Genomic DNA, 144,179 nt, shown 5'->3' on the forward strand with positions numbered 1-144,179 from the left:
AGTAGGAATTGCACAATTTTTCCCATCAACGGGCAGTTCAACCCAGGATTTGCACAAATCTGGGAATAGTCAGCTATTGGGCCCTGAAATTATGCAATCCCCTTGAGCAGTCAGCCCAGCTTACAATCAGGAATGCACATTTTCCCCAAGCAGTTGAGCATTGCCATGCATGGATAGTCTGGTTGACTAGTTCCACCTGGGACCGAGGAAACTTGACTTGCATGCATGCATGATTTGATCTTCCCAGAATAGAAAGAGACAACATGCAAAATGCATCCCATGATTCAAGGAGCTATTTTTAGCAGCTGGGGGTTACATGCAAAGTTTTTTTAGAAGTTTCCCTCCAAGTGTTGCTTTTTCCTAGATTTGTGGCATGCACGTTGTGAGACCAAAATTATCTATTCGGCACATCATATCTCATTCATTCACATTGATCTTGGAGCTCTAACATTCCACAACACATCTAGGACTCTTCAACACATCCGACTCAACTATTCACAGGTAGGTGGCCTCAACTTGTATTTTTTAGCATTTCTGTCACTTTTTCTGTATTCACTTGTGTGAGTGCTGTTTGGTTGATTTGTTTGAATGACTTCTGTCGTTTACATATATTCTAGCTTATCGTAGCTCTGTTTCAATTTTCGTTACTATCTCACTGCTGTCGCATGCATGAAACTATTTTGCACGGACGTTCGCCCAACCAGCGAACGACCTCACCCACATGCATATTGATCTGTTTGCTCAATCTTCCATTCATGTTTTGCATGCACTGTTTATCACTTCTTCTATCACTTAGTGTCATCATACATTCCACCGACTTACTTGATTTTAGTTTCCCGTTGGCGAGTCGGGCACCCTTGACTCGGTCTCTGCCTTCACCAAGGCTGCATTGTGCAATATGGATAAGGAATGCTCAACTTCCCCTCCAAATTTGCGCATTCTAGCCCAGCACTGACCTCCTGGACTGAATTGCGCATTTCTGGAGGTCAATGGCTGATTGTCGCAAAAATTTGTGCAAATATGTCCCTGGGCCAGTAGTCTTTCCCAGCTGGAATAAGGCATTCTGCAATCCCAGTAGCCAACTACCCAACTGGATTACGCATTTTGCAGTTCCAGCAGTTAGTTAGTTTCCTAGCAGCCTAGATTGTGCCTTGTGTAGTCTTGGTAGTCAGTCTTCTGACCTCCCGGCCAAAATTGCGCAACCTTCATTATCATTCACCTAGGTATGTTGCAAGTCAGTTCTCATGTTCATTTTGGTTTTCGACTAACAAATTGCTTGCTATGAGTGTTGCCATGTCTCCAGGTATCACAGGTGTTCATCTGCTTCTCAGCAATATAGGTACAATGGTTTCCAAGAGAGTAGAGACGAAGACACCGTTCAGAACACACTTGGGGATGTAGTTGATCAAGTGTCCATGGGCTTACCTACTCACGAAGACATCAAGTTGTTTGCGGATAAGGACATCAAGCAACAACATCACAACAAGCAACATCATGAACATCAGATGAAGGCAGCATAACGAATGCAATGAACACAACAAATAAAGAAAACGCAACGAATGCAAGAGGAAGGTTGTTAACAACATAGAGGCAGAGAAAAGTTACAAGATCAAGTAGATCCACTAATAATGAAAGAAATTTTGGAGACTTAGGCTATGAAGTGAAGGTCCAACATGAAGATCGTGCGAGAAGGCAGAAGATGGAACAAAGAAGGAGTTGCACATGCTGAAGCATCAACTCTGGAAGAACATGAAGCTACATGAGTTGCCGTAGGAACAGGAACAATAGTGGGCGCAACATGCACTCACAAATGAACTGAGCCAGTACAAGTTAAGGATCCATTCCAGCAATTGACACACAACAAACATGGTGAGATGTGTTGTTAATCGCATGCAAAGGATCCAACATCATGCATGTCGTTGAGCGCACACATGCAATCCAACCCATTCAACACACTCACCAAGGTAAAGACAAGAAGCAATTCCAACTGGGGCTGAACATGTACTTCAGCAAGTTGTTGCGCATGACCACCAGCACAAAGTTGGAGATTAACACAGACACTATGCATGAGTGTGTTTCCGTTTCAACCATACCTAAGAAGACCATGCGCATGTTAGCATACAAGTTGGATGAAGGGGCCAAACCAATGCACCGGTTGCAACAGAGGCAAGAGTTCGCTTTAGCAAGATGTCACCATGAGGTACATGCACATCATCACGGATGACCAAGCTTGGCATCAGCTCACCACCTTCACCATGAAAAGCATGTCAAAGAGTTGGTCTCATCACAGTGGACCGAGTGTCAGTGATGTCTTGCAAGGGTTACTCGAGCCATGTTGTCTCACATGAGTACATGTGCATTGTAATGTTGAGTCATGTCAAGTGTAAGTCAAGTGTCAACAGTTGGATGTAATAGTCATAGAGTAGGTGAAGAGCCATGATGGTAGTTGAACTGTCATAAAGGGGACTGTCAAGGGTCACCCCACCCTTTGCTATAAATAGTCCCTCATAACTCATTGTAGAGGCTTTTGGTTAGCCAAGCTTCTATTAAGACTATCTTGAAGAAGGTTTGGACAATATTGTAACGCACCTTGGCTTCTCCACTGCACGGAGCTAGTACATATCTTTGGAGGAGCAGGCGAATGTGTCTGTAACGTTCTACTGATAGGGCTAGCAGGTCTGCTCCAATTGCCTTAATGATATATGTTGTTTAACTTACGTACTTGTGTATGAACTGATTCACATGCAATTATATGAATCTTGTTGTTAATGTGTTGCATATGTTGTTAATTCTATCACCGTCCATGTCGATTGCTCTGCCACACACCAGAAAACCTTTCTCTGAGCCTTGTTATATCAACTGTCACACTCGTCTCCAACTGATCCGTGAGTGTTTTTCATACTATCTTACCTTGTATGTTGGGACTGCCGCATCCGTGTCGACTGCTCTACTGGAAGCTGTGCATGTCCTTTGTGTTGTGTGTTCCTAGCAGAGTTGGGATTGATCCCTTTCAACATGGAACCCACATTCACATTCCTCTCCCTTTGAAGTGTTGGAACCTCTCATACTCATTCCTTGACTCACTGCATCAGTCACACCCTTGCTACTGACAAAGTTATCTTACTTGCCTTTGTGCGAGATCGCGGTTAAGGCATTACCTTACGACCCATTGCTGGGACTCCTACACCAAACGGTCTGAGGTCTAATTGGGACTTCTTTCTGGGGAGATCCCCTTGACATGTTGGCTGGTCCAGCACTGTCAACATTAATGTAAAGAGAATTTCAAAAGAGAATGAACATAGCTTGTCTATGAAGAGACCCTTATAACAAAACCTATAGTCTAGGACATACCTTGAGTTGTTCCTTAACAAACCTTGTTAGACATCAATTCTTGAAGGGTATAAAGTCTTTCATACTTCAAGTCTATCCTTTGAAGTCTCCTTCATAACCCTTGAGTATTCAAAAAACTTTCCTAAGCAAGGAAAATATAAAGAAAAGGTTATTAGTATATAATAAAAACAAGTCTTGATGTGAGGAGGAAACCGAACATGAAAAGATGAAACACAGAATAAGATACTTATCTTTTGGTGAAATGATGGAGGTTCCCTATTAATCCAATCTTGAGGGACACCTACAACTTTATCAAAATAATTCAAAAAAGGTTCTAATAAGTCCTGTTAGACCTACAATTTATAGAAGTCAAAACATAAAGGAAAATATTGCAAAACTTAAAGTAGAAGGATATGCAAGGGATAGTGTCCCTAAGAATCCTTAGCAAATAAGTCTTTGACTTCAGATTCTTCTATCTTTTTCTTCTTTGATGGATCTTCATCAACAACATTCACATGTTCTCTTTCTCTCTTCTTATTCCTTGGATTCTCAAGATAGTGACTTTTATATTGACCCATATTATGGCAATTGTATCGTTCAATCTTTGATAGGTCAACTTTCTTCTTTGGTCCCTTGAATTTATTGAAGGTTCCCTTTTTCTTGTGACGAGTAGAATATGCATTCGAGGTGTTTTCTTCTTCATCCTCCTTCTTTTTGTTTACTGGTGATATTCTGACTTCTTCTTGACCGCATGCATTCCACATTTGTTCAAATGTTGGTGTAGTCTTCCAACGGTTGATTCCTGATGCAAAATCACTCTAAGATTTTGGTAGTCCTAGAAGAGCAATAATTATAAACTATTTTATGGTATGAGTTCATCTATTTCTTGGAGTTAATCCTTTATTCTGGAGCTTCTTACAAAATACGATCAAACAGAATCATCATTCGTCATCTTAACAGTTCTTAGTTCATTCTTGAGGCTTGATATTTGACTAATGTTCTTGATTGTGAATAATTTTGAGAGAGTCTCATACATTTCTTGAGCAAAGTCTATGTTGGAAATGTATGGAATTAAGTTGGCTTTTATTCCATCCACTATTAGGTTCATGGCTACAATTTCATATTCTCTAAACTTCTCTTTCTCTGCTTCATCTGTTGGTTTCTTGACTTTCCCTTGAACAAGATTCAATACTTTGTGCTTTTCGAGGATAAGATCTATCCTCTTTTTCCATGCCTTGTAGTTGGAGGCTCCTTCTAGTTTGTTTTATGCCTTCATTGAGTTCGTCATATTGATATCTGCTATTCCTTGTGACCTAACCTTGAAACTCCTTATTCTCCTTTCAATAGATCTTTAGGCTGCCTTTTTCTTCCTCCTTTCACCTTAGCTCTGATACCATGTTAGAAAATCAAAAAGGCAGAAAGATTTTCTTATGTTGATAATTACTTGTGATATTATTATGTTCTCATTAACTTCTTTATGTTTTCCTTTATCTTCTTCTCATCAAGCAATTATCTAGACAAAACATGAAGATCATGGACACCAGATGTAGGTACTCATCTAGGGCTAAAACCCCTATATAGGGGAAAACCCAGTAAAACACTCTTCCTTCAATAGATTCAAAATGAGATAGACCAAGATTTTAGACCAACAGACCTTTGTCCTCCACCAATTCAACCTTCCAAGATGATACAACAACTTTCTATATTCTCCTTTGTTTTAGTAGTTATAGCCCAACAACAACCCATAAATTTTGACCCTAGATTCTTCAGAATTTCAAACCTACCTGTACTTTTGAAATTTTTTTGGCCTGCCTGCACTTTCTGGTCTACCTGCACTTCTTGTCTTGCTTGCACTTCTTGGTCTACCTGCACTTCTTGTCTTGCTTGCACTTCTTGGTCTACCTGCACTTTTCGGCCTACCTGCACTTTTCGGCATGCTTTCACTTTTCGACATGCTTGCACTTTTCGGTCTGCCTGCACTTCTTTGTCTTCTTGCACTTCTAAAATTCGACTTTCATTAGAGGAATTTTGAGTTCTAAAATGGGCCTCCTAAGAAAAATGTACGACCCAAGTAAACTTTATAAGAGCCAATAGGATTCAAGATGATGACGTCAACCATGGGGGATGATTCACCATTTTTCGAATAAAAGAGTAAAAAGATTAAAAAATAACAAAATAATAAAACAATTTTTTTCAACTCGTATTTTCAACTTATATCACTAATTTTTTACTCAAATTTCAAGTGAGAGTACTCGTTGGATTCAAAATTTAATTCCTCATCCAAAGAGTACCCATATTTCATACTTTCAATGGACCTCGCTACACGAAAAATGAGAAATACATATAAAAGTGTGTTTGCAATCATGTTTTTCATGTATTTCTCATTTTTCGTGTATCAGGGTTCATTGAAAGTATGAAACATGAGTACTCCTTGGATGAGGAATAAAATTCTGCATCCAACAAGTGTTCCTGCTTGGAATTTGAGTAAATCTATAGGGAGATAAGTTGAAAATACGGGTTGAAAAAGTAGTTCCCCCCCCCCCCCCCCCTTCCTAAAATTTGATGATGTAATGTAATCTTATTTTATTATTTCCACTATTATTTTATAATTTCCTTAGAAGGTCCATTTTAGACCTCAGAATTCCCCTAATAGACTTATACTTTTGAAATTTTGACTTTCCTTTACATAGATGTTTCTGCCCCTTAGTTAGGCCGACTTGTCCTTCTTTGAGGTTGACTTGGTGAAGGAGGCCTAGAAGACATAAAATAGAATAAAATAAATTTATTTCTTAACAAGAGAAGCCCAAGAAGGATATTTTAGATTATGACATGGACAAGGACAATTGACATAAAACCTAGAAGTTTGCAATGGAGGCTATGACCTATAAATAATTGACCCAAACATGAAACCCATGCTTTAATAAGTCAATTTCTCAATAATAAAAAAATTCTTTTATTTCTTTTGATAATTACATTACATCATGACTCAAATTTAATTATTAAGATTAACACTAGTTACATTCTTCAACAATGTGTTCTATCTTGAACCAATTTTTTAAGGCATTTTTTTCTTTTATTTTTTCTCCAAGATCAAAATAGGGGAACTCGAAATCCAATGATTTTAGGTTTGGGAGACCACAAAAATCCCTGATAATTCAACCATGGATTGAAGTGGAAATGGAGGGGTGCATAATATTCTTGAGGGATGAGGGAAATTTGGATCGACCTATGATTCGATCCTTCCCAAGCCAAAATATTCGATAAGAAAGATAATCTTTGATCAAGTTATTCACCACTTATAAGAAATGAAGAAATCTATGTAGGCTTTCTTCTATGTGACAGTAATTGATTCTTTTATTACTCTAATTAAACTTGTCCTCTGTCGGTTTGATGTCTATTAACTCACGAGAGGATGAGATATCTTTATTTTTTTCATGAAATGGGTCTTGGAAAAGGCTCTTGATTTTTTTCTCCTGAGGATGAATAGTGACATTGAATTTTTCACCAATGATCGATTTTCTATTGAACTAGGATCGATCTTGGATGATTAAATAGTTCTTATAGGGATTTTTTTCATGGTAAGCCACTCGAACATGAACATAACTATAATGCATATCTCATTGCTAGGAATATGGAGGAGGTGAGTGTCTAGCCAATGTTGTGTCCTCTATTCTAAAACCAATTGAAACATTGTGCTCAACCATAATGTATGCATACCACCTAACACCCCTTGAGATATTTTCGCAGAGCCCTGACTTTCTTTCCATAAAAGTTTACTCTTTTGAAGGGATTCATTTTCCCCCAAATTTGTCTTCTAGACAAGAAGATTTAGGGTATTCTCCTTTTGTATTAGACTTCTTACTTCTAAAAGTTGTTTTTCACTCCTTAACCCTCTACAATTTCATGAGACTATTTGAATCATTTACTAGAAGTTTTATGGTGGGGCAAAATCACTACCCTTTCTAGTTACTCTTGGTTATTCCTAGAGAAAGACTTCCAGAGATTCTTGTGTTCCTAATTCCTTTTATTTCTTTGATTTAGAATTAGGAATCACCCTTTTCTTCTTCTTTTTTTGACTTTTTTGGGAATTTTACTCACTTCAATCTCTTTCATCGTTTCCTCATCAGACCTCTCCTCTGTTGAGTCTACAAAATAAGGGTCATGAGAATTCCAGGGAATTTGAGGAGATAGGAAAACCTCATCATATTTGGATTCATATTCATCCTCCATCGAGATTTTTTCTAAAGGAGGAATTCCCTCTAGGATTTCCTTGATAGATGGTGCTTCTTGAGGGTGGATTTGGAGTCCTTTAGTGGCATTAATTTGATGTACTCTTTATTATCCTAGATTTTCTAATGCATCAAAATGTTTACTTGAGGAAGGTTTTCTCAAGTATGGGTAGAAGAATATGTGTAACCCTTGGATGGGGATTTATGGGAAAAAATAGCCTTTTCTATAGGGGACTTCCTAATAGATCCCTCCCTATTGGATCCATGATGACACTTTAGTTGTTGCCACTGCTTTCCATTTTCTGGTTTCATTTTTTGGGTCTCATTTTGGGGGAAATTTCTTGCAAAATGTTCATACTCATTGCAAACACTACATTTAAATGGAAGTTGATCATAGTCTAGTTTTGACAAAAAGGACCAATTTTCATGGGTTAGCTACACTGTTTACAAAGGATTTTTTCCAAATCCACCTCCACATAGATCTATGCACATGCTTTCATTCCATCATGTGGTGGGGCATAATGGATGTATTTTTCAAGTACATTTCCAATACTTTGAAAGGTTTCCACGTTGTAGTAGTGAAAGGAAAATAGGGTAGCTTCACCCACACCAAAACCACTAAGGGGGTGTAATTCTTAGGATTGTAATCAAGGTTCCATCTATTCAGGTAGATCTCTTGAGCTCCCATGAAGTACAAGCCATTGCGACAGATCAAATCTCAGTTTTCATTCTCTTCAAATAGAAAGGAAAACAAATATTTACTGCAGAAGGAGGAGGAAATGTTCCCTTTAATCATCGAGCACCAATTTTTTCCCACCTAGGAGTTTACTAAGTAGTTAAGGGTCATAGCCCAAAGAATTGTCTAATCAGCCCCATATACACCAATCTCAAGGTCATTACCCATGACGGGTTAGTGTTTACAATGATATTTTAGACGTCATCAAGCTTCTTCATGAATTTACTAGGGAAAAATCTAGGGCCAACATAGTAATTTTCCATAAGGGTATTGAACACTGGGATGTAAAGAGCTAGTAGGCGAGAGGTTGCCTTCGAACTAGAAGCCATATCACACAATGAAAGATCATTGATAGATCTCACCCTACAAATCTATGAGGAAGGTTCGGGTGGAGTAGGGAGGAGGAATATGAAAGAATACAAGAGTGTATGTTGATGCCAGAGATGCAGAAACCATATCCAAGTGAAAGAATATTGACATTTGAGAGTGGAACATTGAAAATCTTGGTAATTGACTTGTTGGGAATAATTATTATCCTCCCTCACGTTGCAAGTGACCTGTTGAGCACTTAACAAATATATAATTATAATGGCTTCAAGCCTTTTTGCTAACCAACCTTGTGCCTTGAAGATTTTAGCATTTACCTTAGGTACTATTTTTAGAATGAGGAGAAGTACTTAGGAATTCTTACTTGGACATGTAACCTGGATATGTATATATATCTCCAAAATAAACTTAAAATGAATTTAATTAAACAAAAAAAATTGAAAATATTTTTAAAAATATATAAAAGATATAAAGAAAAACATTTTTTTTTATTTTTATAAATTATCGTGGATATTCTACCAGAATAGTTCATCATGAAAAAATTGATAAAATAATTGAAATCTACATTATGAAGGTCAATTTTCCTTTAGATCTTAGATTATTTAGTCCCCGATTTTATGCTTAGATGAATAAAATAACTAAAATGCGATAAATATAGGAAAAAAAAAAACATACATACACCATCTAATAGAAACAAGTTTTATTGTAGGAAACTCTTATGGGAAAATACCTAACTAAACGCTGAGGATATTGTGCTCTGTTTTCTCTGATATGAAAATATGCAAGTATAAAGGAAGAGTTACTCTCTTTGGAGTTACCTAAGACCTATGGCCTATAAGGTTGCTATTTAATCTTAACCCCCTCTTATCTTCTCTCTAACTTACCACCCCTAGTTTCTCTACTTAATTATGGATCAAAATACAGTAGCATAGAATGGAACCCCTACTCCTCCTAGCGGCATAATATTTAACATAGTATGATAGACAATTAGGGGTAAGGTTTAACTCCATTAACCCTTAACTAGATGTATAATATTTAATCTTATAGAATCTTCTTGAAATTTCACACATGGCTAGCCCAATTTGCATGAGTAATGGGAGATGATGTGGCGTCCTCTCATACAATGGCGGTTAATATAGTAGGTTGACTTGTAGGAGGAATAACATTTGCATATTGACTTTGATTGATGTGATTCTTACACAATTGGAAATGTCTTTGAGCGTATATCAATATTATGGTGTCCAAAACTAATGTGAGAAAGTTTTGATCCCAAAAAATGATAATTTATTCTTCAAAATGGATTTGGAAGGTTTCAGATGTTAACTCTTCAAACTAGGACCCATATTCAAAATGACCTTCCAAGATAGTTCCTCCAAATTCTTCCACTCTAAGATCATCGAGATATATGAAAATTATATAATGATCAAATTTAGATCATACCTTTGCATTTAGGGAGGATTTTGGTCCCCAAAATCTTTACTGAATGAGGTGAGGAATTGTTTTCTCTACCTTCTCTCGTATCGCTTTGTTTTTCCTAGAAGTTGTCCTTTCAACCCAATCTTCCAAAGGTCATGTTATCCCTATGTTGTAATTTTTGACCTCTTCTACAAAACTGTGTCCTCTACCAACTCTACTTGAGCATATGGTGATAAGTCATTTATCGAATGTAGGACCTACTCCTCTTCCTGATCCAACATGGAAGGCTCATAGAGTTTGATATTTTCCACCTTTTCTACTGAGTAAATGTATATAGGGTGCATATTGAGTTTGTAGGTATTATCTCCCACATTTTATACTTTTTAAAAATGACCATACCATAGAGCCTTGATCTTATTACTAGAACCCTATAGTATTTCCTTGTTTAACTATAACTAAATTCAATTTTCCATTGTGAATGTTTTCTCCTTTATATGTTGGTCAAGCAAGGCCTTATATTTTTTCCTATGACTTCTTCAATGTCTTATAGTTGTTAATGTATCCACCTAATCATCTCAACATTTTTTTCTATTGTTAATACATCCTTTGTGAGGCCCTCCCTCACTCCTCTTTGTTATCCATACAACATTCGAGGGTGAAGGTGGAAAATATCCAAATCAAGATTCCAAATATGACTTACCAGATGATGTCTGAACTTCTTTGTTATAGGAGTATCATGTATAGATAATATATTAATGTTAGGTGTTCAAATACTTCTAATTGTAACCCGTAAAAATCTACGCCAAAGTCCTATTGACTACAAATGTCTGCCCGTTTGTCTATGGATGGAATGTTGTAGACCTATTCAATTCCATGTCCATTTTCTCCCAAAACATGGTCAAAAAATTCATTTAAAATCTAGTGTCCCATCGGAAACAACATTCCTTGGTATCCCAAAGTGCATGTAGACCTATTTAAAGAAAAAGTTTGATACTTCTTGTCTTTTGATGGTATTTTTACAAGGAATCAAAACACATATATTTTTGAATCTATAAACTACCATAAACAAGCAATAATATCCATTATTGGTTGTTGGTAAACCTTCCACAAAAGCCATGGAAATGATTTCCCAAGGTTTAGTGGGTACTAGTAAGGGATGCTATAGACCTGAATTTTTATTACTAGGTTTATTAGTACAACAAAGTATTCATCCTTGAATGTACTGTGCTACATATTTTTGTATATTGGGATAGCACACATACCTTTATAAATAACCAACAAACTTCCCAATGCCAAAATGTTCTACAATATTTGAAGTGTGAGCCTTTTTTATAAGTTGTAGTCACTCACCTTTAGGAACAAAAAGCTTGTCTAGCCTATAGACTTACCCATTTTCAAGATGATAGTAATCTTTGTTGTCACCATATTCTACACGACTCTGGCCCTGTAGTTATTGAAAAAACTCCTAGAATCCTCATTTATGTGTATGCCTCTCTGTATGCATGATGGATGGATGGCATCATGTACATCAAAGCTTCCAAAGTTGTCATTTTGGATGTCGATGGCCTTGAAAACATGTCTTCCAAATTATTTGTGCTTCCGTTCTTATACTTGATGGCTTGATGAAACTCTTGTAAGAGCCTCATCCACTATTAATTTTTGGTTTGTTGTAGCTTACTCTAAGCTTGCATATATTGTAATAGTTACTAATATATGTGGATGATGGTATATTTTCCTATCAGATAGAGTTTCCACCTTTTAATAGCTTGTATTGTAGCATAGAGCTTTTGTTAAAATTGGCAACTAGAGAAAAACTTCATGTGGGTCATATTATTAATGGCTGATAATATTTTTATTAGATTCCTCTCATTGAGAGGTGTAGGATTGATATAAAGATCATCCGATTCTGATAAGTATTCATGGAGATATGAATTTATTTTGATTATGGAATTATTATCAAGTCGACCTACAACTCATGTAGGCTCAGAAGCCCAACAGTTGCATCTATTCAAACACCAACATTGTGTATAAATAAAGGAGGAATTTTCCTCATTTGGACTCACTTATCTCATCACATCTCTCTCTCTCTACTGCACAGAAAAGGGTCTCTCCCTCACACATGTGAAGCTGGACGCTGTTGAAGCTGAAGCTGCAACTGCAGAAGTAAAGATTAACATGCGTGGAATAGAAGATCTCCTCATCTGAACTGCACTATAGTTTCATCTGAACCTCCTCTAAAAGCTGCAACTTTTGGTGGTGGAATCAAGTCAATCCGACAGATGGTTTGTAAGATATCGTCTGCCCTAGTTTGAAGCCGGAAGCTGCTGAAACTGAAGCTGCAACTGTAGAAGTAAATATTGACTTACGTGGACTAGAAGATATCCTCATCTAAGCTATGCTATAGGTTCATATGAACCTCCTCTGAAAACCACAACTTTTTGTGGTGGAATCAAGTCAATCCAACGGATGGTTTGCAAGATATCAACTACCCTACTTTGACGCCGGAAGCTGCTGAAACTGAAGCTGCAACTGTAGAAGTAAAGTTTGACCTGCGTGGACTAGAAGATCTCTTCATCTGAACTGTGCTGTAGGTTCATCTGAACCTCCTCTAGAAGCTGCAACTTTTGGTGGTGGAATCAAGTCGATCCGACAGTCGATTTATGAGATATCGTTTGCCCTAGTTTGATGATGAAGCCGCTAATGCTGATGTTGCTGATCTAGGGTTTGCTACTGCTGATATGAATCAGATTTATTGTACTATTTCTCTCTACTAAATTATTGAAGATAAAAGAAGATTTGATCAAAGGGTTTCCCCACACATTGTGGGGTTTGTCCCTGGCTAGCTGCCACATCTTATGTCTCTTGTCTTGGCTTGTTTTCTATCGATCGTTTAATGTTCTATCTGCACTTTAATTTATGTACATGTGACTGCTAATCTTTGGAATATAATAAGGAAAAGAAGTAAATTGTTATAAGCATAGAACATACCATAACTTAACATAGAATCAGAGTTGAGGTGAAGACAAAGCCCAAGCAAGAGCAAGAGCAATCATGTTAAAATTGGAAACCAGGACAAAACTTCATGTGGGTCATCTTATTCATGGCTAATAATATTTTTATTAGATTCCTCTCGTCGAGAGGTGTAGGATTGATATAAAGATCATCCAATTCCAATAAGTATTCATGGAGATATGAATTTATTTTGATTATGGAATTATTATCAAGCCGACCTACAACTCATGTAGGCTTAGAAGCCCAACAGTCGCATCTATTCACCCACCAACGTTGTGTATAAATATAAGAGGACTTTTCCTCATTTGGACTCACTCATCTCATCACATCTCTCTCTCTCTACTGCACAGATATGAGTCTCTTCTCTACTGCGCTGAAATGGGTCTCTCTCTCTCACACATGTGAAGCTGGAAGCTGTTGAATTTGAAGCTGCAATTGCAGAAGTAAAGATTGACTTGCGTGGCCTAGAAGTTCTCCTCTTTGGAACTGCACTGTAGGTTCATCTGAACCTCCTTTGAAAGCCGCAACTTTTGGTGGTGGAATGAAGTCAATCCGACGAACGGTTTGCAAGATATCGATTGCCCTAGTTTGAAGCTGGAAACTGCTGAAACTGAAGCTGCAACTGTAGAAGTAAAGATTGACTTGCGTGGCCTATAAGATCTCCTCATCTGAACTGCACTGTAGGTTCATCTGAACCTCCTCTGGAAGTCGAAACTTTTGGTGGTGGAATGAAGTCAATCCGACGAACGGTTTGCAAGATATTGACTGCCCTAGTTTGAAGCCGGAAACTGCTGAAACTGAAGCTGCAACTGCAGAAGTAAAGATTGACTTGCGTGGCCTAGAAGATCTCCTCATCTAAACTGCGCTATAGGTTCATCTGAACCTCCTTTGGAAGCCAAAACTTTTGGTGGTGGAATGAAGTCAATCCAACTGTCGGTTTGTGAGATATGGTCTGCCCTAGTTTGATAATGAAGCCGCTAATGCTGATTCTACTGATCTAGGGTTTTCTACTGCTGATATGAATTAGATTTATTGTACTATTTCTCTCTGCTGAATTATTGAAGATAAAAGAAAATTTGATCAAAGGGTTTCCCCACACATTGTGGGGTTTTTCCCTGGCTAGCCGCCACATCTTGTGTCTCTTGTCTTGGCTTGTTTTCTGTCGATCGTTTAATGTTCTATCTGCACTTTACTTTATGTACATGTGATTGCTAATCGGTGGAATATAATAAGAAAAAGAAGTAAACTGTTATAAGCATAGAACATACCATAACTTAACATGGTATCGGAGCTGAGGTGAAGACAAAGCCCGAGCAAGAGCAAGATCAATCATTGAAGAGAAGATTGGCAAGGCTATCCTAAAAGAACTATGGGGTCCTCAACTCTCTTTCCTGCCGAAGACAAGCTCCATGAGAAAGATGACTATCACGGATGGAAGATGTCTATCGATCTAACACTTGGTGGAAATCTACGATAGACTGGTGAGTTTATTTAAAGTTAATGATGCAAATCAAGTTTTGTTTCTTAGAAATAAGTTGAGGGAAATCACGAAGGGTAAAGATGAAAGTATGCAAGCATACTTCTTAAGAATCACCGAGATCAAGAACGATCTCCTATCTATTGGGGAAACCATTGCTGATAGAGAAATGACACTCACAACTCTCGGAGGATTACCATTTGAATGGTATGTGTTCAGGACTACTCTTCTGAACAATAATGTAGTTCCTAGTTTCGAGGAATTAATGGCTAGATGCATTCAAGAACAAACAAGGGTAGAAGAGCAAGGAATGCCCTTGCCTAAAGTTCCTCCTGCTTCTTTTTCTTCTCATGCAAAGAAAAGAAATAATTCTGGGACTAAATCAAAAGGAAAGGCTGGACCTAAGGCTAGAAGAAAATGACGATGTTACATTTGCGATAAAGCAAGTCACTATGCAAGGGAGTGCCCTGATAGAAAGGACTCACTCTAGGACGATGATCAAAATCCCTCTGATGACAATCAAAGGAATGACAAATTCAACAGCAAAGGTAAGAGGAGAGCTGGGAATCAAGGAAGAGGACAAGCATTCAAGAAGGCCAGAAATTCCAGGATGTATTAAATGCACCTGACCTCAAAAAGAACCTAGTGTCCATCTCGGGAACGGAAGACAAAGGCTACAAGGTAACCTTCAGCGATGGCAAGGTATGTATATGGAAAAATAATGTTAAAGATGCCTTTACTCTTGGGTTTAGTGTTGATTCATTATATCAGGTCGATGGAAGTCTGCTAGGTGTCATGTCTTATGACACATCTCTTCAGTCCGAACTTTGGCATTAGAGGTTTTCCCCCTTTCATTATAAAGCTATACTCGGTGTAAGACAAATGGTGATAGGGATGCCTGAATTCTGAATAGAGAATGAAGGTGTATGTCCAGGATGTACTGAAGGAAAGCTCAAAAGGGGACCATTCCCCTCAAGCCAAATCAAGACCTCTGATATATTACAATTGGTTCACTCAGGCATACCTGAGGTTGGCATTAAGAGGGAGACTACTACACCACATACTCCTGAGCAGAATGGTGTGGTGGGAAGGAAGAACCACACGATGATGGAAGCTGTCCGGACCATGCTACATGATCAAAGACTTCCAAAGTTTCTATGGGCTGAAACTACAATCACCGCCGTATATGTACAAAATTGATGCCCTCATCAAGCATTGGGTTCCAAGACTCCTGAAGAAAAATTCACCGGTAAGAAACCTGATGTTTCTCATTTTAAAATTTTTGGAACCCCTGTATACTTTCATGTGCCGAAAGAGAAAAGAAATAAATTGGGAGCATCTGGAAAGAAGGGAATTTTCATGGGCTATGGTGAAAATACTAAAGGCTATAGAATCTATGTAGCCGGTCAAAGGGAAGTCATAATTAGTCATGATGTCACCTTTGACGAAGATATGGCTCTCTGCAAGGTGTTCAATATTCCGACTTTGAGGAGCTCTCAAGAAGCCGACACCAGGGAACCGAAAGAAAAGGATGATGAATCAATGCCTGATGTAGAAGAACCGATGGATCCGATTGATCCTCCTCCATATGAGCCTTCCTCTTCTAGAAAGAGGCCTTCATGGCTTAAGGGGTTTCTTGATGATGCTGAAGGACATGCTGCACCCCGAGGAACCTTTCGTGAAATTAAGAAACCTCATAGGTATCAAGGATACATGACCATCATGAGCACAATCATACAAAATGAGCCTTCGTCATTCTCAAATGCCGTCAAGCATCAAGTATGGAAGGATGCTATGATCGAATAATATGAGTCTATCATAAAGAATGATGTTTGGGAAGTAGTTCCCAGACCCCAGGACAAGACTGTTGTTACTTCCAAATGGCTTTACAAGATAAAGCATGCAATAGATGGAAGCACGGAAAAGTATAAGGCTCGTTTTGTTGCTCGAGGTTTCTCCCAAAAGGAAGGTATAGACCATGATGAGATATTTGCACCTATTGCCGGATATACGACCATCTGCTCGATCATAGCCCTTGCCAAGGATGGAACCTACATTAGATGGATGTCAAGACTGCGTTCTTGCATGGATCGATCAAAGAAGAGGTCTACGTGGAGCAACCCGAAGGATTTGAGATTTATGATCGAAAATCTCATGTATTCAGGTTGAAGAAAGCTCTCTATGGGCTTAAGCAAGCACCCTGAGCATGGTATGAGAGGATCGATAGCTACTTGATGAAGCTGGGATTCACTAGGAGTGAAGCTGATCCTAACCTTTACTTTAAGGTTGAAGATGACAAGCCTCTCATATTGGTGTTGTATGTGGATGACCTCTTTCTAACAGGTGCAGACCCTCTCATTCACAAATGTAAGAGGGAGCTGGCTTTTGAATTTTAAATGAAGGACCAAGGACTTGAAGTATGGTAGAAGCCAAGGGAAATTTTCCTATCTCAAGGGAAATATGTGGTAAAGATATTGGAAAGATTTGGTATGATGGACTGCAAGCCTGTGACTACCTCAAGGATCTTAACTTTTAGAAGTTATATGGTAGTGATATCGGACCAGATTTGGGAAATGCCTCTGAGTTTCATAAACTCATTCGCATTGATGTTCTTGGTGAACCTCCGTCCGAACATATTTTTTGCAGTTAACATTGTGAGCTGATATTTGGTTGAGCCTCACTGGATTGATGCTAGGAATCTTCTGAGATTTCTTCAGGACACAATCTCTCATGGATTAAGATACACTGCCGGAGATGTGAGACTACTTGGATATTCTGATGTTGATTGGGCAGGCAGTGTGGTGGACCGTAAGAGCACTTCCGGGTGCTGTTTCACCTTGGGATCTACTTCGATATCCTGGATGAGTAGGAAGCAGAAGTCGGTGGCTTTGAGCACCACCGAAGCAGGATATATTGTTGCTAGCATAACCTCGTGTGAGGTAGTCTGGTTGCGAAAGCTCTTCAGTGAGCTGTTTGGATTTACATTGGATACCACTATGATTCTCTATAACAACCAGAGGTGGGATTCGATTATTGAGGAATCCCATATTCGTCAATTGCTCTAGCAGATATACATCATCTGGGATATGGTAAGTTGATGAGCAAGGAGGCTCCATCACATTAAGATGATGTACAGGTTGATACACCTTGTCAAAGCCCCGAGGAAAGATCTAATCTGTGATTTTCCCAAACGACTTGGAGTCGGTAAGAAACCCTTGTACAAGGGTCCTGCATGTTGCATACATTGAGCTCTGGGAGCTCTGAGGGCTTGTGGTTATTACTGGAGCAACATACGACCATAGGGTGACTCACCCTCCCCTGGTGGTGCACACTGGAACAAGATGATTCGCTCTCTTGTGGGACAAGATGATTCGCTCTCTTGTGGAACAGGATGATTCGCTCTCCTGTGTAGCAGGATGATTAGTTCTCCTATGAGGCCTGGATTGATGTGTTCTCCATGGCGATTGTAGCAGGATTGATGTGTTCTCCTGTGAGGCCTGGATTGATGTGTTCTCCATGGCGGCTTGGATTGATGTGTTCTCCATGGCAATTGTAGCAGGATTGATGTGTTCTCCATGGAAATTGTAGCAGGATTGGTGTGTTCTCCTGTGAGGACAGGATTGATCCAGGTGGATATTGGTGGCCACCTGCCAAGTCCACCTGGACCCCCACCATTGTTTCTCTCAGCATTTTCAGTTTCCTTAATTGTAGCACAACTTACTATTTTTAGCAGTTTTTTGGGTCCTGAACTTCTGGAGCCATTTTGAGGCCCTAAACGACGTTTTTTGGGAAATCTGGGGGCAACATGGGTCCATGGACTAATGTTGCCCTTCCCAAAGTGGTAGTGCTCGGATAGATCTTTCTAACGAGCTATTGTACGCGTCAAACAGAGATCGTATGCCAAAGTTACGACCCCGGGAAGTTGATGTACCAATTTACCCAAACGGGGCCCATAGTTTGGCGTTTCATCTCCTAGGGTTAGGTTTTGGAATGTTAAGGGTTTTCCATTGTTTCTCAACAATAAATAGGCCTTCGAGCCTCATTGTAACATAGTTCAGAGGCATGTAGCCACCACATCTCTTCTCAGAGATAAGCTACCATCGCCCTAGCTGGTTTATTTCCATTTCTGGTTGTAAGCATATTTCAGTATTTTCCATTAATGAAATGAAGTATTATTTCCGCTGCATCTTTGTGTATATGGTTATCTCTGTAATTTGTTGCGTTCCTGTTTAAATCCGGATCAGTGGTATTAGAGCGGTCTGCTTTTTCTCTGTTTTTCTTTGCATGTCCCCAACAAGGTCAGGATATAAGGAGTTAGGGATTGAACTGGTTGAACCTTTGCAAGACCAGCCTCGTAAATCCCGACGGCCTCCCATGGCGGATGAGAAGAAAGACGAGGGGGCAGGAGATCCCATCAAAATCTTGCTCGAAGAAGCCCTCGAGCGACAATGGAAGGCGATGATGGACAACTTTGCCCAGATCCTTCAACGGCTACCCAAAAGTGACGCATCGGCTTCCAGCAGCTACTCTGGAAACGCCACACCCTTTAAGGTACAAGTTAATTTTGAAATCCCCATATTCGAGGGTCAGATAGACGCAGATGCCGTAGATAAATGGTTAAATCTGCTAGAGGGTTATTTTTCTGTTCATGAATTTTCGAGTCGGGAAAAGATTGTTTTTGCTCTTCTCAAAGCAGCCCCCCAGGTCAAGGACTGGTGGGAAACCTACTGCGAGCAGAAGGATGAAAGTACTGGCTCACTATTTTCAGCCGCACCCACCTGGAATTCATTCCGGGATGCCATCAAGGAGCAGTACTACCCTGTTGGAAGCTATGAGGATGAATACATAAAGTGGACCACGCTGCGGCAGGGAAGGGACCAAGATGTGCCGGAGTTCACCAATCTTTTCCATACCCTTCGCACAAAGTTGGGTATCAAGGATTCGGAGCAACATTTGATACTCAAATACCGTGGCTGCCTGCACAAGTACATCCAGGAAGAAATACAATTCCTGAACATCTCCTCGCTCGGCGCAGCATACCGATATGCCGTCAAGGTCGAGCAGAAGTTTAAACAAAAGAAGCGAGACTTTGGATCTGCGAATCCAAAGCAGGGGAAAGGTGCCCCTAAACCACAGAACAAAGGACAAAGCCAAGGCGGGACAGCCCAAGACAACCCGCCAAAGCTGCAAGCAAAGAACAGCGCCGCGAAGCCGAGAAAGGACACTGGAAAATGGTGTGAGTTCCATAAGAGCTCCACTCACAACACAAGTGAGTGTCGGGCCAAGCAGTCACTGGTGGCTGAGCTAAAGGTTTCAGAATCAGATGCATGTTCCGACTCTGAGTCAGAACCCGATAAGGGGAATGAAAAAGGGAAGCAGATCATTGATGCAGATCCCAACGCCACTGTTGCTACCTCCAAGATCCAGAAAAATGAACCCGAAGATCCAGAGGAGGAGGAGCGTCTCTTCCACTCCCAGATGTGGGTAAAGGGCTCCCCGATACAGTTCATTGTTGATAGCGGGAGTCAAAAGAACCTCATTTCAGCAGAGGTCGTGAAGCGGTTGGGCTTACCGACCACAGCACATCCACAACCATACACCATTGGGTGGCTTCACCAAGGATGAGATCTTCGCGTGAGCCAGCAGTGTCGCCTTCCATACAACATCAAGCCCTTCACGGATGAGGTATTGTGTGACATTGCTCCCCTTGAAGTTTGTGATGTATTACTAGGACAACCATACTTGTGGAAGCGACATGCTGTGTATGAATCAAGGCCCCGTGCTGTTATTATTACATTGGGAAATAAGTTGTACAGGATACCAGAGGTAGCACCACCTACCGCCATCTCTTTGATTACTGCAAAACAATGCAGTAAGATCATTTCCAAAACCAGGAAATTTGTTTTCCTGATGATACGCCCTCAAGGAAAGAAGAAGAAAGTGGCCATGGCCTCCAGAAGGGGTCCCTCTGCACGACAACTACAGATGGACAAGGTTGTGGAGGAGTACGAGGACATCTTCACCTCCCCTGCAGGGGTTCCTCTGCACTGTCAAGTCAAGCACTCCATCGATCTGACCCCAGGTGCGCCGCTACCCAATGGACCAATTTATCGGCGCTCCGTTCTGGAGAACAATGAAATCAAGAGGCAGATTCAGGAGCTCCTGCAGAAAGGTCACATCCGTCCGAGTTCATCGCCTTGTGGGAGCCCGATCGTGTTGGTACAGAAGAAGGATGGGACGTGGAGACTCTGTATTGACTATCGGGCGCTGAACAAGATCACTGTCCGTAATAGGTACCCGATCCCGCGGATTGATGACCTCCTAGACCAACTAAAGGGGGCGAAATATTTCAGCAAGATCGATCTGAAGTCAGGATATCACCAGGTACCAATCGAACCCTCTGATGTGTGGAAGACTGCCTTCAAATCCAAGGAGGGCCTTTTCGAATGGTTGGTTATGCCTTTCGGATTGACGAATGCTCCTGCAACCTTCATGAGGCTAATGGATGACATCTTGCGGCCATTCACCAACTCCTTTGTAGTAGTATACTTGGATGACATTCTGATCTTCAGCCAGAGTTGGGAAGAGCACCTCCACCACATCCGACAGGTTCTCCAAACACTGCGGCAACACAAGCTATGTGCCAATTTGGAGAAATGCACTTTTGGCATGACCCAGGTTCAGTATCTGGGATACATCATTGATGAACAGGGGGTGCATGTCGATCCAGCCAAGATCCAAGTCATTCGGGATTGGCCCTCTCCAACCACTCTAACAGAGCTCCGCAGCTTTCTAGGTCTTGCCAACTTCTACCGCAGGTTTGTGTTGGGGTTTTCTCATATTTCTTGGCCCTTGAGTCAAGTCACCAAGGGAGGGGCGAAAGCAAAATTCTTTTGGTCTGAATCTCAACAGAAGGCATTCATGGAGTTGAAGGATCGCCTCTGCACGGCACCAGTGCTCGCGTTACCAGATTTACAACAACCATTTGAGGTCGAGACAGATGCCTCTGACTATGCTATTGGGGCAGTCCTTACTCAACATGGACATCCAGTGGCATATCACAGTGAAACACTTTCAGACACAGTCCGGAAGTACCCCACTTATGATAAAGAGATGTATTCCATTGTACAGGCCTGCCGACAATGGAAGCATTACATTTTGGGGAAGGAAACGGTCATCCACACAGACCACCGACCCCTGCAGTTCATACAGACCCAAGGGAAATTGCAGAATGATCGCCATCAGAAGTGGTCTACATACCTGCAACAGTTCCACTTGAATATCAAGTATAAGAAGGGCAGCACCAATAATGTTGCAGATTGCCTCAGTCGACCACCGATCATGGCGTTAACCACCGTGCTCAACTCTTGTGGGCACGAGACTTCTGATTGGCCACTTCTCTACAAAAGCGACCCAGAATTCGGCCACACATACCAGACACTCTTGGAGGGTCGGCATGTTCCAGATTTTCACCTCCAGGATGCCCTATTATGCCACCTCGGTCACCTTTGTGTTCCTTCAAGCGAGCGTGCCAAGATGATTTGGGAAGCACACTACAGTCGGGCTGCTGGGCATTTCGGGGTCGAGAAAACAGTGGCAGTACTGCAAAATTATTTCTATTGGCCGAATCTTCGACAGGATGTTGGGAAGTACATCAGATCATGTACTGCCTGTGCCATTGCCAAACCGACCATTAAGAAGCACGGCCTCTATACCCCGTTGCCTACCCCTAGTCGACCTTGGGAATCCATCTCCATGGATTACATGTCAGGCCTTCCTTCCACTAAGCATGGAAATGACTGTGTTTTTGTGGTCGTCGACAGGTTCTCGAAGATGGCCATTATGGTGGCCTGCAAGAAGAATATCACAGCAGAAGCCACTGCTAAACTCTTCTTTGAACGAGTGTGGGTGCACTTTGGGATCCCACAGTCTATCATCTCAGATCGGGACAGTCGGTTTCTCAGCACATTTTGGTCCAGTCTCTGGTCAATGCTGGACACCAAACTCACGAAGTCCACAGCCTTCCATCCTCAAACTGATGGCCAGACAGAGGTTGTCAATAGGATGATTGTGCACATTCTGCGCATGTATAACTCAAAGCATCCACGCACATGGGACGAGAGCCTCCCCTATGTTCAGCACAGCTACAACCGAGCTCTTCACAGCTCCACTGGCCATAGCCCTTTTCAGGTGGGTTTGGGATTCCAGCCACTATGCCCCATTGATGTGGCCATGCCACTTGCAGCTACTCACATAAATTCAGCTCATGTCCAGTCCGAAACAGATAAGGCCACCAGCTTCATTGAGCGCATCCAACATATTCGCCAGCAGGTCCATGACATTCTTGAGAAATCAAATGCCAAGTACAAGCAGCGACATGATCAACATCGGGTGCCACACAAGTTTCAGGTGGGCGACAAAGTTTGGTTGCATTTGCAAAAGGAACGCCTTACTGGAGCCTATCGGAAATTGAGACCACTCCGATATGGTCCTTACACCATTACTAAGGCTATGGGAGACAATGCATTTGAGCTCAGCATTCCCCCATTCCTTGGCCTGCACCCAGTGTTCAATGTGGACCGCCTTCGGCCATACTTTCCACCATTGCTAGACACATCCGACATTGCAGAACAGCTCAAACCCACAGAATTAAATCCAGATTGCATGGAACAAGCTGCAACTGATCGGATCATGGACACACAGATCAAGAACACTCACCAACAGAATATCCAACTGTATCGAGTTGTCAAAGCAGGCCAACTCCTTCAGCAGGGCAAGTGGCTCACCAAGGAACAAGTTCAGCAAAAGTTTCCTCATCTCATGGAGGAGCTCAACGCAATGGGGACCATTGCTTCCTAAGGGGGGAGGAATGATCCAGGTGGATATTGGTGGCCACCTGCCAAGTCCACCTGGACCCCCACCATTGTTTCTCTCAGCATTTTCAGTTTCCTTAATTGTAGCACAACTTACTATTTTTAGCAGTTTTTTGGGTCCTGAACTTCTGGAGCCATTTTGAGGCCCTAAACGACGTTTTTTGGGAAATCTGGGGGCAACATGGGTCCATGGACTGATGTTTCCCTTCCCAAAGTGGTAGTGCTCGGATAGATCTTTCTAACGAGCTATTGTACGCGTCAAATGGAGATCGTATGCCAAAGTTACGACCCCGAGAAGTTGATGTACCAATTTACCCAAACGGGGCCCATAGTTTGGCGTTTCATCTCCTAGGGTTAGGTTTTGGAATGTTAAGGGTTTTCCATTGTTTCTCAACAATAAATAGGCCTTCGAGCCTCATTGTAACACAGTTCAGAGGCATGTAGCCACCACATCTCTTCTCAGAGATAAGCTACCATCGCCCTAGCTGGTTTATTTCCATTTCTGGTTGTAAGCATATTTCAGTATTTTCCATTAATGAAATGAAGTATTATTTCCGTTGCATCTTTGTGTATATGGTTATCTTCTCTGTAATTTGTTGCGTTCCTGTTTGAATCCGGTTCAAGGATTGATTAGTTCTCCTGTCGAGGCATCCTACCCATGCAGTCTGTGACTCATGGGAAGTACCTCTCATCTGATCAATGAGCAGGGAAATGAAGTTAGGGACCATAGTAGTACCGATGGACGCATTGTTGTAACTACCGTACTCCCTACGCTAGGATGACCTCCATTGATCTGGGATCAATGGTATTGGTCTGGGACCAGTGGTAGGAGTTGTACCATACTATGACACTGACTTCGGGTTGGTTGAGACTGGTCTGGGATCAGTGGTACATACTCTGAGACTGACTTTGAGTCAGTGGAGGATGATATTGGTCTGGGACCATTGGAGTTGTACACACTATGACGCTGACTTTGGGTTGGTTGAGACTGGTCTGGGACCAGTGGTATATACTCTGAGACTGACTTTGAGTCAGTATGATACATCCTCAATCATTTCTTCTTCTTCATAATTCGGACAAAAGCAGAGTAGAACAAGTGAGTGCAAGAGCAGAGCAAAACAGAACAAAACAGTACAGATCAGTTCAGGGCATAACAAGACAAAGTAGAATAGGCAGAATAGAGCAGAGCAGGGCAAGGGTCAGGCTGTAGAGGGCAGTGAATTTGATGGATGAATAGTAACGACCGATAGAAAGATTGCAGATGAAGTTCTCCATGGTTGAGAGGGAGTGTTAAAATTGGCAACCAGGGAAAAACTTCATGTGGGTCATCTTATTCATGGCTAATAATATTTTTATTAGATTCCTCTCGTCGAGAGGTGTAGGATTGATATAAAGATCATCCAATTCCGATAAGTATTCATGGAGATATGAATTTATTTTGATTATGGAATTATTATCAAGCCGACCTACAACTCATGTAGGCTCAGAAGCCCAACAGTCGCATCTATTCACCCACCAACGTTGTGTATAAATATAAGAGGACTTTTCCTCATTTGGACTCATCTCATCACATCTCTCTCTCTCTACTGCGCAGATATGAGTCTCTTCTCTACTGCGCTGAAATGGGTCTCTCTCTCTCACACATGTGAAGCCGGAAGCTGTTGAATTTGAAGCTGCAACTGCAGAAGTAAAGATTGACTTGCGTGGCATAGAATATCTCCTCTTTGGAATTGCCCTGTAGGTTCATCTGAACCTCCTTTGAAAGCCGCAACTTTTGGTGGTGGAATGAAGTCAATCTGACGAACGGTTTGCAAGATATCGACTGCCCTAGTTTGAAGCCGGAAACTATTGAAACTGAAGCTTCAACTGCAGAAGTAAAGATTGACTTGTGTGGCCTAGAAGATCTCCTCATCTGAACTGCACTGTAGGTTCATCTGAACCTCCTCTAGAAGCCAAAACTTTTGGTGGTGGAATGAAGTCAATCCGACGAACGGTTTACAAGATATCGACTGCCCTAGTTTGAAGCCGGAAACTGCTGAAACTGAAGCTGCAACTGCAGAAGTAAAGATTGACTTGCGTGGCCTAGAAGATCTCCTCATCTGAACTATGCTATAGGTTCATCTGAACCTCCTCTGGAAGCCAAAAATTTTGGTGGTGGAATGAAGTCAATTCGGCTGTCGGTTTGTGAGATATGGTATGCCCTAGTTTGATAATGAAGTCGCTAATGCTGATGCTACTGATCTAGGGTTTGCTTCCACTGATATGAATAAGATTTATTGTACTATTTCTCTCTGCTGAATTATTGAAGATAAAAGAAGATTTGATCAAAGGGTTTCCCCACACATTGTGGGGTTTGTCCCTGGCTAGCCGCCACATCTTGTGTCTCTTGTCTTGGCTTGTTTTCTGTCGATCGTTTAATGTTCTATCTGCACTTTACTTTATGTACATGTGATTGCTAATCGGTGGAATATAATAAGAAAGAGAAGTAAACTGTTATAAGCATAGAACATACCATAACTTAACAAATCACCGAAGAGAAGATTGGCAAGGCTATCCTAAAAGAACGATGGGGTCCTCAACACTCTTTCCTGTCGAAGACAAGCTCCATGAGAAAGCTGACTATCATGGATGGAAGATGTCTATCGATCTAACCCTTGAGGATCAAGGAGTGTTGGACCATGTGAGAGGCAATATTGTTGAGCCTCCATCAAATGCATTCGTTGCTGCTAGAAACAAAGGGAAAATCGGTGACGTCTAAACAAAGGAGATCATCCGAGACTCTATCGACGAGCGCTTGGTGGCCTACATCTTCGATCCAGACACCTCCAAGGAAATCTACGATAGACTGGTGAGTTTATTTAAAGTAAATTATGAAAATTAAGTTTTGTTTCTTAGAAATAAGCTGGGGGAAATCAAGAAGGGTAAAGATGAGAGTATGCAAGCATACTTCTTAAGAATCACCGAGATCAAGAACGATCTCCTATCTATTGGGGAGACTATCACTGGCAAAGAAATGGCACTTACAACTCTTGGAAGATTACCATCCAAATGGTATGTGTTCAGGACTACTCTTCTGAACAATAATGTAATTCCTGGTTTCAAGGAATTAATGGCTAGATGCATTCAAGAAGAAACAAGGGTAGAAGAGCAAGAAATGCCCATGCCTAAAGGTCCTCCTATTACTTTTCTTCTCATGCTAAGAAAAGAAATAATTCAGGGACTGAATCAAAAGGTAAGGCTAGACTTAAGGGTGGAAGAAAAGGATGATGTTACATCTGTGATAAAGCAGGTCACTATGCAAGGGAGTGCCCTAATAGAAAGGACTCACACCAGGACGATGATCAAAATCCCTCTGATGGCAATCAAAGGAATGACAAATTCATAGCAAAGGTAAGAGGAGAGCTAGGAATCAAGGAAGAGGACAACCATTCAAGAAGGCTAGAAATTCCAGGATGTATTAAATGCACCTAACCTCAAAAAGAACCTGGTGTCCATCTCGATGATGGAAGACAAACGCTACAAGGTAACCTTCAGCGATGGCAAGGTACGTATATGGAAAAATAATGTTAAAGATACCTTTACTCTTGGGTTTCATGTTGATTCATTATATCAGAATGATGGAATTCTGCTAGGTGTCATGTCTTATGACACATCTCTTCAGTACGAACTTTGGCATCGGAGGTTTGCCCCCCTTCATTATAAAGCTCTACTTGGTGTAAGACAAATGGTGATAGAGATGCCCAAATTCCAAGTAGAGAAAGAAGGTGTATGTCCAGGATGTGCCGAAGGAAAGCTCAAAAGGTGACCATTCCCCTCAAGCCTAAGCAAGACCTCCGATATATTACAGTTGGTTCACTCAAGCATACTTGAGGTTGGCATTAAGAGGGAGATTACTACACCACATACTCCAGAGCATAATGGTGTGGCACCATATGATTGTGGAAGTTGTCTCTATGGGTAGATGATGTAATAATGCCTGATGTGGAAGAACCCATGGATCCTAGTTATCCACCTGAGCCTTCCTCTTCTAGGAAGAGGGCTTCATGGATTAGGGGGATACTTGATGATGCTAAAGGACATGCTGCACCCCGAGGAACCTTTCATGAAAGTAAGAAACCTAATAGGTATCAGGGATACCTGACCAATATGAGCACAATCATACAAAATGAGCCTTCATCATTCTCAGATTCTGTCAAGCATCAAGTATGGAAGGATGCTATGACCATTATGGAGAATGATGTCTAGGAAGTAGTTCCCAGACCCCAGGACAAGACAGTTGCTACTTCCAAATGGCTTTACAAGATAAAGCATGCAGCAGATGGAAGTATGGAAAAGTATAAGGCTCGTTTTGTTGCTCATGGTTTCTCCCAGAAGGAAGGTATAGACTATGATGAGGTATTTGCACCTGTTTCCAGATATATGACCATCTGCTTGGTCATATCCCCTACCGATTCACAAGGATGGAACCTACATCAGATGGATGTCAAGACCGCGTTCTTGCACAACTTGATCAAAGAAGAGGTCTACATGGAGCAACCTGAAGGATTGGAGATTTATGATCGAAAATCTCATGTATGCAGGTTGAAGAAGGCTCTCTATGGGCTGAACCAAGCACCCCGAGCATGGTATGAGAGGATCGACAACTTCTTGATGAAGCTGGGATTCACTAGGAGTGAAGCTGATCCTAACCTTTACTTTAAGGTTGAAGATGACAAGCCTCTCATACTGGTGCTGTATGTGGATGACCTCTTTCTAACTAGTGCAAACCCTCTCATTCACAAATGTAAGAGGGAGTTGGCTTCTGAATTTGAAATGAAGGACCTAGGACTGATGCACTATTTCCTAGGACTTGAAGTGTGGCAGAAGCCAAGGGAAATTTTCCTATCTCAAGGAAAATATGTGGTGAAGATTCTGAAAAGATTTGGTATGGTGGACTGCAAGCTTGTGACTATCTCAAGGATCTTAACTTTCAAAAGTTATATGGTAGTGATGTCGGACCAGATTTGGGAAATGCCTTTGAGTTTCAAAAACTCATTCGCGTTGATGTTCTTGGTGAACCTCTGTCTGAACATATGTTTTGCAGTTAGCATTGTGAGCTCATATTTGGTTGAGCCTCACTAGATTGGTGCCAAGAATCTTCTGAGATGTCTTCAGGACACAATCTCTCATGGATTGAGATACACTGCCGGAAATATGAAACTGCATGATTATTCGAATGCTGATTAGGCAGGTAGTGTGGAGGATCACTAGAGCACTTTTTAGTGCTATTTCTCTTTAAATTCTGCTTCAATATAATGAATGAGCAGGAAGCAGAAGTTGGTTGCCATAAGCACATCTGAGACCAGATTCATATCTATGAGTATGATCCCGTATGAAGCTGCCTGGTTGGGGAAGCTCTTCAATGAGCTGTTTGATCACATACCACCGTGATTCTCTATAACAACCAGCGGTGGGATTCGATTATTGATGAATCCCATATTCTTCGATTACTCCAGTAGATAGACATCATATTTATATGGTAAGTTGATGAGCAAGGAGGCTCCATCACAATAAGATGATGTATAGGTCGATACACCTTGTCAAAGCCCTAAGAAAAGATCTAATCTATGATTTTCCCAAATGACTTGTCAAGAAACCCTTTTACAAGGGTCTTGCATGTTGCATACATTGAGCTCTGGGAGCTCTGAGGGCTTGCAGTTCTTACTGGAGCAACATATGACCACAGGGTGACTCACCATCCCCTGGTGGTGTGCACTGGAACAAGATGATTCGCTCTCTAGTGGGACAAGATGATTCGCTCTCTTGTGGAACAAGATGATTCACTCTCCTATGTAGCAGGATTGATGTGTTCTCTTGTGGGCCTGGATTGATGTGTTCTCCTATGAGGCCTGGATTGATGTGTTCTCCATGGCGATTGTAGCAGGATTGATGTGTTCTCCTGTGAGGCCTGGATTGATGTGTTCTCCATGGCGGCCTGGATTGATGTGTTATCCATGGCAATTGTAGTAGGATTGATGTGTTCTCCTGTGAGGATAGGATTGATTAGTTCTCCTGTCGAGGCATCCTACCCATGCAGTCTGGGACTCATGGGAAGTACCTCTCATCTGATCAATGAGCAGGGAAATGAAGTTAGGAACCATAGTAGTACCGATGGACGCATCGTTGTATCTACCATACTCCCTACGCTAGGATGACCTCCATTGATCTGAGATCAATGATAATGGTTTGGGACCAGTGGTAGGAGTTGTACCACACTATGACATTAACTTCGGGTCGGTTGAGACTGGTCTAGGACCAGTGGTACACTCTCTAAGACTGCAATACTAGTCTGGGACCAGTGGTAGATGTGGTACTTACTATGAAGCTAACTTAGGGTCGGTTGAGATTGGTATGGGACCAATGGTATGCACTCTGAGACTGACTTTGAGTCTGTGGAGGATGATACTGGTCTGGGACCAGTGGAGTTGTACTCACTATGACGCTGACTTCAGGTTGGTTGAGACTAGTCCGGGACCAATGGTATATACTTTGAGGCTGACTTTGAGTCAATATGATACATCCTCGATCATTTCTTCTTATTCATAATCTAGACAAAAGCAGAGCAGAACAGAACAATGCAAGAGCAGAGTAGAATAGAGTAGAACAATTCAGATTAGTACATGACAGAACAAGAAAAAGAAGAATCGGTAGAATAGAGCAAAGCAGGGCATGGGATAGGCTATACAGTGAAGTGCATTTGATGGATGAATAGTAACGACTGATAGAAAGATTGCAGATGAAGTTCTCCCTAGTTGAGAGGGAGTGTTAAAATTGGAAACTAGGAAAAACTTCATGTGGGTCATCTTATTCATGGTTGATAATATTTTTATTAGATTCCTCTCGTTGAGAGGTGTAGGATTGATATAAACATCATCCGATTCTGATAAGTATTCATGGAGATATGAATTTATTTTGATTATGGAATTATTATCAAGCCGACCTACAACTCATGTAGGCTCAAAAGCCCAACAGTTGCATCTATTCAAACACCAACATTTGTATAAATACAGGAGGAATTTTCCTCATTTGGACTCACCCATCTCATCACATCTCTCTCTCTCTACTGCGCAGAAAAGGGTCTCTTTCTCACACATGTGAAGCTGGAAGTTGCTGAAATTGAAGCTGCAACTGTAGAAGTAAAGATTGACCTGAATGGACTAGAATCTGAACTGCACTGTAGGTTCATCTAAACCTCCTTTGAAAGCCGCAACTTTTGGTGGTGGAATCAAGTAAATCCGACAGACGGTTTGCAAGATATCGACTGCCCTAGTTTGAAGCCGAAAGCTATTGAAACTGAAGCTGCAACTACAAAAGTAAAGATTGACCTGCGTGGACTAGAATATCTCCTCATCTGAACTGCGCTATAGGTTCATCTAAACCTCCTTTGAAAGCCACAACTTTTGGTGGTGGAATCAAGTCAATCCGACGAACGATTTGCAAGATATCGACTACCCTAGTTTGAAGCCGGAAGTTGCTGAAACTGAAGCTGCAGAAGTAAAGTTTGACCTGTGTGGAATAGAAGATCTCTTCATCTAGACTACGATGTAGTTTCATCTGAACCTCCTCTGGAAGCTACAACTTTTGGTGGTGGAATCAAGCCGATCCGACGATCGGTTTATGAGATATCATTTGCCCTAGTTTGATGATGAAGCCACTAATGCTGATGTTGCTGATCTAGGGTTTGCTACTGCTAATATGAATCAGATTTATTGTATTATTTCTCTTTGCTGAATTATTGAAGATAAAAGAAAATTTGATCAAAGGGTTTCCCCACACATTGTGGGGTTTGTCCCTGGCTAGCCGCCACATCTTGTGTCTCTTGTCTTGCCTTGTTTTCTGTCGATCTTTTAATGTTCTATCTGCACTTTACTTTATGTACATGTGATTGCTAATTTGTGGAATATAATAAGGAAAAGAAGTAAAGTGTTATAAGCATAGAACATACCATAACTTAACAACTTCTTTCCATATGTAGGGTAGTTGAGAAGTGCACCATGAAATACTTCAAAATGATAGCATACAAGCCTTTCTCCTTGCATCAAGTCCATTCCCATAGCATATCCACTTGTATTTTTCTCCACTTTGAAGGGATTCTTCAAGTTTGGTAACACGAGAATTGATGCTTGATTGATTTTTCTTTTTAGCTTTTCAAAATATTTTGGAGTGGTGTAGCTACTGTTGAAAATGAGAATATGAGTTTCTTTAGTTATTGTGTTTCCCAAACAAAGCTCCTTGCTTTAGAGGAATTTTTAGCTTCCGACTACTTCATGGCCTCCATCTAGGAATGATCTATCTTGAGCTCCCCTCCACCAATCACATACCCTAGATACACCAAATCCTATTGAAAAACTCACTTTATTTAGGTTATCCGATAGGTGGGGCTTCTTCAAACTCTTTAACACCTACATAAGATGTGAGACATTCTCCTCCTAGGTAGCATTGTATTCTAGTATATTATCCATATATACTATAAAAAATGAATTTAGATATGGGCCTAATACATTATTCATTGATGTCATAAAGTTAGATGGTGGATTACATTGTAGGTTTTAACCTTGTACAGAAATTACTTGTGGGCAAATTCTAAAATAAACGACGAGAATATAAAACAAATACACGTATATTTTCCCCTGGATCCCAAAACGGGACTACCAGATTGATTTTCCTTTATGTTTTCAATGTTACAATACATATATACACATGCTGAAGAATTCATAAACCCCAATCCATTAACCCTAGATTAGAACATAACCCTAGTTCCCTTGACTAGATCTACAAAATACCATGGGAAGAAAACCATCATGCCCAAAACCATCTGCAAAACCCATGCAAAAAACCATAGTTAGATCTGCCCACCTAATATAGGGTCTAATTTTTTTTCCCGGTGCATTGCCCTGGACCTCATGTAGGGTGTCTACGCCCGATGCAATGAACATGGGGTTCTATCGCCCCCCTTGTGACCCCTCCATGCGTGCGCCTAGTCATGGAAAGAATATAACACACACTCGCTTGTTGTTTTCTTTTCCACACAAGGGATCACAAGAGAACTTAATCATTGGTCCAACCCTGCAACACCCATTGTTTCTTTACACCAAGAAAACTTCTTAGTGCTCATAGAATTCGTCAGTGCATCTACAACATTCTTCAAAGTGTCCACCTTTACCAAAAACACTTTTTTTTCCTCAACCATATCCCTCACAAAGTGATACTGAACATCAATGTGCTTTGTCTTTGAATGATAGGCAGGGTTCTTTGCCAAGAAAATTGCACTTTGGCTATCACAACCTATCTTTATAGCTCGTTGTACTAACCCAATACTTGAACAAAATCTTTGCAACCAAACTAATTCCTTTCTTGCATGAGTGGCTGCCATGTATTCTACCTCTGTAGTTTAAAGTGCCACTACAGACTGTCTCTTGCTCATCCAACTACCTACACCTCGAAATAAGTTTAACACATACCCACTTGTAGATCTTCTCCGATACAGATATCCAACCTAGTATTCACCAACAAATCCATGGATGTCCAAAAATATGTCTAATCCTAGCCTTCCTTGGTAATACAAACCATAATCACTAGTGTCATGCAAATACCTGAAAACCCGCTTCACTATTGTCCAATGCTCCTTCCCTAGTTTTGACATAAACCTGCTCAATACTCCCATTGCATGTGCAATGCCTAGTCTAATACATACCATTGCATACATTAAGCTACCGACTGCACTTACATATGGAACATGGGACATGTCCTCTTCCTCTTGTTGTGTCTTGGGACATTGTTTATCGGATGATCAAGTGATCAAATTTTAGCTAAAAAATGAAAGTTCTCAGAAAGTCTTGAAACTGGTGTCAAGTTGAACTCCTCATTGTTCTGAATCCAATGTTGTTCTTTTCACCTCCATTTGACACCGTATGCTCAAGTTATTTCATTATGATCGTTTGGTGCAACAACTAAAAAATGAGTAGGTTTGTTGCCTAGGCTTCTGTACAGCTAGCATGATCTAGGGTGACTGTGAATGTATGGACCAATCGGTTGCTTCCAAGTGTCAAGCTCCGGTTCGTGCAGGTGGTTGAATTTGATTGGTTTTGTGTGGACCAATGGAATGGTGCCACGTGGCCCAATCATGGGCTGCCATGTGGCACCTCTAGAGTGCACTAAAATTTTATGGTTTAGGCTAGAGGCCTCGGGCGGGATCAAACCCCTGACCTCAAGCCTACCAATGCCAAGCTCTATCGACTGCTCTATGGATGGTTCTTATTAACCATAGTATTAAACTTATATTTAAGTTTTATTGAATCTGCATATGGGGGAAGGGGCTGGGGCTAAGCCCCCAGCCCCTGGTTGCAACCTCGTCACATGACCACGATGCAGAAGGTATGGGGTTCGGGGACCAAACCCAGACCATGGTCACAGCCTCCCACGAGACCAAAGGCATACCCAGGAAGGTTCCAGTGGAGAGGTAGGGCTCAACAAAAGCTCCACGTCCAAGTCCACTAGATGCCACAGGACCCTAGCAAGGGCTTGGTAGATGGGTGCTAGTGAAGGGGGCCGTCCCCAGGCCATATGGCCTTTCACGTGACCCCAACACATGGAGTAAAGGATCCCGATGGTTAGGGCGGGCAGTTGGCCCGACCCTTGATCCTATGAGATTAATGTGACTATGACCCAAAATTTTAAGGGGCTAAGCCGACGGGGGCGGGTCGTTGGCCCTAGCCCCTGGCCACATGGCCCATGTGGCCAAAATTCCCACCTTTAAGGGTTATTGGGAAATTTAAGTATCCAACAAATTGCACCTTCGACAGGCAAATTTTTCATCTCCACAGTGGAAAACAGGGTGGATTTGTAGGACAATTAGATGGTTCGTTTGATTTGTAGGACAAATAACCACAAAACTATAGGGAGAGCTTGTAGAGCCATATATTTGTGTGTTTTTGGCCTCTTGGAGCTCAAGAAGTGTCCACCAGGGGTTTTGGTACATTTTGGATCCAATGGTGACCTCTATTTGCTTATTCAAGTACATTTGAAGATATTTTTTGTAGGTTTAAGTCCATGGATATATGGATCAATCAATGTTTTGGAGCAGTTCTTGAAGGTGTTTGAGCATGGAGAAGGCATTGTAGCGGTTTTCTTACCTTCAGAAGTTTACTGCATTAGCTAGTACTTGCAGTGTCCAACTCTTATATACTTTTCTCGCTGTGTCTTGTTGAGGAAAGTTTTCTATTTGTCCTTCAATGTGGAATTGAAGTGCTTATATGCTCATGTATGCTCATTTTCAAATGGAGTACATGGTATTTGTAGGAGACACCTTGTGTTTTTGACGTTTTCATGATTGACTATAGGTTTCCATGATGTTTATGTGAGATTTCTTTGCAGGAGAATATTTCCTTGAAGGGGAAATAGGCACTTGTTTTATTAGTAAAATTTTATGTACTCCTTTCCACTGAATATATGGATTAGTCTAGCTATGTTGGCAGGCCCGATGATGTAGCCCAGGAGGGGTGAAATCCATAACCAAATCCTTTTTTCTACTCTTCATGAATGCCTTTATGAATTATGTGATGTTGTGTTGCTTATGCTTAAGTTTACATGTGAAAACTAACTCATAACTTGAAGATACCTTTTGGAAAATGTTTTTTGTGTTAAGACCCATTTTTCCTTGCAAAGCGTCAGAGAATGATCCTTGTTTTTAGGAAGAGGAAATTGACCTCCTCCTCCATTTTCAGATCAATTGGTATCAAAGCCTCATTTGACCAAGTTTCAAGAATGGGCAAGAAGAGTCTTCAAGAGCTAGAGGAGATGAATTTGGCTCTTCATATGGAGAACATTGAGTTGAAAAGAATGTTAGAAATGTTTGAAGAGGAGAAGAGGCATTTGTGGCTTCAGTTGCATCATGTGCTTGAGGAACAAGTTGTTGAAAGTCCCACTCTTGTAACAAAAAAAGACACCTCCACAATCAAACAAATATGTGGGCATGGTTCACACAGTAGTTATGGAACATATGAGGAAAATGATGCATGTTCATTTTGCAAGAATCTCTAAGATTCTCATCATATTCTAGTTGGTAAAAGTAGGTGGATAGAGTCATCTGCAATGTCGTTATCATCATTAGAAGCTGAAAAGATGAATGGAAAGTTCAAGGAAGTAATAAGAATTTAAAGTACAATTCCTTATGTTTATGTTCATAAGACCTCTTTTGTAACATTTGAGCAACATACAAAGGGAATTGGTATGAAGATGCTTTCTAAAATGGGTTATGGAGGAGGCCTCGGCATCAATGGCCAAGGGATCACCAATCTAATCATGGTACAAGAGATACCAAAGTATCAAGGATTGGGATATGGTCAAAGGGAATTTGGAGAATGCTCTAAACTGTTTGAGGCACAACAATCATTTGAGGATAATATGTCACACCAACATGGTAGTGATAATTTTTATTTGTCTCTCAAGAAAGATGAATGCTTGAATGGACCTTGGATGTCATCGTCCACCCCACATCATCAAAACCGCAACCCAAGGGACAGACATAAATCTCATGGGTGTTTTCCAAATGCTGGTAATTTTGACTATTTGTGGAATATGTATTCTTGTACTCTTTGTGATGCATTTGACCATTGTGTGGTTGTCTGTAAGAAATGCATGGTAATGGTTAAAAGGATGGATCATATTCTAGGCATCAAGCAAGATGAATCTCTTTTTCATGAGAGGAATTCCTTTTCGATAAGAAAGAGAAAGTTCTTTTGTGCCCATTGCAAGATGCATGGGCATGGAAATGAACGATGTTGGAAATTACATCAAGAGCTTTGTTCCAAGAAGGAAAAAGAGATTGTGCAACCTAATGCAAGGGAAGCAAGAGGTGGAAAATAGGCCTCACAGCAATCGTAAAGCAACCTTCAAGGAAATGTTCATGCAAAAAGAGAACCCATAAGCTTAGGAGAGGTAATGATTGGGTAGATTGTTTGTAAAGTTGTTTTGTAAATTTGTAATTACTTGTTGTTTACCTATTTACGTACTTCTGTAAAGTGAACAATAGTAGTCACTATGTACAACAAGTATGTTTCATTAACGTTATGTTATTGGCTTGTTTATAAGTCCATATGTGTAAGGACTTTTCGAAAGTATAAGTTGTCATCCAAGTTTGTCATGTACTCACCAATGCAAGTATTCAAAATGAAACTTGTTGTGAATATAATATTAGTTTAATATTGTACAAGATGACTATGTTTTTCTAGGCAAATCCAATTATGTCATTGAATTTTTGTAGCAATGTACTTTTGTGTGCAAGCTTAGTTTGAGGACAATAAAGTAAGTTTATATTGCTTCTGATTTCCAAGATGGAGTCAAGTTTGTCTTCAACAGTTGAAATTCAAGATGAAGTTATTTTGAGCCTTGAAAAGATGATATTAAAGATAATGTGAGATTCCACTCATCAATGTTTTTGTTCCTACATCAACGATAATAATTTTTGGCTTGATTCTTAACATGACAACAGGTCTTCACGAAGAGGATAAGTGAAGTGCTTTGATTAGAGCTTGAAGGGCACCAATTGAAAATATAGCATATGGATTGAATTTTAGGGTAATTTTGAGTTTCAACCGCATTTTATTTACTAGGAGAAGTAAAATTTTGGAGTCCAAAAGTTCCTAGTGGGGAGGTGTGATCAAGTGATCAAATTTTAGCTCAAAAATGAAAGTTCCCAAAAAGTCTTGAAACCAGCATCAAGTTGAAGTTCTCGTCATTCTAAATCCAACGACATTCATTTCATCTCAATCCAACACTTTATGCTCAAGTTATTGCATTCTCATCGTTTGGCCCAACAACTAAAAAATGAGCAAAACAATGTAAACTTTGAAACAAGAACTAATACAATTACCTGTTTCGTTGAGGTAGCAAAAAAGTGACTTGATTTTGAAAAGTGGTGATGCAAAATACACATATTTCTTTTAGCATAGTTTTTGACACTTTAATTTTTTTTATGTACATTAGTTTTTAGAATGTTAGTGATTTGCATGCTGATTTTAAAAAGTGATAATTCTGCATGAGGCTTGTTATCACTCAGAATTTTCTCAAGGTTAAGGAAATAAATCACCGAGGTAACCACAAACCTACTTTGGAGATTAGGATATAGCCTTCCTAATCTCAGAGAGGGCTCTCTCTTTTTTATTTAACTTTGTTTAGTTATTTGATTTTAGGCTAGTTATGATTGTGCTTGGGTTTTGATTTGAATTTGGGTGGTGGGATCACTTACTTAGATGAACAGATGGTTTGCTTTTACCATTGGGCTATGCGGTCAAAAGCCATACAAAGAGGACTGGATCAAGTTCTAAAAACAATGTCTACAGGGCAAGATAGAGGAGTTACTATAGACCCCAAAGGCTTGATGGTGAAATGGTTTCCAATCGGATCCATGGAGAAATTAAGGGTTCCTTAGGCTGAATTATGAAGAGAAATGCAAGAGGTCAACCGGGATGGGAGAGAAATTAAGGGTTCTCAAATCTGGATATCAGAGGAAAACATATAAATGATTAACTGTGAAAAATAGAGTGTACTTAAACAAATTCTGAGTTAAATTTCCAGTTAATTCATTCAAATTTAGATAACATTTAAGTTTATGAAACACATAAGAAAGTAACAAAATCAGACAAAGAAGATACTTCACTGCAATAGCTCATCTCATGAATCTTGTAGTGCAATCTTTTTATTACTTGCTCCAGTCTATTGACTTGAAAATTGGTACAATAACCCTTAGGTTTAAGATCAAAATAAATCTACAAATGTATCGCAATCCACCTCCATGACTTCAAACTGTGAAGTATTTATACAAAAAGAATTTATAAAATTTCCCAAACTGTCTTGGGAATTAATCTAGGAGAAAGAAATAACTTCATGCAAGAAGATAGAGACAGCTATTGAACTGCTGTTTGCTGTCATTGTTATTTATGTTATGTTGTATTTTAATCTTTGAAATTTTGCCCTTTAATTTGATTTTCTATTTGGTTTTCATCCTAGATGTTATATTTACTTTGACCTTTCATCTAATACACTTTCATTTGTATTTTTTTATCTGCCTCCTCTGTTTAGTCTTTTACCATGAATGCTTTATCACTTGCTTTTACTTTTACCCATCATAGTAAATCACATCATCTGGTATATTTTATTTCTTATCCTGCTTTTATGTCTTTAGTAAAGGTGAATTTTACTAAAGACCTATTTGGCTTCATGTAAAAATGTGAATATGCTGTTGCCGATTTATCTCTGTTTTAACACTCAATGTGAATTCTTTCGCCTTATTTCTTGTTATCTTTTCACTTTTACCTTTTACAATAAGACATAAGTAACAAGGAGTAAAATATGTCCTCGAGAGTTGCTAGTATGAATCTTTCATTGTTTGCTGGTGAAAATGGTTTCATCTCTATTTTAACCTTTTACTGTGCAAACTTGTCTCTCTTTGCGTAAACTACTTCTTTCTGCTTTGCTGCCTGGAATTTTTTGTTAATGAAAATCATTTGAATTCATTTCTTTGTGAGTTCTTGGAGTAAACAAGTTTAACTTAGTATGAAGTTGTCTATCCGAATTCTCCTTCTGCTAATAACCTGCAAAACTAAACATTTTGTTAATAAAATCCAAGTCTGCGAGGAGGTGATCGAAGGCTGTATTGAATTGGGAAGAACTGTGGGATGAGTTCTGGCAGCAGAGGTTCAATTCTGTTGGCAATGGCTCTTTGGTTTCATTTCACAATTTCGCAGAAATGACTTATTTATAGAGTTTTGAAATAATGTTGACTTTTCGCATAGTGCCAGATTTTAACACAGTATCTCAGGGTTTTGGCATTGTTTTACCGCATAGTGCAGAGTGGGAAAGTGGCATGATGGTTTAACATCGCATGGAGTCAACAGGTAAATGGTTTATCGCATGGGCCATCAGTGGTTTGGTGTTTTAACAGGGTGCAAAATTGAATTCAAACGGAGGACGGTTTTATATGATGCGGGGAGTGGTAAGCGGTTTTTATCGCACCGCTTTTGGTTGTCGGGAAGTATTTATAAAATGATTGTGATGTACTTGAGGGATTGACGCATGACAAGACAAAACCGCCCATCTCGCACACTTCTGAGGTGTTAAGGGTCAGACAACGAGGGACGCGAAAAGCGTTGGATCTGGGTGGGGGAAGATATGATGGTTATTGCACGATGAATATGGTGGGGTGTTAACCTTGACGTGGGGTCGGGTACAGAAGAGTAGTTTGATATAATGGAGGTGGGGTCAGGATATATATTAATATAGTTTAATATATGCGGGTTTGTATTATATGGGTTTGGGATTAATATATATGCGGGAATTATTTTAATACGGGATACATGTATAAGGGGAATTAAATAATTAGAGTTAAATGTTAATATTAGTATATGAGTGGGATTGTAAAAAATACACTAAGTTTCTAATGTAAAATTAATATCGGGAATGGATATTTTCACAGTGGAGCCCGACATAAAATTTAAGCATTTATATTTAGGATATGTGTATTTTGGGGGTATTAATGAATGAAGTGGAAATTAGTAAAGGGACCTTTTTTAAACTTTTCCAAGGATAAATGTTATTTCAAACTTAGTAAAAGGAGGGGTTTTCTTTAACTACACCAAGGGTTGGTGGGTTAGAAATGGTTGTCGGGAAATAAAAAGTGGGGGGATGTTAATTAGATAATACGAGGGTATAAAAACTTAGGATAAGGGGGTTTTTGTGGGTTTTGAAAGGGAAAAGGGAAGTTAATAAGGGGGGAAAGTAATATTTGTAATGGGGAATAGGTTTCACACTAGGGAAAGGGGTTTTTTGGGAAGGAGGATGATTTTTTGAAGGGTAATATATAGGGGAATGTGTGAAACCAAGGGGTAAAAGGTGAAAATGATGGGGAAGGGTATTTATAAGTAATGAAGGGATAATGGGGGAAATTAGTAAATAAGTATGTGGGGGTGTAGTGAAATGAGAGGAAATTAGTAAACAAACTTGGTGAATGTCCTTTCTTTCTCATACTTCCTCATGCACACTGAAACATAGGATTAAGCATGATAAAGTTCTTATGATTTAACAACCTTGTACATCTGCAACCTTTCTTCTACCTACCCTTTACTTGTCCTAACATTTTTTCTTCATTTTATTGGTTGCATTTGGGCTAGTAGACCCTTTCTTTCCTTTTATTTTGAAAAGTAAACTATCTAATTCTAACCTTATAACTTCCAATGGCTCAGATTAAGCTTATGAGCACATTTTTATTTCTCTACCTAACTACTGATCTGCCAAGGTTAAACAGTTTCACCAAATATTTAATCTCTATCTATAAACACGAAACTTAAAGCATGAATTAGTCAAGATTAAGCTATTTGACTATCATGGGCTGTGGCATTTATGATAAGTTGCACACAACCATTATTTTGCACATAAAAGTAAAATCCGTGGCACTTAAATTTTCACACTTTCATGATCTATTTTTGTTTGAGGTTCATATTTTTCACTTGTTTGATCTTTTGTTTTTCTTTTTGTCCATTGATTATTCTTTTAGGACATACCCTCTTTACATTTTTTAATTTTTTAATATGGAAAACATTTTGCAGAAAGAAAAAAGTGTGTACAATATTACAAGACTAATCATAACCAATTCAAAATTATGAATTTTATTATTATAGGACCTTAACAGTGGCTCCACTTAGGGATGGCATCTCCTTGTGAGGTGTCAAGAACACTGTCGACTAGTGGCCTGATCCATTAGGCTGATCCCAAGCTTGCACATGCTTTGTTATATAATATTTGTGACTGAAAATCTTGAACTGAAATCTTAACCTTTTCTGCAAACTAAAATCTGACACATGCTGTACTGAAATCTAATCTGAAATAAACTTGCTGCTGAAAAACTGAATTTAATCAAACTGAAATCCTACCTACTTACTCTAATCAGCTGTCCAACTGCTGGTTAGGTAAAATGAAACAACCAATGCAACCATTCAAACATGATAAAGATTGATGTATTTTGTTGCATGTGCTTGTTTGTGATCAAAACTGAGATTCTACAGCCCATTATAACCTTGTGAACAAATGAGAAGATAAGGAAATACTTAATTTCCTTTGTTGACTCTAAAAACTGTACAAAAGGATCTTCCAAAATATATACACTATTGTTCAACTGATTTAAGCAACTGTACAATTGTTATGGATGGCCTGCATGCCATGAAACTGAAATGTCATTTTTATCTTTACCTCCCTACAGATTTTCAGACAAGCTTTGTGATGATATTTCTACTAATTGAAATGTTTGACTGATGAAACCTTTATCATCTTGATCCAAAATCTCATAGTTAGTTAATGAAGAAAAATTATGATTGGATTCATTATCCAACGTACCAGCGATTGGATTATAAAAGACTTGGAAGGATCACTGCAACTTATTGCTCATAGGTTTGAATGGAACTTCACAGATTTCTACAAGCTGTTCATCCTTTTCTTTAGAGATTTTATACCACATTTCATTTAATTTAAATGATTTATAACATAGTGGTAAAGAACTTTCCTGTGTCATTTGATCAGTTGTTTCAATGAAATCTGATAACTGTAATTGTGAAATTGAAGAATCCTGATTAAGATTTTCATTGTCTTCTTTGTTGTCAATATCAATACCTAAAGACTGCCGATTTTTTATTGTTGTAAAGTTTTCTATGATGAAATGAAATGAAGCTAAACAAAGAGGCAAATAACCTTCACTTATTTCCAAATTTTCTTCACTTCCTTTCTCATTCTCAGATCTGATATGTATAGGATGATCACTATATTTAATTGCTGAAACTAAATTTCCTCATCCTCCAAACTAGTTTCCGATTGCTCTGTAAAGCGAGATTGAGTTTGAAGAACATAACTATCATCATACTGATCATACTTAAGCAAATCATTACAATAAGGAATCTCATCAAACATACACATTAAATAAGTAGATTCCTCTTCCAAATTTTTTGATCTATGGTAGTTGGAATTAGCAAGAATTTGTTCACGGCTATCAACCTCTTCTTTTTGTGAAATAAATGTGTCATGGTGATTTTCAACAAAAAATTTATCTTTCATGGTGATATTTTGTATCCTTTCCTCTATTTTCTTACCAAAATGTCAAATTCAACCTCTGCAATGTTGTTCTTCTCTGCTTTTGCTTTCAACTTTTCCTTTCTAATTTGTAGATTAACTTCTACATCTACTGCAATGTTCTGCATTTGTTCAAGAGTTGTTGGGTTTCTTTCTCTTAGATGAAATTCTATTTCTGGAACAAATGCTTTTGGATAATGCAAGAGAGCTAAATCAGGAGGAGGTCTTATATTTGATGGCATTGAATAATAGATTTGATTAAATCTATTAGAAAATTGTTGTATTGTTTCATTTGGATGTCTTTTCAAATGATTATATTATTCTATGATCACAAAAATATTGACTTTTATTATCCATTTATCAAGGAAAAATTTGACAAATTGTTGGAAATTTGAGATGCTTGCAATAGACAGGTTCTTGAACCAACTCTTTACTTTACTTTGCAAAGAAAGAGAAAAAATCCTGATTCTAACATCATCTTCATCAATCTCAAATAAGTCTAGATAATTCTCAAAGCCTTGAATGTGTTTTTGGGCAGTGATACCATCCTCTCCATCAAAATTGGGGAGATATTTGTAATAGTTATCCGGGAAATCATGGAGTATAGGAGGTATCATGAGGGGCTTATATCTATCAGGAACTTTACAAGGTACAGGAATATGTACAGGGATTGTAAGATTATTCTTAATTTTTTGAGGCTTCTCTATTGGAAAATGTTCATCATAAGATTCAGAAGAAAGTTGCTCAAATGGATAAGGAGAATATATATTTACAATCTTTAAAGGAAAATAATAAAAAATTAATCTAAGATCTTCTCTAAAATACAATATACAATGAAAAACCTTCTTGATGAGAAAGAACATAATGTCTTGGATTGTAATCCAAGTTAAAAGCCTGATCTTTTCATATTGTTCTTTCAGGTTCATTCCTCCGGTGGAGTCTTGATTGTGAAATTGATTTAGAGCTGGAGTCACTAGGTGGATGATTTTAACCTTTGTGTGTCTAATCATTGTCCACCATCATAGATCAGATTTGGTATTTGTATAATCTTTTTGAAGAAAATTTTCTCTTCCCCAGTATGGTCTCCATTATGTTATCACTCAAAAATATCTCACGGTTAAGGAAAGAAATCATCGAGGTAACCACAAACCTACTTTGGAGATTAGGATCTAGCCTTCCTAATCTCAGAGAGGGCTCTCTCCATTTTATTTAACTTTGTTTAGTTATTTCATTTTAGGATAGTTATGATTGTGCTTGGGTTTTGATTTTATTTGCGTGGTGGAATCACTTGCTTAGCTGAACAAAGGGTTTTATTTTACCATTGGGCTATGGGGTCAAAGGCCAGACAAACAGGACTGGATCAAGTTATAAAAATAGTGTCTACAGGGCAAGATAGAGGAGTTATTATAGATCTCAAAGGCTTGATGGTGAAATGGTTTCCAATTGGATCCAGGGAGAAATTAAGGGTTCCTTAGGCTAGATTATGAAGAGAAATGAAAGAGGTCAACCGGGATGGGAGAGCAATTAAGGGTTCTCAAATTCAGATATCAGAGGAAAACATATAAATGATTAATTGTGCAAAATAGAGTGTACTTAAACAAATTCTGAGTTAAATTTCCAGTTAATTCATTCAAATTTAGATAACATTTAAGTTTATGAAACACATAAGAAAGTAACAAAATCAGACAAAGAAGATACTTCACTACAATAGCTCATCTCATGAATCTTGTAGTGCAATATTTTTATTACTTGCTCCAGTCTGTTGACTTGAAAATTGGTACAATAACCCTTAGGTTTAAGATCAAAATAACTCTAAAAATGTATCAAAATCCACCTCCAATACTCGAACTATAAAGTATTTATACAAAAGGAATTTACAAAAATATCCCAAATTGTCTTGGGAGTTAATCTAGGAGAAACAAATATCTTCATGCAAGAAGATAGAGACAACTATTGAACTGTTGTTTGCTGTCCCTGTTATTTAGGTTCTGTTGTGTTTTAATCTTTGATCTTTTGCCCTTTAATCTACTTTTCTGTTTGGTCTTCATGCTGGATGTTATATTTACTTTGGCATTTCATCTAATACACTTTCATCTGATATAATTTCATCTGTATTTCTTTGTCTACCTCCTCTGTTTAGTCTTTTACCATGAATGCTCTATCACCTGCTTTTACTTTTACCCGTCACATTAAATCACATCATCTGGTATCTTTTTTTTCTTGTCATGCTTTATGTATTTAGTAAAAGTGAATTTTATTAAAGACCTGTTTGACTTCATGTAAAAATGTGAATATGCTGTTGCTGATTTATCTATGTTTTAACACTCAATGTGAATTCTTCCACCTTATTGCTTTGTTATCTTTTCACTTTTACCTTTTACAATAAGACATAAGTAACAAGGAGTAAAATATGTCCTGGAGAGTTGCTAGTATGAATCTTTCATTGTTTGCTGGTGAAAATGATTTCATCTCTATTTTAACCTTTTACTGTGCAAATTTGTCTCTCTCTACGTAAATGACTTCTTTCTGCTCTACTGCCTGGAATATTTTGTTAAGGAAAATCATTCGAATTCATTTATTTGTGAATTTTTGGAGTGAGCAGGCTTAACTTAGTATTAAGTTGTTTATCCAAATTCTCCTTCTACTAATAACCTGCAAAACGAAACATTTCATTAATAAAATCTAGGTCTGCAAGGAGGTGATTGAAGGATGTATTGAATTGGGGAGAACTGTGGGGCGAGTTCTGGTAGTGGAGGTTCAATTATGTTGGCAATGGATCTTTGGTTTCATTTCAAAATTTCACAGAAATGACTTATTTACAGAGTTTTAAAATAATGTTGACTTTTCGCATAGTGCTAGATTTTAAAACAGTATCTTGGGATTTTGAAATTGTTTTACCGCATAGTGCAGAGTGTGAAAACGACATGATGATTTAACATTGTGCAGAGTCGACAGGTAAATGGTTTATCGTATGGGCCATCAGTGGTTTGGTGTTTTAACAGGGCGCGGAATTGAATTCAAATGGAGGATGGTTTTATATAACGCGGGGAGTGGTAAGCAATTTTTATCACACCGCTTTTGGCTACTAGGCAATATTTCTCAAAAGGACACGATGTACCTAAGGGAGTGATGTGTGGCAGGACAAAACTGCCCATCTCGCGCGGTTCTGAGGTGTTAAGGGTCGGACAGTGAGGGATGCGAAAAGCATGGGATCTGGGCGAGGGAAGATATGACGGTTATCGCGTGATGAATATGGTGGGGTGTTAACCTTGATGTGGGGTCAGGTACGAAAGAGTAGTTTGATATAATGAAGTTAGGGTCAGGATATATATTAATATAATTTAATATATGCGGGTTTTTATTATATGGGTTTGGGATTAATATATATGTGGGAATTATTTTAATACGGGATACATGTATAAGGGGAATTAAATAATTAGAGTTAAATGTTAATATTAGTATATGAGCGGGATTGTAAAAAATACACTAAATTTCTAATGTAAAATTAATATCGGGAATGGATATTTTCAGAGTGGAACTTAATATAAATTTAAGCATTTATATTTAGGATATGTGTATTTTGGAGGTATTAATTAATGAAGTGGAAATTAGTAAAGGGACCCTTTTTTAAACTTTTCCAAAGTTAAATGTTATTTCAAACTTAGTAAAAGGAGGGGTTTTCTTTAACTGCACTAAGGGTTGGTGGGTTAAAAAGGGTTTTGGAGAAATACAAAGTGGGGGAATGTTAATTAGATAATACGGGGGTATAAAAACTTAGGATAAGGGGGTTTTTGTGGGTTTTGAAAGGGAAAAGGGAAATTAATAAGGGGGGAAAGTAATATTTGTAATGGGGAATGGGTTTCACACTAGGGAAAGGGGTTTTTTGGGAAGGAGGATGATTTTTTGAAGGGTAATATATAGGGGAATGTGTGAGACCAAGGGGTGAAAGGTGAAAATGATGGGGAATGGCATTTATAAGTAATGAAGGGATAATGGGGGAAATTAGTAAATAAGTATGTGGGGGTGTAGTGAAATGAGGGGAAATTAGTAAGCAAACTTGTTGAATGTCCTTTCTTTCTCACATTTCCTCCTGCACACTGAAACATAGGATTAAGCATGATAAAGTGCTTATGATTTAACAACCTTTTACATCTACAACCTTTCTTCTACCTACCCTTTACTTATACTAACATTTTTTCTTCATTTTATTGGGTGCATTTAGGCTAGCAGACCCTTTCTTTCCTTTTCTTTTGACAAGTAAACTATCTAATTCTAACCTTATAACTTCCAATGGCTCAGATTAAGCTTATGAGCACATTTTTATTTCTCTACCTAACTACTGATCTGCCAAGGTTAAACAGTTTGGCTAGATCTTTATTCTCTATCTATAAACATGAAATTTAAAGCATGAATTAGTCAAGATTAAGCTATTTGACTATCATGGGCTGTGGCATTTATGACAAGCTGCACACAACCATTATTTTGCACATAAAAGTAAAAGTAGTGGCACTTGAATTTGCACACTTTCATGATCTGTTTTTGTTTGGGGTTCATATTTTTCACTTTTGTTTTTCTTTTGTCCTTTGATTATTCTTTTAGGACATACCCTCTTTACATTTTTTAATTTTTTAATATGGAAAACATTTTGCAAAAAGCAAAAGTATGTACAATATTACAAGACTAATCATAGCCAATTCAAAATTATGAATCTTATTATTATAGGACCCTAACAGTGGCTCCACTTGGGGATGGCATCTCCTTGTGAGATGTCAAGAACACTGTCGACTAGTGGCCTGATCCATTGGGCCAATCCCAAGCTTGCACATGCTTTGTTATGTAATCTTTGGGACTAAAAATCTTGAACTAAAATATTAACCTTTTCTGCAAATTGAAATCTGAGACATGTTGTACTAAAATCTGATATGAAATAAACTAGTAGCTGAAAAACTAAATTTAATCAATCTGAAATCCTACCTACTTACTCTAATTAGTTGTCCAACTGCCGGTTAGGTAAACTGAAACAACCAATGCAAGCATTCAAGCATGATAAAGATTTATGTATTTTGTTGCATGTTCTTGTTTGTGATCAAAACTGAGATTCTACAGCCCAATATAACCTTGTCAACAAATGAGAAGATAAGGAAATACTTAATTTCCTTTGTTGACTCTAAAAATTGTACAAAAGGATCTTCCAAAATCTATACACTATTGTTCAATTGATTTAAGCAACTGTACAATTGTTCTGGATGGCCTCCATGCCATGAAACTGAAATGTCATTTTTATACTTAGCCCCCTACAAATTTTCAAACAAGCTTTGTGATGATATTTCTACTGATTGAAATGTTTGACTGATGAAACCTTTATCATCTTGATCCTGAATCTCATAGTTAGTTAATGAAGAAAAATTATAATTGCATTCATTATCCAACATATCAGCTATTGGATCATAAAAGACTTGGAAGGATTGCTACAACTTATTGCTCATAGGTTTGAATGGAACTTCACAGATTTCTACAAGCTTCTCATCCTTTTCTTTAGAGATTTTATACCACATTTCCTTTAAAAATTGAAATGATTCAAAACATAGTGGTATAGAACTTTCTTGTGTCATTTGATCAGGTGTTTCAATGAAATTTGATAACTGTAATTGTGAAACTGAAGAATCCTGATTAAGATTTTCATTGTCTTCTTTGTTATCAATATCAATACCTAAAGACTGCTGATTTTTATTATTGTAAAGTTTTCTCTGATGAACTAAAATGAAGCTAAACAAAGAGGCAAATAACCTTCACTTATTTCCAAATTTTCTGCACTTCCTTTCTCATTCTCATATCTGATATGTATAGGCTGATCACTATATTTAATTTGCTGAAACTGAATTTCCTCATCCTCCAAACTAGTTTCTGATTGCTCTGTAAAGCTAGCTTGAGTTTGAAGAACATAATTATCATCATACTGATCATACTTAGGCAAATCATTAAAAGAAGGAATGTCATCAAACATACACATTAAATCAGTAGATTCCTCTTCCACATTTTCTGATCTATGGTAGTTGGAATTAGCAAGAATTTGTTCATGGCTATCAACCTCTTCTTTTTCTGAAATAAATGTGTCATGGTGATTTTGAACAAAAAAAATATCTTTCATGGTGATCTTTTGTATCCTTTCCTCTATTTTTCTTACCAAAATGTCGAATTTTACCTATGTAATGTTGTTCTTCTCCGCTTCTAATTTCAACTTTTCCTTTCAATAATGTAAACTTTGAAATGGGAACTGATACTGTTACCCGTTTTGTAGAGATAGCAAAAAGGTGACCTGATTTTGAAAAGGGATAATGCAGAACACACATGTTTTTTTTAGAGCATAGTTTTGGGCACTATAATTTTTATTTTTTTATTTTTATTTTTATTTTTATTTTTATTTTTTATTTTTATGTACATTGCGTTTTAGAATGGTAGTGATTTTGATGTTTATTTAAAAAAGTAGTAATTCTACACCATGCCCTTTTTTTAAAAGGTGTGTGTGTGTGTGTGTGTGTTTTTATTATTATTATTATTATTTTATTTTTATTTTCTTTTATGTATGAAATGTAAATAATTATTTTGTAAATTTAATAACTTTGGAAGTGGTCTTATTCTTCATATTTTCTTGTTTTTATTTTTATTTTTATTTTTTTCGTAGTGAGGTATTTATTGTTTTGCATATTTAAAGAAGAAGGTTGATATTTTGCATTTTTGATATTCTACATATTTATATATCGTTAATTAAATTTTCAATCCACATAAAACAATTGTCTCTAAAAAACATACATAAAAATATATATAAAAAAGACAAAAATGAAAAATAAAAAATGTTAAATTTTTTTTTTTTATCTCATAAACCATAAAAGAATTTGGAAAAAAAGAATTTGGAAAAAAAAATTATAAATATAAAATTAAGTAAGAAAAAAATAGAGAAATTAAAAAAAAAATTAGCAAAAACTAGGAAAAAAAAACAAAACAAACAAACAAACAAAAAACTAGTAAAAATTAATATTAAAAAAAACAAAAATTAACTCAAATTATTAAAAAAAACCAAAAAAATATGAAAATTATTTAAAAAAACCAAAAAAATATTAAAATATGAAAAAAAAAAAACCAAATTTTTTTTAACATTTAATCTATTTTTTTTTTTTTAACAATTATTATTATTATTATTTTAAATTAAAAAAAAATTATTATTATTAACCTTTTTCTTTTAAACAAATTTTGTTTCTTATCATTGATTTTTTTTTAAACGAAATAAAATTTTTAATTTAAAAAATTTAAAAATTATTAAAAAAAAAATTAATTTAAAATTTAAAAATTTTAATTTTAATTTAAAATTTATAATTATTATTAAAAAAAAATATACAATTAAAAAATTTTAATTTAAAACTTTAAAATTTAATAATTATTATTTAAAATTAAAATTTAAAAATTCATATAATTATTATTTAAAAAAAATGAATTTCCCGCTACCCGGCCACCCGTGGTGGTACGGCGGCCGAGGGTAGGGGGGGAATTCATTTTTTTTTTTTTTTTTCTTTTAAATAATAATTATTTGAATTTTAAAATTTTTAATTGTATTTTTTAAAAATAATAATTATGAAATTTTAAAATTTTAAATTAAAATTTTTTAATCGTATAATATTTTTTTTTTTAATAATAATTATAAATTTTAAAATTATAAATTAAAATTAGAATTTTTAAATTTTAAATTAAAAATTTTAATTCGTTTAAAAAAAATTTAAGAATTTTTTAATGATTGTTTTTTCAAATAAGAAAAATAATTTGTTAAAAAAAGAGTTAATAATAATAATTTTTTTCAATAATTTAAATTTTCAATTTTTTTTTGTTTTTTTTTTGGTTTTTCTAAATAATTTTCATATATATATATATAATTTTTATTTTATTTTTTATTTATTTTTATTTTTTTTAATTTGAGTTAATTTTTGTTTTTTTTAATATTAATTCGATTAGTTACTTTTTTTTAAGTAATCAACATTTTAATTTTAATTTTAGTAGTTTTTTTTTAATTATTATTATTATTATTATTATTAATTAATTATATATATATATATATATATATATATATATATATATATATATATATATATATATATATATATATATATATATAGATATATATATATATAGTTTGTTTTTAATTTAATTTTATTAATTTCCAATTTTTTTTAATTTTTAAATTTTTTTTACTTACTTAACTTTTAGTTTATTTTAAATGTTATTTTTTCTATTCCGTATTTTTTTTTTTTTTTAAGAATATATATATATATATATATATATATATATTCTATTTTTTTTAAATATTTTTTTTTACTATTTATTTGTTTATAATGTTTTTTTTTTTGTTTTTAGGCCGATAGGCCTTCCTTTGAAAGAAACTTTCGTCGTCCTTTTCTCTCTGCGGTTGACACGTGTCGTTCACATTCAGCGGCAAACAATTTTCGTATTAGGAGCGTCTCTTTCAATTACTTGTCATGGGCTCAACCGAGAATCTTTGCAGCAGCGCGAGTTATATTGCCGGGATCTCGCAAAACCTCAACGCAACACTGTTATGCCAACGCCTTTCTCCATAATGATGGCGGTCTCGAATCTTCACCCACTACATGAAGCCGGCAGAAATATCCCCAAATTTGTTACAAATTCCTGTAATCCCTGAACAAATCATTACAAATTACTGAGAAGGCAGTTTAAAGTTAGCAGTGATTCTCCAAGTGCCTAGGCAGTTTAAAGTTAGCAACGATTCTCCAAGTGCCTTCAATGGCGTTCACTGTGACAGAGAAGGGCACGTTGTGAGATTAGAATTTGAATGGCTCTGAGTCTGTGACCCTTTGGCCCAATAGTTCATAAATAAAACTGCAGTCCTATGGGAAAATGTGGTCTTGGTATCCGATGCACAATCTTCCAGAACTGTGTTACAGTTAGCGAGCATGTAGGAGCTGATGATAGGCATTGTTTAGAAATGTTTGACAGTTTTGTGTTCCTTTTGAGCTTATGGTTTGATCTATAATATTATTTATGTGTTGTCAGGAACATCAATTGGAGTGTCATATGATTCAAAGGACAGTACCCTGCCATCTCCTAAGAAGCTTGTAGAACTGCTGATGAAACATGATCTACTCCATGTTAGGCTCTTGGTTGCCAATCCCATTGTTTTGGAAGCTTTATCTGGGACAAGGATTGAGGTGGCTGTGAGTATGAAGTATGAGCAAACGAAGGACATTGGAAAATTGAAGTCACGAGCAACATTATGGCTGAAGAAAAACGTCATGGGTTTCATGCCTGATACCCTCATAACCAGTATCATTGTTAACCATCAAGGGATATCAGAAGAAGCAGTATCGACATTGGTATCTACTATGAAAGCCATTTATTCTGCTCTTGTGGATGCAAATCTAGATAAGCGTATCAAGGTCACAACCACACTTTCATCCACTTTGATTCAAGATGCATCTAGTGTGCCTCCATCCTCTTCCACCAAGGATTTGAGGTGGGTTCTTCACCCTCTGCTGGCGTTTGTCTCAAAGACAGGTTCTTTTCTGATACTGAACACTGACTTTAACAGAGATTTTGCACATAGTGAAGAAGACCTCATTAACTCTGTAGTCGTTGCTGCCAGAAATGCTATGGCATTTCTTCACTATCCTGATATTCCCATAGTTATTAATGATCAAGGTCTGCTTTCCGAAACAATGAAGACCTTTTTAATGACCAAAAATCTCAGGGATCAAGTTCTTGCCCAAAGCATGAATAGGGCTCGCATATGGACAATAATAGTGAAAATGAGTTCTTTGGACGTTTCTATGCTGAAGGAGTTGAGCAGAGAAGGGGAAGAACTGTTCCGCTCAAACTCTAGGGAGCTTTTGGACAATAAAGCTAACTCTACCAGGAACAAGACAAGTGAGTTGGGATCTCAGCTTGATACTTTTCCAACTACACCTATTACAATAACTCCTCCAACTCCGATCACGACCACACCCACAACACTAATAGGAATAACTCCTCCTCCAACAACAATCACACCAACAACCCCTACCACCCCAACAGTTACCCCTTACACCCCTCCCTCAACATCTACCACAACAACACCGACAACCAGCTCAAGCCAAAGTTGGTGTGTAGCAAAGCCTGGTACCCCTGATTCAAGCTTGCAGGTTGCTCTGGACTATGCTTGCGGGCTTGGAGGTGCAGACTGTACAGCAATTCAACAAAGTGGCACGTGCTATAACCTAGATACTGTTTTTTTTCATGCTTGCTATGCTTTTGACAGCTACTACAAGAAGAATGGCATGGCCCCTGGTACTTGTGACTTTGCTGGCAATGCAATTGTGACTACTCAAGATCCAAGTAAGCTATATGCCCTTATGCGAAGTTTGTTTTTTGCCCCCTGTTTTTCTTTTCATTGAATTTCTCAGTTTATATGGATTCCTATGGTCCTGTGGTGACGATAAACGTTTTATCCACTTTTACATAGTTTGTTGTCTGCTTGTTTTGTTTCACTGTGTCAACTTCTTGGATACCTTCCGCTGAGTCTCATCTTTACATTGTGTTAGATGATAGTTGAGTTGCATGCTTATGATTCATCTACCCACTTCCATGCCTGGTTGAGCTCATCTGAATGCAAAGACATCCTCCGCTGATATACATTTTCCCATTGTAGGTTCCACCATGATAAGTAAGTGACATGATTATAGACCCATTTCCTGCCTGTTGTCTGCCTTGAAACTGCATGCAACCTTCACATGTAAACACTCGTTATGGATAACTTGTATTGTTCAGGATATTTCCTTTTGGTTTAATGATGGAACTGTGTGATGTATTAAGAGAGAGTTATATTTGTAGGCAATCTGCTCTTCTGCATACAACATAACTTTCATTTATGCCTAGATATATTGCATATTATTTTTTTCTTTATTGATTTTGTTATGAGAAGCTAAGGGTATGCATACTAAGTTTCCTTTATACCCACTCTGTCTTCTGCAAATTTTACTGTTCCAGTTTATATGAATATAAAAGACGTTTTTGTTTTTTGTGCACTGTTTTGGTTCTGCTAGATTCAAGATATTTGACTGTGATTAATATGCTTGACATTATACATTTTCGAAAATCTTCCCTTCATGGGTTAACATGATATACAAATTGAGGCTTGAAATTGTGTGAGACTGGAGAATGCATTGCACTCATGCAAATCTTCCTTTACGGATTTTGTGATGATAGGTATTGGGACATGCACATTTCCACAAAGGTATATACTAAGGAACCGCATTCCTCCTCCTATCTTTTGTTCATTTTTCTGTTCTACAATAAGTACTTTTTCAAGTTTTCATACAGAATTGAGAATCAAGATTTACTGGATTTTTGATATATTTTATGTTATATCTCAGCTTATAGTTTTGTAGCATTCTGATTTTTCCAAATTACTTGCAGCAGTAGCAGTTCATCACTTCTTAATACAAGCATACCTGCATCTGGTGGCTTGAGTGGTACTAGTATTCCACCAACATCGGGCAATAATGGTGATGCAACATCCATATTCTTCTGTGTTCCTGTTTTCTTTGCTTTGTTTTCTTTGATTGTATCTATGATGGTCGCAAAACAACTTTAGATGATATCGATCTCTATTGGGTGAATCGAGGAGAAACATCAAGATGTTTTAGTTGGAATAGCTAGTGTAGACAGAGAGCTAGAGGATGTACAGGAAAAACTCTCCAGAGTTCGATCCCATTTGTCCCAACATTGTTTTTGATGTAATGGAGGGAACACTAGGAGAGACTTTGAAAATGGGTACACCAGTGTAGTTCAGGTAATTCTTTCACTTTGTAGGAAAGAGAGGTTAAATATAGTTGGTATGCAGGTTTCACTGGGACAAATTGGTGCCACATTTTTTAGTTCACTATCAAGTAAAAGCTTTACAAGAGCAAACAATTGTCCATTTTCTGCAGTGTCCTGATTTCATGCTATACTCCATAGTTTTCGGAATTAAGAATTTAATTAACAAACTTTGGCAGCAGAATAGCTCTGCAGTTGTCCTGCCTCAGGAGTGTCTGAGGTGTGAGCACTATGTGGCAACAACTACTTATTTCAGTTGCATCTTCCTGTGTGTTGGAACATTGTTGGTAGAAGAAAAAATGCTAGCAGCAGCCAGTTCTGAAGACCTAAATGCCTGTATCAATTAAAATCCAATAAATGATATAGTGTAGTAGATTTCTTCTAGGAGCTTCTTGGTATTCAAGCAAACAAAGTATATCATTATCACTGTTATTAAAATCCATCTTGTATTCAAAGCCATGCTCATCTTCTGGGGTCTGGATGTTGTTGTTTGGATGGATCAATCATCAAACCATGTAATTGACAACTATGGAGATGTGGGCCTTGATAATAAAACTGTTTTAAAAGAATGGTATCTCATTCTCATCTTCTTGCTAACCTTCATTCAAATATTTATTTTAGCTGTCTTTTGCATTTTCCTGTGCGTTATCGGTGGGGATGTATTTTTCACCGGAACCAACATCTATATCTAAATACGCAATTGCCTGGTCATATGTTGTTAACACAACATATTGGTAATAGTGCAGTAGCTTTTTCTTAATAGATATTGGCATTTAAGCAAAGAGTGTGGACTGGACACCATTTAGAAGCAGGCATGCATGCAATGGAGTGTTAATATGTAAATTGTGTGTGCAGGGGAGTGCCATTAAATTTCTGTTATGAACTCGTTGCGGTGGGAGATATTTTTATAAGAAAAATTGTAGCCTTGTTGGACAGTTCTTGCTTTATTGTTTCATTGCTTATACATGGATATTCAGCTCATACAAAAGGTTGTATCGATCTGGTTGGTATTGAGAGTACTTGGTTTCAGGTTGTATCGATCTGGTTGGTTTTCAGAGTACTGGGTCTCAGGCCTTTTGCAGTTTGGTTTGCCTTTCATAATTTTTATGATGTAGAACTTTCATTTTGTATCACGTAGAACTATCACTCTGCAAGTACAGTTTTACTATTAGCTTTGTAAATATTTTTCCTTAGCAAAATATTGTTGTTTTTGATCTTGGGGGTGGCACGTTTGATGTCAGTGTTCTGACTATTGACAACAGAGCTTTTGAGGTTTTGGCTACAAACGGTGATACCTATATTGGAGGTACTCTGTCTGAACTCTTACATTATGAATTTGAATACGTGCACAGTTTTACATTATGAATTTTAATACGTGCATGGTGGTTATGATTGACTTTTTTGGTTGGCTTTCGAGCTTTGAACTTACCAGGATGTACACTAATATGCAGGTGAGGACTTTGACCAAAGGATAATGGAATATTTCATCAAATTGATCAAGAAAAAGCACGGACAGGATATTAGTAAGGATAGCAGAAATTAAATAAGACATTCAATGTGTTCCTTGTAATATGGATATAAACAAAACATCTAAAGAAAAGTAATTGCAAGGATAGCAGAAATTAAATAAGACATTCAATGTGTTCCTTGTAATATAGATATAAACAAAAAATCTAAAGAAAAGTAATTGCACAATGATCCAGTCCAAGAAAACAAGGTTTTCCACAAACCAATTAACTCTTCTAGAAAAATTCAAAAATTCCAATTAAATAATCCTATCGGCCTCTCCTTGTACCTTTTGGGACAATTGCTAGTTTAATTCTTATCATTAATTTTGTTTTTTATTTTTACATTTTTATGATTGATTTTTTTTTAGTATATATTTTAATTTATGTTTTGTTTTTTTTTTTTTGTTTTGTGTTTTTTCATTGTTTTAATTTTTTTCCTTTTTATTTTATTTTATGTTTTCATTATTTCTTTTAAATTTTAATGTTTTTTGAGGTCATGATAAAATATTTTACGCCATTATTTCAAAATGTTGAAATTTTACTTTTGAAAAATAAGTGTTTTCCCAACGTTAACACTTTTCCGTTTTGAGGGTGTGTTTTGGACAATTTTTGCGCAAAAATTTGGTTTTCACCGCTATTTTTAAAACATGTTGAAAATTTACCCAAGAAAAAAGAAGGTGTTATTCCAGCATCAACACTTATTGTTTTTAGCATGGTTTTTGATGTTTTTTTGAGGTTTTTTGGCAAGAGTTCCCGTTTTGAGTTTATAGTTCTCGTTTCAAAGTTTACATTGTTTTTCTAATTTGCATATTAACTTCTACATCTACTGCAATGTTCTGCATCTGTTCAAGAGTTGTTGGGTTTCTTTCTCTTAGATGAAATTCTATTTCTGGATCAAATGCTTTTGGATAATGCAAGAGAGCTGAATCAGGAGGAGGTCTTATATTGGAAGGCATTCAGTAACAGATTTGATTAAATTTGTCATAAAATTGTTGTATTGTTTCATTTGGATGTTTTTTCAATTGATTATATTCTTCTATGATCACAAAAATATTGACTTTGATTATCCATCTATCAAGGAAAAAATTTACAAACTGTTGGAAATTTGAGATGCTTGCAATAGGTAGGTTCTTGAACCAACTCTTTACTTTACTTTGCAAAGAAAGAGAAAAAAGCCTGATTTTAACATCATCTTCATCAATCTCAAATAAGTCCCGATAATTCTCAAAGTGTTGAATATGTTTTTGGGTAGTGATACCATTCTCTCCATCAAAATTGGGGAGATATTTGGAATAGTTATTAGGGAAATCATGGAGTATAGGAGGTAACATGAGGGGCTTATATCTATCAGAAACTTTACAAGGTACAGGAATATGTACAAGGATTTTAAGATTAGTCTTGATTGTTTGAGGCTTCTCAATCGGAAAATGATCATCATAAGATTTAGAAGAAAGCTGCTCAAATGGATAAGGAGAATATATATTTACAATCTTCAAAGGAAAATAATAAAAAATTAATCTAAGATCTTCTCTAAAATACAATATACATTGAAAAACCTTCTTGATGAGAAAGAACATAATGTCTTGGATTGTAATCCAAGTTAAAAGCCCGATCTTTTCATATTGTTCTTTCAGGTTCATTCCTCTAGTGGAGTCTTGATTGTGAAATTGATTTGGAGCTGGAGTTGCCAGGTGGATGATTTTAACCTTTGTGTGTTTGATCACTGTCCACCATCATAGATCAGATATGGTCTTTGTATAATCTTTATGAAGAAAATGTTCTCTTCCCTAGTATGGTCGTTATTATTTTATCACTCAGAAATTTCTCAAGGTTAAGGAAAGAAATCACCGAGGTAACCACAAACCTACTTTGGAGATTAGGATATAGCCTTCCTAATCTTAGAGAGGGCTCTCTCTTTTTTATTTAACTTTGTTTGGTTATTTGATTTTAGGCTAGTTATGATTGTGCTTGGGTTTTGATTTGAATTTGGGAAGTGGGATCACTTACTTAGATGAACAGAGGGTTTTCTTTTACCATTGGGTTATGGGGTCAAATGCCAGACAAACAGGACTGGATCAAGTTCTAAAAACAATGTCTACAGGGCAAGATAGAGGAGTTACTACAGATCTCAAAGGCTTGATGGTGAAATGGTTTCGAATTGGATCCAGGGAGAAATTAAGGGTTCCTTAGGTTGGATTATGAAGAGAAATGCAAGAGGTCAACCAGGATGGGAGAGAAATTAAGGGTTCTCAAATATAGATATCAGAGGAAAACATATAAATTATTAATTGTGCAAAACAGAGTGTACTTAAACAAATTCTGAGTTAAATTTCCAGTTAATTCATTAAAATTTAGATAACATTTAGTTTATGAAACACATAAGAAAGTAACAAAATCAGACAAAGAAGATACTTCACTGCAATAGCTCATCTCATGAATCCTGTAGTGCAATCTTTTTATTACTTGCTCCAGTCTGTTGACTTGAAAATTGGTACAATAACCCTTAGGTTTAAGATCAAAATAGCTCTACAAATGTATCGCAATCCACCTCCAATACTTCAAACTATGAAGTATTTTTTTAAAAATAATTTACAAAATATCCCAAACTGTTTTAGGAATTGATCTAGGAGAAAAAAAATATCTTCATGCAAGAAGATAGAGACAACTATTGAACTGATGTTTGTTGTCCCTGTTATTTAGGTTCTATTGTCTTTTAATCTTTGATCTTTTTCCCTTTAATCTACTTTGCTGTTTGGTCTTCACGCTAGATGTTATATTGACTTTGACCTTTTATCTAATACACTTTCATCTGTATTTCTTTATCTTCCTCCTCTGTTTAGTCTTTTACCATGAATGATCTGTCGCTTGCTTTTACTTTTACCTGTCACAATGAATCACATCATCTGGTATCTTTTATTTCTTATCTTGCTTTTATGTATTTAGTAAAAGTGAATTTTACTAAAGACCTGTTTGACTTCATGTAAAAATGTGAATATGTTGTTGTTGATTTATCTCTGTTTTAACACTCAATGTGAATTCTTCCACCTTATTTCTTTGTTATCTTTTCACTTTTACCTTTTACAATAAGACATAAGTAACAAGGAGTAAAATATGTCCTCGAGATTTGCTATTATGATTCTTTCACTGTTTGCTAGTGAAAATGATTTCATCTCTATTACTGTGCAAATTTGTCTCTCTCTGCGTAAATGACTTCTTTTTGCTCTGCTGCATGGAATCTTTTGTTAAGGAAAATCATTTGAATTCATTTCTTTGTGAGTTCTTGGAGTAAACAGGTTTAACTTAGTATTAAGTTGTTTATCCAAATTCTCCTTCTGCTAATAACCTGCAAAACTAAACATTTCGTTAATAAAATCCAGGTCTGCGAGGAGGTGATCGAAGGCTGTATTGAATTGGGAAGAACTGTGGGATGAGTTCTGGCAGCGGAGGTTCAATTCTATTGGCAATGGCTCTTTGGTTTCATTTCACAATTTCGCAGAAATGACTTATTTACAGAGTTTTGAAATAATGTTGACTTTTCACATAGTGCCAGATTTTAACACATATCTCGGGGTTTTGGCATTATTTTATTGCATAGTGCAGAGTGGGAAGGTGGCATGATGGTTTAACATCGTGTGGAGTCAAAAGGTAAACAATTTATCGCATGGGCCATCAGTGGTTTTGTGTTTTAATAGGTTGTGAAATTGAATTCAAACGGAGGATGGTTTTATATGATGTGGGGAGTGGTAAGCGGTTTTTATTGCACCACTTTTGGCTACTGGGCTGTATTTATCAAACGGATGCGATGTACCTGAGGAACTGACGCGTGGCAGGAAAAAACCACCCATCTTGTGCGCTTTTGAGGTGTTAAGGGTTGAACGGCAAGGGTCGTGAAAAGCGTCGGATCTGGGTGGGGGAAGATATGACGGTTATCACGTGATGAATATGGTGGGGTGTTAACCTTGACACAGGGTTTGTTGTAGGGAAAAGTATCCGACTCGGATGACCCTATCCCACTCTAAGGGTGATAGTTCCTTAGCAACAACTGTAAAACAAACTACTTAAGGTTTACTTCTTTATGAAAGCAAAAGAGAATGGAGAAATGCACTAACCGTTGCCTTGCGCTTAATGTCGAATCCAAACTCTTCTCTTTGGCCGCTTGCTCCTAGCTCCCTGTTCTTTTGCTTGCCCAGCTACAATGAGATCCTGCAAAATAACAAAGAAGGAAACTACAAGAGGCATGCAATCATAACTGGTTCATGGATTAGTGTAAACCAAACATGCAATCATCACAATGTATTATTGAAACAAGAGCACATAGAAGAACCTCAATAGCTTTTATTAATGAAGAAGTAAAGGTTCTGAGAGTATTACAACCATTGAAGGCTCCAACCCAGCAACACCTCCCAGCAGAAAGAATTTCTCCTCTTCACCTCTCTCAAACAATCACCCAATAGTTCTATAGTGAAACCAATAGCATATCATTACTTTGCACAAAATTCCAGCCTCCTGAGCTCATAGGAGAGAGCTCAATATATAGATGAATTGAGAAAGGATGAGTCAGCTTGCAATTGATGTGTAGCTGCCTTGTGTCCTCTCTCTCTTCAGTTAATCTTTAGTTGATCTTCAGTTCTTGAGTCCACTTGGAGAACCTTGCTTCCACTTGGAGAAACAGAGCCTCTGACTCATCACAAGGCGAAATACCTGATCCAAGTGTCATTTTTGGAAGATTCCAGAGCAATGACTCAGTGTGCCACTTGTCTCATCTCGCTCAGCGCAGGTGGCCTTTGTTCCACTTGCTTTGCAACGCAGGTACACCATGGAGCAACTGAGTTTCAGCGCAGAAACCTAGTGGAGCACCTGCTTTGATTTCAGGATTGCTTGTTTTTGAGTGTTTTCAGGTGGAGAACTGATCTGAGAGCTGTTGGTTTGCTGACCTTGTTCCTCTAGGGGTAGGAACATCATGTTTAGGGAACTTTGGATCCCTTGGATTATTGACAATTCATGATTGTTGCTGTAAGGCACAAATTTGTCTATAACAGATGCCCCCTAAAGTATGAGGTCGTTTATCGGGTGAAATGCTTTATTGAGAGGATCCGAAGTTCATTCAATCTGCTGAGAAGTGTCCTGTAATAAGATACAATACGATACATTATTTTTCATACATTTTCATGATCTAGCTGAGGCGGGCATTCCCATGCTCAGCTTTATAAATACATTTTGGTACATAGAACAGACGATCGTCTGATTGTAGACTGATAATTCTCTGCTGAAATTATCATCCTTTGAGAAGGATGGTCATCTGCTGCAATGATGTACATATCAAATGTCTTTATATCCTGAATATATATCGCAGCCCGGATGGATGAAACTAGATCCGGGGTCTTCAATCTCTTCCGATCTTCACTCGATGTACAAGTCGATCCATGTGAGAATTTCTTGAAGTCGAACATGGAAAGACATCGCTTGATTACCGGCCAGTGATGTAAACCGTTAACAAGCGCGAGAGGAATCACCGATAAGGATGATGACCCTCAAGGTACAGCAGTACAATTCACATGGTGGGAATAAAGGACTTGGCGTCGACCACCATGCAAAATCCTCTGGTCGAAGGTCATTGATGTATACCTGTCGCCGGAAGTGAGAAACTTGCCATTGAGGCATGCAAGCTTCAAAGTACTGAAGGGGTTGTTCCTAGATCAACTCCTTGGATAATGAGCTGATGTCGACAAGGAGCGATCCGTCAAAGGAGGGCCTTAATGAATCCCACATCAGTGACACGGAACAGAGCTAGTGATTGTGATGAGGTGAAAACAAACTGTGATGTATGATTCAGGGTGGCGGTCATGAAGTGGATGAAGGATAATGTATGGTAGTGGATGGGACACGGTTGACTCTTTGCAGAACCACATCTCTTGAACATATAACGACACTGATGTGATGGATCGGTAGCATTACCCCAATTGTGGATGGTGTGGCGAGGACCATGGTTATGAGACCGGTGAATGAAACAACCCAACCCGATGTGATACGGAGGACAAAGTGTCATGTTCAAGAGTGACTTGCTACCATTAATGCTGTGAGGTTCTCCCAATTTTTCCCCAGTCATTGCTGACTAGTACCTCTTTATTTTTGTCAAGCTTGAGGAGGATAACATATGCTTGTTCTATAACCTGCCCTTCGGGCAAGCCCATCGCTATGTTTTAACGAGCCTAGCGATAGGGAAACTCGTTCTCGTCTAAAGACAAGTTTGTTGCTATTTAATCATTTTAACGAGTCTAACGACAAGGAAAACTCGGTCCTTTTCACTTTTAGAGAGTCTGAAAAGGTACGGAAAGTTAACTCCAAAATTCCTTTTTCGTCTTCTAATCCCTTAAGTCCGAAAAAGTATAAAACAATACAGAAGGGATGAATTTTCGATTGCTTTAACGAGCCGAACAAAACAAGCGCTCGATCTTTTTGTGCAATAATCCCTCAGGTCCAAAAAGATTAAAATCTAGAGGAGGGATAGCTTTCCGGTCGTTTTAACGAGCTGGAAGGCCAAAACTCGGCAATCTTTTCATATTTTACGAGTCAGTGAAAAGAGCTTAAAGACGACTCGTCTTTCGAGGAACGAGTGATGAACAGGGCAGCAGCAGATTCCAGGTACAGGTTGGAATATTCCAATCACGGCAGTGTCACAAGGATGGCTTAGTGAAATCACTCTTCGCAGCTATTCCTCAAAACGGGTAAACAAACACATGGAGATGAACGATTGGCCAAATGAACGGATGGAGGTGAGACTGCAAGAACACGACCAAGGGCTTTAATATGGCTGTCAAAGGTTACATTTACCAAGGTTATTTACCGGTTCATTTTTTCTGGGTGAGCTTGAACTCTAGGGGAAGATTGCTCACAACTTATGTTTATTTTTTAACGAGCATGAACTATGTGCTAAAACTGCTCGGATCTTGCGTTTATTTTTTAACGAGCATGAACTGTGTGCTAAAACTGCTCGAATATATGGTTTACTTTTGATTTTTACCATAACTAGCTTCTCTTTTTCACTGATAGCACTGCATTTTCAAATTGCTGCAACAAACTAGTTAGAAATGAGTAATATTTACTTGAAAATGAGATTAACACATTAATATTTACCTTGAACTACGTAAAAAGCAAATAAAAAGGGTTTTTACCTCTCACTTTACCATTTCATTTGCATTTTGCTTGTTGGAGCTTCGGAGGAGCCTCTTTCCCCTTGATTTTCACCAGCTGATTCCGGGAGATTCTGCGGACGATTTTCGGCGCCGTTTGGACCAGGTAGGAGCTAAACCTTAGCTCTTCATTTTCATGGTTTCATTTTCCTATTTTATGCCTGTTTTGCTGTTCTATTGAGCCTCTCGGGTTTTGCCAGGGCGCCCTCTGATCAGCGCAGGTTCCCCATTCGAAAACTGCGTTGGGATTCAAGCTGTTTGAAGGCAGCTTGTCCCCCAACGCAGATAGTACACTGGGCACCTACGTTGGGGCATAAAAACAACACTTTTTCACAGATTTTGATGAAATTTTCGCCAGTTTTTCATCAATTTTAGGAGCTGACTCATTCTCTTGTTTGTTTTGCAGGGATTCTTGATCAAGATGGCCCTCACATGGCGAGAACGAGAACATGAAGAAGAAGATATGATTGCCCTTCATGATCCTGTTACGGTGGGCGCGCTACGAGACTGTGGTATGCTGAAGTTTTTCCGTATCTCAAGCATGAGAGCACAGATTTCACTATTGCAGTATATGCTTGATGCTTGGGATCCTGTTAACCAAGTATTCCAGATCAGGAACAAACCTATTCCATTGACCGTGACAGACATTTACTTCTTGACTGATTTGTCAAGGCGGGGTGCTCCCATTTCTTTATCTGGTATAATTCGGGGGAATGATTCCGTGAGAGACTATGTCCGCCAGTATTGCAGGGAGGGGTCCCAGCCGAGCAGAGACGGCAAGGTAGTCATCCGTGATGTTACCAGCAGGCCTCTCAGGTCTATTCTGTATACTCTTGGTAGGATGGCCGGTAGCGCATCTTTACATGTTGCCAACAGGTCTCATATGCAGCACGCCTTGGAGTGTCTCCAACCGAAAATTTTCAACTGGAGTGATGCAGTGCTTACTCAGATGAAAAATCAACTGAACAAGGTGAAGGACGGGAAGTTGAAGAACTTTGGTTTTGGTTCGATTCTGACTGCCTTTGCCTTGGAGAAGATCCCTTTGATGCAACCTCAGTATATTGATCTCGGAGTGCCTTCTCCTACCGAGCCACGTATGCAGCGATGGGTCGATCACATGTCCAGACATGCAGGTCAATCCCAGATTTCTTTCAATGCTGCTTTCTTCAGGTGGTTCGATCGCCAGGAGATGGCTTTTTCCGAGTATCCATATGTTGGTATGGATTTCCGGGGTGATCCGGATATGGTACTGCCAGACGGTGCTCAGTGGGATGCTACTGGTAAGAACTTCAACCATATTACTGTTCTTTGTTTTCATTTATAATGTTCTTGTGCTTTATTCTATCAAGACTTTAATTTGAACTCATGTGTGCTTGCAGATGTTGGTCCTGTTCGTCCTGCGGTTCGTCTGAGACCACCTGTTGCTGCTCCGGCAGAGGAACCTGCTCGGAGAGTTATTATCCGTGATCTTAGCGATACTGAGACCCTTACAGCTGTGCAGGGGCAGGTTGAGAACCTTACCCGTGGTCTTCCGGATGTACAGATTGACGAGTTACCTTTACCGATGCAGCAGCATACTATCGGTGTACCTAGACGATGGACCCGTCTTCTGCGCATGATAGCACAGACTGTGGCTTACTATCAGGAGCACCACTAGGCTAGGGTGCCCCCTAGCACTTTTGGAGTTTTTAGGTCACATGACCAATTTTGTCTCGGTTACAGAACATTATGTATGAACTTTATGAACAGCTTACATATATTTTGATTTTCGATTTTCATTCTGGTTGATTTGGATGATTCATATGTACACTTTTTATGATGCGTCCTTTTTATAAATGTTGCAAATGTCTATTTAACACATAGTTTGCCAATGAGTCGGTTAATGTGTTTAGATTTCTTGAAATATGTTGATATTGAATTGAATCAAATCGTCTTTCCAAGATCTTTACTCTTAGGAACATGCGATAAATAGCTGGATTGCGAACAGAATATATACCATTGAGTTGCCGTATTACGAGCTGTGAGTCTAGCCTGACAATTAGTCGGCATATACCACGTCTGATGGCATCAGAGAGTAGTTTTATCAACGCGCTATACTCAGCGATGTTATTCGTTGATTGCCCAATACATACACCTCTGAAACTTACTAACTCGCCGCTTGGATAAAAAATGGCCCAGGCTGCGGAGGAGAGGTTCCGTGAACTACGACTCGCTCCGTCGGCATATCCAACACATGTCTCCATAAGGTTTGACATCTGCAACGGAAAAAGGGAATCACTCAACCAGAACAAGAACTTTGGCGAAAACAAAATACAACAAAAGCATGCAGGTTACTATTTAAGCATAGTAACGCTTGAGGTACAGCCCGTTCCAGGGCTGCGCCAGTGGAATTCCGTCGTAATCTATTAACTCGTAGGCTCCTTTTGCTAACACTCTTTTAACAATATAGGGGCCCATCCATAAGGAATTGAATTTACCTGCTCCTAATTTATCGGATTCTTGGTCATAAAGCAAGACCAAATCACCTTCTGAGAAGACACGGGGTTTGACATTTTTGTCGAACTGAGCCTTGACTCGTTTCTTATGGGCTTCGTTAGCCAAAGCGGCATCACGACGGGTTTCATCCAAGTGGATTAATTCCAAGAAACGAGCCTCTTCTTCTGAAGTTCCGGGGAGGAGATCAATTGCGAGTTTAAGCGACGAAATTTCACACTGGATCAGTAAGACTGCTTCTAGACCGTACACCAATTGGAAAGATGTGAATCCGGTTACATTTCTTACCGAGGTTCGGTAGGCCCACAAGGCTGCATACATGATTAGGTGCCATCTTCTTTTATGAACTCCGATCATCCTCTGCAACATACGCTTCAGGACCTTGTTGATTGCTTCAACTTGTCCGTTGGCTTGTGGATAATACGGAGTAGAGCTATCGTGAGATAGCCCTAGTTTGGCAGCTAATTCGACCATCATGTGATTGCGGAAATGCGATCCATGATCTGTAACTATAGCCTGGGGTACGCCGAACCTGGCGACTACATGATTGAAAAAGAATAGGGCAGCTGTTTCACCAGTATTGTCCAATGTAGGCATCGCCTCGGCCCATTTGGTAAAATAGTCAACTGTGACTATAATATACCCATGCCCCCCGGTCGAGGTGGGGTTACATTGCATGAAATCGATGCCCCATTTGGCGAAAGGCCCAACTGCAACTATTGGTTGCAGTGGTGCGGGTGGTCTTCTGGTTTTGCTATCAAAGATTTGGCAGGAATGACAACTTCGGACTGCGATTATGCAATCTTTAAACATGGTTGGCCAAAAATATCCTGCTCTTAATATCCTTTGGGCTGTAGCGAAACCGGATTGATGCCCTCCACACGCGCCTGAATGACACTCATTCAGGGCTTTTTCGGCTTCTTCATGGGTGAGACACCTTCTCAGAACTGTGTCGATACCACGACGGTAAAGGGTATCACCGACGATCACGTAGTCTTTTGCTTAGTATCGTATACGTTTCTGTTCGGAGTGTGAGGTGTCTGGCCGAAATTTTTGGGTTTGGAGATAGATAATTATATCTCCATACCATTCATCGCTCGCAGATATCAAAAATAAAGTCTCGTCCACGATTGATTCCTTGGAAGTTTCATCGTTGGACGACGATGGGAGATCGCACAATAATTCTGCAAATACCAGAGCTTTCTTTGACTTGGATTTCACAAATTCCAGATCAAACTCTTGAAGGATCGCTATCCATTTGGAATACTTGCCCCCCAGTAACTGTCGCGACAGTATATAAGTCATGGGGTTGCAATCTGACAGAATGGTAGTTTTCCTAAAGAGGATATAATGTCGAAATCTCTGTACCGCTTGAACAGCAGCAAGCGCTAGCTTTTCAACGTAAGAATATTTACTTTCTGTATCATTTAAGTTTTTACTTAAATAATATACAGGATGTTCAACTCCATCGATTTCTTGAACTAAAACCATTGCAATGGTTGTATCCGCTGCAGCTAGATACAGGTTGAAATCCCTAAGATAATCCGGGGCGTACATTAATGATGCTTTTACTAGAGACTCTTTCAAAGCGTCAAAGGAAGCTTGCGCAACCTGGTCCCAGTCGAAGGGTACATCTTTTTTCAAAAGACGTGTATAACCTTTAGCAAGTTCTGCGTAATTAGGAATGAACCTCCTCAGAAAGTTTGCTTTCCCTTGGAGTTTCTGAATCTGAAGCAAATTAGAAGGTGGAGGCAAGTTGATGATTGCCTGAACCTTACAGGGGTCGAGACGAATCCCATCTTTGGAGACTACAAAGCCAAGTAAACGACCAGAACCGACGCAAAATACACATTTGTGTGGATTGAGTCTTATCTTGTAGTGTCGGCAACGTAGAAATATCGCTCTTAGATGCTGCGGATGATCAGTCCGCTTTCGCGAATGAGCCGGAAGATCGTCGAGATATGGTTGAAAAATGCTCTTGATGTCATGGAAAGCATAATTCATAGCCCTCTGAAATGTCGCCCCTGCATTCTTTAAACCAAAGGGTAACTTTCGATAAGCGAATGTGCCCCACGGACATATAAAAGCAGTCTTTGACTGGTCCTGTGGGCGGATATTAATTTGATTGTACCCGGAGAATCCATCCATAAAGGAAAAGATTTCACATCCGGCGCATTCATCAATTATTTGGTCGATGAAGGGCGTAGGGTAGTTGTCCTTTGGACAAGCTTGATTTACATCCCTATAATCGACGCACACTCGTATTGTTCCTTGTTTTTTCATAACAGGTACAATATTCGATACCCAATCAGTTAGCGGAACCGGGTAGATGAATCCAGCATGGAGAAGTTTCTCAACTTCTGCCTTGATGGCAGCGGCTTTCTTAGGGTGAACCTGTCGAAGCTGTTGCCTTACTGGTTTGACATCAGGATACATTTTAATTTCATGTTCAACGATACTCGAGTCGATGCCTGGCATTTCATCATATGACCAAGAAAAGACATCTCTAAATTCACGAAAAAGAGCGTTATATATTTCCAGTTCTGAAGGGGAACAACCTTTGCCAACATGAATATTCTCTACAACACCTGTTTTGGTCGAGATATTTATGGCTATAGTCTCTTCAATATTGGATAAGTTTCGCTCGGAATCCACCGTGTTTATAGTATTTGTTAGGAATTCAAAGACTGAAGGGTGGTAAATATCTTTTTGAGTATCTTCTTCGTATTCCGGAAGAAGGGAACGATGGTGGTGGTCATTCCATGGTGCCCCCTCAATCATCATTGATTGTAAGATTCCTTCGTCAGTCCCATGTACTTTTGACCAAGGATCTAATGGGGTACCATATTCTCTAGATCTATCTACCCAAACGCTCGATGAGCGCTGATTGGGGTTCGCCTCCCAGGCCTGAAACATTGATTGCTACAATATTTCAATGGGGCTTGGTGGCAAAACCATTGCATGATCCATAGCGACCTTGCCTTCTGTTTCCTTCAAGGTGGATACCATATTGCATGTTGCTACAAATGGTACATTTCCTATGCAAATAGGAGGTGGTAGCGTGAATGTTCCCATCATAGTGGGATCTTTCAACAGACCTACTCCAATATCTTGAATCGACCGGTCGCTGCCATGGATCATGGGAACGCTTCCTGTAACTTGTGAACCATTAGGGAGGAAGTTTTGTTGATCGACGACCGTAATCCCTCCTTCAAAGGGGAATGCGATCTTCCTAAAATAAGTCGACACAACCGCTTGCATGGCATAAATCCATGGTCTTCCCAGTAGGATGTTATAGTCAAGATTGCCATCAATGACTTCAACATCTATTTCTACTGTTTTGCCCCCTAGTTCAACTTTCAGGTTACTAAGGATACCGTAAGGGGTATATATCCTTCCGTCGAATGCTTTTAATGTTGTCGATGATCGCGACAATGTTGGAGATCCTAAAGTTTTCCAGCAACTCATCGACATAATACATGTTGATGCCCCCTCATCAATAATCGTTCTATGAACTGTTTTGTTGAGGGCTTTCACTTGGACGAGGAAAGCTAGTTGAGCTGGTAACTGAGGATCATACCCTTTGTGATCAAAGGACACTAGATTGGAATCTTTAGGATCCACCCCACCAATTGCTGATAACAATGCCTGCCTTTGGGATGGGCAATGCTGTAGTACCTCAAGATTCGACATAGCAGATGGCGATTGCGCTAAATCTTCCACTATGTTATAATGCTGTGCTGCTCTGACACGAGGATTAAAAGTCGACTTGTGCACTACTCCCTTTGGCGGTTTTATCGTTAATTCATGCGTGATGGGGGGTACAACTTCTGCCGAGGTTATTGTCGAACTGCTAGGTTGATCTTTACCTTTATCATTCGACACGTGTGGATTCCCGTAATCTTTGTTTCTTGTCGAAATCAAAGCATCATTTTGCTGTTTTGAAACCGACAACATAAGCACTTGAGATGGGGAAGCGTTTCCACTATCAACCAGATTTTGACCTGGGTTAGGAAATGGATCACTTGACATGGTTGAGGTATGAGGACTCTTAAAGAACCTCTTTAGCTCAGCTTTGAATGGGCAATTCCTAGTGTTGTGATCTTTGTCATCGCATATTTGACATGGACTCGGTTTCCTATTTCCAGGAGGGTTCGAAGAATTTTTCTTAGGGGATGACTCACCTTGTTTATTCCTCTTCCCTTTGTTTTGTTTCTTCTTGCTTCCTGGTTGATTGGTTTCTTTGCCCTTATCTGTCGATATGGCATTTACTTCCGAAGCAAGAACTTCTTCATGCGCATTTTGGTTCGAATCCTTACGGGCCTTCTTTTGATGGGTCCTTTTCGGATTCGTGTTTGCCGTGCCAATCACGCCATCGCCGGCATGAGAGTCACTATTTGATTTAGGAGGAGGAGGGATTGAAAACTCTGGTCTAGGGGCGTCTGGTATTTTGTCATAGAGCGTGCCGGACTGAGTATATACTAAGTCCAAATATTGTGCACGAGCAATAACCTGCTCTTCTGTTACGACTCCCCCCTTCGCCACATCTTCCGTTATGGCCGGAAGTAACGACTTTATAAACCACTCAGCTAAAAGCTGATCAGGAACGTATGTTTTAACCATTCTTCGTCGACGTCACCACTCATGTATATGATCTGATATATGAGTTGCGGTTGTCTGTTTGAAGTTAGTCAATATTTCTGTTCCCGTTTCATACCTTATTGGTAATTGAAAGTGGGTTAAGAATGTCGTGGCGAGGGAGCTAAAATTGTCGAACGAAGCTCTTGGCAATTCTATATACCATTTTGCCGCTGGACCTGTCAATGTCCTCTGAAAGAGGCGAAGCCTTATCAAATCATCATTTAGAGTGTTTGACGAACACCACAGATGAAAAGTCATCACATGATTCGACGGGTCTTCACCTGGATTTCCATTGAATTTAGGAATGTCGGATGGAAGTTTGTGTGGGATCACTGGCCACCATGGGGCGTAAGCAATTGGATCATTGGTTAACCGATGTAAATCAGGCAACTCTAAAGTCGCCACGAATGGTAACTGTTGATTCAAGTTAGGTGAAGCGTAACCAGGGTACGATGGAATCGCCTGAACAGTTGGTCTTTGCATACCAGCATAATGGAGTTGATGTTGGTATGACTGATATGGTTGATGGACTTGACCACTATAAAGTGGTTGATTTTGACCATTTTGGATATATGGTTGTCCAGTATTCGCAAAGATTTGCTGTTCAGAACCTTGGTACACTTGCTGGAATTGTGGCTGTTGGTATTGCACTATCCACGGTTGCGATACCATGGGTTGTTGTGCTACACTGACCATTGGACCAAGATGTGGGGTACTTATACCCGATTGTACTTGTGTCACCCCACCAGTAGGTGATTGTGGTTGGGTCGCAGGGTCAAGGGGCTGTTGCATGAGAACCTGAGAAATCTGAGGTTGACATGCAACAGGCATCGTTTGAACTTGCGACACGGTTACAATAGCCGGTGTAGTTGGGATGTTCGTCACAGGTACACACTGTTGCATAGAATATACAACTCTTGGTGGCTGGGACAGCATAGGTACCCAACTGCTCGTTGCAATTCCACCATAACTTGAATAAGGTTGAGAACTCCCGTATGGGTACCCTCCCGGAGGGGGTAATGAAAGGGCATACTGCCCCCCATACGGTGGTAATCCAGAACTCAAGGCAATTGATTGTCTTGGAGGACTGGATGGCCTAAATTGATTCCCAAAAGGGTCAATTTGATGAGTTTCACCATAAGAGTTACCAGACATTACTCCGGAACAAACAGGAACAGACCATACTGCCGAGATAGTCCCTTGGTGGACTCCTTCTAGCGATTGAGAGCTAGTTGGGACAGATGGTATGCCGGCGAACATTGTTGGATTTGCGGCAGGTAATTCTGCCGTCGCCGTGTCATTTGACACAGTCCTGGATGTCGACGGTTGTTCAGACATTTTGAGTCTATCCAATTGATTGCCTAGTGATTCTACAGGAACTTCCACTGGTGATGGACAAACTTCTGTTGTAGCAGGAAATAGAGTGACCCCTACTCCAAAATGAGTTGGAGTGGATACTTGCGGCTCCTCTATAATCTCCTCTATCGCAATCAGACCAGGTGGAAGAGGAAGACCGTCAGGTCCGTAAAATATTTCCGGTGCCGAAGAAGGGGTTGTATCAACAGCGACAGATGTTTGAGGAACAAAACTCTCTGGACCAGTTACAGATGGAACTGGTTCAGTTATACAAGTATTTGCCCCCAGACTAGGATCAGTATTACTGTCCTTCTGTGGCGGTTGAACTTCTTCTATAGAGGCAGGGTTTCCGGAAATGTTTGGAGTAACCAGAATCTCAGATGTTGTCGGAACACTTGTTCTAACTTTTAAAGGAGATTTTGAACTGGTTCGACGAGCTCGCTTTGTCTGGATTGTTTTCGATTCCGGAGACAAAGATGGTTGACTCGCAAGCCTCCGAGAACGACGGATATTCAATTGACTTTCTTCCACGATTGCGGATTACTCGATCAACTAAAATATAAAGGGGGAAATTTGTGTTTCCGATTTGAATGAATTTTATTAGACGCTTTTAAACATAACTTTGCTTTTTCATGTTTTAAGAGTCGAGAAAAAGCTAAAGATGACTCTAGTCTCCTTCGATGTATTAACGAGCCCGAAGTGACAAATGCTCGGTTGGACCTTTTCAGTTATAGAGTTTGAAAAGGGCCAAAAGAAACTGCTCTGGAGATCTAGGCAGAGGGTGTGCCAAACCTTTCGCGAAACCACAGAATACGTTTTACGGTACGGGTGGTCGATCTTCGTGAATGCTGTGTTCACTGCATCGCGATCAGTAGGGCGGCCGACACGGCTTCCTAAGGATAAAGGATAAATGCCTATAGGGGTCTCCCAATATATACGCGACGGTACGTGGGAGCACAAGTCCGTATTAGTGCCACCGACTCTCAGGAGGAATCACCCACCTTCGTAGAGATCGACAGTCACTATGTTTAACGACGCCGGAACACGTCTCTACCTAGACCTCTATGTGTTTGCGTTATGTTTCAAATGCGTTGTTAGGTTCATTCAGTATATTTTAAGTTGATCTTTTTAAAGTTTGCCTTTCGAGGTTCACCACGAGATGTATATGAACAATTCCTAAATGTAGCCTAAGATGAGAAGCAAGCTTTTTCAAATCTTTTTGACTGATGAAAATCTTAACTACTGAGGGAGAAGAAAGGCAAATCTTTTCACACAGTTCATACAGCACAAACTAATGCACTTTCTCCTAAATCATCATGCAAACTTTTTCAAATGCAAAATGCACAATGCATGTATTTTCTTTTCCCTTTCTTAATGTGGATGGGTTACAAAAAGAAAGTTGTTATATAACTTTGATTTCGATTTAAAGCGAAAGTAAACAAGCTTGTCCAAAATCAAAAGACACCTTAAGATTCACTTGCTTAATCACTGGAAATGCATGAAATCAAACCATAATGACGAAAGTAAATGACTAATCAGCTATGGACAACAAACAAGCTAACTCTTCAGACCAGCAAAATGCCTAACACAGGTTCAGATCTAAGAGGCCAAAAGAAAGACTAGTTTACTTTTCGTTATGGGAAATTGTAAATGAGTAAGAAATACAAAGAACAAGTACAATTTCGTTATATAACGGAGGCGGAATGATGGCAAGTAATATTGGTTTCAGATCAGGTGCAAGACTGGTAACTGGCAGCCAAATCAATAGTGAAAACAGGCAAGAGAAAAGGAGGAAACCCCAACAGCACTAGGCAAAATTGGGCCAACGCAGGTGCTGCACAGCCAGTCTGGCTCTCAGCGCAGGTAGCCCCTTCGGGACCTGCGTTGCAAAGCAGGTAGCCTGTGTACTACCTGCTTTGGAAAACGAAAGTTGCGTTTTCTCAGTTTCCGGGTCACAATTTTCTCAAAAATGCACAGTTTTTGCTCAAATCAGAAGCAATCAGTCAAGCACACTCAAAGGGATGATTAGGAAGGTGAAAAGCTATCACTAAGAGCTTACAAGGATCCTTGTAGATCAGCTCTTCAAATCATGAACTTGCTCAGAAATGAGCCAGAGTAGCTGCCCTCTACTTCGCTTTTGATATAATCAAAAGCTTTTCGATTTGGTACTCTCTTGTTCAGGAAATGAATAGCAAAATACTACAAACACAATCAAACGGATACGATCCCCAGCGGAGTCGCCAGTTTGTTGTAGGGAAAAGTATCCGACTCGGATGACCCTATCCCACTCTAAGGGTGATAGTTCCTTAGCAACAACTGTAAAACAAACTACTTAAGGTTTACTTCTTTATGAAAGCAAAAGAGAATGGAGAAATGCACTAACCGTTGCCTTGCGCTTAATGTCGAATCCAAACTCTTCTCTTTGGCCGCTTGCTCCTAGCTCCCTGTTCTTTTGCTTGCCCAGCTACAATGAGATCCTGCAAAATAACAAAGAAGGAAACTACAAGAGGCATGCAATCATAACTGGTTCATGGATTAGTGTAAACCAAACATGCAATCATCACAATGTATTATTGAAACAAGAGCACATAGAAGAACCTCAATAGCTTTTATTAATGAAGAAGTAAAGGTTCTGAGAGTATTACAACCATTGAAGGCTCCAACCCAGCAACACCTCCCAGCAGAAAGAATTTCTCCTCTTCACCTCTCTCAAACAATCACCCAATAGTTCTATAGTGAAACCAACAGCATATCATTACTTTGCACAAAATTCCAGCCTCCTGAGCTCATAGGAGAGAGCTCAATATATAGATGAATTGAGAAAGGATGAGTCAGCTTGCAACTGATGTGTAGCTGCCTTGTGTCCTCTCTCTCTTCAGTTAATCTTTAGTTGATCTTCAGTTCTTGAGTCCACTTGGAGAACCTTGCTTCCACTTGGAGAAACAGAGCCTCTGACTCATCACAAGGCGAAATACCTGATCCAAGTGTCATTTTTGGAAGATTCCAGAGCAATGACTCAGTGTGCCACTTGTCTCATCTCGCTCAGCGTAGGTGGCCTTTGTTCCACTTGCTTTGCAACGCAGGTACACCATGGAGCAACTGAGTTTCAGCGCAGAAACCTAGTGGAGCACCTGCTTTGATTTCAGGATTGCTTGTTTTTGAGTGTTTTCAGGTGGAGAACTGATCTGAGAGCTGTTGGTTTGCTGACCTTGTTCCTCTAGGGGTAGGAACATCATGTTTAGGGAACTTTGGATCCCTTGGATTATTGACAATTCATGCTTGTTGCTATAAGGCACAAATTTGTCTATAACAGGGTTGGGTATGGAAGAGTAGTTTGATATAACGGATGTGGGGTCAGGATATATACTAATATAGTTTAATATATGCAGGTTTTTATTATATGGGTTTGGGATTAATATATATGCGAGAATTATTTTAATACAAGATACATGTATAAGGGGAATTAAACAATTAGAGTTAAATATTAATATTAGTATATGATCGGGATCGTAAAAAATACACTAAAGTTCTAATGTAAAATTAATATCGGGAATGGATATTTTCACAGTGGAACTTGACATAAATTTAAGCATTTATATTTAGGATATGTGTATTTTGGGGGTATTAATGAATGAAGTGGAAATTAGTAAAGGGACCCTTTTTAAAACTTTTCCAAGGATAAATGTTATTTCAAACTTAGTAAAAGGAGTGATTTTTTTTAACTGCACCAAGGGTTGGTGGGTTAAAAAGGGTTGTCGGGAAATACAAAGTGGGGGGATGTTAATTAGATAATACGGGGGTACAAAAACTTAGGATAGGGGGGTTTTGTGGGTTTTGAAAGGGAAAAGGGAAATTAATAAGGGGGAAAGTAATATTTGTAATGGGGAAGGAGGATGATTTTTTAAAGGGTAATATATAAGGGAATGTGTGAAACCAAGGGGTAAAAGGTGAAAATGGTGGGGAAGGGTATTTATAAGTAATGAAGGGATAATGGGGGAAATTAGTAAATAAGTATGTGGGGATGTAGTGAAATGAGGGGAAATTAGTAAACAAACTTGGTGAATGTCTTTTCTTTCTCACACTTCCTCTTGCACATTGAAACATAGGATTAAACATGATAAAGTGCTTATGATTTAACAACCTTGTACATCTACAACCTTTCTTCTACCTACCCTTTACTTATCCTAACATTTTTTCTTCATTTTATTGGGTGCATTTAGGCTAGCAGACCCTTTCTTTCCTTTTCTTTTGACAAGTAAACTATCTAATTCTAGCTTTATAACTTCCAATGACTTAGATTAAGCTTATGAGCACATTTTTATTTCTCTACCTAAATACTGATCTACCAAGGTTAAACAACTTGGCCAGATCTTTATTCTCTATCTATAAACATGAAATTTAAAGTATGAATTAGTCAAGATTAAGCTATTTGACTATCATGGATTGTTGCATTTATGACAAGCTGCACACAACCATTATTTTGCACATAAAAGTAAAAGCAGTGGCACTTGAATTTTCACACTTTCATGATCTATTTTTGTTTGGGGTTCATATTTTTCACTTTTTTGATCTTTTGTTTTTCTTTTTTTCCTTGGATTTTTCTTTCAGGACATACCCTCTACGTTTTTTAACTTTTTAATATGGAAAACATTTTTTAGAAAACAAAAGCATGTACAATATTACAAGACTAATCATAGCCAATTCAAAATTATGAATCCTATTATTATAGGGCCTTAACAAGGCCCTTTTTTTTTAAAAGCCTATTTTTTGACTATAAATTTTCTAATGTATTAAATGTGAATAATTATTTTCTAAATTTAACAATTTTTGAAGTGGTCTTCTTCTTCATATTTTCTTGTTTTAATTTTTTTTTTTTGTAGTGAGATTTTTATCTTTTGCATGGTTAAAGAAGAAGGTTGATATTTTAAAGTTTCGATATTCTACATATTTATATATTATTAATTAATTTTTCAATGCACATCAAATAATTGTCTGTAGAAAACAATAATTTTTAACAATTGACATAAAAATAACCATTTTGAACATAAATATAACTAAAAAATTACACATTTTGATAATTTTTTTTTTTCTAGAAATGACATGTCAAAATCACAATTTTTATAGGAAAAATTAACAAAAAAATGGTTAAATATTAGTTTTTTTTTTTTTTTTACGAATTTCATGTCAAAAAAAATAATAATCACTATTTTTTTCAAAAAATAATGATTCACATAAAACTTAAAGCGAAAATCACATAATACAAATATTGAACACATAACAACATTAATTGAATGCTTATTCTTCTCATAAAATGTCAAAGTCAAAACATTACAAATATAACTAATTAATAGTTACAAAAAATGAGCTTGATTTCCAAGCATACCTTAAATTTAATCAACAATATTATGTAAACCAAACTCTTCATCCTCTAGAGTTTCATCATTGTATTCTTCCACAATATTTTTTGCTTCATTTTGCTCAATTTCCTCTTCTAATGGATCTTTGATGTCTGCGAGTATTCCAATGTATGCCTTTCCAATCATTCCATGTAGTGGTGATTGAGGTTTCTTTGCCTTTCTTGCCACACGCGATTCACTAAAATCCCCTTTCTTCAACCCAATTTCTTGCATTGCATCTGGAAGAAATTGAAGAGCATTGATTCTTTGCTAAATAAATTTTCACTGTACTGGATCTTTTTCAATGGCAATGAAATTTTTTCCTTTTAGTAGGCAACATGATAGTGTTGTACCTAATTATCAAGCACAAAAGAAATAATGAAGTAAATTAGTACAATGACATAAATTAAGAAAGAAGACACTGAAATTCAATTCTATATAATAAAACTTACATGAGCAAGAAAATAAATTTAGAACCTGATCTCCATTTGAACATATGTCTATAATATAATTAATCAATGACTGTGGTTTTTTATAAATGTTAACTATCTCTCCTTTTGCTTCTTTGTATTCATATGTTAGTTTTTTCACAACAACATCATAAACCAATACTTAACTATGACTCTATCCATCTACCCAATTAAAAACCATAGACATATAGCTATCATCTTTTGCCCAACTATCAATATGGATGAAATCACAGTCATTTATAAATGGTTGATATTCATAGTTAATAAGATTTGACTTTTTCCTGTAACATGAAATAGTAAAAGTTCAATTAACTTGAACATAAATTAATTTTTTAACATTAATCAAACATACATTTTCAACCTCTTACCATGTAAGCTACATCCTTGAGCTTGTTTTCTCATTGAAGCTTGACACTAACATTACCAATTGTGTGTCTGAATGAAATGTCACAAATCTCCATAATGGAGATGATGTGACTTCTACAAATCCCGCAACCACTTTACTAAGAGCTTGATAAGTATAAGGGTCACTATCATAGTCAATATTTGGGATATTGAAACCATGGGGAATATCTGCAATAACTAGGGAATAATCCTTTTTAGGTATGAATTTAGCAATGTCTTCACAGTCGCCTTGTATTGCTTGATATTGAATAGGGTCAAGCTCATTCCAAATGAAATGAGTAAGAGTTGGATCAAGTTCAACATTCCTAAGACATTGCTTCTTTAGTCTTTCGATTTTAATTTTTTCAATAGAGGTTATGAAACTATCCGGTGCTCCATTTGCATCCTTCCTCATCTTTAATAAAATAAAAAAAATATATGTATAAGTTACAAAATAAAAATAGTATATAGATAAAGAAAAATGAATGTATAAATCAACATACTTTTTTAAATGCAAGATAAAAATCTTTTAGCATTGACGTAGAACTTGAATCTGGATAGTTGCGTACAACATCATCCCAAATATATTCATTCAACAATTTAACCATTTGTTCTTGTATTTTCATGTAAAATTTGTGATTGAATAAATAGATTAAAAAAAGTAATATAATGATATGTATAACAAATACTACCAAGAACAATATGTTATATTTAAAAGAAAATTATAATCTAGAAATAAGTAATAATATTTCAATAAACTTACTTTTGAAATTTCTCAGACATTACCTCCAATGATAATTCCCCTAATCTCACACGAGATAATATTGCTTTGACAAGTTTTTCATCCTTCACTCCTTGCAATGCTCTCCAAGGTGTGATAGTCATATCTTCTGGTAGTTGCTTCATTTCAGGATCTGATTTACTGTTGCTATATATCAATGGTTTAGACCTTTTGACCTTTTGGTTTTTAATGCCAATGTTCTCCCACATGCTAAAATCCTCATTAATCAATTCCCATATCTCTCCAGTTCTAAATGTCATCTAGAAAATGTTATTAATACTTCCGAATATATCAGTATTTACTTTGTCGCCTTTTGTATTGATTTTCTCCTCAATTTAATAGCCTGTTTCCATACAACATTCCTTTTGTAATTCTATAGTAACATTTATCTTATCCCCACCACATTTTTCTTCAAATTCACTATGAATAATTCTAACCCTTTGGATGAAAGTCATAGACATCCTATATTAATTATTTGAATTATGATCCCATGCCAATAACTTTGCTTCTGTATTTGATAAACCAACATAAATGATACATTTTATTGTTTCAAAATGTGGGTTATCGGGATATTCCTTCATCAATTGCCTTTGAGCTTCTACATAATGGTTCCCCCCAAGCACATAATAATTGTGTTCAAAATGTTTTGACTTATCAAATGATTCTTTGTTGGGAACTTGAACTAGGTCAACAAGAAGAACATAATTAACCACATGAGCATATGGATTGTATCTCATTAATGTCTTCAAGTTGCGAACATGCAGGTGGTGTGGCTTTCTGATTTGATATTTACATTGTCCTTCACTTGGCTTATAGATTTGTCTCACATTGAGCTGAAATGTACGACCACCCTCAATTAAGTTTCTCTTTGTCAAGTTCTGTCGAATGGATTTTAGTTTTGTTTTAATAATGCCATCCTCTAAATTAGCTTCTAGTGTAATGATTTCTGTGCTTTCTTTTGAATTTTCACTAGGATCTTCACTTTTGGTAATTACTACTTGAGAATGTTCAACTTTAATTTTCTTCCTCCTAATATTCTCATCATTAACTAGAACAGAGGCATTCCTGGGCATTGTTACTTTTCATCTTTTTTAGCTCTTCTCCTTTCTAACATCAGTTCTAATGTCATCCTCAGTAATGACAACATATTCTTCAGCGTCAGTTTCAACTTACTCATCTTCAAAAGTAACCTATCTAGCTTTGTTAGATTTATCTACTAGAGACATTTTTTATTTTTTATTTTATTTATTTATTATTATTATTATTATTTTTATTTATTTATTTTATTTTTATTTTATTTTTATTTATTTTATTTTATTATTTTTATTTTATTTTATTTTATTTTTATTTTTATTTTATTTCTGATCCCTTGGATGTAGTTTTGTAGTATCATGAATTACTACATTTTGGTTGTTTGCCATATCTTATTCTAACCCTGAGCAGAAACTGCTGACAACATTCATAATATCTTACTCTATGAAATGAATGCCTCCCAACATAATTGAAATTTTTTCAGTAAAATTCTGTCAAACAAAATATCATATGTCAATAAAAACTAAGTTATAAAAAGATAATGAGACAGTTACAATAATAAAAAACACAAATATAAATAACAATACTTACGATATGTTGTGTAATCTCATTTATGATTTGTTTAGACAACTTTGTAGATACCTCTGTCATGTCATACAATGGCCATGATAACTGATGTTTAATCTTGTCATGTGACTTGGGCAGTTTTGTAAGTATATAATGAACTTTAGTGTTCGGTATCAAACACATGTCTATGACCTTTCCTAGCACCTCATAAATGCCACTATTGCTAGGGATATCAACATATAGATATATCTACATATCTTCATCTTCTCCTTTTTTCACATACCATACATTTTCTGGAAGCTTTACTTCTTTTGTTTTCTTCCAATATGAAATTGTTTTCTTATTGTTTGAGGACTTGATAGATTTGTAGTTATCAGCTTAGGTTTGGTTCGTTCAACAGTGATTTTTGAGGATCCACCTTTAATTTTAGCAATTTTTGGTCTAGAAAGATTCACATAAATCTTCTTTGATGCCATTTTCCTGCAAAACACACACGCACACACACACACGCACAGACAGACATATATATAAATAAGTAAATTACAAAAAAATAATATCTTAAATTAACAAACAAAATGATAAATGATAAATAATTTTGTAAAACATAACCTTCAAAACAAAATAAAAATAAAAATAAGAAATTAAAAATGCAGCCTCGTCCCGCCCAACCCCCACAACTCAATGGGTTGGCGGGGGTGGAGCTTTGATTACGAGAAGTCCCACAGAGGGGGCTACACATAGCCCCTTCCACCTCACCTCGATGGCCTCACGCAGCCCCTCCCGCCCCACCCTGGTAGCCCAACGCAGCCTCTCCCACCCCACCTCGGTGGCCAATGAGAATTGGCCCACCACCTCCGGCGGGATGTTGGGTTGCGGGGGTGGGGCGGAGTGGCTGGTGCCTGTTAGGGCCTAAACCTACCTCAGGATGAGAAAGGTAGAATCTAGGGTAACATCAAACCACGCTTAACCTGGTAGCTAGCCCTACCAGGTCGGGAGAGGGCTCTCTCCTTGTCAATCTCAGAAAAGATGGCCAATAAAGCTTGAGATGACTGATGTAAAGACTAATTTTAGGCTAGGTATGTTCTCAGAGGAGTTTGAATGAATTTAATTTTGGTTTGCTGGCTCAAAGATGAGTTCGGGCTGATCATCCTCCACATTTACCATATCAGATAATGGATCCAAATTCAAAATCTTAGACACCTGACCTTTATAGCTATTGTTCTTCATTAATTCAGTCAAAGGAATTGACACTTTTAACTTAGAAATTTCATTTTCTAAGCTAAAGGCTGATGTTTTATCTACCTATTTGACTAGAGCATCCTTCTTTTCAGTCTTCTCTTTTAATACAATTGGCTGATTTGATCTTTCATTTGTTGATTGTGTTTTACTAGCGATAGGATCAATTGTCTCCTTTCCCTTTCTCTGTGCTATTAGAGAATCGTTCTTTGGCGGTGACACTTCCTTCTTATTCTGAATTGGCTTGATGGGAACTTCTCTACTCTTGAGTGAATATTGTTGCTGCTGGGTTGTCAAAGCATTCATGTAACCCCTCTGATATTCATCTGACTCTTCTTCAAGAATTGTTTCATTTGCCAAGATGAAATCTTCGTCTTTTTGTATAGCTGGGCTTTCTGAATACTCTTCATCTTTGGTGATATAAATGGGCAGATCATCAGGTGTAAAGAAATGATTCTCCTCACCAATTATGTTCTCATCATCATTTGATTTCAGACCATGTACAAAATTCTGCTGTAGGGGTGTCTTTACTTGCTATTGTGCCGCTTGGTCTTATGCTCTTTATTCTCATTGCTTGATTCTGAATTGTGATTGTTGGTGACCACAAAAGTTTGGATTTCTAACTTGTGTTTTAGGCTTATCAATAATTGTGAGTATATTAAACATCTTCTTGATCTTGCGAAGCAAATGATCGAAGGAAGAAGCTTCCTCTTTTATGGTTACCTCTTTTTCGGCCTTTGCTCTAGCTCTCTTGGCAAGTAGATTTGCCTCAATGTTGACTGTAATTTTTTGCATGTCCTCCAATGTGGCCGGATCTCTTTCTCTCAATTGATACGCTATGTTAGGATCGAAGCCATCAGGAAATTTAATTAAAGCCAGCCCCATAGGTGGCTTTATATCAGTAGGAATTGCATTGTAAACAGTATTGAATCTGACACAACAATCTTGGACACTCTCACCAACATTCCTCTTGTTGTTTTCATATTCGGAAAGGATTTGAAGAGGGTTTTTCTTTACCTCCTAGAAATCTAAGAATTGTCTCTGAAGATTGGTCAGTGTAGTGATACTCACAGCCGGTAAAGCTCTGAACCACTTCCGCACTTCACCTCCAAAAGTTTGCACAAATAATCTCATAGTCACATTTTCGGCATCAATCTCATGAAGGTCAAAGAAATCAGTCATCCTATCCACATGTTGCTGAGTTGTGATACTTTGAGGAGTGCCATCAAACAATGGGATCTTGCTTTGGTAGTCAGCGGGCATGGCATCCAAGTTTTGAGGCAACACAAGGGGTGCATATCGAGTAGCAATTTCTCTAGGTGGATTTACAATTGGCCATGGGGATGTAGGAGGAGTCAGAACAATGATAGCAGCTGACGATTTAATTGGTGTATGAGGTTTCGAAGGAGGAGAGGAAATACGAGATGTTTGAGGTGTTGATGGGGTTGATGGGGGAGAAAAGACAAGAGGTCTTTGATCTAATATAGTGGGTTGCACGGGAATGGTGGGAATGAAAGGAGGTTTGCTAGGATTTCCTAAACCAGATGCAATTGCCGATGAACCAAGAGTTGCTAATGCAGATTCTAAGAACTCGGGAATATTTGAAGCCACAATGGAAGTTTGAAGATTCAAGATATAACTATCAATTGATCTATTTGCCCTTTTAGTTTCAAGATCTTTGACAAACTCTGGATTTAAGATAGTAGAACCAACAACACTTTCAGATTTAGTCTCAAACAACGACAAATCAAAACATTTGTCAAATTCAAGATCTTCAAGATATTAAAAAACAACAGGACATGAACGAGATTTGAACACGGGAATCACAGAACTTTCTTGTCGGAGAATTCTTGGAATGAGATTTGCGTTTTCATACATAGGAGGAGGATCAAGATCAGGATTGGATTTGGTGTATCATCTGGAAGCCAGTGTGTTGAATTAATCCCAAAAATCAAATGGACAAAATCAACTTGTTCAGCCTATCAAATTCTAAACTCATCATCCAAAGTCTAGAATTGCTTAATGATATTGGGGTAATCGTTTAGATCAGATGTTCAGTTTATAAACTAGACCAGAGATTGACTGAAGCAACATTCATCTACTTTCGCTAATGCAAAGCAAGAGCATTTCGAAGGCTACTTGGCTAACTTCAGGCTCCATCTGTAGTCTACAAAGCAAAACAATGATAATAAACTTTCATCCCTAGTATAGTTGCCACTATGTTAGGACCTAAACCTACCTCAGGGTGAGAAAGGTAGAATCTAGGGTAACATCAAACCACACTTAACCTGGTAGCTAGATCTACTAGGTCGGGAGAGGGCTTTCTCCTTGTCAATCTCAAAAGAGATGGCTAATAAAGCTTGAGATGACTGATGTAAAGACTGATTTTAGGCTAGGTATGTGCTCAGAGGAGTTTTAATGAATTTAATTTTGGTTTGTTGGCTCAAATGTGAAAGGCAGATTTGGGTCCGAGGAATGGACACAGTCTTGCAGAGATCTCTATGGGGCGAGGTAGGCAAATGGTTTAGTACTTCAAATTGAGTGAGATGGAGAGCTTTTAGACTGGTGAGGAGTTGGAGAGGGCATGAAAGTCTCAGGGATCCTCTTCAAACAACTGAAAACATAAATAACTAAACAAACCCTAGGTAGAGCACTACAATTTCAATGAATTCTACCTTTATCCTTGTTTGATTTAGTTAAGATGAATAGAGAGAGATGATAGCAAACATAAAAAACATATAAAATTGCAATTATAGAAGGAAAAATAATACCAAGTCAAGTTTCCCCAAGAATCCCATAAAGTACTACAAACCTTGGTCTATTCCTTTGCCAAATTGCTGAAATGACTGTACAATAATGTTCAAAGCATTCACAAGAGTCCAACCTTTACCAATGACTGAAAAACTACTAGATATAGGTAACAAACAACTCATGATAGGCTTTAGGGGTCTAACTCATGAGTTTAGGAGCTATTTCAACAAGATCTAAACTAAGAACTAAAAAGTAGGCAGTGGAACAACTTGCCTCTAAAACCTAGGAAACTGATTCATTCAGTTGCAAACTACCTTTTCATGATGAATCTACCTCCATGAGTGAAAATTTAGCATATTTACACCAAAATCCATCAAATCACATCAAATTACATCATGATTTTGACTTTTAGAAAGAGAAAAGTCAAACTGAAAAGAAACTAGGCAAAAAACAAAGTTTTTTGGCCAAAATGAGAAAATTTCATCCCGTGCGTCGCGCTCTTTTCCCTGTGCGCCATGCTACTTTGGAGCTACTTTTGGAGGCCTTTCCGTGCACAAAATTTTCTCCAAGTGGGATTTTTGGAAAGGTTTGCCTGTCTACTTTCCAAAACAAGTGGAATTTCTGAATTTGGTCTCCATTTGCCTCTCCAAAAATGAGTTCTCCCAACACTACTTGTGTGGCCAAAAAGGGGTAGAAAGGTCATTTTTGAGGTGTTTTTGACCTTTTTGGAAGCTCAAGACTTGTCAAAATTTCTAGGCCATATGAGGGCATTCATATTTTTCCATGAGAAATCCAAAAATTCTGATTTTTCCTCAAAAGGAGGTCCCTAGCAAAAGCACGCACCAGGTGGCGTGGCGCACCAGGCAGAAAAACCTGTTTTTTAGGCCAAAATTCAAAATTTGCAAAATGTTTCCCAAATTTCTTGAAATTTGGGCTGAGTGTTCTTCATCAGGTGTTGTGTTGGGCTAAGGAAGCCTCAACCAAGATCTGGAGTCTATCTTGCTCTTTTCTCTTCCTCATGGCTTTCTTCAACTTGGCCTTCAAAATCCTAATTCTCGCTTTGCACACCTTGTTTCTCACCAAGTAGTGGTATGCCATGTGCCTCAACATCTTTTTCTCTTTGTTGGCCTTCTCCAGCATCCTCTCCAAGTGCAAGTTTGTCCTCTCAAGCCAAGATTCACGATCAGCTTGAATTTCTTGTTCAAGTGTTGTCAACTTAATTTTCTTCCTCTTGGCAGCCTGTCGGTTTGCCCTTATGTTTTTGAGCTCCATGATGGTTTGCTGATCCTCTAGCTATTTGTTCCTCTACTCCAAATAATTGATTATCCATTTGGCTCTTTCCAGGTTGAGGGACAAATGATGAATGTCATCTTGCTGCTCCCGAATGATCTCTTTGAGCTTTGAGCTCAAATCAGTGTCATCATCCTGAATAAGAATGAAATCTGCCTCTTGACCTCCTGAAGGTCCCTCATCATGCAAGGGCTTCTTACCCTTGTCCTGTACCTGCTCTGCTGATGGAGGAAACGAGACCCCTTCCACCCCAGGTGGAGATAGTACTCGTTTTGCTGCTGCAAACAATCTCCTAGTGCCCTTTTGGTATGTGACAAACACTGGCACACTAGTGGTTTGTGTCTCATGAACCTCCTGCTGATGTGAAGGCTCTCCTACCTCATGAAAAACTGATGGGGGAACTTGAGGACCAGTGAAGACCTCATGTGAGATGAAATCCTCCCATGAAACATTTAGTAGACTAAGCTGATGCAAAACCACAATTTTGATTAGTGCAAAGTGATAGATGCTATTATACTGCTGATGAGGAGGCTTCCTTTGCACTAATGTGGTCATATTCTCAATATTCCAGCAAATGAAATAGGGGAGGTTCATCATCCTCACCCTAGTAAAGTGCATCAACAATCTGATATGATAGGTGTACAGACGAGAAAATCTGCCCTCACAGCTGAAATATTTAATTATGAGTTTCATCAAGGGAGCATATGTGTCCTATAGGTACTTGAATGGGAAGACTCTATTGACATGTCTCTGAAAACCAGCCTTGATATAAGGCTCATAATGATCTCTATCTACCAGCTGCCCCTTATTCCACTACTCACCTACATTTGGAATACTGGTTGCTTGAGCAATAGTCTTAGGTGTCAAGGTGAATGTCACACCTACCAAATTGACTTGGCCATTGTGAAGATGGAGCACAAATAGTCTGGCTAGCTCATGGTGGTATTTGACTCTTTCCACCATCTCACAAAATTGATAACAAGATTGATGTTGGAAGCATGTGACAGCAAGAGGACAAGCCAACAATTCGGCAAGTGAAGTAGGCTCCTCCCGGTTATGTTTTCCACTCTTATGAGGCCTCCTTGGTGCATGAATTTCTCTGGAAGAGTCACTGACTGTTTCCTCATTTCTGTCATAGGAAGAATCTGACTCCATGTTTGCCAATTCTTGGGTTTTCTTAGATGAGTATGAAGAGATTTTATGGTGTCAATAGGTTTTTGCTGCCAAAGATATGAATTTATGAGGGACTGTGGAGGGAATGTGGAGGGACTGTGTATGAGAGGTTGGGTGTGTTCTTTGTAGGATTTTTGGGGAATAGAAGGGTTTAGGGGATGATATTTAGGTTTTAGGGATAGCAATTAGGGTTTGGGGTAATGAGATTAGGGATTAGGGTTAGTATTTTTAGGGATATGGGAAACATAGAATAGGTAAATAGGAATGTGAAGGGAGGGAGAAAATGAAGTGGAGGAAGTGAGGGAGTGAAAATTATAGAAGTGGGATTTAGCAGCAAAAATGCAATTTGTAAATCCTAGGCAATGGTTTTTAAACAAATTGTACAAGTAATTAGGGTTTCAATTTTTCCTTTTGAATCACCATAAACACTAAGACAAACTCATTCATTGGCCATGAGGGAGTGTCAACTTACTTGGAAAATGAGGAATTAGTGATTTTAAGAGTTTTGGAGGAAGCTGTGAGCGATTTCGGGTGTTGTAGTCCTGTGCGTCGCCCCACCTCACAAGTGCACCACACTGCCTTGGTGCGTCGCGCCAATACAAATTTTCAACAGGGAGTGGGCTCTGTGTGCGCTGCGCTGCTTCTGTGCACTGCGCTCTAACCCAGGTGTGCCGCGCCTACGATTTTCGCCCTTTAAACACAAAATTTCTCTCTTGGCTCTTGAAAACACAAATGGACTTTCTCTCTTTCACTTGGGGACACAAATGAGCCTTCTTTGTATTGAAAACACTTTATATTGCAATGGCTTTAATTTTTCATTCAAGAAAACCCACTTTGCTAATGTTTGACTTTCATTTGCTTTTTAAAACTCTATTTTGGGTAGTTTGCTTTACTTTTGCCTTTGATGGACTGAATGCTTTGACTTTTTGTTTCTTTTGCAGGTGGTGAAGTCGCAGAGGCTTGGCAAGGTGACCAGGGCTGCCTATGAAATTATTACATATGAAAAAAAAAGAAATTACATCAAATTGGTACATGAAACATAAAAAACTCTATTTTTCCTCAAAACAAGGTTTTGAGGAAAAATCAATCACTGAGCATGTGATTATTGAAATTATTGTTGGTGGGACTTTATTGACCTCCTCATGTGCCTGCTGACCGTTATTGAGCATTTTGAAGACCTTATTGACGAAATCCTAGACCTAATGAGACCTAAAACCCTAAAAATGACTTTTGCAGATTTAAAGACAAAAAATGAGTGCAAATGATCTAGATGTATGAAAATGGGTCAGCAGGTAAAGAACATGAGGGAAAATGTATAATATGCCACTACCATCAGATGATCCATGACCCTAATGGAATGCAGCTGATTGAGTGAGACACCTAACATGCAAGGCAACAAGAGAATTTGATCACTGATGGAGGGATGAAGATACCAACACTAACATGTATATAAATCAGTAAATTACAAAAAAATAATAGCTTAAATTAACAAACAAAATGAAAAATGATAAATAATTTTGTAAAACATAACCTTTAAAACAAAAGAAAAATAAAAATAAGAAATTAAAAAATGTAGCCTCCTCCCGCCCAACCCCCGTAGCTCAACGGGCTACCGAGGGTGGAGCCCTGATTCTGAGAAGCCCCTCTGAGGGGGCTATATGCAGACCCTTCTACCCCACCCCGATGACCTCACGCAACCCCTCCCACCCCACCTTGGTGGCCCAACGTAGTCTCTCCCGCCCCACCCCGGCGGCCAATGAGAATCATCCCACCACCCCCGGCGGGATGTTGGGCTGCGGGGGTGTGGCGGAGTGGTTGGCGCCCAGCCCCTCTGCCCCTCCTGCGTAGCCCAATGGCCCACCGGGGGTGGCGGGATGTTGAGCCGCAGGGGTGGAGAAGAGGGGCTGGGGGCCAACCCCTTTGCCCCACCCCCGCCGACAACACCTCCGCCCCACCCCCGCGGCCCAACAGCCCACCGGGGGTGGCAGCCAAGTGGCGTCGGGGTGGGGTAGGAGGGACTGCATGCAACCCCCTCTCGCCCCACCTCGGCTATCCAATGGGACTGTTTAGCTACCGAGGTGGGGTGGGAGGGGCTGCATACAACTCCCTCCCACCCCTCCCCCACGGGCCCGTTGGGCCACAGGGTTGGGTGCCACCGACGAGCACGATCGGGTCCACCATTCCCACTGCAGACGTAGTGGCCTTCTTCCTATCGTGAGCTTGTTAGATAAATTTGTCTCATCTAATTTTTTAATTTCTAAATAAATAAATAAATTTCATTAAACCTATTGAATTTTAAAACTTGCATACAACAAAAGGGAAACTAACCTTTCAAATGAGATAATCTTTTGTTGAATATGTTGTTGATAGCAATGTAGTTTCTATACAAATTTTCTCCAAGTCTTTTAATAAATCTCGAAAACCTTGATGTGATGTGAGGAATAATGATAATGAAATTTATGATATAGTGGAAATTACAGAATTGTTTTACCGCACGATTAATGTGGGATTAATTTGTTTTTATAAAAATTTAACATGTAAATTTTGTTATGGCGATATAGGGAACTATGATAAAATGAACATTACAGAATTGTTTTACCACACGGTGAATGTGGGATTAATTTTTTTTTATAAAGACTTTAACACGTAAATATTGTTATGGCGATATAGTATATTGTGATAAAGCGAACATTACGGATTTGTTTTACCACATGGTGAATGTGGTATTAATTTTTTTATTATAAAAACTTAACATATAAATTGTGTTATGGCAATATAGCAATTTATTTTAAATGTGTGATAGAAGATTTAATAATAATTAAAAAAAATTCAATTGTCTAGTAAATGTTATATAGTTTAAGTAAAATTTTAATTTAGGTAAAAGATTTAGTTTACAATTTTAATTTAAAGATTTAGTTTAAAAGATTAATTTCATAAGAAAATTTTATTTAAAATTTTCAATAAATTGTAGAAGAAAATTATGGAGGAAAATACATGAAATGAAATTTTTGGAGGGAAAAATTTCAGCAAAATTTTTTGGAGGGAAACTTTGGAGGGAAATTTTCATTCTTTAAGATATATATTATCATTAGGAGAGAGTGCATTTGTATCATTCAACCTCTTCTATTTGAAAGGCATGGATTCTTCTGATAGTGAAGTTTCGCTTTGTGAAGCATCAACATCTTCATCGCGTAACAACTCTATTCATATTGATGAATATAACAGAAATTCTTCCACTATGAATAGAGAGTCAAATCTTCCACTTAGTCCTAATCCTAAGGACTATGAGAGCAGCACTGATGAAAGACAGGATGAAGAATTTCAAATAAATAAAGAGTCATGATTTCGACTTAGTCCTGATCTTTTGGACTATGAGAGCAGCAGTGATGAAGAGCATGATGAAGATTTTTAAATAAATAAAGAGTCGCGGTTTCCAATTAGTCCTAATCCTATGGACTATGAGAGTAGTAGTGATGAAAAATTTCAAATGAATATATTTTCATGGTGTCCACTTAGTCCTAATCCTATGGACTATGAGAGAAGCAGTGATGAAGAGCACAATGAAGAATTTCAAATGAATAGAGTGTCACAGTGTCCACTTAGTACTAATCCTATGGACTATGAGAGAAGCAGTGATGAAGAATATGATGAAGAATTTCAAATAAATAGAGTGTCATGGTGTCCACTTAGTCCTAATCCTATGGAATATGAGAGCAGCAGTGATGAAGAACATGATGAATCATTTCATAGAGTGTCACAATGTCCACTTAGTCCTAATCCTATGGGCTATGAGAGTAGCAGTGATGAAAAGCATTATGAATATTTTCAAATAAATAAAGAATCACAGTTTCCACTTAGTCCTAATCTCATGGACTATGAGAGTAGCAGTGATGAAGGCCAGGATGAAGAATTTCCAATAAATCAAGAGTCACATTTTCCACCTAGTCCTAATCCTAAGGACTATGAGAGCAGTAGTGACGAAGGACAGGATGAAGCACTTAGTCCTAATCCTAAGGACTATGAGAGTAGCACTGACCAAGGGCAGGATGAAGAATTTTTAGTGAGTAAAGAGTCACATTTTCGGCGTAGTCCTAATATTATGGACTATGAGAGCAACACTGCCAATGCACATGATGAAGAATATCTAATAAACATCGAGTCAAATTTTCCATTTAGTCCTAATTCTAAGGACTATGAGGGTAGCATTGAAGAAGGGAAAGATGAAGAATATCCTCCAAGTCAGTATTTCAAAAGCACAGATGATCATAGTGAGGATAAAATTCCTCATATTGATGATGAAAATTCTTATACAAATGATGATCCAATGATGGAGATGTTTCCAGGAAATATTGTATCGAGGAGTAGGAGCAATCCTTTTCGTACCAATCCAAGATGTTCTAGTTATACAAGGGGTAGAGCAAAATATCTGACGAGAAGAAGTTCTATCAGTGCTCTCATTTAAGGTGAATGTTGTAAAAAACATTGCTTGAAACATATGGATTTCAAGTTTGCATTAAAGAAAAGGAAGAGATATGTGTAAATGAATAAAAGCATGCAAAATTCATATTTAGTGGGGTGCATGCAATCTACATTGTTAGGTTATGATTATCATATTGGGTCTTTATTTATCTGTAGAAAGGCTTTAAATTTTTTTTCATTCAATGGGTAATTTTTGTTTATCAAGAATCCAAGAAAATTTGGAAAAGGATCCCACATTTGATTCAAAAGTACGTCATAAATGACAGTTTGGGCCATTATCAAATATTGTAATTTCATGGATGAAAGATTTATTTTCAAAGCATGGAGAGTGTATGCCAAATAGAGAGACAATACATATTCTAGATAATTTTTCAAGATGAGAAATATACAACTTACAAAGAATATGCAGAAGGTGCTGAGGGACCTGGTCGATTTATTACATATCAATATTTTGTGAAGATATGGAAGAAATAATTCAATAATGTCTGTATTCCTAAGAAGACAAGGATGGGGATTTGCAGTACATGTGCTTCTCTTAAATAAAAAAGGGATAAATGTGAAGGGTCAGAAAGAGGTAAGAATTCATAACTTTAACTTTTAAAATTGTATAGTCATCAACTATGAAAATGTATTTCTTAATGACTTTCTTTTATGTTGTGTAGATTCCATTGTCAAAGAACTTCAAGAGCATCATGAACAACAAACAAGTGAAAGGAAAAAATTGTACAAGCATAGAAATAAGTGTTATGATAATCCAAATAAATATTTGGGTTTGATAATTGATGGTATGGACCAGAAGAAAACACTTCTACCACATTTTGTTTGCACACCCAAAAATTTACAGGAGGAAAATTTTATTCAATATCACTTGGTCAGTTGTATGGTCTTCAATGGGAAAATGTTGCCAAGGGTATACTTCACGGCTCCAAATATTCATAATGATGCATATCTGGCAATAATGATAATTCATGATGTGCTTTCTCACTGGTATGGTAATCTTCCTAAAGTTTTGTATCCACAATTGGACAACATTGTCGTGAAAACAAAAATTAGATTGTTTTTGGATATCTAAACATGCTTGTTGAATTGAGAAATTTTCAGAAGGTAAAGGTTGGTTTCCTTCTTGTTGGGCACACTGATGACCATATTGATCATATGTTCAGTCATTTTTCAGTCACATTGAGGAGGAAGGAAGTTGGGAACTTGCCATCATTAATGAATGTATTAAGAAATCATACATGCTAGAGCCTACTTTTGATGTGTTGGAAGAAACTATTGACATGCGAAGGTTTATTCTGGGATCGCATGGTGAGGAAAAATTCATTGAACAACTTAATAACATTAGCTTCCAACATCAATTTTGTATCAAAAAATTGATGGGAAAACACTAATATGGGGCAAGAAGTATTCAACTACTGCAGAATGGGCACTGCCATTAGGTTTGACATTTTTGAAGTTCATCCGAGATCATTGAATATTTGCATCAAATATATTGTTATTACAATCAGTTGCTGAAGTTCATAATGCACACAGGCATAATAAAGATATAAATTATTGTGATTACCTAGAAGAAACTAAAAAATGCATTATATATACATATGAGTACTTTGATATTGTTCATTCAGTTTGGTGGGAGTCTTTTTTCAATAATCAAAGTGATATCATTTCAAGAAAAACAAATGAATATATACCTTTGAAAAATCCATTTATTTGGCCACAATATGTGTCAAATCAACACGAGGAAAGAAACATTGTTGAACAACAACAATCTCAAGGTATTATTAATTCTTCACAGGAAGAGGAAAGAGAAATGTATATTCATTCCATAAGATCTCATGCATAATGTGAAGCCATGGAATACCTTTACAGGGTTTTGTATAGGATATTAAGGAGGGTTGCATTATCGCAGTGATAGCAGATGGATATCCCAATGGATATCCATTCTAGGTTGCTAAGGGTATAAAGGTCATTACAAAAAATGAAGATGTTGCAGGTGTTGAAGTACATTGGTATGCCACAAATACACACCCATTCAATGGTGTGTATAAGACAGAGATGGCAGTTGATAAAATAATTGGCGGAAAGAGAAAAAGAAAGGGTACACATATAAATCATCACCGCACAAACCTCTTAAAATTGGAGGATGTTGACATACTTTTTTATGACTTCAATTTAACAAAGAGAGGAACTCTTCGCTTGAAGACGATAGAGATTTTGAAGAGGTTGTTACCAGAAGGAACGATGTTGAGATGAGAGTATGCTGGAACTAGTCATAGATCTAGAGGAATTTTGAAACCTGAAATGGTGGGCATGCATGTGGACTCAGATGGGGCACTAGTTGATGAAAGAGAAGAATATGGAACATCTTGATTTGCATCCAGTCATTCATCTGAAGATGTAAATTCTAATGGTGTGCAAGAAATATGAGTGATTTTGAATAATTGTCTAAGACAATTTATATAACTGATGTTTGCATTGTATCTTGAAATAAAAAATTTGATTTCCATATGGTGTTAAATGAAGTTATGAGTAATTTTTATGTTTGTTGGATTATATGTTTTAATTATGATGATTTTTATTGTTTAGAATATCTACAATGCAACAATAACTTAGAGATATAATGTATGCTTCATTCAATCTACTAGTAATGACATTTTGATTAATTTAGTCATGTAATTGGTTCATAATGTCATGTTTTTTTAATTTTATGGTTGAAAAAAATTAGAATTTTAGCGATCTTTAATGTCATGTTATTATATATGTTTAACAACATGGATGAAAACTGATAGAATTTTAATGTGTTTTAGATCTCTTTATTTTATCTTTATCATCATTACTAAAACATGTTAAAATTATACCTAGGAAAGAAAAATGTTATTCTTCAAAAAACATTAGTGTGTTTTTTTCCTCAAAAATAGCTATTTTTTGCACAAAAAAAATCGGTTTTATAGCCATTTTTTTTAAAATTTTGAAAATTGGCCCTAAAAAAAAACCATCGTTATATTATACACACATTCCATTTTTAGCACTCTTTTTCATTTTTTTTTTTTGGGTTTTCTGGCCTGAGTTCCCATTTTGAGTTTATAGTTCCCATTTCAAAGTTTACATTGCTGCAGGTCTGCTAACTGGGCAACCGATTAGGCTTTTGTATAACTGACATCATCTAGGGTGACTGTGCAGGTACAAACCAATTGGGTGTTACCAAGTGTCAAGCTCCGGTTTATGTAGGTGGTTAAATTTGATTGCTTTTGTGTAGATCAATGGAATGGTGCCATGTGGCACCTCCAAAGCACACTAAAATTTTATGGTTTAGGCTAGAGGCTCGAGTGAGATCAAACCCATGAACTCAAGCCTATTAATGCCAAGTATAAAATTATATTTAAGTTTTATTGAATCCACATATGGTGGAAGGGGTCGATGTTAAGCCGTTGGCCCTTGGTCGCAACCTCGACACATGACCATGGCACAGAAGGGATGAGGCCTGGGGACCAGCCCCAACCCCTAGTCACAACCTGCCACGAGACCACAAGCATATCCGAGAAGGCATCACCAGAGAGGGGGCTCGCTCGAAGCTCCAGGTATAAGTCACCTGGGCACTAGAGGACCATGGCAAGGGCCCGACATATGGGCGGTAGTGAAGGGGGTGAGCCCCAGGCCATATGGCCTTTCATGTGACCCTGCCGCATGGAGTAAAGGATCCTGACTATTAGGGTGGGCCATTGGCCTGACCCTCAACCCCATGAGATTAATGTGACTATGCACTCTAATTTTAAGGGGCTAAGTCAGCAAGGGCGGGTCGTTGGCCTTAGACCCCAGCTGCATGGCCCATGTGGCCAAAATTTTCGCCTTTAAGGGTTATTAGGAAATTTTAATGTCCAACAAATTGCACCTTCAACAAGCGAATTTGTCGCCTTCATAGTGGAAAACATGGTGGTTTTGTGGACAGTTAGACTATTGGTCCAATTTGTAGGACGGTTAATAGCAAAACTATAGGGAGAGCTTGTAGAGCCATATCTTTGTGAGCTTTTGGCATTTTGGAGCTCAAGAACACTCAATCTAGGGGTTTTTGGACATTCTAGATCCAATGGTGACATTTATTTGCTGATTAGAGCACATATGAAGAGAATTTTTTCAAGTTCAAGTCCATGGATGTATGGATCAATCGGTATTTTGGAGTAGTTCTTGAAGGTGTTTGAGCATGGAGAAGGCCTTGTAGGGGTTTTCTTACCTTCAGAAGTTTATTGCAGTAGCTGTTACTTGTAGGGTTCAACTCTTCTATACTTTTCTCACTATGTCTTGTTGAGGAAAGTTTTCTATTTGTCCTTCAATGTGGAATTGAAGTGATTATATGCTCATGTATGCTCATTTTTAGATGGAGTACAAGTTCTTTGTAGGAGACACCTTGTGTTGACGATTTTTTCATGAATGATTGTAGTTTTTCATGATGTTTATGTGAGATTTCTTTACAATAGAAAATTTCCATGAAGGGGAAATAGCCACATGTTTTATCAGAAAACTTTTATGTACTCCTTTTCCACTGAATATATGGAGCGGTCTAGCTATGTTGGTAGGCCTAGATATGTAGCCCAGGAGGGATGAAATCTGTCACTAAATCCTTTTTTTACTCTTCATGAATGCCTCTATGAGTTATGTGATGTTGTGTTGCTTATGCTTAAGTTTACATGTGAAAACTAACTCATAACTTGAAGAGACCTTTTGGAAAACCTATTTTCTATTAAGACCCATTTTTCATTGCAAAGCGTTGGAGAAAAATCCCTATTTTTAGGAAGAGGAAATTTCCGTCCTCTTCCATTTTCAGATCAACAGACAACTTTACACCTAAAAGAATAAGAACCTTCACCTATTTACTATTCTTCATATTAAACCTTTGCAGTATTGCCTCGACATACTTCCTCTGGTCTAACGAGAGCTTCCTCTTTACCTAATCTCGTTTAATTTCCATGCCCAAAATATAGTTTGCAGAAACAAGATCCTTCATGTTGAATTTTTGAAGGACAATTGGGTATTCAAATCCTAGAAAATTTCTTTGTCATTTCCAATTAACAACACATCATCCACATACAAGACCAGATAAATAACATGGTCATCAATTAATTTAAAATACACACAATGATGTGATTTGTTTCTAGTGAAGTCAAGTCCTCGTATATATGTATCAAATTTCTGATACCACATCCTTGGTGGCTGTTTTAACCCATATAGAGAATTTTTTGACATGCATACCAGTTCTTTCTTTCCCTTCACTGCAAATCCTTCAAGTTCCTTCATGTAGATCGCTTCTTCCAGATCCAAGTGAAGAAATGTTGTCTTCACATCCATCTGTTTTACCTCAAAATCAAAATCTGCAACAATAGATAAAAGTAATCTAATAGAAGCTACCTTGGCAACATGAGAAAAAATATCACCAAATCAATTCCTGACACCAGGATATAACCTTTTGCCACCAATAGAGAATTGTATTTCTCCACCTTGCCTTATGCATTCATCTTCTTCTTAAACACCCATTTTATTCCAATGGGTTTCCTTCTGGCCAACAACTCCACTAGATCTCAATCCTCATTTTTTTAAAGATGTCATTTCATCAACCATGGCCTATTTTAAGAGTTTTCCATCTTTTGAATATAGTGCCTCCCTGACAGTTCTGGGATCATCATCATTAATAGATAAAATAAAATTTGAATAGAAAGTAGATGGAATATACCTTTCTCGCTACCTTCTTTCTTGAACTGATTTTCTCACAGCTGGAGTTTGTAGCTCTTCATCTTTTGATTCATGTTCTACTGTAGAGTGTGATTCTTCATCCTTCAACTCAAACCCTATCTTCTTAGGTTCCTTTGGTAGGAATTCATGTTTAATAACATATTTCACCTCTCTAAACACCACATCTCAGTTGTACACAACCTTCCTTTCTTATGGGTTCCAAATCTTATAACCTTTTAAACCATCCTTATACCCAATAAAGATGCATCTTTCATATTTACTATCCAACTTGGTTATTTTCTCCTTTGGAACATGCACATATGCATCATGACCAAATACCCTCAGATGTGAAAGAGAAGGTTTCTTACCTGTCCATACCTCATGTGGAATCTTATCCTCCAACATTGATGAAGGTGATCTATTAACCATGTAACATACTATCTCCACCGCCTCTGCCCATAATTCTTGTCCTAACCTTACACCACTGAGAATGATTCTTACCTTTTCCATCAATGTCTTTTTCATTCTTTCTACAACTCCATTTTTCTGAGGTGTGTGTTGGCTTAGTGGTTCCTGACCCAGGTTCAGAGTTAGTTGCGGCAAACAAATCCCTACACCACTAGCCCTTTCGGCATCAATCGGCGGAGCGCGGACTGAAGTCTCATCCGAAGTAGTCTGGGGGATGCTGGAACCAAGTTTCTACACCCAGAGATCAGTGTAATTTCATTTTATGCCCTAAATTTGTCTTCACACAGATCGACAAGCCTTTATGGATTATCAATATAAATCCCTTTAGTCAGCTTCTATACCTTTGCAAAGGTTTACGACTGTCTTCTGCTAACCTTGAATAGGCGAATCAACTACTTACGTGCATAAAACATTGCTCTTAACCCAGTAATTACTTAGATCAGCTTAAATGTTCGATAACTTCAACATACAACAAGGTAATCTTTGCGTAAACAGTTAATATTAATTGTGTCATATAACCGTATAGATCAAGTAAAGTCGCACATCAATACATCATTATTTCATAAACCCATTATCCATCACAGTATAAAGCGCATTCATATAAAACAGAAGTAAAGCGATAAACACATATATTTCTGCAACAATCTTCTTTATTAATATTCAATTCAACTTATAGACTCAATACTTCCCTGCATACTCAGCTGCAGGGGTCCGCGCACTCAGATGCGAACTCTACTCTAGGCCTCTAGGCACACAGCTGTAGAACCTTCCTTCTACTCTAAGACTTCTACGATATTCCTTCTATTGACCCATTACATTCATCTTTGTCCTTCATTACTTTTCTTAGACATCCTAAGACACACTTATTTATACAATCCCAAGGTCTACGGACCATGGGTAGATCCTCAAAAAGCCGAATCAACTTACATAAAGAAGGGTGAAACCATTTATGACTCTTTAACTATATATGCGCTCCATGACCACAATTTGTGGAGAATATACATTTTATACATCAAAACTTTAGCTTTTTGCCCCAAAACATGGGCTTTTGCCCCAAAATTGACTTAGGGGACCCCATCCCAACAGGCCCCCAACACAAAGATCATGACTCACCCTCGAGTCACTCGGTTGGCGTGGAGATCTTACTATGAAGATCCCCTAGCTCCACTTGTGCAACTGCTACCTCAGTTGCGCTTTACGTGGCTTCCTGCTTGATCTGCTCCACCAGCTGCTCTATGGCCAGTCCTACACTGTCTTGCTTGATTTTCTACTGCGTACTCTGCAAAGTCACCATTTTTTCCTAAATATTGGCGGAGACAATGTAAACCTCATCGAGCCAAGACCCCAATCTAGTCTTAAGGATGACCTCTTTCTTATGCACTACTTCCACCTGTGTAAGCAACTACTTCACCTCCTGCAGTTTGGGAAGTCATTGTGCTGTAGCGATGGTGTGCACCGTTTCCCATACTTCATCATATTATTGATGGAGCTTGTGCACTTATGTATTCAAGACTTGTAGGGTGGGATCCTCCTACAGGGTCGTGACTACCTCCATAGCCTGCTCAAAAAGTGTGGTGCATTCCACCACCGCGACATCCACTGTCGCGACTCCGTCCTTCACAGTAGCTTCGCAATATTCCCTTACCTCTAGCGGGGTTGAAGGTTATGACTTCAACTCTAGTTCAATGATCTTTAGGTTCAACTTGAACTGAACTCTATCCACTTCTGTCTTGGCATTGAGCACACCCACAACAAGCTTTCTGATCTTTGCCTCTAACGGTTCTTTTTCTGCAATATGCAATTCTAGCACTATTCTGCATGCTTCTGCCACCATGACTGCAAGCTGGGCATTCTGCACCTGAAGTTTCTCCTTTTCCTGTAGCGCTTCTAAATTCTTAGCAAACATTTTTTTGTTATTTAGGCTACACTCACTAATGAGGCTAAGCACGCATTGCTCCCATGCCTAGAACTCTGCTATCACACCTGCCTACAGCATGTGAAGATACTCATTTGGGAGTGTGGCTAGGTTGAGTCCGATGTTCTTTAAAGAACTCATGATGGCCTTCTCATCAACCACCTCCACACTCAAGAATCCATCTAGCAGTGCGACTACCTGGAGATCCAGTGATCGAACCATCTCTACTACCTGAGTGGTCCCTGGTGCCAAACTTGTTGATGAAACATTGATTTTCCCTACGCCTACCTAGATCCCATTAGAATCTGCAGTTCACGTAGATCCTTCTGAATGGTACTCAGTGCATGTTGTTGCTGCTGTTCAAACTGCTGGAGCAGTTCTGTTGTGGTATTGTGTACATTGTCTCCAATCTCATCAAGGTCGCCATCTGTTAGAGTGAGTGGATCCAACAATGACTTGGTCGCTTTGGATTTCTTTTGCAACCCTTCCTTCCCTTGTTCCCTGTATCTTTTGATCTGGGAGGGAGTGCTCTGCTCCTCCTAACCATCGTTGCCCTGCTTTGACTACTCCTCCTCCTCTGTTTGGGGGGAAGGAGACTTACCACTGCACTCGAAGTTGCGCTCTTCTTGTTCGGCCTATAGCTTTGCCCTGCACTCCGCTTCCACCTGGGCCTTTTCCTCAGCCTCTTTTCTCTGCTTCTTAGCCAACTGCTGAACATTTTGCATAGCTGTTTCCTTCTTTTTCTTCTCCGCGGACTTGCTGGTGCCTACGGCCAGATCGGAGGGAGAATTCCAATCTGTCAGCCAGTGCTTAATTGTTTCTTGAATAATGTCATTTGTGGCCAAGTAAGGGAGGTCAAACCATTTCTGTTGCAGATCCTTCCATGTTCTGATGTAGACATGGTGGAAATCTGCTTTGAACTCTATGTACTTCGAGACCTGTTCAAACACTGTCGAAGACAACCATGACTTCTGGTTGATGGCCATGTGCATAATTGCCTCCATCAACACCCAAAAGAATTTGGTCTCTATGACCTACATAACATCTTTTGTTTCCCAGAGGGATGCAAACGGTGCAGCCTCCGAAAATTCGACATCCACAGGAGGAAATTGACTTTCCTTCGACCGATCCCAAGCTACTAGTACGATGGAGAGTAATAACCACACATAGTGGAATTTTTTACTTTAATCCCACGCCTCTCTAAATTCATGAGGAACTCACTACAAAGGTAGCACGCCCAATTAAACTGCATGCCCTCTGTGCATTGTGCAGCCAAAGAAATCACTGGTGCCGGAACCTTGTCCATGTGACATTTTCTAATAACTTTGCTAACAAGGATCTATGTGGCAATATTTACCGCGGGGTCAATGATGGAGGTGATTTAGTACCCACACAACTTCTTCACATGCTTGAACTTATCCTTCATCTTTTCAGCAAGGTCACACTTGCTCTTATTTCCTCCAAACTCCTTGGCTGGATTCAACATTGAGTGTAGCAACAACATGATCTGATGGATCAACATATCAGTAATGGGGATTGGTGTGCTTAGTCACAAACAACCGTCATGCACCAGGTTTAGTAACTTATTGATCACAATTAGGTTGATGTTGGAGTGGTGGTAGTGGGGCATCCATAATAGGTTCAACAATCCCAACTAGTTCACTCCATCAATCCATTCCACAAGCTCCAATGAGGTGACACCATATTCTTTGTAGAAGACCCTATTCATGTAGTTTTCTGTAGCAAGGTGGGGGAACCTCTCATGTTCCACCAAATCCCAGTCCTCCAGCTTCAAATGTGGAATCTATGCCAAGCGCGGACCCTCAAATGTAACATTGTTTGGTAGCAGGGGTGTGTGGAGCACGAAATTTCTGCATTTGGATCTTTGGTTATTTTTAATTTTCCCTTGCGCGGAGGGATGTAATCTAGAAAATTGGATATAGGCTTCACCCACTCTATGTCTAAGTCCTCTACACCCTCTTCAACCTCCAAATCCACCACTTTCCCCTTATCCTTTGCACTCAATTTTTCTTTCTTCTAGGCCTGTGTAACGACATGCTTCCTCGGTGACTTGTGCACTGCCATGGGCTTCTTCTGCTTATCCTTCTTAGGTTGGGGAATTATCTCATTGATGTAGGCTTCTGCCTAGGTGACCTTAGCAACATAGGCATTGCAGCCGTAGCCTCCATGCTCATCACCTCTAGATCATCTCCCTTAGAGGTGACAACTCCTCCAGTACTAGCAGTCTCTCCTGGTCCAAACATTGTGCTGAGAATAAACCGTTGGGTTTCCTCGGGTAACTTATCAAATACAGAACTAGCAGCCAAATCAACATAAACCCGAGGATTCATAAACAATCAATAGCTCAACATAGAAATTCTAAGGATGCAAAGTGTTTTTCACTGGATAACCATGCATATTTTATAGGCAAACTCGAATTCAAATTCGACCGTTCACCCCAAAATCCATCCATAAATGCTAAATTGGCAGCAGATTTCCAAAGATTTCACTCTTAAATTCAGCCTTAAATTCCACCCCCCTTGCTCCTCTTAGCCATATCATCACTGTCTCTCCCCCTATACTGCAACTCCCTTCGTGCTTATTCCGGTACTGTGACATCATCCTGTTTCACGCAGACCCCTTGTCGCGTAGCTCTACAAACGAGCAATGTAGTTTATAGTCCTGCGCCTCCTTGCAACTACCTGGAGCGCTAAGACTGTGCTACTATCATGTAGTCATTGGGCTGGATCCCTAGTGTATGGCTTCAATCGACTTCCATTTACCCTTCCTGGAAATGGATCTCCATTCAACTTCACGAGCTGAACTACTCCACCATCTGTAATCTCTTTGATAATATATGGTCCCAACCAGTGCATCTGAAATTTTCTTGGAAACTTATCAAACTTACTGTCATATAATAAAACCAAATCATTTACCTTGAAGGTGTGTAGTTTGATGTGCTGATCATGCCAATATTTTTCACGTTCTTTCTGAACCTGCTACTAGAATCAAGCCAAAAACCTATCTTCCTCAAGCTCTGTTATCTGCGTGAGCCTCTCTTGTAAGGCTCTACAGCCTGCCATTCCTGTGAAAGCCGCTATGCGTAGACTAGGCGCAATGTACTCCATAGGCATCAGAGCTTCTACGCCATAGAACAACCTAAAAGGTGTTTGACTAGTAAGTTTTTTACAAGTAGTTATGTAAGCCCATAACATCGCTGGTGCGTGCACATTCCAATCATTCCATTGCACGTTGCAAGCCTTTTTCAGTGCATTCTCCAATATCTTATTAAAATATTCAACCGTTCCATTGGCCTGAGGATGATATGGCATACTCTTCTGATGATAAACCTGGAACTCTTCTGTTAGCGTGCTGTTTTTCATTAAGAAAATGCGTACCGTGATCGCTCATCAAAATCTTTGGGCAACCAAACCTGGTCAACACATATTCAAATAAAAATTTCATCGTTTTTGCCCCTGTATAGTCCTTTACAGGCTATACCTTCGCCCATCTGGTCAAATATTTGGTCGCAGTGATGATATACCGCACACCCGTCTTCTTGCTTGGAGGCTGAATCGGTCCTACAAAATCAATTTCCCACTTCTCAAATGGCTGTAATGACACTTGTGGATTTAGAGGTAGCTCATCCCTCCATGATGGCATGCTTGTTCTCTCACATGTGTCGCATGCCCTACCGTATGCTTTAGAGTCCTTATGCAGCATCGGCTACCACAACCCAACATGCAAAATCTTTTGTGTCATTGCTTTCCTTGCATAATTCCCTCTCGTAGCTCCTCCATGATATTCAACAAGGATGTTGTTTCATTCAAAATCAGGCACATAGCATCGCAGTATCTCATCCGATCCCATATTATACAAATGGCCTACAATCACTGAAAAGTATGTTGCATGCACCACCAATTATTTCTTCTGTTGACTAGTGTATCTTGTTGGAGTCATTCCTGTAGACAGGAAGTGGATAATGTCCGCAAAGTGATTATCCGCTATGCGCACCACGAAGTGCTATGCGTCAGGCAGCCCTTCCTCCAAATTGGTAGGTTCCTCTCCTGTTTCAATGCGTGACAAATGGTCTGGCCCTACATTCATACTTCCTGGCTTCATAATAACCTAAAAATCATACTCCTGAAATAACAACAACCATCTGCATACTCCCCCCCCCAACACAGGCTTATTAACTAGATATTCCAATGCAAAATGGTCTGTGTACATCTTGAAATTTTTTCCTAGCAGGTAATGTCTAAACTTCTGGAGCACATACACCATAGCCAACCCTTCACACCCTTTTTTTGAATAATTATTTTCTTCTTTTGACAACTTCTTGCTCGCAAATGCTATAGGGTTATCCATCTCTCCTTCGTTAACTTATGTGAGCACTGTTCCTAGCACAATACACGAGGCATCCACATGCACATGGAATTCCTTCTTTCAATCTGGGAAGACTAAGATCAACATGGTGACCATTTTATCCTTCAATACATCCAGATTCCACTGACATTCTTCATCCCAATAGAATGTAGCATCATTCTTGAGCATCTTTTCCATAGGCATGGTAATCTGAGCGTAATTCTTTATGAACTTCTGATAGTATCTAGTATGACCCAGTGTTGCATGCAACTATTTAACACTTCTTGGTGCCTCCAAATTGACTATAACCAAAATCTTAGTAGGGTCCACCATTAATCCTTGCTTGCACAACACATGACCCAGAAAAATTCCAAAGGGGACATAAAATAAGCAATTCTCCAAGTTTAGCACAATCTGATACCTTCGGCATGTATCCAACATTAAGCACAAACTAGCTACATGGCACTTTACTAGTCCAAACACTATCTAATCATCAAAATATACCTCCAAAAATTTGTGAATGAACCCTTTGAATGTCGCGATGACTACGAGCGAGAAGATCACCGGCGCATTCTTAAGTCCAAAAGGCATCACTATATACTGAAAACATCCCCAATCTATTGCGAAGGTCGTCTTGCTCCTGTCTTCTGGCGTGATCTTAATTTGATGGTCTAGAGAACCCATTAGTGAATGAATATGCTTCCTATCCTCCAACATTATTCAATACTTCATCGGTAAATGGCGTCGGAAAAAGATCATGAACGTAGGCATCGTTAAGCTTCCTAAGGTCTACGCAAATTTGTATTTCCCCTTTCTGCTTCTTCTCTTGGACTACCATTGGGCTCACCTAACCAGACTCCTCCACTGGTTCAATAATGCCTATCTCAAGCATCTTATCTAACTCCAAGAAAACCGTTTCTTTGTACTTTGGATTAAGGCGATATGGCGTCTGCTTAATCGTCTTCGTGTCTCGCTTCAAGGTAATCTTCATTACATCCAAGTCTCCTATGATACCCTTTAGGTCTGAAAATTTGGTAGGAAACAAATCTTGATATTCACGGAGCAACTCAGCGACTTTATCCACTGTGGCATCATCCCAATAATCTCCAATCTTTTCAAATTTCGGTTCTACCTCTGTGCCAATGTTTATTTGTCGAGTCTTCAATAGTGCCATGATGTTTGGATTCTATATTTGTGGTCCTTAAATTTTGTAGTGGCCTTCTGCCTCTGGGATATTAATGTTCCTTGGATCCTCATCTTCTTCTTCAGCAATCACATTATAGCACTCCAGTGCATGGCACAGCTAGGTGCTCCAATCTGGTTGAAACAATTCCAAAGGATCCTACGGTATTTGGAAAATCCTTTCCTTAACCTCCTATAGTGCCTCATCAATGCATTTGAACCCATCCTCAAAGTTGAATGCCATAAAAAAACCCTCTCTTAAAATATCCCACTCCACAGTGCCATGGTGGAGCTCTGTTTCCAAGTACCAATTCATACGAATGATGTCCAAAGTGTGACAAAAAATATGCACCCACTCCGGTTACGGCTCCATTCCATAGACCTTAGTCCATTTTGCTAAATGATCGTGTGGATCATTCTTCCCATCATATTTCTTTGTTAGCTTTTTGGTGACCAAACTGCAATCTCATCATTCTCCTGTACTTGCACCATTCCTCAAAACTGTCCTTATGCATACCCCACCATCATGCAGGTGTAGCGCGTAGTGCCAAATCCAACGCTTTGAAGCGATGCTTCTCAGGCACTTCCCTTTCAAATGAATCCAAAAATTTATCTACATCAGTCAAACCATCATAATAAGGAAAATTTCTTACCTTGGATGAAACACAGTGCAACAATTTAGTCATCATATTACAACGTAGCATAGATACTTCGTGCAACCTGTTCTGCTAGTTTTCGAATTCCTCATCTAAATCTGATGTGCAGGAACTTTCGCGGTCCCATAAAATTCATCCATCAGTAGTTGGATTAACCCAATATTGGTATCACGCTATTATTTTATAAATGTGGTCCAAATCATCATCACTTTCCTCATAATCGCAGATTGGTTCATTATAGCGCGGTCCTTCTCGAGGGTCCAATGGTACTACTACACAGAGCGATTTCCTCTCAAATGACATAGTCGCTTCTTCAGATTGATTACCCCATTCATGTCGATAGCCCAATCAATTCCCAGGAGTGCGGGGTATGGATTTCTGTCATCAACAATCTCTATCACTTCAAAATTGGCCAACGCGCTCGCACCTTCTATAGCTACGGTTGCCCCATGCAATTGCCCCATAGGGATAGTCTTTTGTTGATTTGCCATCCTTATTTGAATCAGAGACCACCACAACGCAGGTCTCCCCATTCTTTCCCACGTCTATTTAGGCAAAACATTCGCATTTGAACCTAGACCCAGAATAATCTGATCCATTTCATACTCTCCTATTTGCGTGATGATCTTCATCTCATGCCCTGTTCTTGTCTTATATTTGCCTATATTTTTGACTACGCGGTGCCCTTCAGGAGCAGTTTGTTTACCAACACACTTGTTTATTAGTTCTTCAAACCCTTTCATAACCTTACTATCATGCAGCAGCTTCATACAAGTCTCCAAAAAGGTGGTAAACATGGAGGGGTCAACCGTTTCAGATAATTATCCTGACTTCTTGAGGTAGAGGCTTTAACGAAGCTCTTCTTCGCTTCCATGAATGTTTCCTTTGCGCACTCTAGATCAAACCCAACTTCCTTTTCTAGAGCCTTGTGAACCCACTCACTTTCTTCAGGTTGCTTCCCTTTATCATCACTAGTCATCATCTCGCTTCACAGCATAATATTCACATTGGGATCCTCTTCATGGGGCTCGACCCTCATCATCTGTAAATTCTGGGTAGGCTGCTGAGGTTGCACCTTTTTCTCCTGCATCCTAGCTATCAATATAGGGAATTCTTCTATCACATGGTCAAACAGAGTACAATACCGGCATGATGGGTGTTTTTGGCTCATACACTCCCATGCGTAGTGTCCTGAAACTCCACAATTATAGAAAATAACTTGCCCTCGACCTCTACCAGGTCCTCCTCCTCCTCGGCCTCGTTCACGGCCTTGATATCCTCCACGTTCCCCCCCAAAACCTTGATCTGGAGGCCAAGTTTTTATTTGCATTTGATACACGGGAATTCTTTCCATCATCAATTCATAGCTATGACATTTAGGCTCGTCATGGCCCACCAATTTATAGAAATTGCAGAATAACTATTGCGATGTCTGCACAAATTTTTTCAGCAAGTGGGAATTGTCCATTACATGTTTTTCTACTACTTGACAGATAACGCACGACAACATGGGCCTTGTACTTGGTCCTACTGGAGCTTCCTGCCTCAGAGGCATGGGCCCTCCTCTTGCCATATAATTTGTGAAAATAGGGCAATGATCCTTATCATGCCCTTGGTTTTTACACTTGAGGCACCAAACTTCTTCGCGCACCTCTGGCCAAGCCACTTTCTCCTTTTTCAAGCTTTGAAACTCCAAGCAGAGGTTCTGCAACTTCGCATGAATCTGTTGAACTCCCAATGTCACATCCTGGATAGGTGTCTCATGTAATCTCATTATGATCTCCAACGCTTCCACCTAAGTTCCTATCTTTTGTTGTGAAAAATAAATCCTTAAGTGAGGCAAGAACGTGACTATAAACCAATCACAATGCTGACTGTCTGTGAGATTCATATTGGCTTTGCGGATACCATACTTCAGTCTCTGATCTCGCTCCCAGTGTGTTTCAATGATCCTCATTGTGATTTCCTTGAACCCCACTACTGATTGTGTTTCAGACTTAGGCCTTCCAAATTCCTTTTTCAGAGCGATCTGAGAGTCTGCTAATGATGCCAATGGATTATTAGTGCAATACTTAATGTACCACGTCAATGTGCAATCTTGTAGAGCAGTAAACAATTGCCGTTTCTTCATATGATCATCTATAATATTTTGTGTTGTCCATACAACCTTTGCAATGAACCAAAACTGGTCTAGGTCCTCATTTCCCAAACCCTTGAAAACAGGTAAATCCAGCGTATTTGACATGTTGAACGGTGGTGGAGGTGGTGGTGGTGTGGGTGAAGGTGTATGTTGTGGAGGTGAAGGTGGGGGTGGTGTGGGTGGATGAGGTATTCATGGAAAACCCTGTCTTATCAACTATACAATGCTTCATGGTGAGGCCTGTACCACTTCCTCGTCATCGCTCAAAGGAGGTTCTATCATTGGATTATATTCAAGACCCGCTCTTTCCTAATTTCTAAAGATTCATTGACTTCACATAGATCCAAACATCAAGGCAACATAACCTGCTTTTCACACAATAGAGCTTTAACCCAAGTATTCAAAGATCTCAAGTACTTACCTCGCGGTCCCTTGAAGAAGCGGCACTGTGCTTCACTGTAGCTAATTGAGGTATCGACTGCAATTTCTGTCATAAATCCTCCTATAACTCGATCAAACTAGTGATCAACAACACGCGTGATCTTATCTTCAGAAGCTTCCAACCTCTGTATTAGCTCTGGGGTCCACACTATTGGACTGTCAAGCCTCCACCTTCCTTGGCCATCTGCCAATTTAGCGATCCACTCATATAGTTCGATCGGGAAGGTGCAAAAGAAAATCTCATGTATTTCTATGTATAGGTATTGTCCAACCACTGTTCGTTCGTTAGGCATGGATTTCTGTTTTCTTGTGCCGCGAATTCATGGATCTTTTTATCCAACCACTTCTCAATTTCTTTGTTTGTTTGATTCTAGTGATGCGACATCACACATCTCTTTATGCAGATCTAGGTCCCGACAGCAGAATCATTTGTTGGCTAAGTGGGTCCTGACCCAGGTTCAGAGTTAGTTGCACTAAACAAATCCGTACACCACTGGCCCTTTCGGCATCAATCAGCGAAGTGCGGACTAAAGTCTCACCTGAAGTAGTATGGGGGGATGCTAGAGCCAAGTTTCCACACCTAGAGATCAGTGTAATTTCGTTTTGTGCCCCAAATCTATCTTCACGTAGATCAATAAGCCTTTATGGATTATCGATATAACTCCCTTTAGTCATCTTCTATACCTTCACGAAGGTTTGCGACAGTCTTTTGTGGACCCTCAATAGGCGAATCAACCACTTACGCGCATCAAAGATTCCTCTTAACCCAGTAATTACTTAGATCAGCTTAAGTGTTCGATAACTTCAACATACAACAAGAAAATATTACCGTAAACAGTTAATATTAATTGCATCATATAACTGTATCGATCAAGTAAAGTCTCGCATCAATACATCATTATTTCATAAACCCATTATCCATCACAACATAAAGCGCATTCATATAAAATAGAAGTAAAGTGATAAACATGGATATTTTTGCAACAATCCTCTTTATTAATATTCAATTCAGCTTACAGACTCAAGACTTCCCTACGGACTCAGCTGCAGGGGTCCGTGCACTCAGCTGCAAACTCTTCTCTAGGCCTCTACGCACACAGCTGCAGAGCCTTCCTTCTACTTTAAGACTTCTACGATATTCCTTCTATTGACCCATTACATTTGTCTTCGTCCTTCATTACTTGCCTTAGACATCCTAAGAAACACTTATTTATACAATCCCATGGTCTGCGGACCATGGGTACATCCTCAAAAAACCGACTCAACTTACATAAAGAAGGGTAAAACCCTTTATGACTCCTTGATTATCTACGTGCTCCATGACCACAATTTGCGAAGACTTTACATTTTATACATCAAAACTTGGGCTTTTGCCCCAAAATTGACCCAGGGTACCCCATTCCAACAATGTGTATGGAGTAGTCTTCTCTCGTGCTATACCACACTTCTTATAGAACTCTTCAAATTCCTTCTTGTAGAAATCTCCACCATTATCTGTCCTCAACACCTTTATCTTCTTCTCTGTTTGGTATTCCACCAGAGCCTTAAATTCTTTAAACCTGTCAAAGACTTTAGATTTATTCCTGAGGAAATATATCCATGTATTCCTTGAGAATTCGTCTATAAATAATACATAGTACACAAAATTATCCAATGATGGAACCGACACAGGTCCAAACACATCACTATGCACAAGCTATAATATCCCTTTCGCCCTCTTAGAACCAGAGGAGAAACTCACCTGATTTGGCTTCCGATATACACAATGTTCACAAAAACCAAAATCCAGAGAACAATTAGACATATCTTCTACCATACCATTACCATGAAGTATTCGAAGGCCTTTCTCTCCAATATGTCCAAGTATTTGATGCCATAGCATGGTATTTTCTCCAAAGACCACTAGATTTTATGCTCCACTTTCAAGAACCACTGAACTGTTCCACTCATCAATAACAATATTACCCATAATATTGTACAAAGTTCCAATTTGAACTCCCCACATCAATATCAGCGCTCCTCAAATCATCTTGCAGGTATATTCCTCAAACATTGTTTTTACACCTGCATCATCCATCTTGCTTACAAAAATCAAAATTTTGGCCAATGTAGGAATATGGCGAACATCCAAAAGTGTTCTAATCCTTCCATCTTGCAACTTCAACTTGACTTTTTCATGTTTGAAGATTCTAGCATTCTTTTCTTCCCCTAAGAAGACATCACCACCATCATATTTCTCATATTCGCATAACCACTCTCTATGGGAAGTTAAGTGAAAGGATGCACTTGAGTTAATCAACCATGCCTCATGATCTACATGTGTACTTGAAGAAGAAGCTAAGTACACATTCCCACCTTCATCTAAGGTGGCTTTTGCTTCTACAGAAGGAACATCATCAGATCCCTTTCCTTTCTGAGTAGCTTTATATCTATAGTCATTTTTAAAGTGCCCTTCCTTTCTACATTTCCAACAAACCTTTACAGGTTTTCCTAGAGATTTAGATCTCCCACTCGAGGACTTATTTTTGTTTTTTGTTTTTTGGACCATCCTTGTACAGATAAGGGATCTCCATTCTGACCCTCCATATTTTTCCTTCTCATCTCCTCCGACAACAAGGATGAGACTATTTCATCAAACTTCAAGGTAGTTGTATTTCTACCTATTGCAACAAGTAGACTATCCCACGAATCTAGTAGAGAACACAACAAACTGATGCACTTATCTTCTTTTGAAATTTTAATATCAACATATAAAAACTAACTTTCCATAGTATTAAAGGCATTCATATACTCTGTCATCGAGTCTCCATCCTTCATTCTAAGGTTATACAACTTTTTCTGTAGGAACAATTTATTCACCAAAGACTTAGACTGGCACAAAGTCCCTAATTTTCGCCACAAAGCCTTCACCCTAGCTTCCCCTGATACATTCAACAATACTGAATCTTAGATACACAACCATATTGTGCTATTTTCTTTTTGATCCAACTTCGCTCAGTCTTCATTTGACATTTTCGTTGGTTTAGTACCTAGATCTACCATGATCCATGTTGAAATTTATAAGTCTGACATGTTAGAAATCCCTACTGCATTATCTGGTTTATTTCACCTATTTTTTTATTAAATTAAAAGTTATTTATACATATAAATACTAAAAATAAACACAAATATAGCCTTAAATCATATATAGATCAACAACTAAAATACTAGACTAACACACAAGGGACACCGTTATTTTTCGACAATCATCCCCAAAAAAACCCAATGCGGGAAAAATGGTGCAGCAGTTCTGAGGGTTTTATTATTATGTAGATTTAATAAGTACAACTAGGGTGCCGAAATGGCTCACCCAACAAAGATTATTACAAAATAGTAATACCTCTTCTCGGAGATAGATATTCAGCTTCTCAGCTCTAGTCCGCCCCATGAAAATACTTATGGTGCTTCTCCTAGGCTTTGCATCAGCCTTGCTAGCCTCATTTTAACTCTTGAACCCTCTATGTCAGCCTTCTTCCTCTTTGGGTCAGCTCTCTAACCTTCTGAATCACCCACGCAGGCCCGTCAACCTCTGCGCAGTCTCTAGTTGCCTCTGCGTGGCTCCTTCTACCTTTGCATAGCTCTGGCTGCCTCTGCATTAGTCCCTTCAGTCATTATGTTAACCCTCAGGCACTATCTCTACCTCTTTGCTATGTAATCACTACCCGTCACTCCAACAGATCACTTATTCAAATATTCTCAGCAAGCCCCGCTCCAGAAAATCGGCCTAGCTAATCAATCTTGGTGTATTTCCAACTGACCCTCAATCCTCATCTTATACTTTTCCTATTGAGTCTTCAACAAACGAGATTAAGTCTCTAAGCAATGACTAAGATTAGATTTGGCTTCATCCATGTCATTTATAACATTCTCACCCAATTTTATATTAATACCCATTAATATTTTAATTTTCCTAAGTTTAGACTTAGGAACCCCATTAAAAATATTAATTATTTTAATATATCTCTAACCAGGTGGAATTTCACCAAACCATTTTTGGGACTTGGAGATATTATGTGCCTTAGTCTCTCCACCTATTTTCATGGCTAGAGCACATCCGATGCTATCACAAATCAACACTTCCTCTTAGCGAGGAATGTGCTCTTGTAATGCTCCACCACCGAACATCACATTGATCCTTTCGCACTGTTACCTATGCTGATGCTGGGTGTGCTGCCCTACATCCACTGCACTATTGCTTCCTATATTGCTGCCCATGGATCTGCCATTGCCACTACTACATCTATATTGCAGCTCCCTCTCAAGATGTTGCCCATGTTACCCCTAGCAATACCAATGCTAACTGCTACACTGCAACTCAATTATCGAGACGTAAGTAACTGATCTACCCAAATACTGACATCCTTGTTAGTCTGGAAGCCTCCTGGTGTTGAGTCTACCTCTGCTACTATCCTATGCTCCCTTTGCTACCTCTGTACGGCTGCAACCACCTTTGTGCCTCTCGCACTGCTGCAAACACCTTTGTGCCTCTCGTACTGCTGTAACCACCTCTCTGCCTCTCACGTTGTTGTAACTACCACTGCGCTACTATAGACCTCTACACTCTAGCATTGCTTTATTTCTCCATCGCATCTTGCTTCTACCTGACATCCGTCATCCTGCTACTGTCATTAAGAGATCTCATAGTCGAATATAATCCAAGAGTTTGGGTACCTCAAGGATCCTGCTAGTCATCTTCTATAGTCCTCCTGACTACATCTCGATGTTACCCCACCTCTTCTCTAGAGGTGCATGAGCACTCATGGCATAATCATCATCAATCTCAAATTCTTTCTCCACTTTAGCCTGAGCTGCCTTGGAGTCAAAAGCCTCTCCCTTGTTCTTCTTCCTAGGACACTGGGATGCATAATGACCCAGCTCCCCACAATGGAAGCATATCACCTTGGAGATATCCTTCTTCTTCCTCCTCCCTTGCTATCCTACAGATGCTAGAGCCACATCCTCCTCCTCCTCTTTCTTGATTTGACCTCCTTTACCACTACTCCCCGCCTTGGTCAACTGTCTTATCTCTTCTTGGTGAAGAGTTGCCCACATCTCTTCCCATCCTGGAAGATTAGCTTTGCCCAAATTTCTTTGGACAAATATCTCCCACTCCTCGGAGACTACATTCAGGGCGGTCCTCACTATGAAATCCTGATTCGGCGTGGCCCCTATGGAAGTAAGTTAGTCTTGAATCTCTTGCAATCTGAGGAGGTATAGATCTATCTTCTCCCCCTTCTGCATCTGATATGACCATAGCTAATTCTCCAATAACATCTTTTGCTGCACGGAAGTGCCCTGATACAATGTCATAAAAGTATCCCACATCTCCTTTGCTGTGTCCTTTTCAGCAATATGTGGTATGACATGATCCTTGACCCCATCAAGGATTATGAACTTTTCCATCGCCATCGCATCCTCATACTTTTCATTATTAGTTGGGTCTAGTAGGATAGCCATGATTCTCAAGATGAATCCCTTGATGCGATGTCTATCCAAGACTACGAGGACTGGCCTTCCAGATGACAAAGTTGGAAGCCCCGTCCAACCTGTCTTGATCCCTCAGTCCGTTCATTGCCATCTACGCTCCTCTTCTGGACTCCCTTTGAGTTTCGACTTTCCTCCTAGAAATCTCCCTCTAAGTCCTGATTTCCATGCTAGAAATCTTCCTGTCAAATTTCGAACCACTCCTCTCCAATCCTCCTTGCAACTGTAACTCGGATCTAGCTTTCTTTGTTAGAAATCCTTCAAGGTAGCAACTCCCTCTACCTTGGTTTTGTCTCGTTACGTACAATTTTTCTTCGACAGGAAAAACACCCCACCAGCTTTCCAATCCAAATTTTCCCACAGCTCCCTAGGCCCCAGCAACTCAATAAACTGAGCCTTCCAGCTGTGTGTAATCCCGACAAAGGCTAAATTACTCCTCTGGCCAACTGCGTCAAGCCTACCTGGATGAGTAGAATGACATGGCTCTTTGGGAGCCTCTTCTTCCTCTCTTTGCCTCTGTGCTAGCCCTCTCTTTAGCTCGAAATGATGACACAAGCCCTCTTCATCACTCCTTCTCTGTTGCCTTCTACTTAGGAGCATCTCTGTCTCTCAAGACAGCTACTGCTGCTACAAATTTCTAATATCGCTGATGCCTTCAATCCTCCTGTGATCTGCAACACTCTGATACCTTGTTGAAATTTGTAAGTTTGACACGTTATAAATCCCTATTTCATTATCTGTTTTATTTCACCTACTTGTTTATTCCATTAACAAATTATTTATACATATAAATACTGAAAATAAACACATAGGAAGCCTTAACTCATATACAGATCAACAACCGAAATATTAGACAAACACACAAGGGACAATGTTATTTTTGGATAATCGTCCCTTGAAAAACCTAATGCGGAAAAACTGGTGCAACAATTATGAGGGCTTTATTATTATGCATATTTATTGAGTACAACTAGGGTGCTGAAATGTCTCACCCAACAAAGATTGTTACATTGCAGTAATACCTCTTCTCGGAGACAGATATTTAGCTTCTCAACTCTAGTCTACCCCACAAAAATCATTCTGATACTTCTCCTAAGATCTGTGTTAGCCCTACTAGCCTCAGCATAGCTCTTGAACCCTTTGTGTTAGCCTTCTGCCTCTCCACCTTAGCTCTCTGGCCTTCTGCGTCACCCACATAGGCCCATCAGTCTCTGCGTAGTCTCTAGCTTCCTCTGCGTGGCTCCTATTGCCTCTACACTAGCATCTTTAGTCACTATGTTGTCCCTCAAGCACTATCTATTCCTCTCTTCTATGTACTCACTGCCCCTTGTTGCGACTGATCACTTGTTTGAATTTTCTCAGCAAGCCCCGCTCCATAAAATCTAACTGATTGATCAATCTTAGTGTATCTCCAACTGACCCTCAAGCCTCCTCTTATAATTTTCCTGTTGAGTCTTCAATTGAGATTAAGTCTCTAATCAAAAACTAAGATTAGATTTGGCTTGATCCATGTCATTGAGAAAATTCTCACCCAGTTTTATATTAATACCCATTAACATTTTAATATTTTTAAGTTTAAAACTATGAACCCCATTAAAAACATTAATTATTTTAATATCTCTTCAATTGGGTGGAATTTCCCCAAACCATTTCTGGGTCTTGGAGATCTTATTTGCCTTAGCCTCTCCACAAATTTTCATGGCTAGAGAATATCTGACACTACCAAAAATCAACACTCCCTCTTAGCGAGGAATGTGCTCTAGTAATGCTCCACCACTGAACATCACATTGATCCTTCTGCACCAATACCTGTGATGATGCTGGGCCTGCTGCCCTACATCCACTGCACTACTGCTTCTTGTACTACTGCCCATGGATCTACCACTGCCACTCCTACATTTGTATTGTTGCTCCCTGTCAACATGGTGCTCATGCAACCCCTAGAACTGCCATTGCTAACTGCTGCACTACAACTCAGTTACCGAGAAGTAAGTAACTGATCTACCCAAATACTGACATCCTTGTCAATCTGGAAGCCTCCTGATGCTAAGGCTACATCTACTGCTATCCTGTGCTCCTTTTGATGCCTTTACGTTGCTACAACCACCTATTTGCACCTCGTATTACTGCAAACACCTCTATGCCTCTCGCACTGCTGCAACCACCTTTTTGCCTCTTGCGCTGGTGCAAATCCCATTGCGATACTACAAAACTTTGCACTCTAGAACTTCCTTGTTGCTCCATCACATCTTGCTTCTACCTGACATCTGTCATCCTGCTACTATCATTAAGGGCTCCCGTAGCCGAATATGATCCAAGAGTTTGGATACGTCAAGGATCTTGCCCCTCATCTTCTATAGTCCTCCTGACTACAGCTCGATGTCACCGAACCTCTTCTCTAGAGGTGCATGGGCACTCATGGCACAATCATCATCATTCTCGACTTCTTTCTCTGCTTTAGTCGGAGCTGCCTTGGAGTCAGAAGCCTCTCTCTTGCTCTTCTTCCTGGGATATTAGGATGCATAATGACCCAACTCCCCACAATGGAAGAACTTCACCTTGGAGATATTGTTCTTCTTCCTCTTCCCCTGTTGTCCCGCAATTGCTAGAGCCACGTCCTCCTCCTCCTCTTTCTTGATTCGACCTCCTTTACCACTACTCCCCACCTTGGTTAACAATCTGATCTCTTCTTGGCGAAGAAATGTCGACATTTCTTCCCATCCAGGAAGATTAACTCAACCCAAATTGCTTTGGAAAAATGTCTCCCACTGCTCGGAGACTTCATTCAAGGTGGTCCTCACCATGAACTCTTGATTCGGTGTGGCCCCCATGGAAGTAAGTTGGTCCCGAATCTCTTGCAATCTGAGGAGGTATAGATCTATCTGCTCCCCCTTCTACATCTGATACAACAACGACTGATTCTCCAATAGAATCTTCTGTTGCATGGAAGTGCCCTGATACAATGTCGTTAAAGTATCCCACATTTCCTTTACTGTGTTCTTTTCAGAAATATGTGGTACGACATGATCCTTGATCCCATCAAGGATTATGCACTTTTCCCTCGCCATCACATCCTCATACTTTTCATTATCAGCTAGGTCTACTGGGATAGCCACAGTTTTGAAGGTGAAACCCTTGATGCGATGTCTATCCAGGACTGCAAGGATCTTGGCCTTCCAGATGACAAAGTTGGAAGCCCTGTCCAACCTATCCTAATCCCTCAGTCCGTTCACTACCATCTCCACTCCTCTTCTGGAAACCCTCTGAGTTTCGACTTCCCTCTTAGAAATCTCCCTCTAAGTCTTGATTTCCCTATTGTAAACTTTCCCGCCAAATGTCGAACCACTCCTCTCCAATCCTGTTTGCAACTGCAACCGAGATCTGGATTTCTTGTCTAGAAATCCATCAAGGTAGCGACTCCCTCTACCTTGGTTCTGTCCTGTTAGGTACTGTTATGCTTCAATAGAAACAAAACCCCACCAGATTTCCAATCCACAATCTTCCCATAGCTCCCTAGGCCCCAACAACTGAAGAAATTGAGCCTTCCATCTCTGTGCAATCCTTGCAAAGGCTGAATTGATCCTCTGACCAACTGCATCAAACCTACCAGGCTGAGTAGGATGACGTGGCTCTTCATGAGCCTCTTTTGCCTCTGCCTCCGCGCTGGCCCTCTCTATGGCTCGAAATGATGACACAAACCCTCTATGTCACTCCTTCTCTACTGCCTTCCGCTTAGGAGAAACTCTGTCTCTCGGGATAGCTGTTAATGCTGCAAATTTCTGATATCGATGATGCTTTCAGTGCTCTTGTGATCTGAAATGCTTTGATACCATGCTAAAATTTCTAAGTCTGACACGTTAGAAATCCCTACTGCATTATCTGGTTTATTTCACCTACTTGTTTATTCAATTAACAAGTTATTTATACATATAAATACTAAAAATAAACACAAATGTAGCTTTAACTCATATACAGATCAACAATTGAAATACTAGATAAGCACACAAGGGAAACTGTTGTTTTTGGACAATTGTTCGTGGAAAAACCAAATGCAGGAAAAACCATGCAATAGTTCTGAGTTTTTATTATTATGTAGATTTATTGAGTACAACTAGGGTGCTGAAATGGATCACCCAACAAAGATTGTTACACAACAGTAATACCTCTTCTCGGAGGTAGATATTCAACTTCTCATCTCTAGTCTGCCCCATGATAATCATTATGGCACTTCTCCTAGGTTCTGCATCAGCCCTGCCAGCCTTAGCGTAGCTCCTGAAACCTCTGCGTCAGCCTTCTGCCTCTCTGTGTCAGCTCTCTGGACTTCTGCGTCACCTAAGTAGGCCCCTCAGCCTCTGCGTAGTCTCTAGCTGCCTCTTCGTGGCTCCTGTTGCCTTTGCGTAGCTCTGGCTGCCTCTACATTAGCCTCTTTAGTAACTGCATTGACCCTTGAGCACTATCTCTGCCTCTCTGCTATGTACTCACCGCCCCTCGCTGCAACAAATCACTTGTTCAAATTTTCTCAGCAAGTCGTGCTCCAGAAAATCGAATTGACTGATCAATCTTGGTGTATCTCCAACTGACCCTTAAGCCTCCTCTTATACTTTTCCAGTTGAGTCTTCAACGGCCGAGATTAAGTCTCTAATGAATGACTAAGATTAGATTTGGCTTGATCCATGTAATTTAGAACATTCTCACCTAGCCTTATATTAATACCCATTGATATTTTATTTTTCTTAAGTTTAGACTTAGGAACCCCATTAAAAATATTAATTATTTTAATATCTCTCCAACGAGGTGGAATTTCCCCCAACCATTTCAGAGTCTTGGATATCTTATGTGCCTTAGCCTCTCCACCAATTTTAATGTCTAGAGCACATCTGATGCTACCAAAAATAAGCATTAATCTTTATCTACCAGTAGATACTCCATCTTGAGTTTCCACAAATCAATAAATTTCTCGATCTCTATCTTTCCACTGCTAGCCATATTTTATAACCGCAAGAATCAATCCCACATATCTCCCATTGAACAGGGTCCACCACAGGTCCAAGCAAAACCCCTTGAAGCTGAAACAACTATGATACCAAATGTAGGTTCTAACCCTGTATATAAATTAGCTGCAGATGAATTCTAAAAACAAAAAATAAACAATGATGAGAAAATAAAAAAATACACAGAGATTTTCCCTTGGATCCCAAAACCAAGACTACTAGATTTATAGTTCATTATGTTCCTTTCAATATTACAATACATTTATATATATGTCGAAGCATTCATAAACCCTAATCCATTAACCCTGGATTAGAACATAGTCATAGTTTCCTTGACCAGATCTACAAAATACCATGGGCAGAAAACCATCATGCCCAAAAGCATGTGCAAAAACCATGCACAAAACCATACGTAGGTTTTCCCACCTAATATGCAGCAAATGACATAACCAACCATTTGTAAAAACCTTTCCTCTTTTGAAGGTAGTCTTTTAGGTGTCTTATTCTTTGAGCATACTTGGTGGTACATCGATTTGAGGTCCAACTTGGTGAGGTATTTTGTGTGCTGTGGTTGATCTAGAAATCATTAATTGTGGTCAAAGGGTACCATTTCCTAAGTGTAATATTGTTTAATACTCTACAATCAATTGACATTCACCACATCCCATATTTATATTTCTACAATTATGATGGGTGACCGACAAGGTGAGGTGTTTGGTCAAATCACACCATAGTCTAGATTGCTTCTTCACTTCATTTCCTTCTTGAATGGACTATATATACAACCCAATATTTTATGATGGGAAGTCTATAAATAACTTTATTTTGTGCTCCACTTCCCTCTAAAGTTATATCACTTTAGACTTCTAAAATAATCCTCGGTATGCCCATATAAAAACCCCCAAATGATGTTTTTCTCTATTCAACACACCCATTTAAGGATGCCTTTGCTCTTATTGATTCATTATCAGGGAAAATTTTAAGAACCCCCCCTAAATTTATAAATATAATAAATGGGCGAATCTCCATGGTATATAGGAAAAATGGAAGGCGATTTTATCAATAATATAATATGTATATATAATTTTTTGGCGAATCTCTCACCAGGCATGGCGAATATTTTACTCAATTATAAAATCTTGTAAGATCTTGCCGAATCTTTCACTAAATAATAAAACTTTGTAAAGTCCTAGTGAATCTTAGCATAGGCTACATGCTGGTTTAATTCCCCCATTTAAATAGGCTACATTCTAGGTGAATACCATGGGTCAATACCATGTGCCATTTTGGTGAATACCATGGGTCAGTACCATGTGCCATTTTTATTTTTATTAATTCTAATATTAGGGTTAATAATTGTTTTTTGCATGGTATTAATAACAATCTAGTCCATGGTATTTGTCCCATAATATTTTGGCCATAGGTTTCACCTAAATATAACCCATTTTTTGAGTGTTCGTAAATATAAGGTGACTTATGGAGTAAATATAAAAAAATGTTTTATTTGTTTACCATACCTCTTGTTTATTTATATTTTTATTAATTTACCATACCTCTTTTACAAATATGGTATTTGGCCCATAGGATTCACTTAAATAAAACCTCTTTCTTGAGCCTTCATAAATAGAATGAGGGTTATGGACTAAATATAAAAAGAGGTTTTATTTATTTACGATACGTCTAGTTTATTTATATTTTTATTTATTTACCATACCTTTTGAGTAAGTATAAAAAACGTTTTATTTTTTTACCATACCTCCACTTTACTTATATTTTTATTTGTTTACACCTTTACATGTATATAAGGTGACTTATGGAGTAAATATAAACAATGTTTTATTTATTTACCATACCTCTCATTTATTTATATTTTTATTAATTTACCATACCTCTTTTATAAATATGGTATTTGGCCCATAGGATTCACTTAAATAAAACCTATTCTTGAAAATGGGCGAATGGATTCACTTAAATAAAACCTATTCTTGAAAATGGGTGAATGGAAGGTTGTAAGTCCTAATTTCAAGGGCTAAATTTACCTTTTTTACCCTCTCCCTTAAAATAAGGAGGGCTATTTGAGGTGATTTGTAAAAATGTACTATGATACAAAATATTCTCCCACTAAAAATTTAAAACCCCTTAATTTCGCCAAAGGGCGAACATTCGCCCCTAAAATTATCCTTGCTCATTATTGGATTGATTTTGTCTTATGAAAAATAAAACATTTTTATTACTAGAACCAATTAGCTTCTTGACTTGGTTGGCACTTACTAATGAAATATTTGACTTGCCTTTATGCATGTTGATGTTAAAGGAATTTCCATCATCAATGAGGTGATATTGGTTTGATATTGGCATGAATATTTCACCCCTCATATACATGTAGGGACTTCCAATTACTATTCCACATAATTCAAGTGGTAATATGTCCAATTCCACTTATTAATATAATCAACTGTTACAACAAATTTAATCTTGCACTGTTTTGTCACCTTGATCTTTGCATCCTTGTTTACCCATCCCAATGGATTGGGATAGGATGACTGTGAACCTCCAATCCAATTTTCTTGACCATATCCACTGTTATGAGATTAACCTATCAGATAGATTCGAACAAATAATTTATCGTAGTCTTATTGATATAGATCTTGATGTGGAAGAGTTTGATCATCTCATTATCTTCCTAGTAATGAACGCTACTAAGATAAACCTCCTATATTGATGTGAAGAAAATATTTTCATCCACATCAAAGTTGTCTTCGACGTAATTGCTTGAATCTATGGCTATGAGATTCTTTTTCTTTGCATCCTTGATGCAATTATTTGAGTTCATCTCTCAATGTGGTTTCTAACACTTTTTCGTAGTGTTACCATCAATGTTGCAATGATTACAATGGTTACTGGGATCCTTGCACTAGTATGCAATGGTTTTCATCTTCATTATCCTCCCCTCTCCTTCCACTTCTTTTTTCGCTCCTTGGAAGCTTCCTCGTGCTCTTTTTTCTTATATTTGCTTGGTTGTCCTTTATCATAGCTTATGCTTTCCTATTACTGTGCCTATATCCATGCCTTATCCAATGTCCTTTGGTTGAAAATCATTACTTTCTTTCATATATTGTTATGTAGGACCCCTAGATACTTGAGAATTAGAAATGGGTTCTTTCTATAGATACCTAGTATTGTTCCTTAAGAAACCAATTTCCTAGTTGTAGAGAAATTGTGCTTAAGACATTAATAAATATTATTTACTGTTACTTGTTTGCCACTTAGATATATGTTATGTTCTCAAATGAAGGACATGGAGACTTGGTTTTTTATTCTTAATACATGTTTGACCAGAACATCTCAGAATGCCATTTGTTGCTAGATGCAAATGATGAATGAAGAAAGTTTGAAGGAGAAGTTAAAGATAATATGTTGATCTTTCACAGAAAGTACTATTTGTAACTTTGAGGAATTATGATAATGAGAATTGAATCATAGACAATATGCTGGTCTTTCACAGAAACTATTATCTATAATTTAGGAAGGAAGTGAGGACTTAAAGTATAGGAGTGCTCTTTTAAGGAATTTTAACTTTATCTACATAAGCAAATAAAGACCTGCAGCTTCATTACTATACTTGAAAAGAAGAAAACATAGCATGACACATGACAAAGAAGCTTACAAAATTATATGCAACAACTCATGGAAACTTCTGATTCTTTCGTTAATCAACGATGATATCAGGAATATAGTGGCCTAGCCGTCGGGTTCTCCAAAATTCCAACCCTTTCTTAGTAAAGTTTCCTCTTTTTATACATTATGGAACAATTGTTGATTTCTGAAACTGCCCAAATTATCTAACTGCTTTTCTAACTATATGAAGTAAAAACTATTACAAAATTTTACAGAGGGTAAAAGACACCTCAAAGAACATGAAATAACAAGAACATAACTGGATTCAGAAGGGGATGATAACTGTTGGCTTGCTTTGTTGATCCGTTTTCAAATTCCTCTGTAAATGCCCTAATTATGCTTATTTTGTTTTAGCCATAATGAAATGTGTTTAGTTTGTATAATCCTGGGCTTACATGGGCATTCTGATTGGCCAAAATGCAAAGAAAAATATTGGATTGTCTTCTTCTTCAGCTTCGGCTCTAACCCTAATTTTCAACTTTACACAGCGAAATTAACGTGAATTTCTGATTAATCCGGAACTCAAAAGAATTAATCCTACTATATAAACCTGTCAAATCCGCTTGTTCAACGCTCCGTTGACTTGCATCACAAATTTCAATTGGCCCGAAAATCACTATAAAACTTAACTTATGCACCCTTAGGCCACATAGCTATGAAAGTGTTGGACTTATGTGTAAATCCTTTATACCTATGCTTTTCTATTGTAAACCTTTTATAATGAAAATATATTATAAAACATGATTTTTTCCACTTTCACACAATTTTCGAGGTATACTTTCCCGCTGATTCATCCCCACCGTTGATCTATGCTTTTCAGATCGGATGGTCTGTAAAGGTTTTGGGTGGGACATAAACCCAGAGAATACCCGCCCAAAATGGGTAGTTTCCTCTCTCCACCTGACTGCTATGTGTTGAATGCTGAGTTGGCTCGGGTGAGCTCCAATAAAACCATTTACCATTTTTGCTCTGCTCGAAAACCTGCCTTATAACTTGAAATATACTTTTTCATATGCCTTGTGGATCTGTCGGACTTATATAACATAATATATATCACTATCGGGTCTGGCCCTTATCACAGATCACAATCGGCAGGGTCATATACATATAATATAAGCGCTCTGTGTTGTTTCGGACCCACTGTCATTATAAAATATGGCATATATAATATCGGGTCTGGAACCCAATCACAAATCACAATCGACGCTTGTTAGCGGAACCAATCGTCCATAATCATTGTGGACCCGCCGAACTTTTAAACGCAACATATATATTTCGGGTCCGGTGTTAATGCTTTAACACTTGTTTCCTTTGTAAATCCGATATATTTCTTCATTTCTTTTATATTTTGATTCCGATATACTTGCCTTATCTTTTTTCAAAATATTTTTCAAGTGATTTTTGAATGAAACAATCAATGAAACAAACAACAAAATACATGTTACAACATCTGGCTCCACCTGGGGAAAGTGCTTTTGCCACAGAAGCACTAAGAACTATAGATTAATGCCTTCACTTTGGGCATGGAGTCATATATTGCTTTGCATAAACTGAAATACTATGGCATTTGTACAATGATTTCACTTTGGTATTCACAATGAAATGCTACTTATTCTTTAGAATTGGAAGTAGTGTTTTAAGTATTGCCCATTAACAGGCAGTTGTAGAGTTTCACCATTAAGATTCTCAAGGATGAAGGTATTATTGGATCTCACTTCAGAAATTCTAAAAGGACCATACCAGAGAGGATCAAACTTCCCATGTTTACCCTTATCTTCTCTTTTGGTATCCCATCTCAATACTAAATCTGCAACTTTGAAATCAATTTCGTTGGCTTTCCTGTCAAAAATATTTTTCGTCTTGGATTGATACATAATCAAGTTATCTCTTACCTTGTCCCTGTTCTCGCTTAGCTCCACCACTTTGTTCATTCTTCTTACCAAAGCATTTGGTTCTTCTTTCGCCTCCTGAATCATTGCAATCACTGGCTTCACAAGTTGACTTGGAAATAGAGCCTGAGTTCCATATACTAATTCAAAAGGTGATTTCCCTATAGATCTTCTTGTAGTTACTCTAGTAGCCCACACAACAAACTTTAACTTAGAATCCCAATCTCCTTGATTTTCTGCAATGGTTTTCTTAAGGATCTTCATCAAAGTTTTGTTAGTAGATTCAGCTAATCCATTTCCCTGAGGATGGTAAGCTGTTGAATGGGACAAAATAACATTATACTTGTGACAAAAAGTAATGAACTTACTTGAATTGAAGACTTGAACATTGTTTGTTATAATTTTAATGGGGCATCCAAATCTGCTGAAAATATTTTCCTCTAAGAACTTCATTACTATATGATCATTTTCTCTCTTAGTAGGAATTGCCTCTACCCATTTGGTGAAGTAATCAGTTGCTGTGAGAACCCACCTGTGTTGTCTACTTGAAGGTGGACTGATTTCTCCAACAAAGTCCAATCCTCATTGTCTAAATGGTTCCTCTATGAAAATTGGAATAAGGTATAGGGGCTAACCTCTTTTTCTTAGCAAAAAGTTGACACTTCTGACAACTTCTAACAAACTTATATGTATCAACAAATAAAGTAGGCCAATAAAATCCTGCCTAAAGGATCTTATGTGTAGTTACTTTCCAACTGTAATGTCCTCCACAAAACCCCTCATGATAATCTTTGATTGTTTCTGTAAATTCATCCTCTGTTAAACATAGAAATAGAATTCTAGCAGGATCCTTCTAGTACAATCTGCCTTCCACAATCACATATGGTTGTGCCTTGATCTTTGGTGCCCTATACTTTGTTCTATCTAAGGATTGGGGACAAGAAAGAAAGCACAAATAATGAATTATATGCTTATACCATTCTGAACACAAAAGTTTATACTTGATCTTCATACCTGGATATTTCTCTCCTTCACTTTCTTCAGCTACTTTTTCATCCACAGGTGCCAACAAGTTAATTCCCAATGTCTGAAAGTTTTATTCTATCAACATTTTCTCCAATCCTTGTCCTTTCACCAACTTTGTGGGTTTTATCTCCAAATCATATTCTTGGATCTTGGCAATCCACTTTCCTCTTCTACTTTCTACATCTCCTTGTAGTAATACATCTTTCACTACATCATTTGGCACATAAGCAGTTATTTGGGACTGCAAAACATAAGTTCTAAAAGCTTTCAGGGCTTTTACCAAAGCATATGCCTATTTCTCAAGAATATTATATTTCGGCTCAGAATCCCTAAGAATCTTACTGAAGAATGCAATTGGATGCTCTCTCTTCATCATTCTTCTGCAGTAAGACAATAGCTATTGAACTTGATGATGCAAATGAAAAAATTTGGAAAGGCTTTTGGTAATTAGGACTGATTAAGACTGGAGCTGCTTGTAATGTCTCTTTAATCCTAGAGAATGATTCTCTAGCTTCTTTGGTCCAACTCACTTCATTCTCATTTTTTATCATATTAGTAATTTCTTTTAAAATTTCTACATAGTTGGATACAAATCTTCTCAGGAAGTTTATCTTTCCCAGAAACTTTTGAATATCCTTTTTACTCCTGGGCAATGGTATTTTCTACACAGCTTGTACTCTGGCTAGATCTATCTTTACTCCTTCTCTACAAACAATGTGTCCCAATAGTTTTCCTTCTTCCAAAGCAAAAATAGATTTCTTTGGATTTAAGGAAAGTCCAAATGTTCTACATTTATCAAAATTCCTCTTCAAATGATCCAAATGTTCTTCATCAGACTTTGAGAAAATAGTAATATCATCCAAATATATTACTACAAATTTATCTCCAACAAAAGCAATGTCCATATCCCTTTGAAATGTAGCACCTGCATTCATCAATCCGAAAGGCATTCTGGCTTACATAAATGTTCCCGAGGGGGTCGTGAACGCTGTTTTTTTGTGATCCTCCTTATCCACAACCACCTGGTTATAATCATAAAATCCATCTAGCATTGACATTCTAAAAGATCCCATTACCTTTTGTAGCACATGATCCATCTTAGGCAATGGATAGTTATCTTTCAAAGAATTCATGTTGAGATTTCTGAAGTCCACACACAACCTTATTTCTCCATTTTTATTTCTCATAGGTACTAGATTAGCCACCAAATTAGAATACTTGAGTGGGACTATGATTTTGGCATCAAGCAACTTCTTGACCTCCTTTTCAATTGATGGTAAAAGTAGAGGATTTATCTGCCTAAGCTTCTGTTTGTAGGGTTTAACCTCCTCCTTCAAAGGAATCTTATGCTAAATAATATTTACATCATAGGTTTTGAGATTTTCATAGGACCATTCAAAGACATCAACATAATTCTTGAAAAGTTTAATATATCTTTCTTGAAAATTAGGTGAAACTCTAGCATATAATTTGACTAACCTAGGATTCTCCTGAGTTCCAATGTTATGATCCTGAATATGTTCATCCTGTGAGATTTTTCTTGAGTCCACAACCACATCATTGGAATTAAAAAGCCTTTCAAGAGGAACAAGTCCCTTTGGCAGAATATTATCTTTCGATTGAAAGATCTTCTCATTTGATATTGAATATTTTAAACCATCGACTTATGCAATTTCTGTTGTCTCTTCTTCATCCTGATCAATTTCTGTGCCTTGGAGCTCTTCAACCATAGTAAAAAACTCCTTAATCTGTTGGTCATCTTCAAAAATTTGCCAGTGCTTAACATATTAGGAATAGAAGGTGTGTGTCTCATTTCTACCCCATATCTTAATATTGGATTAATAGGAGGCTTGAAAGTGCTAGCAGCCACAACCAATGAATCTGCCAATCTATTTTCATTTCTTGGCATGAATTGAATGTTAAAACTTTCAAAAAATTTTTCGATCAAATACCATACCTCATTTCTGTATGCCCAAAGCCTAGGATGCTTTGTTTGGCAGTGATCTTTTATTTGTTTAATAATTAGCTCCGAATCTCCAAAAGCAGAAATTGACTTGACTCCCATCTGTTTGGTTGTTTGTAGAGCAATAACCAAGGATTCATATTCTGCCACATTGTTAGTTGCCTCAAACTCTAATTTGAAAGAAAAAGGAAACATATTACCTCCAGGTGCAATTAGAAGAAAACCAACACTTGTTCCTTCCTTGGAATAAGCTCCATTAAAGAAACATTTCCACACTTCTTCCGTTTGCAGCTCTGTAATTACATTGGCTGAAGCAAGCTGCTTCTGATTATCTTCAGCCAGCTCTGCATTATCATGCAGTGTGAAACAAGCAAAGTCATCCTTCTCCTGACTATATACAGGTGAATTGCTTGCTTTGTTTTTTGTGATTGTCTTTACAAACCTAGTTTCTCTATACAATCTCCTCTCCTTCCCACCAAAATTCGATATAACAGCATATGTAAAATCTAGTTCCAAAACACCTCCCAATTTAGCCCCCCAGGACCTAGATAGAAGCATTCCAAATTTAGTAGGAATATCTACTACTACAACATCCATGACCAAGCTTCTAGATGGAATTTGGGCTAGTGAGACTGCCAAATCCTTGATAACCCCTAAACACTTGACCTTGTTTGAATAAAAAGAGTACAAATCCCTGTAAGGTTTGGTCACTTGTAGATTTAGTTGATTCATCACTGACAGAGGAATAATATTATGTGAAGCTCCTGAATCAAACATACAATTATGTAGGAGGAAATTATGAACCAATAGGGAAATATAAAAAGGAGGTATTGAAGAATCTACTTCCTCTACATGTGGACCAAAAACCACTACTGGTTTATCTTCCTGCAGATTTACAGTGTCTCTCTCATTTTCTTTTAAATTGATAAACTCAACAATCTCCTTCTGATAAGTAGGTGTTTTTTCCAGTTCTGTAAGGGGAACTTGTATTCTTACCTTTTCCAACTCCTTGGTAAGACTAAACAAGTGACCCTGTTTAGCAATCTTTTCATTCTCATCTTCACCTTTCTTCATGACTGGAATTATTTGAGGAATTGAAACAAGTTTCTCCAAAGGAATTTTTCCAGTTTGATCTTGAGAAGACTCACCTCGAAGTATCTGTGTCTTGCCATTTTCATTTTGCTGCTGCTTTCCTTTATTTACTTGTTTTGTAGGCTGAGATTCTTGTGGAGTCACCTTTGGTGAGGAAGTTGAAACTTGCTGCTCACTTTCATTTTCTTGATTTCTTGATCTTTTCCTAGATCTCAGGTCATATTTCTTATGTAGTTCAGCCTGCATAAAATCAGAGAATTGTTTCCAATATTCATCAATTTCATTTTCATCATGAATATCATCTACTTCATCATACACATACTCTTCTCCTTCAATGCCGAGTTCATCTTCATCAACTGCATATAATGTAGAAATTTGATCTTCAGGTTGTTCTTCACCAGGATCTACTTCTATATATAATGGTTCTTGAATTTGATTTTGATTGTTTCTTTCATTTTGCAAGATTTGCAAAGGTTGTCTTCTGAATTGGGGATTAAAGTTCTTATTATACTGTGTTTGTCTCTGAGAGTTCTTATTTTCTAACTCTAACCTATTTAACTTATCTGACAAAGTTTTAATTACATTACACATATCCTCCAATGATTGACTTTGAGAGGATTCTATCTTTGCCTTTCCCTTGTCTTGGGTAGGCTGTGTTTCTGGTGCTTTTCCTGTAGCCACCAGATTCACTTCTATCTCTAAAGCATCAGTTTGGATTTGATCAAGAGTTGGAGCTCTTCTTTCCCTTAATGTGAATCCAAAATTTGATTCAAAAGCCCATGCAAAGTTATTTTTGCAACAGCAGGAGGAGGCTTAATCTCTGCTGGGAGACTATTGTACAATTTGTTAAATCTTCTGACAAATTCGGCCACAGTTTCATCAGACTTCTTCTTTATGGCATTAAACTCTATTAATGAATATCCATGGTACCTTTTTTCTCCCCATCTCTGAATAAACACACGTTCCATATCTTCCCAAGAAGAAATGGTATTATTGGGAAGTCCTTTGAACCATTTCTTTTATTATCCATCCAAGGATTGGACAAAAAGTCTTAGAACAACATCTAAATGTTCAACATTTAGGCTTTCTACAAAATTAAAAAATACTACTACATGATTCTCTATTGTCTATTCATCTTCCCCTGAAAACGTGGAAGAGTTTTAAGGTAATACTGTGGCATTTGATTGAAATGTTGTGGTAGTTTAAGAGGTGCATACCTATTCACTAAGAATGCAGGAGCTGCCATGTTTACTAAACTTTGATTACCAACAGATGTGGAACTTGATTGAGAGGTAAATGGAATGTGCAAAGGAGGTAATGTGGTTATTGGTTGAGGTTGAATAATTACAGTAGGTAAATGAAAAGTAACAAGCTCAAAAGATTGGTCTTGACAGCTAGGTTCTTAAAATGAAGATAATGAAAAAGATAACTCTCTATGAGATGAATGTTCAGATAAGTTGCTGCTTGATGCAGACAACGTAGGAATTGGTCTAGTTGATATCTTAGACTTCCTAACCTTCCTTGAAACCAGCCTTTCAGGATCTGAAAGAGCTTGAAACTTCTTTTGTGAAGTGTCTGATCTTGTATGGGGCCTTCTTGAAGCTAGTTATTGCTTTGATTCAAAACAACTAAATATTTCCTCCTCACTGAACAACCAGAGGAAAATATTGAAACCCAGGGAAAAATCTTCTTGTCTTCTCTCCCCGACAACGACGCCAATTAATGTTGTTCCTTAAGAAACCAATTTCCTGGCTGTAGAGAAATTGTGCTTAAGACATTAATAAATATTATTTACTATCACTTGTTTGTCACTTAGATATATGTTGTGTTCTCAAATGAAGGACCTGGAGACTTGGTTTTTTACTCTTAATACATGTATGACCAGAACATCTCAGAATGCCATTTGTTGCTAGATACAAATGATGAATGAAGAAAGTTTGAAGGAGAAGTTAAAGATAATATGCTGATCTTTCATAGAAACTACTATCTATAACATAGAGGAATTATGATAATGAGAATTGAATCATAGACAATATGCTGGTCTTTCACATAAACTATTATCTATTATTTAGAAAGGAAGTGAGGACTTCAAGTATAGGAGCACTCTTTTAAGGAATTTTAATTTTATCTACATAAGCAAATAAAGACTTGCAACTTCATTACTATACTTGAAAAGAAGAAAACATAACATGACACATGACAAAGAAGCTTACAAAATTATATGCAACAATTTATGGAAACTTTTGATCCTTTCATTAATCAACGATGATATTAGGAATACAGTGGCCTAATCTCTGGGTTCTCCCTTTCTTAGTAAATTTTCCTCTTTTTATACATTATGGAACAGTTGTTGATTTCTAAAACTGCCAAAATTATCTAACTGCTTTTCTAACTATATGAAGTAAAAACTATTACAAATTTTACACAGGGTAAAAGACACCTCAAAGAACACGAAATAACAAGAACATAACTGGATTTAGAAGGGGATGATACTGCTGGCTTGCTCTGTTGATCCACTGCCGAATTCCTCTGTAAATGCCCTAATGATGCTTAATTCGCTTTAGTCATAATGAAATGTGTTTAGTTTGTATAATCCTGGGCTTACACGGTCATTCTGATTGGCCAAAATGCAAAGAAACATATTGGATTGTCTTCCTCTTCAGCGTCGGCTCTAAACCTGATTTTCCACTTTACACAGCGAAATTAACGCGAATTTCTGATTAATCCAGAACTCAAAAGAGTTAATCCTGCTTTATATACCTATCAAATACGCCTATTCAATTCTCTGTTGACTTGCATGGAAAATCGCAATCGGTTGAAAAATCACTGTAAAACTTAACTTATGCACCCTTAGGCCACATAGCTATGAAAGTGTTGGAATTATGCATAAATCCTTTATATCTACGCTTTTCTATTGTAAACCTTTTATAATGAAAATATATTATAAAACATGCTTTTTCCGCTTTCACACAATTTTTTAGGTATACTTTCCCACCAATTCATCCCCACTGTTGATCTATGCTTTTTAGATCAGATGGTCTGTAAGGGTTTTGGGTGGGACATAAACCTAGAGAATACCTGCTCGAAATGGGCGGTTTCCTCTCTCCACCTGACTGCTATGTGTTGAATGCTGAGTGGGATTGGGTGAGCTCCAGTAAAACCATTTACCGTTTTTGCTTCGCCCGAAAACCTGCCTTAACTTGAAATTTTTCATATGCCTTGTGGATTTTCCAGACTTATATAACATAATATATATCACTATCGGGTCCGGCCCTTATCGTAGATTGTGATCAACAGGGTCATATACATATAATATAAGCACTCTGTGTTGTTTCAGACTCGTCGTCATTATAAAATATGGCATATATAATATCGGGTCCGGAACTCAATTGCAAATTGTAATCGGCGCTTGTCTTTGGAACCAACCGTCCATAATCATTGCGGACCCGCCGAACTTTTAAACGCGACATATATTATTGGGGTCTGGTGTTAATGCTTTAACGCTTGTTTCCTTTGTAAATCCAATATATTTCTTCATTTCTTTTATATTTTGATTCCGATATTCTTGCCTTATCTCTTTTCAAAATATTTTTCAAGTGATTTTTGAATGAAACAATGAATGAAACAAACAACAAAATACATGTTACAACACCTAGCATGATGGCCATCTTTTTAAATTCAATGGTGTACTTATATACACTACTCCTGTACTTCTACTTGAAGTAGTAATATTGGATCCATTGGTCCTAAACATACCCAATAGGGTAAAATTGGGACTTAATGAGGGTCTTAAAGTCCTCCTACCTAGTTACTGGAAGATCACCTTCTAGTCTAAGCATTTATGTAGGGATTTATTACCAGTTTAAAGCATTGTCCTCTAACATTAGTCTCGTAAATGATAGATTATGTTCTTCATCAATATGGTGAACATTGAAATAAATTTATAGTTTCTACAGACCATGATTTAGTTTTTAATGCATCAATATCATATGAGTATGGATTTATGTCTACTTTCACTTCCATCTTGAATAGGGTCTATGAAGGTTTAATGACACTTGAACTTAGCTACTCCTTCTCTACTTCTTTCCTCAATTCCTTTTTTGGGTCTTCATTATCTCCCGATTTACCCTCTGATTTGATCTTTGATTCAAAAACCCTGGCCTCTCTAAATGATCCAAGATTGTTAGCACTTCCATGAGGAGGTTCATTTTGCAATTGATATCGGAAACATGTGCTACCAACCGTGCAAATATCTCTTCTACGTGATCTTGAGGGGTGTTTTAGACTCATTGGCCACAACCAGGGTCCTGTGACTTTCTTCTTAAACCAATTCTTCAATCGTTGCAATGCCTCATAAAATACCTAAATAAACCTTACTCAGTACCAATATGATTTGTAAATTGATGTGGATATTATACTTGAATAGTTCATCACTACATATATGATAAGATAACTGAAATCTATATTATGAAGGTTAATTGTCCCTTAGATATCAGATTCATTTAATAGGTGATTTTCTGATTGAATTAATAAAATAGCCGAAATGCTAAAAATAGAGAATATAAAGAATTACACACATGCACCATCCACAATAGACACAATTTATATCCTGGGAAGCCTTTATAGGAGAAAAAATAGGTACAGATGAGACTATTGTGCTCTCTTTTCACTACTATGGAAATATGCAAGTGTAAAGGAAGAGGTACTCTCTATGGAGTTACCTGAGACCTATGGCTTGTAAGGCTACTATAGAACCTTAACCCCCACTATTATACTCTCTAACTTCTCATTCCCAATTGCCTTGCTCAACTATGGAACAAAACACAATATCATAGAATTGTATCCCTACTCCTCTTGGTGGACTGATATTTAACATAGATGAATAGCCAATGGGGGGTAATATTTAACTCCCTCAACCCTCAACTAGAGTTACAGTTTTGGACATTCTAGAGTATCCTTGAAAGTTCACATGTGATTAATCCCATTTTCATGAGTAATGGGGGTTGACGTGACATCCTCCCATACCATGGTGGTCAACATGGTAGGTCGACTTCCATGAGGCATGAATTTTGAATACGGACTCCAATTGATGCAATTCTTGCACTGTTGGAAATGCCTTTAAGTGTAGATCGACATCCTTCAGTTCAATGCAAAATTGGGAAAGTTTTGACTCCTAAAAAATTGTCAATTGATGTCTCAAATGGATTCAAAAGGTTTTAAATCTCATTTTTTTTTTACCTTTTTCTTGAGGAAATAAGTTAGGCTCCCTCTCAACCTGAGAGTTAGAGTGAGGTTGTTGGTACCAGACCATTCCACAAGTATACTCGTTCAACAATTCACAGGGCTCAAAGCCAATACAACAATATTCATAGGCATGTAGTGTTAGGTCCCTACAATACTAGTGATTACCCCATTACTATTGTAGTTGTATCCCTTATTAATATTGTTGTGCCCCTATTGTCCCCATATAGTTATTACTGTGCCCCATAGAATCCCTATATTGTTATTTTTGTTCCTTTATATTATTATTGTTAGGTCGGCTGGGTTATATTGTGACTCCTTAGACTCATATATATAGAAAGGAGTTTTTGTCATTTGAATCATGAAGGAATCATTCATTTGTGTAATTTAAAGGAGGTTGCCCCCTCGATTATAAGGCGTTGATCTATCTTTTCTATCTTTTTGTGAGCTGGTTTCATAACATTTGGTATCAGAGCTTTGGATTCTAGGGTTTCGCTACTCCAAATAGGTTATCATGGTATTTTCACTATAACTTTTTTTCTGCAACGTTTCAGAAGCAGAAAAAAAAACCCATTTTAGAAAAAATTGCACTGAACCTTGGGCCCAAATTTCATATATTTTTGCGCTATATTTGCAGAGATATGATCTGAGGAAGTTAGTATTTTTGTAGACTCCTGAATTACATTCCAAACATGTGACCTGGGGAAAATCGTCATAACTTTCTCTCTGAGAATCAGATTGAAATTTCGTAAAAATGTATAGAAAGAGGATAGACTATAGTTTCTTGTATGTATTTTTTTAGAGCCAAAGGTCGAAACAGGGACACATGGCATGTGATACAATTTCGCTCTACTGAACTAGTCTATAATCAAGTCACTGTGGGAGATTTAGTATAACTCTTCCTTGGAGAATCTAATTTGGAATAGACTGGTGGCATTGGAAATAGGACATAGAGGGTTACTGCAAATCACAATTTTAGAACTAGATGATTTGAAATTACTGAGATACATCAGAGGCAATATCGAGCTCCTACAAAGTGAAAAAAGGTGTGTAGATTTTTTTTAAATTTTTTTGCTTAAGCTTGTTTGAAAAATTATTTTGAAGGAAATTCAAAGGGCATAGTAGAGCATTATTATCAGTGACTAATGCCCCGAGGAAAGAAAATTCAAACACCTAGTAAGCAACTTGGAAGCTCTAGAATGACTCATGAAGAAGAGGAATAAATACTACATGATATATCAAAATTACAAGACCAAGTGCAACAAATGTCACTCTCACAAAAGCTAACAGAAGCTAAGATAAATGGCGTGGAATATAAGATAAAGGGAGTGGAAGCTAAGATGAATGGTGTGGAAGCTAAGATGTATGATTTGAAGAAAGATTTGAAGACACACATGGTAGATTTGAAGACAGACATGGAAGATTTGAAGACCGATTTGACAAATTTTCTACAAGAAATACTTACTAATGGCGAAAGGGTAGTAAAGGAAACTCATGATGTGAACAAAAGAAATGTTAACCATGACTTTGTAGACTCTAATGTTGGATCTAAGACCCACCATATTCCAAAAATCGATATGAGGAAGTTTGATGGCAAGGATCCCGCAACATGGATATTACAGATGGAGCAATTTTTCGATCTCAATAATGTGAAAAACACACAAAAGGTATGTATTGAAACTTTATATTTGGAACCAAATCAGTTTGTATGGTATCAATGGCTTTGCTCTCATAAACAAATTATCACTTGGGCAATTTTTACGGAAGAATTGATAGCACATTATGAGGATACAAAAAGCAACACTTTTTTTAGCCAATTGATAAGTCTCAAACAAAAGGGTTCAATAATGGAGCACATTGAGGAGTTCCAAAAATTGAACATAAGGGTAAAAAATATTCTAGAGGAGCATAGGATTGATGTGTTCATAGGGACTTTAAAGGATAATATCCAACATGATGTTCGCCTTTGGGAACCTGATTCATTAGAGAAGGCATTCAGGTTAGCAAGAAAAATGGAAAGCAAAATTATGGCAACCAGGAAGCATACCACTCACAACTATAAAGATGGAAGTGTTGTTGCCCTAGTCTTCCACAACCTATAAGGTTGACACCACAACAATTGGAAGAAAAAAGAGCAAAAGGGCTTTGTTACAGTTGTGATAGCAAATACACTAAAGGTCATAAGTGTGCTGAGAAGAAATTATTCTACATAGATTGTGAAGAGGAAGAAGAAAAGGAGCAAGAAAGGTCAAAAGAAGAGGATATACTCCAGGAACAAAGCCTAGATAAAGAAGAAATGAATCTAACCATATCTTGTAATGCATTGGCGGGAATTACCACTCCTCAAACCATCAAGATAGAAGGACAAATCAAGAAGAAAAAGGTAATAGTGTTGATTGATTCAGGAAGTACCCACAATTTTATTCATTGTAAGGTAGCAAAAGAATTGAATTGCTTCCTATATCCAGCACCAGAGTGTCAAGTGATGGTTGCAAATGGAGGAACAATAAATTGCTCTGGAAAGTGCCATAATATCAAGCTATCCATGGGAGAATATGTATTGACTAGCCCAATGCTTTCCATTCCAATGGGAGGTGCTGATGTTGTACTAGGAGTCCAATGGCTACAATCCTTGGGTACAATAGCTTTTAATTTTCAAGAACTTTTCATGAAATTTTTTGCAGAAGGAAAGGAAGTTGAATTAAGGGGTATTGCAGGGAAATTGGGAAAGATAATCAGCTCTAATGGTATGACAAAGCTTCTAAAAAAGGAACAAAGAGGTGTAATTGCACAATTATGTTCGCTAGATGTTTCCACATCAAAATCATCTATTTCTCCAGATCTCCAAAAAGTCTTGGACAATCATTCCAAGGTATTTGAGACTCCCAAAGGTCTCCCACCTATTCGTGATCATGATCATGCTATTCATTTGATTCCAGGAAGTGTTCCTCCAAACATCAGGCTGTACGGTGGCAGAAATGCTAGAGGTTGGTATAATTCAACCTAGTCAAAGTTCTTTCTCTGCTCCAGTAGTATTGGTGCACAAGAAGGATGGATCATGGCGCATGTGTCCGGATTATAGGGAGCTCAACAAGCTCACTATTAAAGATAAGTTTCCCATTCCTGTCATTGATGAATTACTGGATGAATTGCATGGATCAATTTACTTCACCAAGTTGGATCTTCGTTCAGGATATCATCAAATCAGAATGAAGACTGAAGACATTCCGAAAATAACATTTAGAACTCATGAGGGTCATTATGAATTTTTGGTCATGCCTTTTGGCCTTACCAATGCACCTTCAACATTTCAAGGTTTGATGAATTCCATTTTCAAACCTTCCTTAGAAAATTTGTGTTAGTATTTTTTGATGATATACTAATCTACAACAAGTCTTGGAAGGATCATGTTGAACATGTTGACAGGGTGCTACAACTATTGGAGGAGAAACAATTATATGCAAAAAGATCCAATTTTTTCTTTGGAGTACAAGAGGTGGAATATCTGGGTCATATTGTATCTCATGAAGGAGTTAAGGTAGACCCTAGCAAAATTAAAGCCATTAAGGAATGGAAAATCCCCACATCCATAAAGCATCTGCGAGGATTTCTTGGGTTGACAGGGTATTATCGCAAGTTTGTTAAGAATTATGGGAGAATAGCAGCACCTCTAACAACATTATTGAAGAAAGATGCATTTTCATGGACTCTAGAAGCAACAAAGGCCTTCAAACATCTTAAAGAGGCAATGTGCCAAGCACCGGTCTTAGCTACACCGAACTTCACAAAAACCTTTATTGTGGAATGTGATGCTTCAGGAAATGGAATTGGTGTTGTTTTAATGCAAGATGAAAGACCCATTGCTTTTGAAAGTCGTCCAATCAAGGGAAAGTTTTTACACAAAGCTATTTATGAGAAGGAAATGTTGGCAATACTCCATGCACTTAAGAAATGGCGACCCTACCTAATGGGAAGACACTTCAAGGTAAAAATGGATCATGATAGCCTTAAATACTTTTTAGAACAAAGATTATCCTCTGAAGAGCAACAAAAGTGGGTCACAAAGATGTTGGGTTATGACTTTGAAATCATCTACAAAAAGGGAAGCAAAATGTGGTGGCAGATGCACTCTCAAGAAAGGATGAGGATGTGGAAGCATTGTTGTGTGCCATTTCTATTATCCAACCAGATTGGATAAACGAAGCAAGGGAGGAATGAAAGAATAATGAAGGGGCACTTATTCGAAAGTTACAACAAGATTCCAGTACATCTGATACATTTAGCTGGAAAAATGATTCGTTATGGTACAAAGATCGCTTATACCTCTGTAAGAATTCCCAACTCAAACAAAAGATTCTTATGGAATTGCACACTTCTCCCTTAGGAGGGCACTCAGGATTTTTAAAAACTTACCACAGGGTTAAGAAGGAATTTTTTTGGGATGGCCTTAAATCAGATATTCAAAAGTTTGTGGCAGAATGTTTGGTTTGCCAACAAAATAAAGTTGAAACAATTAAGACCCCGGGTCTATTACAACCTTTATCCATTCCAAGCCAACGTTGGGAGGAGGTTTCAATGGATTTTATCACAGGTTTACCCAAGTCTGAGGGAAAGAGTGTCATCATGGTGGTAGTTGACAGACTTACCAAGTATGCACACTTTTGTGCATTATCACATCCATTTAAAGCCAGTATAGTTTCTACTGCATTTATGGAAACAATTCAAAAGCTACATGGAAACCCAAAGATTATTGTAAGTGACAGAGATCCCATTTTCACTGGAATTTTTTGGACAGAATTATTTTCTTGTCTTGTACTCAGTTAGCTCATAGCTCATCTTATCATCCTCAATCTGATGGGCAAACTGAGATAGTAAACAAATGTTTGGAAGGATATCTTCGTTGCTTTGTATCTGATAAATAGACACAATGGGTCAAATGGTTGCCTCTGGCTGAATGGTGGTATAACACTTCCTTCCATACAACAACAAAAATGACCCCATTTATGGCACTTTATGGATATCAGCCACCATCCATCACATCATATTTAAGAGAAAATTCTAAGGTTCAAGCAGTGGAACATCACATCGAACATCAACAACAAGTCCTCCAACTCTTAAAGGATAACCTCATGTTGGCACAGAATAGAATGAAACAACAGGCAGATCAACATCGCAGTGAAAGAAGTTTTGATGTAGGTGATTGGGTATTCCTACGGCTACAACCATATAAACAAATGTCCCTCAAGCAAGCTAAGAAGGATAATAAATTATCACCAAAGTATTATGGTCCGTACAAGGTGTTGCAAAAGATTGGTACTATGGCATACAAATTGGAGCTTCCTGCAGCTTCTTGATTGCACCCAGTTTTCCATGTTTCATGTTTAAAGAAGGTTATAGGCGACAAGCTCCTAGTTCAAACAATATTGCCAGAACTTGACGAGGAAGGAAAAATTATATTGGAACCGGAAGCAGTCACAGAAACAAGAACTCGACAGCTACGAAATCGATCAATTTCAAAGTATCTCATCAAGTGGAAGAACTTATCCACTGAAGATTCCACATGGGAGGATGAGAATTTTATACAGAAGCATCCAAAACTTCTCAAGCGTTGAGGACAACACTTTTTTGAAGGAGAGGGGCATGTTAGGTCCCTATAATACTAGTGATTACCCCATTACTATTGTACTGTATCCCTTATTAATATTGTTGTGCCCCTATTGTCCCCATATTGTTATTACTGTGCCCCATAGAATCCCTATATTGTTATTTTAGTGCCTTTATATTATTATTGTTAGGTAGGCTGGGTTATATTGTGACTCCTTAGACTCCTATATATAGAAAGGAGGTTTTGTCATTTGAATCATGAAGGAATCATTCATTTGTGTAATGTAAAGGAGGTTGCCCCCTCGAAGAGGCTGAATTCTAAGACGTCGATCTATCTTTTCTATCTTTTTGTGAGCTGGTTTCATAACATGTAGACATTACAACATTAATTACCAAGACATTATAACTCATCATGTCACTACCATGGATTTGAACTTGGATGGGGAAAATAACACCATTCCACCCAACCACCCAAGGTAACTCCAGTTAACATTACATCACAGCTTTATAGACTAAAACCTGCTATTAAAATAATCCTATAAATTAGCTCTTCCATTTTTTTAATCTAATTTGTTTTGAAATAAATAATAAATAACATAATAATTCAATACAAATTGAAAAATCAAATAAACATTAAAAAAATATTAAAACACATATTTTAAATAAAATAAATATTTAAAAATTATAAAATAAATCATATATATATATATATATATATATATATATATATATATATGAAAAAAGATCATGAGGAAGCTTTATCTTAAAATAATGTTAGTTAAAATTGAGGAAGGGTTGATTCCACAACTTTACAACTCTTTTAAGTGGGGAAGGTCCATTTTAGTAATTTCCCGCCCTGGCCCACTCATTTTTTTTTTTGATAAGTAAGAGATGAACCTTCTATTAATCAAAGTAAATTACATAATATACAGAATGCCCCAGACAGTAGGGGCAACAAGGAAGCTTACAAGACCGAAACAACCAGGCCAAAGGAACACCTAGAGTGACTCAACAACAACAAAAAGGAGAGTCCATTGAGCAAACGGGTACGAGACCCATGCGCAATAGACCGACAACCCGAACCAACGTTCAACAAGCAACTAGCTCGATCAATCCCCGCCATTGAAGACAAGGTTCCAATCCAATGGCAAGCGCGAATATTGCATGGCCAAGATGCTTGGGGATTAGCCACGTGATGAGAGAGGTTTCCTCTCTACCCTCATTGCCATGCATCACCCCCTGACTGGAATCACTTGCATTAACCAAAAAACCAAAAACCAACATAGTGTCGCGCGAAAACCATTCAAGGAAGTGGGATCTGGTTTTATGGAGCGCTAGGCCCACAAAGGGTCCCACCGTGGACCATCAAGTCTTGAATATTGAACAACCCACACGACTAATCCCAATCGTAGAAAGAAGTGGCCCGGTCCAACACCCCACTAAGATATCGTGCATCCCAGATGCATGAAGGTTAACCGTGCGATGAGAGTGGTTTCCTTTCTCATCCCCGTGCCCCCTGAGTGGAACCATGTCCTTCTTCCACTAAACCAGATACCATTCGAAGCCCACGCAATAAACCACTTGTGGTTTTGCATTCGTGGTATTGCCAAATGAATACCATCCATTCGATCCCGCCGGCCTTTCTGAGCCTGGCCTTTCCAATCCATCCTCCTAGAGTCGCCAACAGAAACCCGCTGAGCCAGATGAACACCGGTAGGCCAATCTATGTCATTGCCTGACTCGAAACCTTCATCCATCATCTGAAAACCATGTAAGTTATGAAGAGTAACCATGATAAAAAAAATAAGATGAATTAGGTGATGTCATCCTCACCCCTGTCCTCTAGATTAGCATTATCCATCCATGAATCCCAATCTGCATTTTCCAGCGTGAAACAATCCTCCCACAGCTTTTCGGCAGGAAGCAACTCCCATGGATGCTGAGAGTCCCTTTCCTTATTGGCCACTCCTTCGTTGGCCAACCTATCTGCAAGCATATTTTCTTTCCTTCTAACATGAACAAATCTTATTGTTTTAAGGATTTGTAAGTGTGAGTGGATACGGTGAAAAACTTGCAGCAGCTTCTAGTGCTTTGACACTTTGTCTGGCGAGGTTCCATTTTGAATCTTCTTGGCTACTTTGATGACCAATTCTGAATCTGCTTCAATGATAACATTCTGTAAATTTGCCTCCACCAGGATCTCCCAATATTTATCTAAAGCCAAAAGTTTATCCATGTTATTGGTACCCTTTTCTAGGTGGCCATGGAAAATGTATTTTGTGTGCCCCTCAGGATCCCTGATGGCACCCCTGAAGCCAGCTTTCCTGGGATTGCCCTTAGAAGCTCCATCAATATTTACTTTGAAGAAGCCCTATGGAGGGGGCTGCCAACCCCTATCCCCAGAGTTTATTGCTCTCACTTCCTTCTTTATTCCCTGAGGGTTGATGGATTGAAGGCCCAAATTAATAATAATATGTTCCTCATGAGGTAGAGGAGGATTCGAGGGAGTTGTTCTCAGAATGCTCCTAACTGTTTCCTTCAGTTGTCTTAAAATCTAATTGATTATAAGCAGGGGCTCTATGGCTTTATTTTTGAAGATCCGCATATTGCGTTCTTTCCAAATATTCCAGATGACAAAGCCTAGTACAAGCATCCAGGCTTTATTGATGATCTCATTCTCTGAGAAGTTCTTCCTCCATTTTGTTAAAGTGTTGGATATGCTAAGCCTATCCCTGTCAGTTTGTCTGAAGCTTGAGGTCACCCAATCCCAAATTTTCGCAGAAAAGGAGCAAAGATTTAGAAGGTGTTCAATCATTTCCTCATGAGAGCCACAAAGGTGACATCTAGAGGGGCCAATGAAACCTTTCTTAAGAAGGTTTTCCCAAGTTAGGATTTTCCTTTGATGAACTAGCCAAATAAATAATTTTATTTTCATCCAATGAGGAGTTTGCCACAACTCTTGCCAGACTTTCTCAGCATTTACAAAGTTAAATCCTGTGATTGCCTATTTTGCCTCTTTGAGGTTATATTTGTCTTCCCCATCTTAATTGGTCAGGTGAGGAGGAAACCGGAACCTTCTTTGCTCTAAGTCCATTGCAAGAAATTCTACCATGGCTTTCAAAGGGCTCTCTTCATTGTAACTTAGGTCCTTCCATTTCCTCCATTTTTCCTTATCCCTCCCCAGATCCCAGAAATATTTTACTAATAAAAGACCTTTGCTATCTGTGTCTCTCTTGAGGGCTGCCATTTCATTCCTGTTTAGGATGGATTCCTGTTGCTAGCTATCCTCCCATAAACGAGCCTAGTCCCCTACTCGAATTTCCAAAAAACAGTGTTGCTGAACAATACCTTTGTTCTCCCACACAAGGTTCCATATGTGTGAGCCCCTGATTTGTCCTGTCATTCTAATGTGATCCTGTTCCTGCCAGTGCTTGGCATACTTTTGTGTCCAAAGCTTGGCCTAGGGGGCTCTCGGCTCCTTGATCCATTGCCACCAGAGCTTTGCTCCCGAAGCTTGACTCAGCGTTTCCGTATCATGTAGCCCCAAATCACCATGGCTTTTGGGCTTGCAAAGCTTGTCCCAGGAAACTAGAGCCCAATTATTCTTCTCTTCCCCTCTTTCCCACAAAAAGTTTCTTTTAATGCTTCTTATTTGTTGCTTAATCCCTTGAGGAGCACGGATAGCTGCAATACTGCTTGAGTGAGCACAAGTTGCCCTACAAAGTTTAAAGCTTTGCAAGTCCAATTGCTGATTTTGTCCTGAAGTTTGTTTAAAATAGGTTCCCATATTTTCTTACACAGAGGTTTGTTTGTAAGAGGAATGCCAAGATATTTGGAAGGCAACTGGTCCCTTTGAAAACCAAGAATCCTGGTGATATTTCTCTGTATAGCAATATTAGTGTTAAAGAAGAAAATTTTAGACTTGTTTTGGCTTACCTCTGTGCCTGCTGCCATAGTGAAATCGTTTAAGATATATTTGATTGCCTTTGCTTCCCTAACTGTGGGTATACCCTACAACATAGTATCATCCACAAATTGTTGATGAGTGTTAGCCTCTCCATCTAGGGTGAGCTTGATCCCTTGAATTCTACCTTCAACATTTGCCAATTTGATTTCCCTACCAAGCCCTTCCATCATGAGGACAAAGAGGAAGGGGGAGAGTGGGTCGCCTTGTCTGAGCCCTCTGGAAGGAGTAAAAGTATTAGAGGGAGCTCCATTAAGCAGAATGGAGAAACTGGTCGAGGTGACTAGTGCCATAACCCATCTTATCCAGTTTTGGTCAAAGCCATAGGCTTTTAGAATGGCTCTAATGTAAGACTAGTTGAGTTTGTCATAGGCTTTCGTAAGGTCCAATTGAATGATCATACCTGCTTTCTTGTTGCTTTTGAGAGAGTGTACCACCTCATGTGCTTGGATGATGTTGTTCAGAATCTGTCTTCCTTCCACATAGCCTGTTTGCTCTTCTGAGATGAGAGAAGGTAGCAGTGGCTTGAGTCTGTTGGCTATCACTTTGGAGATGATTTTATACACCACATTACATAAGGTGATGGGCCTAAACCCATCCAGGGTCATAACATTTTCCTTTTTGGGGATTAAAGCTATAAAGGTCGCATTTAGTGCTTTCAAAACCTTTTTGTGTTGTCTTGAGTCTTCCACAACCTCGAGGATGTCCTGTTTGATTGTATCCCAACAAGCTTTGAAGAAATCAACATTGAAACCATCTGGGCCTGGTGCTTTTCCACTTTGCATTTCCTTGATCACCTCACTGACCTCCTCTTCCGAGACTGGCCTATTTAGATTGTGGTTGTCCTCATTGGTGACTAACTTGGGAATGTGTTGGGTGAACTTATCAATGAACCTAGATTTGTCTTCCAATGGCTCCTTTGCAATGTTAGAGAAGTGTTGTACTAGGATTGATTCCATGTCCTTGTGAGCGACAAGCTCAATACCTTGAGAATCCTTTAGCTTTGTGATTCTGTTATGTGCCCCGTGGGCCATACTGGATTTGTGGAAGAAATTAGTGTTCCTTTCTCCCTCTTTTATCCATTGAATTCCATATTTCTGTCTCCAAAATGTTTCCTCTTGTAAGCAACGCTCCTCCCTCTGTGATGTTG

At 38.4% G+C, this 144,179-nt stretch overlaps 1 protein-coding gene across 1 annotated transcript; it reads left to right on the top strand.

Annotated features, from left to right (window-relative positions):
• Positions 1–51,172: 51,172 nt before the first annotated feature.
• On the top strand, positions 51,173–53,015 carry LOC149234989 (glucan endo-1,3-beta-glucosidase 2-like). The gene is made up of 2 exons (XM_089368426.1): positions 51,173–51,242; positions 51,586–53,015. Exons 1-2 carry the CDS (start codon positions 51,173–51,175, stop codon positions 52,998–53,000), a joined length of 1,485 nt encoding a protein of 494 aa, XP_089224552.1. The 3' UTR covers positions 53,001–53,015.
• Positions 53,016–144,179: the final 91,164 nt, after the last annotated feature.

Source organism: Pinus tabuliformis, chromosome 8 (genome assembly GCF_031772625.1).
Source record: "Pinus tabuliformis cultivar Carrire ecotype Pingquan chromosome 8, CPIR1, whole genome shotgun sequence".
Taxonomy (NCBI): Eukaryota; Viridiplantae; Streptophyta; class Pinopsida; order Pinales; family Pinaceae; genus Pinus; species Pinus tabuliformis.

Bases quoted from the DNA above. Each gene is read 5' to 3' on its own strand.
- LOC149234989 (XM_089368426.1), top strand. From the start codon at position 51,173: ATGGCGGTCTCGAATCTTCACCCACTACATGAAGCCGGCAGAAATATC. The intron at 51,243-51,585 runs GTAATCCCTGAA...GTTCCTTTTGAG, and splicing joins CAAATTTGTTACAAATTCCT to CTTATGGTTTGATCTATAAT.